General features: G+C 36.8%; 2 protein-coding genes across 2 annotated transcripts; both read right to left on the bottom strand.

The window, feature by feature from the left end:
- Positions 1–323: 323 nt before the first annotated feature.
- LOC110220816 (butyrophilin-like protein 3) lies at positions 324–10278 on the bottom strand. Its single transcript, XM_021005006.1, has 8 exons — positions 10179–10278; positions 5081–5428; positions 4551–4823; positions 2505–2606; positions 2034–2054; positions 1907–1933; positions 1716–1742; positions 324–877 (listed from the first exon to the last, which is right to left on the bottom strand). The coding sequence occupies exons 1-8, from the start codon at positions 10276–10278 to the stop codon at positions 324–326; spliced, it is 1452 nt and encodes a 483-aa protein (XP_020860665.1).
- A 25440-nt stretch (positions 10279–35718) lies between these two features.
- On the bottom strand, positions 35719–121524 carry LOC110220817 (butyrophilin-like protein 3). The gene is given in 7 exon segments (XM_021005007.1): positions 35719–35922; positions 37587–37711; positions 38825–38845; positions 41500–41694; positions 41727–42110; positions 55119–55245; positions 121384–121524. Coding segments are annotated over 7 exon segments (1197 nt in total).
- Between the last annotated feature and the right edge of the window lie 22655 nt (positions 121525–144179).

The raw sequence follows: 144179 nt of genomic DNA, 5'->3' as shown, positions 1-144179 counted from the left end.
TGGGTTTGGGGATATCCTAGTATGAGACTGAGACTTCTTTTTGCCTCTTCCTGGGTGCTAGATTGTTTCTATGGGTTGCTCCTTGGCCAAACCATGTCCTTAGTGTCTGAAGATCTCTCTGCTTTGCTCACTATGCTGACATGGGCTGACAAAATGATTCACTCTCGTTATTTCTTAAATTTCCCCTCGGAAATCAGTCTGGTACATTTTCTAGTTGTGTTAAAAAAAATTTTTTTGGGGGGGTGCGGCTTACTGTATTTCTTCCTACTATTCTGCCATTGTAGCTTTGCTTCTATCATCACTTTTAGAGGGAAATACATTTCCTACAGTTCAGATACTTTGGTACAGATAATCAAGGAAGGCAAATGTTCATTAATTTCATTAGAACGAGGCCTGAAATATGGGCGGATGATTTTCCCATTAAAATCACAGCCAGTGAATGTATAGATGTGTGATTTGTCAGTCACATTGTAGAAGGAGACTTGCTCATACCTACAGCTCAGGAAAATCCCTACCCGTTTTGGCTGCACATGAAGAGTCAGAGCCTGTCGACTAGGGGCAAATGTAAAATGCTCATGTTGGTTCCATCGCCCCAACACCCAGTAGCCATTGGCAGGAGAGAGTTCAGGATCTTTGTTTTTCCTGTCCACTTTATCCCAACACACCCCCAGGTACCATCGATTTTTCTTCCCAACTTCTACTTCCCAATAAAATTCCTCCAAAGAGAAACCTTGTGAAGCCACTACACTTGGAGACTGAAATCTCTTCTCAGTTTCAGGTATATCAAGAACCTTAATGTCTCCATAGGTCACTTTTTTACAGTCTTCCGATACATGGAGTATACAGTGAGCAGTTTCTGGATCCAGAGTCACCTCCACTGGGAAGAGAAAAAGAATGGTGTGGAGGTGTGGAGGGTGTGTGGGAAAGGGACATTGGGGGTGAAAGATAATGAAGACAAACAATGAGGAAGAGATGAGAAGAGGGATAGAGAGAGAGAGAGAGAGAGAGAGAGAGAGAGAGAGAGAGAGAGAGAGAGAGAGAGAGAGAGAGAGAGAGAGAGAGAGAGAGAGAGAGAGAGAGAGAGAGAGAAGAGAAAAACTTCCAATATGGATTCTAATAAACATCCCCTCCATTTCACTTTGTTTTTCTTACCTGTCATAACTGAATGTTAGGAAAATCTGATCCCTCATGAATGTTAGGAAATCTGATCCCTCACTATTCTCCATGGACATTATGGGACTATTTTACCTTCACTAAAATGGGCCTGGGGATAGAGACATAAGGCAAAACACTTGTGAAAATATCTGGCGTGATCTCCACTACAGGAAGAGGGAGAAAACAGAAATCTAGAACAAAATAATGAAATGAGACATGCCTCCAAAAATAAAACATGTCAACTAAATAATGTTAATCCTAATTCCAATTACTCTCCTCTACATAGCTGAGCTTTCTTTTCTTGTCCACTTTGAAGCCATCACAAACCTTTGATTTGACCAACAAATGACTCCACTTTGTGTACAGTTAGACACCTGGCCCTTCCTCAATATTTGTGCTCAAGACAGAGGAATCATTTCATATTCAAGGGTCATGAAGACAGTGACTCATTTCCTGATTGCCAACTTGATCAGTATGCTATGAATCAAGGATTAGGAGAAATGAAGGAGCAGAGGGAATGAAGAAACCTGGCCAATGAAGAGATCTTCAGTTATAGTTACCTGCATGCTTAGTGGCATTTTCCCATCCTGAAAAGATATAAACAGGTCTGAATTATTGCTTGGGATGGGAACAAGAAAAGTACGATACTGAAATAGAGAGATGGGGGATGAAAACAAAATGAAAGAGGAATACATGATGAGTGGCTAGAAAAGGGAATGGAGGATATAATATGAAAAGAAACTTCTCTTACCTTTTTCCCCCATTTTTATCCTCCAGTCTAAAATCAATACATAAGAGATGTGGTGACATTGAGAAAAAAGAGCATCCCAGAAAGAGCATTTGATATACAATAAGCAGAACAAATGAACAAAACTCACCCAGATCTTTCATAAGTTTTCCTATGAATAAAAAGAAACACAGAAATACATCAGAAAGCCCTAAGAAAAGATGAAGATTTAAAGCAGAGAGAAAGGTTCTAAGAAAATCAAGTTGACAAGAGATAAAGTCAGACAATCTTGGGTCCAGGACATATCCTGGAAGCTATTCTCTGTATGTAGTCAGGTGCCATGTGAAAGAACATAGTATCTCAGTGGGTGGGATGGAGTTGTTGAGATCCCTCAATGGGGCACAGCAGGAGAAACAATGAGAACAAAGTAAAGGTTCTTCACCACTCCTCTCTAAATATGGAAAATGTTTAATAAATGTTGAAAATGGATGAACAGAATTTTTCAAAGCAGTTGAGAGGTAACAGTGAAGAGAAGTTTGGAAGAGGAAATGACAGAAGAAGAGGTCAATAGGGAAAAGTCATAGAGAGTAATCCAGTGCCCTCCCCTCTCCATTCCCATTACCTTGATATCTATGAAGTGAAATTCCAAAAGCAACAAGAATCACAAAGATAGCCATCATAATAAAGAAAGCATAGCTCCAAGGAGAATGCTGGAAAAATTGATCTGTAAGACAACCCCATAGAACCACAGGACAACTTAGAACCAATTTAGACAACTTCAGTAATTCATTATAAAAAAATAATAAAAATGATTTTGATAGTAATGATGTAAATCCCAGTATGAATGTGAGTTATTGTTAAAGCATTGAGAGGCAGTGTAATGTCATGAAAAGAGCCTTGAATATAGAGTCAGAGGATTTGTATTCAAATCTCAGCTCTGCTACTTACAATTGATTTGTATCTTCTTGAACCTCAGTTTCCTTACTTGTAAAATGAGATGACTGAATTTCTAAGGTCTCTTCCAGGTCTAAATCTATGAACAATGAAGGTTTACAAAGTACTTTTCTCACTACTACCCAATAAAATATATCTTACAATCCTCTACTCCCATTTTATGAAGAGGAAACAGAGGCAGTTGTTTCGAGTTCCAAGTTCATCAAATTTTACACATATCTCCCCATTTTTTCCATTACAATGGCATGTGAAACTATATGGATTCTGTGTGGTTAAATTTTAGATAACCTATATCAACAGCAGGGATTTTTAACCTTTTTTGTTTTCCTTTGTGGACCCTTTTGGTAGACTGGTGAAACCTGTGGTCCTCTTCTCAAAATATTTCTAAATGCATAAAATAAAATACATAGTATTACAAAGAAATCACTTATTTTGAAATATAGTTATCAATATACATTTTTAAAAAGCAGCCTGCTGGATCCCAGATCCCCTAAAACACAGGATTCCCCAGATCTACCAATCTAATTTTTATTACTGTTATTCAGTCATTTTGGTCGAGCCTGACTCTTTGTGACCTTATTTAGGGTTTTCTTGGCAAAGATACTGGAGTAGTTTGCCATTTTACATGAGGGTACTGAAGCAAACAGAGTTAAGTGATTACCCAGGGTCACATGCCTAGTAAATGTCTGAGGCTGGATTTGAACTCAGGTCTTCCTGACCCTAGGGCCAGCACTGTATCTACTACCTACCAATCAACCTATTAACCCTATCAAAAAAGTAAAGGAGGATAATCTGGCTTGACATTTTTTTTTTGATGAGGCCATACCAGGTCTTTGTAATCCTGCTGCATTTTCTAGATGTTCACTAGTCATTCCTTTAAAAATATATCCCTCCTAAAAAATAAAAAAATAAAAATATATCCCAAATTTTATCTGGAATTTGACAGTCAAGTTCACTGACCTATAGATTCCCCCCCCTTTTTTGAAACCGAGAACAAAATTTGCTCTTCTCTAGTCTTAAAGTACCTTACCAGTTTCTACCATCTCTCAAAGCTCACTGCTCAGCAATCATATTTTTCAGGTTCATTCATGCCCTAGGACAGAGTTCTTCTGGGGTAAATCAAAAATATGAAGGTAATAAACTGGAGATACCTACTTTCACTTTCCTTATTATAAATTCTGAAGCAGAAAAGTCTCTTCCTTCTAAGGTCCTCTTCATTTCTACCAATACAAACTGATCCGTATTTATTTTCTGCTTTGTAAATTCATACTATGTTTCATTGGTCATAAAATGAATTGATATAAGTTAAAAAATGAAACTTGCTGGTGTGAGAACACTTGCATTTTTTTTTCCTTTTGGCTAGGCAATAGGGTTAAGTGACTTGCCCAGGGTCACACAGCTAGTATGTATTATGTGTCTGAGGTCGGATTTGAACTCAGGTCCTCCTGAATCCAGGGCTGGTGCTCTATCCACTGTGCCATCTAGCTGCCCCCAAAACTTGCATTTGTTGAAAAAGTAGGCCTTGCCCTATCCAAACTATTCATAAATGTATACATTTTGAGCATATTCCCCCTTGTCTGGTATCTTTCCAAAGTGAAGCAACAAATACGGGACCAAAATTCACAAATCTAAGATGAAGAATATGAAGTTCTATCAAGTGAGCAAGCCAAGGAAGCTTCTCTTCCATCTCCTTCCACTCTATCCTACTACTTACCAGCTACTTTCACTCTGCACTCTTGTCTGAGGCCCCTCATGTGGAGGGAACATAGGACATCCCCAGTTGAAGGTTCTTGTACAATGAAAGAGGTTTCTATGTCAAATAGGCCATTATTCCCTGTGTTCACCTTGAAGTCTGAAGACAAAGACTGTCCTTGATGATTTTTCCACTGTGCCTCAGGCCTGGGGAACCAGCCAGATGATTGACATACCAGCAATATGTATCTATCTCCATATCTCTCAAGAGAGATGAGAGGGGATGACCCAAGAGCTGCAGAAAATGAGAAATGAGATGAAAACAAAGATCATATTTCAAGAATATTTAGGAGCATAATTTATCCTGTTCCTAGGTAGTTCTTGTTTTGTTTTTGTTTTGCAGGGGTATTGGAAGGACAGCTTGCTTGTTAGCTTGCTTTTTTCGGTCTACTGATCAAAGAGTAGGAACAATCTGATAATCCCACTCTTTCAGTAGAGTGTTATAGTTAACTAAACTTGAAGAAATTATTTCATTGTAAATGAACAACTAACCTGCTACATGTAGTTCCCAAGTGTGATCCTGGTAGAAAGTTTGGGAGCTGAACCAGCATCCATATAGCCCTGAATCTGAAAGGGTTATATTCTTCAGTTTTAAGGAGACTCTCCCTTCAGTGATGGCATCTTGCACAAACTGGGTTCTCCCTTGATACTCCTTCATTTGCTTCTTCTGCATTTCTTTCCCATCCTTGATTAGAGACAGCTCTGAAGAGAATTGGTCCCTGAAGAATCTCACCTCCATGACTTCCAAACTCATCTTGGGTAAGACATGACAGGAGAAAATAACATCTTCTCCCACCAATGCCTGAATAGGCTCATCTGGGCCAATCACCTGAAACTGACCTGTAGGGATAACCAGAAGACGTTTGTTAACTATGGACATTTGTCTATATAATGCAGAGGGTTTGAATTAGGAACAGAAAGGAAAACTTCATATTGTCTCTTTTGAATTAGGAACAGAAAGGAAAACTTCATATTGTCTCTTTTCAGTCTTTAGCTGTTTCACCCAGTACATAATTCTCTGCCTTTTAAATTACAAGAAAATAGCCATGAGGTCAGAATATATGAATGAATAATCTACACATAAAATAACAAAATATTAATGTTGGAAGGGGCTTTAGATGTCATCTAGTACAACCATCCATTGAATGCCAGAATTCCCTACACATTTCTTAGAGGTGATCATTCAGATCCTGATTACTCATCACCAGTGACTGGGGACCACACTACCTAATAAGGTAGCCCATTCCATTCTGAGACAAGTCTAATTAGAAACATTCTTTATGGTGAACTAAAATCAGACTTCCTGCATCTTCTCTCCATTGTTTAGTTTTCTTTCTAGAGCTACTGAGATTTAGTGAAATTCTTCTTTCACATACTTCAAATAATTGAAAACTCATTACAGGTAAAAATTATAAATGGATTCTAATCTGCACCAGTAGAACAGGAACATATCCATGTTGACAAAATCATAGGTCTACCGAGTCTACCAAAATATGGAAGCATCATATTCCCCAAAAGTTTCTCTTTTATACCTTATCTTTCTACTGCTCTTTATAAAATGTAATTTACAGCATAGGGGAAAAATAAGAACCATAATCATTTCATGCCATTGTAGTAGACTAAAAATGTAGAAATCACCCAACAATTTGGTGGCTTGTTATTAGATTGTCTTCAACCTCTGTGCCAGTAAACTTAAAGGGGGTATAATCTCATTCATTGCTGTAGCTAATAATTGCTTTCTTTGGACAAGAGACCTTGAAGTTGTTGTTTTTGGTGTTTTTTTTTCCTTAAAATGACTGTTTCCATAATTGTGAAAGTATTCGATCTCTTGCCCTTGTCTCCTGCCACTGAAAAGAGAATGATTTCTTATGCTGATGATAGATCCTATCACTTTTATTCCAAATAATCTTTTTTCTCCATTTGCTGATCCCCCTGTTTCACTGCTCCTCTTCTGAGAAATGTTTTAGTTTTCTATCCTAAGCTTCTACAGAATGTAGCTCTTTAGCTATGTTCTCTGAGCTTGAAAGGATTGCACTACTCTGACTAATGAGAAAGAATTAATTAAAATAAAATATCAATTAAAAATCCTTGGGAACCTACCTTCCAAAACATACACAAGAGCTATACAAATACAATTACAAAACATCACACAAATAAAGGCAGATCTAAATAACTGAAGAAAAAAAATTCTGTTCATCAGTAGGCCAAGCCAATATAATAAAATTTATAATACCATCTAAATTAATTTATTAATTCTGTGCCATACCAATCACATTACTAAAGAATTACTTACAGAGCTAGACAAAAATAATAACACAATTCATCTGAAGGAGCAAAAAGTCAAGAATATCAAGGTTACTGGTGAGGAAAAATACAAAGAAAGAGGGCCTACTAATACCAAATCTCAAATTGCAACACAAAGTGTAATCAGCAAAACAATTGGTACTGGATATGAAAGAAAGTGATTGATCAGTGCAATAGATTATATACATAATGTACAGAAGCCAATGAGGACAATAAACTAGTATTCGATAAATGAAAAAAAATCTCAGTTATAGGGGTAAGAACTCACTCTTTAACAGAAATTGCTGAGAAAACTATAATGCAATCTGTCATATATGGGGCATAGACCAATATTTCACAACAAAGCAAGATAAAGTCAAAAGGGGAATATGATTTAGACAACAAAGTTGATATCATGAGCAAATTCGAGGAAGAAATTACCTGTCATATCTATGGATAGGGGAAGAATTTATTATGAAACAAGAGGTAGAGAGATTCCTGGAATGTTAAAATGCACACTTTTAATTCTGTTTATATTACATTAAAGCAGTTTTGGTAGTCTACTTGCCAAGAGAGTCCCAGGAACTATATGAATATAATTACAAAATACTTCACACAAGTAAAGTCAGATCTAACCAACTAGAAAAACATTAATTGTTCATGGGTAGAGCAAGCCAACTTAATAAAATTAAAATTCTACCTAACTTAATTTACTTATTCAGTATCATACCAATCAAACTACCAAAAATATCTTAGAGAACTAGAAAAAAATCATAGTATGTTATTCCCCAATTGATAAATCAAAGGATATGAGCATGTAGTTTTCAGATTAAGAAATCAAAGATATCTATTGTCTTATGAAAAAATACTCTAAATCACTAATGATTAGAGAAATGCACATTAAAGCAAATCTGACACACCACCTCATATCTATCAGATTAACTAATAACGACAGAAAAAGAAAATAACAAATGTTGGAGAGGATGTGGGGAGATTGGGAACATAATGTATAGTTGGTGGAGTTACGAATTGGTGCAGTGGTTCTGGAGAACAATTTGGAGCTATGTCCAAAGGGTTATAAAACTGTGTGTATACTTTGACCCAGCAACCCCACTGCTAGATCTGTATTCCAAAAAAGATTAAAACAAAAAGGAAAGGACCTATATGTACAAAATATTTATAGTAGCTCTTTTTGTAGTAACAAAGAATTGGAAATTGAGGGGATGCCCATCAATTAGGGAATAGCTGAACAAGTTGTGGTATATTATTGTGATGGAATACTACTGTGCTATAAGAAATTATGAGCAGGATGGTTTCAGAAAAAAAAACTAGAAAAATTTACATGAACTAATGCAAAGTGAAGTGAGCAGAGCTAAGAGAAGAGAATACACAATAATAACAATATTGCATAATGATCACTGTGAATGACTGTTATTTTCAGCAATACAATGATCCAAAAAATCCCGAAGGACTTATGATGAAAAATGCTATTCACCTCCAGGGGAAGGACTGATGGAGTCTGAATGCTGATCAAAGCATACTTTTTTTTTTAACTTTCTTTAGTCTATGTTTTCTTTTTACAACATGCCTAATATGGAAATATATTTTTTGTGACTGCACATGTATAAGTTATATAAAATTTCTTGCCTTTTCAGTGAATGGACAGGGGAAAGAGGGAAAGAATTTGAACTCAAAATTTAAAAAATAATGTTAAAAATTGTTTCTATATGTAATTAAAAATGAAATATTTAAATATTTTAAAAAGGTTTTGCAAAAACAAAAGCAATGCAGTCAAAGTTAGAAGAAAAAGAGGAAACTGGGGAAAAAAATTAGTAACAAATTTCTCTGGAAATGTCTGATTTCTCAAAAACATAGAGTACTGAGTCATTTTGTAAAAAGGCATTCCCCAGTTGATAAACTGTCAAAAGATATGAATAGACAGTTTTCACAGGAAGAAATCAAGGCTATCAATAGCCATATGAAAAAATGCTCTAGATCACTAATAACTAGAGAAATATAAATTAAAGCAACTCTGAGATACCACCTCACACCTATGAGACTAGCTAATATGACAAAAAAGGAAAATAATAAATTTTGAGAGGGATGTAGGTAAATAGGCACAATAAAGGACTACTATTGGGGTTCTGAACTGGTCCAATCATTCTAGAGAAGAATTTGAAAGTATGCCCAAAGGGATATAAAATGTGCATGTTCTACAATAGCAATACCAGATTTGTATCTTAAAGAGAGCAAAGAAAAAGGAAAATGACTCATATCAACAAACATATTTATAGCAGCTCTTTTTGTGGTGGCAAAGAACTGAAAACTTAGGGGTTGCCTATCATTTGGGGAATGACTGAACTCATTATTGCATATGAATGTGATGGAATACTATTTGTGGAATACTGCAGTGTAAGAAATGATGGAGTTGGCTTCTGAAAAACCTGGGAAGACTTATATATACTGATGTAAACTGAAATAGGTAGAACCAGAACATTGTACAGAGCTGTGACATACATCAAAAAGGTTTCAAGAGACATTGTTTCTGTGTAATTTAATCACTTTAATAATAAGGCCAGAAGATTATTAATAAAAAAGATGGTCATGTGGCTGATGGAGATGATGAAGAGAAGGAATAACTAGTCACACAATTTCTCTTTTTTCCTGATAGATTTTGGACCAGGAAGAATAGAATAAAAATTATTAATAGGGAGTTGAAAATTAAGATAAGGAGGTGGTAAAAAAGAAGAGAAAAGGAAAGGAGGGAAGGATAAATGGAGAGGGGGAGGTAAGGAAGGGAGGTAAAGGGGAATTAAGGGAAGGGATGGGAAGAAGGAGAGGTAAGTAGGAAAAGTGGGAAGGAAGCAGTGAAGGGAGAAAGGAAGGAGGGAGTATATTTTATAGAGACTTTCACTACCTTCAGTTAAAAAAAAAGTAAAATGAGCAGTAACTACACAAGGCTCATTTGGGAGATATGTTTATTGAGGAAGGTACCTATTAGTGCCTCTCAAATAATATAACAGAAACAAGGCTGCTAACTTTGCCTCATTTCTCTAAGAGTGATGATAGGAACTAATAAGCTATGCATCAAAAGCACACTGAAAGGTAACTGGCCAGGATTAAGAGGTGAAATCTATAGAGCCTATTTGACTTCTAGTGGACTCCAACCAACAAGTGTGGCTTCTAACTAGTTGAGTTATTGTATCTTTTACTTAATAAAGGTCCAATGTTTGCTGAGTTGAATTGAGTAGAAAAGACATGGAGATAAAGAGGAGACTGAGGGTAGCACAAACAAGGGCAGACTTACCTGATCCTAGATCTAGACTGAGAACAAAGATAAGGAGGAGGTGGCACTCAAATGGTTTAGAGGCTTGAATGTGGCACAGGAGAACTGAGATTCCCAACATATCTGTGGATCTACTCATGAAAACTGTAAATAAAGTGCAATGAGATATTTTAGAGTATGTAACAAGAAGCACTGGAGGCAGGTCAGAAATATGAGCTTAATTCTTTGATTCTTAGACAGGCCTCATAGATATGGAGTCCCATAACTAAAGAGAGACAGTACCCTTGGGAATTTACCTGGGGAAAAATTAATTCTTTTCCTTACATCCCAATTCAAACTGTTAGCAGGAGCAATTGAAGAGGATTTTCTCCCTTACAGGGTTAAATAAAACACATTTTTATGCCCAGTTGGGATAACAAGAGAAGAATGGAGATGTACGACTTCTGAAACTATGATAATATAAATATAGTGTAAAGGAAATAAAAAGGAAAGGTCAAAGATGAGGAGATACACTAGAGCTTCTGCCTGATTTGCTTTAATCCTGCTGATTGATCTCTGCCAGCTTTTACCAGTCCAAAATTTGTCCTGTGACTCAGAGATTCAGGCAAGTAGAAAGAGAGCTGACCTATGTAGTCTCAGACATTTTACCATATGAAAAGGTTAAATTAGATGACCTACAGGTTCCTTCCCAGCTCAAACATAGTTAAGACAATAAGGGAAAGGTAGCACCTCACCTACAAACAGTCCATGTACTATTAAAATATATAATCAGCAGGAGTGTGAAAGGAAGAAGAGCTTTGATTGTATAGATAATGTCTTGTTTCCTACATGGGGAGCTAATAATCCCAAGGAATTTCTTTTCTCACTCTCCCCATCCTTCTTTTTACTATGTGCTCAGTCGTTGATCCTCTGTTGGAAGGAGGTGGAAGAAAAATCAAGGGATAGGTACTGTCAGTAAGTATCCCTTCTCGGATAAAGCTCTGCATAAAGATTTTATGGAATAACAGAGGAAATGTGTCAGAAAGGATTTGCTAATGGTATGGGTAGGAATGGGGTTGACCCTTGGGCTTCAGGATGAGGATGTGCTAGAGTCAGATTCTCCTGGCTTTCTAGAGATGATTATGAAATAACACCTAAAAACAAATTTCAGAGTGGCAGAACCCAGAAAAGGAAGCAAAGAAACAATTCTGCAGCCCAACACAGCTTAGATAGTCAACAACAACAACACAAAAAAGGTCTGTAACACTGGAGTGATAGTGGAGCACAGTCTAATGCAGGCTGCACTAACACAGACTGGGACCCAGAAAATCAGAATCAGGCATTGGAAGCTACTGAATCAGTAATGGCAAGTGGCTACTTCTGGAGCTCTCAGCCCACTCACAGTAAGGGGGTTGGACAACTAGTCAGAAAGAGATTAAAGGGTCCCTTTGCTGGCACCAAGAGCAGAACTCTGTTGCTTTGCCCATATTTGGATCCAGGCTGCTGTCCTGGGAGGCAGTCCAAAGTGTTAGGAACACTAGCATACCAGAGCTTGCAGCCTCAGTGGAACAGGAACCCTGGTCATAGTTCCAGGTCATAAAAAAGTGCTTGTGCTCACTCACTCACAGAACAGAGTACAGGCTAAGAGAGTAGTAAATGCACTTCCCCTTAAATCATACATCTTGGAAGAAATGAAAGCCTACAGACCCAGGAAACAGCTGTGAAAACCACTTCCTGAAACTTAGGAAAGAGCTACCTCCACCTGGCACGCAGAGTTCCGTTTTACCATAGAGCTAAAATTCAAGAAATTGTTTGGAAAAATGATCAAGTAAGAGAAAAATATTCTGCCTATAGAAAATTTCTATGGCGACAAGGGAGACTAAACACACACTCAGAAGAAGACAACAAAGTCAAACTCTTACATCCAAAGCCTCTAAGAAAAGTATGAATTGGTCTCAGGCCATGGAAAAGCTCAAAAATGTTTTTTTCTGTTTATTTAATATTTTATTTTCCCCCAGTTACATATAAAAACAATTTTAACATTCATTTTTAAAAATTTGAGTTCTAAATTCTCTCCTTTCCTCCCTCCACACCTCCCTCATTGAGAAGGCAAGCAATTCAACATAAGTTATACATGTGTAGTCATGCGAAACATATTCATAATAGTCATGTTGTGAAAGAAAACATTGGAAAAATGCAAGAAAAATAAAGTAAAAATGTATGCTTCAATCTGCATTCAGAAAGCACCAGTTCTTTTTTGGAGGATGCACACCACTTTTCATCATAAATCCTTCAGAGTTGCCTTGGATCATTGTGTTGTTAAGGATAGCTAAGTCATTCACAGCCGATCATCTTACAATATTGCTGTTAGTTTCTACAGAGTACATTTGATTCAAAAATGATTTTAAAAATCAAGTAAGACAGGGGCAGCTAGGTGGCCCAGTGGATAGAGTACTGGCCCAAAAATCAGGAGGACCTGAGTTCAAATCCAACCTCAGACCAAACACTTGACACTTACTAGCTGTGTGACCATGGGCAAGTCACTTAACCCCAATTGCCTAAAAAAAAAATCAAGAGAAAGAGGAAAAATTGGGAAGAGAAATGATAGTGAAGTAAGAAAATCATGAAAAAATAGTCAATATGTTGTTTATTATTGTGATGGAACACAATTGTGCTATAAGAAATGATGAATAGGATTCTGTTTCTGGGGAGCCAAGATGGCAGAGTAAGAAGGAAGTTGCTCTCACCCTCCCTTATTGACCTCTGAAAGCCCAGAAAATATCACCCCAGGAAAAACCCTGCAATAGCTGCACCAGCAGAAAGATGGGATGCAGCTGTCTGGTAGCCCAGGAAGCTTGGGGGATTAATGGGAAAAACCCCTCTTGCTCTGGGGGTGGAGGAGGAGTACAGGAAGAAAGGCATCCTAGCAAGCCAGTGGCAAGCCCCAACTCAGCATACCAGGGGTAGATCATGAGCTCCAGTGTAGGGGAGCAGGCAAACACCAATACAAGGATCCCCTGAGTACTTCATTATAGGCAGGGGACCCAGTAGACATCAGCTCAGAAAACCACCACATGTGCCAGTACTCTCCAGCAATCAAATCTCTCAGTGCCTCAGCAAAAATTTTAGGAAGCACAACTCCAGGAGGCAAAGCTCCAGGATGACAGTCATTCTCCAAAACCCAAACAAAGAAGTGCAAGGCTTGGTTGAGTAGGCATCCCACAGGGGCCAGACTCCCCACCCCCAACCCCAAGAGCTCCAGTGTTGCTGACCCCAGCCCAGCACCAGGTAAGCTGCCAGAACCCTGCATCCTCCAACTGCCAGCGCAAAAATCAAGTGACCAGGTCTGGGGATCCTTGCACAAAAAGCTTTGGTCAGTGCCCCTTGCACTCAAACAGGAGAGCTCAACTTTTTTTTAAAGTCAGGAAATAGGCAAACAATATGAACAAAAAGCAGAAATGGACAATGACCATAGATTCTTATTATGGGGACAGGGAAGATCAAGGCAAAAATTCAGAAGAGGACAACATTGTCAACATACCCACACCCGAAACCTCAAAGGGGAAAATGAACTAATCTCCAGTCGAAAAAGCCTTCTTGAAAGAGCCCAAGAAGGATTTTAAAAGTCATATAAGAGAGGTAGAAGAAAAGATGGGAAAAAAAATGAGAGGTATGCAAGAGAGTCAATAGATTAGAAAAGGAAGGACAAAATTTTACAGTAGAAAACAAGTCTCTAAAAAATACAATTGGCCAAATGGAAAAAAAATAGACTGAATAAAACAATTCCTTAAAAAGCAGAATTGGTCACATAGAAAAGGAGGTGTGAAATCTAAAAGGAGAAAAAAAAATTATTAAAAATTAGAATTGGGAAAATTGAAGCTAATGACTATGAGAGATTAAGAATCAGTCAAACAGAAACAAAAGAATGAAAAAATATGAGAAAACATAAAATGCATCATTGGTAAAACAACTGACATGGAAAATAGATCCAGGAGAGACAATTTAAAAATTATTGGTTTACTTGAAAACCAAGATGGAAAAAAAAGAGCCTGGACAGCATCTGTCAGGAAATCATCAAGGAAAACTTCCCTGAAGTTTTTACCAGAGGGTAAAATAGCTATAGAAAGAATCCACCAATGACCTCCTGAAAGAGATCCCAAATTGAAAATGCCAAGGAATATTGTAAACAAATTCCAAAATTACCAGGTCAAAGAGAAAATACTGCAAGTAGCCAGAAAGAAACAATTTAAATATCATGGAGCCACAGTCAGGATTATGCAGGACCTTGTGGCTTCCACATTAAAAGATCTTAGGGCATGGAATATAATATTCCATAAGACAAAGTCAGGAAATAGGCAAACACTATGAACAAAAAGCAGAGGAGCTTGAATTACAACCGAAGATCAACTACCCAGCAAAATTGAGCATAATTTTTCAGGGCAGGAGATGGACATTCAATGAAACAGGGGACTTCCAAACCTTCCTGATGAAAAGACAAGAGCGCAACATAAAATTTGATCTTCAAATACAAGACTCAAGAGAGGCATAGAAAGGTAAATAGGAAAGAAAAACAACATATTATTAATCACAGCCAACTGTTTACATCTGTAAAAGGGAAGATGACACTTGTAACTTTTGAGAATTGTAATGTTATTATGACATTCAAAAAGAGTATACATAGACAGAGGGCATGGGTATAAATTGACTTTGATGTGATGATAAAAAATTTAATTAAGTAGTGAAAAGGAATTGTCCTGGGAGAAGAGGAAAGGAGGAGGGAGACAAGTATAAATATATCACATAAAAAGGTACAAAAGTCTATTACAATAGAGGGAAAGAAGAGAGGGAGATGAACATTGTTGGAACCTTACTGTCATCAGATTTGGTTCAAAGAGAGAATAACATAATCAGTTAGGTATAGAAATCTAACTTATCCTATAGGAAGTCAGAGGGGAAAGGGAAAAGAAAAGGGAGAAGGTGAATAGAAGGGAGGGAAGAAGTAGAAAGGGTAAAGGGGAAGAAAAGGGAGGGCTGATAGAAGGGAAGGCAGATTGAGGGAAACAGTAGTCAGAAGCAAAACACTGGTGAGGAGGGAAAGGTAGAAAGGAGAGAGAAAAGCATAAATGGGAGAGAATGGGATGGAGAGAAAGACACAGTCAGTAATCAGACCTGTGAATGTGAATGGGATGAACTCTCCCGTAAAACAGTAGTGGATAACTGAGTAGATTAAAAACCACAATCCTACAGCGTGTTGTTTACAAGAAGCACATTTGAAACAGAGAGATGCACACAGAATAAAGGTAAAAGGCTGGAGCAGAATATATTATGTATCAGCTGAGGTAAAAAAGAAGAAGCAGGGGTAGCAATCTTGATCTTAGATAAAGCAAAAGCAAAAATAAAGGAAACTTCATCCTGCTAAAAGTTACTATAGACAATGAAGTAATATCATTGCTAAACATATATGTACCAAGTGGTATAGCATCCAAATTCTTAGAGGAGATGTTAGGTGAGTTACAGAAAAAAAAATAGCAAAACTATACCACCTCAAAACCCCTCCCCCAGAACTAGATAAATCAAACCACAAAATAAACAAGAATGAAGTTAAGGAGGTGAACAGAATTTTAGAAAAGTTAGGTATGGTAGACCTGTGAAGAAAGGAATACACTTCTTTCTCAGTGGCAAATGACACCCACTAAATAATTGACCATGGAATTTGGCATGCAAACCTCATAATCCAGTGCAGAAAGGCAGACATATTAAATGCCTTCTTTTCAGTTCATGATGCAATAAAAATTGAAATTGTAAAGGGCCATGGAAAGAAAGACTAAAAATTAACTGGAAACCAAATAATTTAATCCCAAAGAATGTGTGGGTCAAAGAACTAATCAAAGAAACAATCAATAACTTATATCTCTAAATGCTTACATAGATAAAATAGAGAAAAGGTTGATCAATGGATTAGGTATGTAATTTAAAAATCTAGAAAAAAAACAAATTAAAAATCCCCAGTTACAAAGCAAATTAGAAATTCTATAAACCAAAGGAGGGATTAATAAAATTAAAATTAAAAAACTATTACATTAATAAATAAAACTAAAAGCTGACTTGTGAAGTAACAAAACCCAATGAAATAGATAAACTTTTGGTTAATTTGATTTTTAAAAAGTATCAAAAATGAAAAGAGTGATGTCACCACCGATAAAGAGGAAATTAAAACTATAATTAGGAGCTATTTTGCCCTACTGTATGCCAATAAATCTAATAATCTAAGTGAAATGAATGAATACTTACAATATATAAATTGCCCAGATTAACAGAAAAGAAAAAAAAACTTTAATATTCCCATTTCAGAAAAAAGAAATTAAACAAGCCATCAAAGAACTCCCAAGAAAAAAATCTCTGGGGTCAGGTGGATTTACAGTGAATTCTACCAAACATTTGAAGAACTATTAATTCCAGTACTATATAAACTATTTGGGAAAATAGGAGAAGAAAGAGTCCTACCAAATTCTTTTTATGATACAAATATGGTGCTGGTACCTAAGCTAGGAGAACCAAAATAGAGAAAGAAAATTATACACCAATTTCCCTAATGACAAATTTTAAATAAAATATTAGCAAAGATGTTACAGCAACTTATCATGAGGATAATACTCTATGACCAGGTGGGATTTATACCACTAATACAATGCAGGGCTAGTTCAACATTAAGAATACAATCAACATAATTGAACATATCAATTACAAATTGACAGAAATCATGTGATTATCTCAATAGATGCAGAAAAAGCATTCCACAAAATACAACACCTATTCCTATTAATAACATTACAGAGCATAGGAATAAATGGGGTTTTCCTTAAAATTATATGTAGCATGTATCTAAAACCATCAGGAAGCAATATATAGAATGGGGATAGACTAGAAGCATTTCCAATAAGATCAGGGGTGAAATAAGGACGTCCATTATAATCATTGTACTAGAAATGTTAGCTTTAGCAAAAAGGAAAGAAAAAGAAATTGAAGGAATTAGAATAGGCCAGGAAGAAGCAAAGCTATCACACTTTGTAGATGATATGATACTTGGAGAATCCTACAGAATCAACCAAATAACTACTTGAAATAATTAACAACTTAAGCAAAGTTGCAGGATATAAAATAAACCCACATAAATCATTAGCATTTTTATATACTACCAACAAAGCCCCGCATCAAGAGATAGAAAGAGAAATTCCTTTTAAAGTAACCATAGAAAATAAATAATATTTGGAAATCTACCTGCCAAGAAAAACCCAGGAACTATGTGAACACAATTACAAAACACTTTCTACACAAATAAAGTCAGATCTAAATAATTGGCAAAATATCAGTTGGGCATGGGTAGGCTGAGCTAATAAAATAAAAGTTACAATTCTATCTAAACTAATTTACTTACTCAGTGCCATGCCAATCAAATTACCAAAAACTATTTTATAAATATAGAAAAATAATAACAAAATTCACCTTCAAGAACAAAAGGTCCAGAATATCAACTGAATTAATTAAAAGAAATGACAAGGAAGGTGGTCTAACCATACCAGATCTAAAACTGTATTATAAAGCAGCACTTATCAAAACTGCTTGGTACTGGCTAAGAAATAGAGTGATGGATTAGCTGAATAGGTTAGGTACACAAGACACAGTAGTCAATGACTATAGTAATCTACTGTTTGACTCCAGCTTCTGGGATAAGAACTCATTATTTGATAAATACTGCTGGGAAAACTGAAAAATAGTATTGCAGAAACAATGCATAGACCAACACCTTATACTGTCTACCAAGATAAGGTCAAAATGGGTACATGATTTAGAGATAGAGGTTCACACTATGAGCAAATTAGAAGAGCAAGAAATAGTTTGCCTTCAAATTTATGGAGAACAGAAGAATTTATGACCAAACAAGAGATAGAGAACATCATGAAATGGAAAATAGATAATTCTGATTAAATAAATTAAAAAGTTTTTGCACAAAGCCAATGCACCCAAGATTAGAAGGGAAGTAGAAAGCTGGGAAATAATTTTTATAGCCAGTGTCTCTGATAAAGACCTCATTTCTAAAATTTATAGAGAACTGAGTCAAATTTTTAAGAATACAAGTCATTCTCCAATTGATAAATGGTCAAAGGATATGAACAGGCAGTTTTCAGATGAAGAAATCAAAGCTATCTATAGTCATATGAAAAAAAATGCTCCAAATCGTTATTGACTGGAGAAATGCAAATTAAAATGATTTTAAGGTACTATGTCACACCTATCAGACTGGCTAATAGGACAAATAAAAAATGATAAATGTTGGAGAAGACATAGGAAAATGGGAACACTAATGCATTGTTGGTGTAGTTGTGAACTAATCCAAAAATTCTACAGAGCAATTTGAAACTATGTCCAAAGGGCTATAAAACTGTGCATACCTTTTGATCCAGCAATACCACTACTAGGTCTATATCCCAAAGAAATCATCAAAAAGGGAAAAGGATCCACATGTACAAAACTATTTATAGCAGCTCTTTTTGTGGTGGCCAAGATTTGGAAATTGAGGTGATGCCCTTCAATTGGGAAATGGCTGAACAAGTTATGATATGAATGTAAGGGGTATTGTTTCATAAAAATTTATGATCTGGCAGATTTCAGAAAAACCTGGTATGACATGCATGAACTGATGCTGAGTGAAGTGAGCAGAACCAGGAGAATATGGTACACAGTAATAGCAACATCATGGTGATGACCAATTTTGTTAGACTTAGCTCTTCTCTGCAGTGAAATGATCCAAGACAATTCCAAAAGACTCATGATGAAAAACGCCATTTACACCCAGAGTAAAAAAAAAGCTATGAAAGCTGAATGCGGATGGAAGCATACTATTGTCTCTTTTTTTTCTTTCTCATAGTTTTTCCTTTTCCTTCTGATTCTTCTTTCACAACCTAACATGGAAATATGTTTAATATGATTGTATATGTATAGCCTATCAGATTGCACAGCTCTTGAGCAGTGGGGAGGAGAGGGAGGCAGAAAATTTATAACTCAAAATCTTATAAAAATGAATATTGAAAATTAAATGTAAATTAATTGATTAATAAAAAATAAAGAAGGGGTGGATGATAGAAGTGAGGATGGATTGGGCCGTGTGAAAGACAGAAGCAAAATACTTTTGAGAGTGGACAGGGTGAAAAGAGAGAGAGAGAATAGGACAAATGGCAGGAAAGAGGATGGAGGGAAATGCATAACAATCATAACTGAAAAAATTTTGTAGCAAGTTTCTTTGATAAAGACCTAATTTCTCAAATATATAGAGAACTGAGTCAAATTCATGAAAATAAGATCCATTCATCCACTGATCAATGGTCAAAGATAAGAACTGGCATTTATCAGACAAAATAATTAAAGCTATCCATAATCATATGAAAAAATGACCAAAATCACTATTGATTGAAGAAATGTACATTAAAACAATTCCAAGTTACCATCCAACACCTATCAAATTGACTTGATGACAGAAAAGAAAAATGACAAATGTTGGAGGTGATGTGGGAAGACTGAGACACTAATACACTGTTGGTGAGGATGTATACTGATTAAAATTTTATGTAGAAAGAACATTTTCGAACTATGCCCAAAGGGCTATAAAACCATGTATACCTTTTGACTCAGCAATACCGCTACTAGGTCTGTATCCCAAAGAGAGAACAAAAAGAGGAAATACACTTTTAGGTACAAAAAATAGTTATAGCATCACTTTTAATGGAGGCAAAGAGTTGGAAATTATCAATTAGGGGATGGTTGAAGAATTTGGTGTATATGATTGTGATGGAATACTACTGTGCTATAAGAAATCAGGAGAACATTGTACACTGTAACAGCAACATTATATGATAATTAACTGTGAATTGCTTAGTCATTCTCAGCAAAACAACGATCCCAGACCATTCTGAAGGACTTGTGAAGAAAAATGCTATCCATTTCCAGAGAAAGAACTTAAGAGAGTCTGAACGCAGATCAAAACATACTTTTTCTTTATTTTTCTTGTTTTTTTAATCTCTGTCTTCTTTTACAACATAACTAATATAGAAATGTTTTGCATGACTACGTATATATATATATATACAACCTTTATCAAGTTATTTACCTTCTCAATGGGAGGGAGAATATTTGGAGCTCAAAATTTTAGGAAAATGAATGTTAAAGATTATTTTGCATGTAATTCATAAAAAATGTTAAATAATAGGAAAAGATTAAATGTAAGCTCTTTGAGCTCAAACCATGGGGAAAAAAAGCACAAACAATGCAAATTATACTTAAAAGCTTGTCATATACATATATATGTATATATATATATATATATATATATATATATATATATATATATATATATATATATATATACATACATATGTATATGTATATAAATTTTGCAGAGCCAGTTGTTAAACATTTAGGAACACATCCCCTACTCATACCCTGACCTTGTTGACCCCATTATCAAACATCACTAAAATTAAACCAATGACATACATGTAAGCAAGTTGCCACTTCCTCTGGTAAGGAAAAGAGTGAAGCAGTAAGCATAGTGGGCAATGAGCCCACTTTTAAGTCATGAAATCTTTCTTCTTTTTCATATTATTCTATGTTTGTGTTTTTTTCATGAGTGGATAGAAGGGAGTATCTGATGCCAATGATAGAACATCTGAGACAGACATATGAGACTCTAGTTATATTTGCTATATAAAAATAAAAGTACCTGATTCATGTAAGATTTATATCATTGAGGTTACAGGTTGAATGCAAAAATTGTGGCTTAATGACTTGAGGAAGCACAGCAAGCCCAAAAGAAGGAGAATGTCAGTGAAAGAAAGAAAAATATAACTTTTAGGCCAATTGTTTGATTTTTTTTTTGAGATTTACTTCACCAAGTAAGATCTTAATATGTAAGTTCTGTCTGGTACACCAACAGAAATTATTTTTCTGTTGAAATGAAATCCCTTCATCTTAATGCAGTACTCCTGCAAAGTGAAAATAGAACAAAGCATCCACTGTAACAAAATGACATGTCCCTTGAAATAATTGTAAACTTTTAAATATGGCTGAAAACTAGATTATTATTATTTAGTCACTTTCAGTCAGGTCCAACTTTTTGTGACCCCATTTGATTATTTTCCTGGCAAAGATATGGAAGTGGTTTACCATTTCCTTCTCAACCTCATTTTACAGTAGAAGAAACTGAGGCAAACAAGGTTAAGTGACTTCCCCAGATTCACATAGCTAAAACATATCTGAGGCCAGATTGATACTGAGGAACATGACTTTTTCTGACTCCAGACCCAGTGGTCTATCCATTGTACCACCTAGGTGCCCTGAAAACTCAATTACACTATTAATTTTTTTACTAAGGAAATTATTAAAGTTTTGGGCACCTAGGGGCCTTCAGACACCATTTTGTCTTTTCATTTGCTTCCAGGCAGGTTATCTTCACATCCTGCTTTGAAGGGATGTGTGCACATGTGTGTGTAGATGTGTATGTGTGTGGGCACATGTGTGTGTGTGTGTAAGCTAAGTGGAACAAGGATGAGGTTTTCTCTTTGCTCACTCCTTCTACTCCAGTGCTCATCTCCTTCCTCTTTTTCTTTTCTTTTCTTTCTCTATTTCTCTCTCTGTTTCTCTCTCTCTTCTCTTCTCTCTCTCTCACTCTCCTTACCTCCCTCCCTCATTCTCTCCACTCCCATGAGTGTAAAGATGATCAGTAGAATAAAGTAGCTAAGTGAGACTCTGAAACAAATACCGATATGTTAGCTATGTAACCGTGGTCAAGTCACTTAATATCTCAATGTCTCAGCACAATCCTTTGGTGTCAACTCTATGAAAATGTTGCAAACAAGTTCCAGAACTGCATTGGAAAGGGGAAGTTTCCTAAAGACTGTGAGATCTACATCTTTCCCCTTCCACTACCGATATTAAAAGATATTAAACTACACCTTACTAGTCTTTTCATATTCCCTAACATTCACTTACCAGAAGCAAATTGACAGGGCCAGTAGAAAAAAAAAATGAAGGAGCAGAAATGGCTGTAGGGAAGAGGGCTGTGGGTAGAGGAGCTTCAGTCAATGCTGAGAAATGACAAAGGGACTACCTGGAAATGCAGCATAGGAACTCTGGATCATGCTGCTTCTGGGAAACAGGTTATTTCAGGTCCAAAGGTTGTAAATGTGTTCTCTTACATTTGGCTCTGTGTGTGTGTGTGCACGTGCTTGCGTGTGCGTATGAGCACATGCCTTCATGTGTGTATGCATATTGAGAAGGAGAAGCTGGGAACTTTGGACTCATGCCACAGAATTATATACTTTGCCAATTTAATTATCCACCAGAGTATATAAAAGGTAGCCATAAATATCTATGCTATCTTAAACCAAATAGTTTCCCTTTGCTTTGCTAAAAAAGAAAAACAAACAGAAAAACCTATTCACATACCTGTAAACAGCATATGTTGACTCTTATCACTTTTTAGATAAATACTAGGCAGGCAATGAGGGTTGAACTGACACTGGTGTGTTCCTCAGAATGACTAAGCTATCTGAGGGTTGGTCCAATGATGTTAAGTAGATGGTTACTCTTAAAGGGATGGATTCTGATAGTAGATGGATGGGAGAGGACCCAATAGGTTGAGTCAGGAGAAGGTGATGGAACTAGAACCAAGATTCCCTGAAATTAAGTATTTCTGCATTCTACTTCATCTTTAAACAATAGAGCACTTTAAAATAACACCTCAAGTTAATTTCTACAGCAACAGAAGGAACAGAGGGTCAGATGGAGACTTTTTCCAGTCCACAAAAATATACGAGGTCAGAAGGAGGAGTCTGTGACATTAGGTTGGTCCAGAGCCCAGATGGTGACAATACCAGTTGTGAGCCTTTGAAGGCAAAGATAGCAGCAGCTGCAGCAGCATCAAGGGGTCTCAGACCAGAGGCAATAAAGAATCAGGCAACTGGTCAGAAAGGGATTAGAAGGGATGCACTAGGTGCATGACCAGGAGTTGTTTGGCTATTCCATTACTCAAATCAACTGCTGGGTCATAGTTCCAGGGTGCAGAGGAGTGCTATTAGTACCAAGGGATCAGGGGCCCTGAGAAGCAGTATTACTGGTGACTGCAAGGGATCCGAGGCCTTTCCTGGGTAAGGATCAGAGCACAGACCAGGAGAGCAGTGACAACACCTCTCCCCAGATGATGTGACCTTAAAAGCATCAAAAATATTAAAACCACTAGAACTATGTCCAAAGGGCTATAAAACTGTGCATACCTTTTGATCCAGCAATACCACTACTAGGTCTATATCCCAAAATGATGATCAAAAAGGGAAAAAAGACCCACATGTACAAAAATATTTATAGCAGCTCTTTTTGTGGTGGCCAAGAATTGGAAATTGAGGGGACACTCTTCAATTAGGGAATGGCTGAACAAGTTGTGGTATGAATGTAATGGAATACTATTGTTTCATAAAAAATTATGATCTGGCAGAATTCAGAAAAATCTGATATGACGTGTGTGAACTGATGCTGAGTGAAGTGAGCAGAACCAGGAGAATGTGGTACACAGTAATAGCAACATTGTATGATGACCAATTTTGTTAGACTTAGCTCTTCTCTGCAATGAATTGATCTAAGACAATTCCAAAAGACTCATGATGAAAATTTCCATCTAAATCCAGAGTTTAAAATTCAAGTAATTGGGAACATGAACAAACAAGAAAAAAAAAACCTCAGACTACAGATTCTTTCTTTGGTGAAAAAGATCAAAATATACAACCAGAATAAGACAACAAAGTCAAAGCTTCTACATCCAAAGCCCCAAAGAAAAATATAAATAGGTCTTGACCATGGAAGGGCTCAAAAATGATTTTGAAAAACAAGTAAGAGAGGTAGAGGAAAAATTGTAAAGAGAAATGAGAGTGATACAACAAAATCATGAAAAGTGAGTCAACAGCTTGCTAAAGGAGACCCAAAAAATACTGAAGAAAATAACAACTTAAAAAATAGCCTGACCTAAATGGCAAAAGAGATCCAAAAAGACAAACAGGAGAAGAATGCTTTAAAAAGCAGAATTGGCCAAATGGAAAGGTAAATCCAAAAGCTCACTGAAGAAAATACTTCCTTAAAAATTAGAATTGAGTAAATTGAAGCTAAAGCCTCTATAAAAAAAAATCAAAAAAAATTATAAAAACAAAACCAAAAGAAAAAATAGAATATAATGTGAAATATCTCATTGGAAAAATAATTGACCTAGAAAATAGATCCAGGAGAGATAATGTAAACATTATTTGACTACCTGAAAGCCATGATCAAAAAAAGAGCCTAGACATCATCTTTCAATTAATTATCAAGGAAAACTGCCCTGGTATTCTAGAACTAGAGGGTAAAATAGAAATGGAAAGAACACACCAATCACCTCCTGAAAGAGATCCCAAAAGGAAAACCCCTAGGAATATTATAGCCAAATTCCAGAGTTCCCAGATCAAGGAGAAAATATTCCAAGCAGCCAGAAAGAAATAATTCAAGTATTATGGAAGCACAATCAAGATAACACAATATTTAGCAGCTTCTACATTAAGGGACCAGAGAGCTTGGAATATGATATTCTGGAGGTTAAAGGAGCTAGGACTAAAACCAAGAATCACTTATAAAGCAAAACTGAATATAATCCTTTAGTAGAAAAAATGGATATTTAAATAAATAGAGAACTTCCAAGCATTCTTGATGAAAAGACCAGAGCCGAATAGAAAATTTTACTTTCAAATACAAGACTCAAAAGAAGCATGAAAAGGTAAACAAGAAAAAGAAATCATAAGGGACTTATTAAAGTTGAACTCTTTACATTCCTATGCGGAATGATGATATTTGTAACTCATGAGAATTTTCTCATTATTAGAGCAGTTGGAGGTAATATATAAACACACACATGTGTGTGTGTGTGTGTGTATACATATATACATATGACATGGTGAGTTGCCTATGAAGGAATGATATCTAAAAAATAAAATTAAGGGATGACAGAGGAATGTACTGGGAGAATGAGAAAGGGGAAAAGAGAAAAAGCTTTTACAGTGGAAGGGAAGAGGGGGGAAGTGAAAGGGAATGAGTGAGTCTTAATCTCATCAGATTTGGCTTAAGGAAGTAATAACATACACACTCAATTGTGTATGAAAATCTCTTTTACCCTACATGAAAATAGGGAGAAGGGGATAAAAAGAGGATGATAGAAGGGAGGACAGATTGGGGCAAGGTGTATTCAGAATGCAGCACACTGTCTTAGAGGGGGGGAAGGAGAGCTGGGGAGAAAATTTGGAACTCAAAATCTTGTAGAAGTGAATGTTGAAAACTAAAAATAAATAAATTTTTAAAAATAAAATAAATAAGTAAATAAACAGAAAATGTTAAAACAAAAAAAAGAAATCATAAGGCACACAATAATATTAAACTATTTAAACATTTCTATATGGAGAGATGATGCATGTAACTCCATAATTTTATCACTTTTATCCAATTTTATTCAATAATTTTATTAAAGCAATTAGATGGACTCTAAAAAGACAGAAGGTATGGAAGTGAGTTGTTTATGTTGGGGTAATCTAAAAACTAAATGGGAAAGGAAAAGGGATGCACTGGATGAATTGGAAAGGGAGAAGAAGGATTGGGAAAATTGTCTCACATAAAAGAGGCACACAAGGAAGAGTTTTTTACTGTGAAAGAAAATATAGTTGAAGGAGGTAGCAACACTTGAATCTCACTCTCATTGGAATTAGTTCAAAGAGTGAAGAATACACACACACAGAGACACAGACACAGACGCACACACTCAATTGTGTTCTATCTTACTGAACAGAGAAGTAGGAGGGGAAGAGGATAAGAAAAAGGTAGGGAGCTGATATAAAGGAGGGCTGATTAAGGGAGCTTATGGTCAGAAGCAAAACAGACTTTTGAGGAGGGACAGGATTAAAAGAGAGAATCAACAGAAGAATGTAGTATTGAGGGAAATATACAGAATTATTCGTAACTGTGAATGTAATTGGGATGAATTCTCCTATAAAATGGAAGTGGATAGCAGAATGGAAAAGCAACCTGAATCCAATAATATGTGGGGTTTTTTTAATGAGAAACACATTTGAAATAGAGACAGAGACACACATGGAGTTAAAATAAAAGGCTGGTATAGAATATATTATGCTTCCATTGAAATAAAAAAGGTGGGGGTAACAATTATGATCTCAGACAAAGAAAAAAGCAAAAATAGATCTCATTAAAAGAGGTTAGCAGGGAAATTGAATTTCACTGAAAGACAATATACACAATGAAGTCATATCAATACTAAGCATATGTGCACCAAATGGCGTAACTTCCACATTCTTAAAGGAAACGTTAAATGAGTTACAATAGGAAACAGACAATAAAATTGTGCCACTGGGGGACCTCAACTTTTCCTTCTCAGAGCTTGATATATATAAAACAATAAAATGAATACTGTATAATAAAGAAATTAAGGAGATGAATAAAATTTTAGAAGACTTAGATATGAGAGACCTCAGGGGAAAATTCAGTGGGAATAAAAAGAAGTATATCTTTTTTCTTAGGTATGCATGTCGTCTTCACTAAGATTGACCATGTATTATGGCATAAAAACCTCTCAACCAAATGCAGAAAAGCAGAAATATTTAATTCACCCTTTTCAAACCATATTCAATAAATATTACATGTAATAAAGGGCTTTTGGGGGCAGCTAGGTGGCACAGTGAATAGGGTACTGTGCCTGGAGTCAGGAAAACTCATCTTCCTGACTTCAAATTTCACCTCAGAGACTTATTAGAAGTGTGCCTCTGGGCAAATCACTTAGCCCTCTTTGTCCACCACAGCTGCCAGTGATTCAGTCACCTCAAGGCCTGCTTTTGATTTGCTGGGGCCCAGTCTGCACTGGCATGACCTACAATGGACTGTGCTCCTCTTTCATCTTGTTTCAAAAAACCTTTCCTGCTGACCTTCCAAGTTATCTTAGGTTGGAAATTTGTTTCACTCCATCTTGCCTCTTTTATGTGAAATAATTTATGCCATTCTACATCTCTCTTTTTCTTTCTCCCAGTACATTCCTCTCTCCCCATTTAATTTTACTTTTTAGGTATCATCCCTTCATATTCAACTCACAACTATTACGTCTTACTATATATACTCCTTCTAATTACCCTAATAATGAGAAAGGTCTTATGAGTTACCAATATCACCTTCCCATGTTAGAAAGTAAAGTTTGAACTTATTAAGTCACATATGAGTTTCATTTCCTGTTTATTTTTTTATGCTTCTCTTGAGTCTTGTATCTGAAAGTCAAATTTTCTATTTGGCTCTCGTCTTTTTATCAAGAATGTTTGAAAGCCCTTTAACTTGGGGTAGCTAGGTAGTACATTGGATAGAGCTCTGGTCCTGGAGTCAGGAGGACCTGAGTTCAAATCCAGCCTAAATCTTGTATTATGTTGACTGTGGCTCCAGGATATTTAAATTATTTCTTTTTTATATATATATTTAACATTTATTAATTTATTTATTTTTATCTTTCAGCATTCACTTCTGCAATATTTTGAATTCCAAATTTTCTTCCCATCACATCCCTCCCTTCACCCCAAAATGGCATGCATTCTGAATACTTCTTCCCCTAATCTGCCCTCCCTTCTATCTCGGCCCCCTCTTTCTCTTATCCCCTTCCCCTTCAGTTTTCCTGTAGGGCGGGCTAGATTTGTATACCCCATTGCCTGTATATCTTATTTCACAGTTGCATGTGAAAATAATTTTTAACACTTGTTTTTAAAACTTTGGGTTCCAAATTTTCTCCCTTCATCTCTCCCCACCCACCCTCATTGAGAGGTCAAGAAACTCGATACAAATTATACATGTGTAATCATGCAAAACACTTCCATAGTAGTCATATTGTGAAAAACTGACTATATTTCCTTTCATCCTACCTTGCCCCCCATTTATTCTATTCTCTCTTTTAACCCTGTCCCTCCTCAGAAGTGTTTGCTTCTGATTACCCCCCTCCCCCAATCTGTCTTCCCTTCTATCATCCCCCCCCTTATCCCTTTCCTCCCTGTTTTCTTGCAGGGTAAGACAGATTTCCATACCCAATTGAGTGTGTATGTTATTCCATTCTTAATCCAAATCCAATGAGAATAAGATTCATTCATTCCCTATCACCTTGTCCTGTGAGAAGACTGTGACTCTAGGATATAATTATTTCTTTCTGACTGCTTGCAATATTTTCTCCTTGACCTGGGAACTCTGGAATTTGACTGTAATATTCCTGGCACTTTTCATTTTGGGATCTCTTTCATGAGGTGGATTCTTTCTCTTTGTATTTTAGGTTCTGGCTCTAGAATATCAGAGCAACTGTCCTTAATATTTTCTTGAAAGATGATGTCTAGGGTTTTTTTTTCTCATGACTTTCAGATAATCCTTTTTTTTTTTTAGGCAGTTGGGGTGAAGTGACTTGCCCAGGGTCACACAGCTAGTGTCAAGTGTTTGGTCTGAGGCCAGATTTGAACTCAGGTCCTCCTGACTTCAGGGCCTGCTCTATCCACTGCATCACCTAGCTGCCTCTAGTCCAATAATTTTTAAATTACCTCTCTTGGATCTATTTTACATGTCAGTTGTTTTTACAACAAGATATTTCATTTTGTCTTCTATTTTTTTCATTCTTTTGATTTGTTTACTGTTTCCTGATTTCTTATAAAGTCATTAACTTCCATTTGCCCTGTTCTAATTTTTAAGGAATTATTTTCTTCAGTGAGCTCTTGGACCTCTTTTTCCATTTGTCCAATTGTGTTTTTTAAGGCATACATCTCCTCATTGGCTTTTTGTAACTCTTTTTACCATTTTGGCATACTTTTTTTTAAGGTGTTATTTTCTTCAGCATTTATTTGTATCTCCTTTACCAAGCTGTTGACTCATTTTTCATGATTTTCTTGTATCTCTCTCATTTCTCTTCCCAATTTTTCCTCTACCGCTTTTACTTGATTTTCAAAATCCATTTTGAGCTCTTCTATGGCCTGAGATCAATTCATGTTTTTCTTAGAGGCTTTGGACATAGGAGCTTTGACTTCGTTATCTTCTTCTGAGGATGTGTTTTGTTCTTCCTTGTCACCGTAGTAACTTTCTGTAGTCATAGTTTTTTTTTTCTGTTGTTTGCTCATTTTACTAGCCTTTTATCTAACTTTAACTCTATTACAGTAGGGCTCAGCTTCCAGTGTGGAGGGTGTACTGTCCCAAACTTCAGGGGTTTTGTGCAGCTGTTTTCAGAGATACTTCTAGGGACCTGTAAGTTTTCAGTCTTCCAAAGTGGTAGGATTTAAGGAGATGTGTTTACTGCTCTCCTGGCCTGTGCTCTGGTCTGTGGGTGACCATAAGCACTCTTTTCTTCCCTGGAACTGTGAGAAGCCTCATCCCTGCACTGTTCCCTCAAGCTCTGCTGTGTTAGTGCTCCTCCTTGCTCTGGGACTGCCACCTAAGACTGCCACCCGGATCTGAGTATGGGCAAACAACTGAGTCCTGCTTCAATGCTAGCAACAACTCTCAAGTACCTCATACTTATAAGATTGGCTCATATGACAAAAAGGAAAAATAATAAATGTTGGAGAAGATTTGGGAAAATTGATACACTAATGCATTGTTGATGGAGTTGTGAATTGATTCAACCATTCTGGAGACCAATGTCAAACTTTGCCCAGACTTTGTCCAAGTTTGCAAGCAAACTGTGCATATACCCTTTCATCCAACGCTACCACTACCAAGTTTGTATTCCAAAAAAAAATCATAAAAAGTGAGAACAACCTACCTGTGTAAAAATATTTTTAGCAGCCCTTTTTGTGGTGGCAAAATATCAGAAATTGAGGGGATGCCTATCAAGTGGTGAATGGCTGAACTAACTGTGGTATGTGAATGTAATGGAATACAGTTGTGCAATAAGAAATGATGAACAGATTTCAGAAAAACCTGGAAAGACTTGTGCAAACCAATGCAAAGTGTAATGAGCAGAACCAGGAAAGTGTTGTACTCGCTATCAGTAACATTGTGTGATGAACAGCTCTGAACGATCAGCTCTTCTCAGCAACACAATAATCTGAGACAAGTACAAAGATATCATGAAGGAAAATGCTATACATATCCACATTAAAGGCAAACAAACAAAAAACTGATAGACTCTGAATATGGAAATACATTTTATGTGATAGCACATGTAAAACCTAAATCAAATTGCCTCCCATTCTCAGAAAAGCAGAAGGGAGGGTAAGAGAAAAAAAATTTGGAATTCAAAATTAGTAAAAATGAATGCTAAAAATTGTTTTGACACGTGATTAGGAAAAATATAATGCTATTTTTTAAAAAGAGAGAGAAAAACACACTGACAAATAGTCCACATGGCTTCATGAGAAGAGATCATGCATGATTCTTCTTTTTTCCTCTTCTTGTTTTATAGCATGTTGAAAAAGGTAGATCAGGGGAATGCTATAGGTGTACTTTAAGTAATCAAATGCTTTGCTAAAATGACTCATGGCTACTTCACACACACATTTGGCCCTTATAAAGGTCTTTGATTTCATAACCTAGAGTGCTCAGATGTAAATAAGGTTTCTTTTTTTCTTTTTTTTCTCTGTCAGAATATATATAAATTTTAACACTTTATTTGCACGATTCCCACTTGTCTTCCAAAGTGTTGGTACTAATTCACAATTCCACCAAAATTGCTTTATTTTCCTATCTTCTCAAAACCCCTTCAACATTGACTGTTCCCAAATTTTGTCATCTTTGTCAGTTTGCTAGATGTAAGAAGAAATCTCATTGTTTTGATATTCATTTCTTTTATTGTTGGTGATTTGGAGCATTCTTTCACATAGTAGTTAGAAATTTACTCCTCTTTAGAGAATAATTTGGTCATATCCTTTTACCTCTTAAATATTGGAGAATTCCTTTTCAATCCATATCTATATTTGTGTATGTGCATGTTTGTGTAATCTCCATATGTCTCTATAACTATACATGTGTACATATAAGTATAATGGATCAAATCCAGCCTTAGATAATTACTGACTTTTCATCAGTAGTGTTGGAAAGTTCTCCATTTCAACTATGCTCAAAGGCTATAATAATGTGCATATCCTTTGAACTAGCAATACTGTTTAGGTTCAGGGGCACCCCAAAATGTTGAGGTGTATGGTGTATGAGTGGCAGGGTCATTTAGAAAGAATTTTCTCAGTCTGTTTCCAAATCAAGTAAAGGCATTTATTCCAAGTAATACACCTACCAGGCTCCTCCTTAAGGGAGAGCAGCTTAAAGGAGATCCCAGCTTAACGAGAGTGCAGCTCTTTAATGAAGACAGCTTCTCCTCAAAAGATACAGCCCCCCAAGGGAGGCAGCCCTCTTTGGGAGACAGTTCCTTAGGGGCGAGACTTCCCTCCCCCTTAGCTAGGATAAGCTAGGGATTCAAATAGAGGAAAACCTGCCCTGGGGAGTGAGATGAGGAAATCAGAAATATCAAGGTAAGGGTGCTGGAGTAGTTCAGAGTTTTGAAGATATCTGAGTGCACATCATTATTCCATTGTTCAGCCCATTTGCCTGGGGCAGAGGGGTCCCCAGTTAGTATTGGTATTTCATTGATCAGTTTATTTGAATCTGATTATCTTCCAAAGTGGCTTTAAGTGATACTTGAGATAATGGGCTTCTCATTGACTAGCCTATTTTAATTTCTTCATCTCCCCCTCGACAAGTAGGCATCCAAATTCATTTGGGAAAAGGAGTGAAGGTTATGCATTCTTCATCAATTGCCCCTTATACAGGGGGGGCTCAAATTCATTTGGGTGGAGGTCTTATCTTCTAGAACTACTTGAGGCTGACAAGGGGTATAGAGCTGTTCCTGCCTCAGTGGGTCCCAGAGGGAGGTTAACTGGAACCAAGTATAGAATACAACCAGGATATGAGGGGTGGGTATTGGCTGATATCCTTCCAACAGGACCATCTGAAATTTGATTGAGGTTAGCCTGAAAGACACAAACTTGATTAGAATGTTCAAAAGACAAGGTCTGAACATAAAAAGAAAAAAAGACAATGAGAAGGGTTGGGGTCAGGAGTGGCAACAGGAGAGTTAAAAAGTTAAAAACAAGGAACTGCAGCTTGGTGATCCAGAGAGGAATTCCGGCTGTGGACTTTCTTCATCCACTGGGTCTTTTTCACCATATTAGCAATGTGTCTTGTCCTGCTTCAAATTATTGATATAAACATAGCATCATGTGTTAACAAGAGTGCAACTCCCCCTTTATAACTGAACAAGAAGGTCTTGATATACATGGTGTCCTCCATTTTGATTCCTCCTAGCTTTCTATAACTTTGTCCACTGACTTTCAAATCAGGCTACATAATTTTCATTCTCAAACTTCTTAAAATAAAGTCAAACTTCTTCACACCCTCTCAACATGCTTAAAACATCTGAAACTGGCACAAGGGTACCCAGAGCAACTATCCAGGGACAAGATGGGCTTGGATGTCCCTCATTTGTCTCCAAACCTTATCTGCCTCCACATTTTCAATCAAGCCTTTTTCTTTCTAAATCTTTCAAACCCATTACTCAGATTACAACTTTCCTTTACATTTTAACCATATTCTGGACTGCACCTACTATTGTTAAACCAATGTCTTATTAGAACTCTATTTTCCCAAGCTATAGGGTTAATTTCAACCCAGAGGATTCTCTTTATTAATCTGTTGTATAAACCTGCACAGTCTATTAAAAATACCAGACCACTCCCAGCCTTGGGTTATCTAGACAAAAGAATCTGTCTCCACTCAAGTTTGAATAGGACACAATGGGCTTCCCTACTTTAAGTTAAATTACTTGCAAGCTTGGATGGGGGCTGAACAGGATAAGAACTAGGCCAAACAGCTTAAGTATTATACTTGCATCTTATTATAGTAACTCAGAGGTGTTCTTGTATCAATCTATTATTTAATAGATTTAGTATTGTGCCTACAAAACTTCTTGATTATAGAAATTTTCTATAAAAGAAGAATAGATATAACTGTATAGTAAGGGCATAATGCTTCTCTAACTTCATGTCAGTTCAGGAAAAAGTTATATATGACTAATTGCATTGGGCCAGGCTTAAAATCAGCTGGGTTAGATATTCATACGAAGGAAATTGAGTCAGGAGAATCCTACCTCAGTTCATGAAAATAATAGCTCTCTTAGTCTTTCCCATGAGAATACCTACTGCAGTTCATAGATGTAAGATCCATAGGATTGGTGGCACCATGGATCATAGGCTCAATAGCATTTCTTGGTGATCATACCTGCAGTCATACTCAATAATATCAGTTAACAGTCCCATAAGGTCTTGAATAGCGAGTTCCAATAATCAGAACTTTAGGTGGGTTCAGCTCTCAAGATCACATATCCTAGATAATAAGTGTTGACTATAATCTCACATTGGTAACAGTAAGATTCATCACAACTTGACATAACTGGTACTTGAGCTCAGTAGATATTTTTTCTCTAAGTTCAACATTACACAAATAATTTTTTTTGTTTTTGTTTTTGCTAGGCAATGGGGTTAAGTGACTTGCCCAAGGTCATACAGCTAGTGAGTGTTATGTGTCTGAGGCTGGATTTGAACTCAGGTCCTCCTAACTCCAAGGCTGGTGCTCTATCCACTGTGCCACCCAGCTGCCCCATTACACAAATAATTTTGCTTTAAGATGCTTAATAACAAACAGTAAAACGCTTGGGATGTGTAAATATAATGATCCCAAATTATATAGAGAGAACAGATTTCATGAAACATTGTCTATAGTAGAATTTGTTCAGTTATTAGCCATGTTCAAATGAACACAAAACATAGACCACAGCTCTCAGAATCCCGTTAAACAATGGGAACATCTTTAAAGTGAGTCTTAAGTAGTTTGCATGCATTCTTACTCATGTTCTAATTCCAGATTAAATAACAAACATAAGTAAAATCAGATTTTCCACTAAGATAACAAGATAGCTCAGAAGTTACTACTCTACACTAACATAACTGTCCTGAAATTCTATTCCTTAAAACAAAAACAAAAGGGGTTCCTAACTTGAACCTCACAACTTAATAGATTTACAATCATTGTTTCTTCAGCTTGTTTACCCTTCTCTATTTTTATCCATCGTTCTGAAAGAATGAGGTACTTCGGAAATATAATCTTATACATATGGTAAGTTCAAACACTACTGTAACTCTTGCTTAGGCCATGAAATGACTACAAATTCAGATAAAAACAAGATCTCACATCTCTCATGAAGTTGCAATAAGCAATAGAAATTTACCAGGATTCACATACGTAAGAGATTTCACTTAATAGATTCCACTTGTTTTTCTTTCCTTCCAAAACTGTAAAGACTAATCATTGGAAAGCATTTCTGTATTATACGTAAGCTTGCAAATTCTCAGCAAACCAAATTTAGTAACTTCATAATCCAAACAAGCTCTGATGACTTGGCCCACACAGATGATTTCCAGGGATCTGGCAAGTTTACAAAATAAGGGGGATTGACAGGGACCAAGGGGTGGTCTGCCTGTCCAACCCATGATATTTTCCTCTGGACTAATATAAATATTATAGCCACATACTTTCTGGAAATAATACAAAAACTTACAAAGTTGAAACAATATCATGTATTTGAGACTTGAAGCAAACCCATTACCATTTAGGTAACTTAAGTCTTATTGAATATATTAGCCAGCATTTCCAAATTATTTTTGTACAGAAAACTACTTCTCTCAACAATAACATGTTCGAAGTACAACTTTAAACTACCTTATATATTGTCATAATAGCCAAGATTTTCAATAGAAAATTTGCTGTCACAGTTTGTAACTAAATATATCATTAAATGTTTAATAGTTTTCAAATTATCTGATTTTTGTCACATCCTTTTAAAAGCCCAATTCATATGCAACAAAATTCAGCTTAAAAATTGCTTTGTCTAACACCATTTCTGGCTCAAAATGATCTCTCAAATTTTACAATATATGAGAACTTTACAATACATTTGTTTTTAATACTGATTTATTTATTTTTAGTTTTCAACATTCCCTTCCATAATATTTTGAGTTCCGAATTTTCTCCTCCTCCCTCCCCTATCCCCATTCCAAGACAGTGTGCAGTCTTATATAGGCTCTACATATGCATTCATATTAAACATATTTTCACATTAGTTATGCACAATACAATTTAGAAATACAGTAATAACACAAACAATAAATTTCAGATGCCATCAATTGCATTTTCAAATTATCACACAGAAAAATTATTGATATAAAGGCAGAAAGGTGGTGGGCTTACCAATTGCAGAGACTGGCTGGCTTTTCACCTCATGCTGTTAGCTGGGCATTGCCTAAGGACCAGAGTGACCAATGCCAGGGCCCTCCCAGTAGTGAACTACTGGAGGCAGGGCCCAGGGAGCCAGGTGGTGGAGGCTGGATCCATCTCTCCTTCCCCTTCCTCACAGCTGCAGATGCTGCTGAGGGTAGGGCCATTGAAGAGGGTGGGCAGGACACCAGCAACACTCCCAGACCCCATCTAGAGAATTAGTGTGTGGGGTTCCCAGGGACACAGGGTCACTGCCAGTGGCCACCGGGACCTCTGCTCCATCACCAGGTCGGGGAGGGCAAACCAAGCCCCCAGCACCACCCTCCCCTGATCCAATCTGGGATGAGAGGCATCAACAGGAAAAAAAAATGGGCTGTCCACAATCCTTGTACTGAGACACCCTCTTGACTCAGGGGAATGGAAGAGACCTGGATTGTCAGGAGGTGTTAACTTTCAGAATTACCCCCAAAGTCTCAGGAGTTTTCTTCTGCAATCTTAAAATGGTCAGTTTCCAAACTCCTTAATGATTAATCTCAAAACCTCCAGGATCTGCTAAGATGTTTTAAGCTGTTCTAACTTTTCACGGTAGCCTCTGCCTGGCTAGAGTCAGTACCACAGGGAGAAGAGTCTTAAGATTTTTTTTTAACTTTTACTCAAATAAACTTCACTTCTATGTCCACTCCTTAAAAACTTAGAGTGGGGCATTGAACCTGACAGACAGGTGAGTCGGGACCCTGAAAAAAAATACAGTTGATACCCAGTCCTTTTTCTTTAGTACTGGGGAGCTCGAGGTTTCACTTTTAAGGTATCTCTTTTTAAGATCTTGTAAGCCAATTTGTTCCCATTTTGGAACATGGTGTGGGAAGAGTTCCCTTGATCGATATAAAACTGTGCATACCTCTTGACCCAGCAATACCACTGCTAAGTCTGTATCCCAAAGAGATCATAAAAATGGAGAAATGACCTACATGTCCAAAAATATCTTACAGTAGTCCTTTTTGTGGTGGCAAAGTATTGGAAATTTCAGAGATGTCCATCAATTGGAGAATGGCTGAACATGTTGTGGTATATGAATATAATAGAATGCTATTATTCCAAAAAAAAAAATGATGAGCAGGAAGGTTTCAGAAAAACCTGGACTTACATGATTTGATGCAGAGTGAAGTGAGCAGAACAAAACATTGTAGGCAGTAACAGCAACATTGTGTGATGAACAACTATAGACTACAGACTTAGCTCTTCTCAGCAATGCAATGATCTAAGACAATTCCAAAAGACTTACGATGGAAAATGCTATCCATATCCGGAGAAAGGAAGAGTCTGAATATAGATCAAAGCATAATATTTTCTCTTTTTTTCTAATATTAGGTCTGGGCTCTGCACATTTCTGGAGGGAAGGTCTTTTAAAGATAAGTCAGGCTGGGGGTTTGCAAGCTGTCAGTGATCCTAAAGTGGTTTGATCCAGGACAAAGGCTGATTGTTGTTCACTTTGCCAGAGTTCTGAAAGTTCCTGACTTGGGTTTGGGTCTGAGTAATGGCAGACTGCTGCTGGACTCAGCCAATATCAGCAGCTGGCAATCTATGATGTTTTAGAGTGATAACTGCAAGCTTTCCTTTGGTTAAAGAATCATTAGAACAAGGCCTGAAATACGGTCGGAGTATTTTCCCATGAAATCACAGCCAATGAATGTATAGATATGTGACTTGTCAGTCATATTGTAGAAGGAAACTTGCTCATAATTATAGCTCAGGAAAATCCCAACGTATTTTTGGATGCACCTGAAGAGTTAGAGCCTATCAACCAGGGGAGAATATAAAATGCTCTGTTTGTTTCCACCGCCCCAACACCCAGTAGCCATTGGCAAGAGGGAGTTCAGGATCTTTGTTTTTCCTGTCTACTTTAACCCAACACATCCCCAGATACCACTGATTTTTCTCTCCAACTTCTACTTCCCAATAAAATTTTTCCAAGGAGAAGCCTTGTGAAACCACTATGCCTACAGATTGAAATCTCTTCTCAGTTTCAGGTAAATCAGGAGCCTTAGTGTCTTCACAAGTCACTTTTTTACGGTCTCCAGATATGCAGAGTATGGAGTAAACAGTTTCTGGATCCAGAGTCACCTCCCCTGGAAAGAGAAAAACAATGGTGTGGAGGGTGTATGGGGAAGAAGGACCATTGGAGAAGAAAGATAAAGAAAAGAAGAGAGACAATGAGGTAGAGATGGAAGAAGAAGAAAAGGAAGGGAGAAAGAGAGAGGAGAGGGAAAGAGAGAGAGAGAGACAGAGACAGAGACAGAGAGAGAGAGAGGCAAGAAAGAGAAAAGCTTCCAAATCATAGAATAAGATACGGTCAGTATGGATTATAATAAACATTCCCTCCACGATGCCTTGTTTTTCCTATCTGTTACAACTGAACATAAGAACAATTTGATCTCTCAGTATTCTCCATAAACATCGTAGGAGCATTTTACCTTCACTAAATGTTGGCCTGATGATAGGCACAAGACAAAACATGTAAGAAAATATCTGGAGTGACCTCCATTGGAGGAAGAGGAGGAAAAGAGAAACCAAGAACATGACATGACTCCAACAACAAACCATGTTGTCTCAGGTAATGGTAATCCTAATTCCAATTTATCCCCTCTTCATAGTCCAGTTTTCTTCTCTTATCCCCTCTGCATCTACCAGAAGCCTTTGATTGAACACCAAAGTGACCCTAGTTTGTGCACAGTTAACCACCTGGCCCTTCTCCAAAATTTGTGCCCAAGATGGAGGAATCAGTTCAAGGGTCATGAAGGCAGTGACTGATTCCCTGATTGCCAACTTGATCAGTTTGCTCTGAACCAGGGATTAGTACAAATGAAGGAGCAGAGGGAGTGAAGAAACCCAGACAAGGAAGAAGCCCTCAGTCGTAGTTACCTGCGTGTTTAGCTGCATTTTCCCATTCTGAAAAGATATAGACAGGTCTGAGTTACTGCTTGGGCTGGAAGAAAGAAAAGCATAAGACTGAAATAGAGAGATGGGAAATGCAAACAAAATCGAACAGGAATACATGATAAGTGAATGGAGAAGGGAATGGAGAATATGCCACGAAAAGAAATTTCTCTCACCTTTTCCTGCCATTTATCCTCTAATCTAAAAATCAATAAATAAGAAATGTAGTGACATTGAGAAAAAGATAATTTCTGAAAGGAAACTTGGTACACAGTAAGCAGAACAAATGAACAAACAAAACTCACCCAGCTCTTTCATAAGTTTCCCTAAAAGTAAAAAGAAACACAGAAATGTGTCAGAAAGGCACCCAGAATGGATGAAGATTTAAAGAAGAGAGAAATTGAATTAACAAGAGCTAAAGTCAGACAATCTGGGGTCCAGGGCATATCCCAGAAGCTCTTCTCTGTGTGTAGTCAGGTGCCATGTGAAAGAACATAATATCTAGTGGCTGGGACAGAATTGTTGAGGTCCCTCAATGGGGTACAATGGGGGAAAATGAGAACAAAGAGGCTCTTCACTACTTTCTAAACATGGAAGATGTTTAATAAATGTTCAAAGATGGATGAACAGAATTTTTCAAAGTAGTTGAGAGGTGATTGAGAAGAGAAGTTTGAAGGAGGAGATGACAGAAGATAGAGGCAATGGTGAAAAGTCATAGAAGGTAATGAAATGCCCTCCACTCTCCATTCCCATTACCTTGATGTCTGTGGAGAAAAAGGCCAGATGTAACAAGAATCCAAAAGATAATCATCATAATAATGAAAGCATCTCTCCAAGGAGAAGGCTTGAAAAACTTACCTGAAAGACAACCCCATAGATCCACAGGATCACTTAGAACCAAATTAGGCAACTTCAATAATTCATTCTAAAAATGAATAACAAGTATTTTGATAATAATAATGAAAATCCCAATATGAACATTGTTAAAGCACTGAGAGGCACTATCATGTCATGAAAACAGCCTTGAATAGAATCAACTTTGCTATTTACAACTGTTTTGTATCCTTTTGAAACTCAGATTCCTTGCCTGTAAAATGAGATGACTGAATTTCTAAGGTGTCTTTCAGATCTAAATCTATGAACAATGAAGTTTTTCAAAGTACTTTCCTTACCACTACCCCATACAATACATCTTACAATCCTGTACACTCATTTTATGAGGAAGAAATAGAGACAGTTGTTTCAAGTTCCAAGTTCACCCAGTTTTACTGTGCTATACATATCTCTCCATTTTTCCATCACCATAACATGTGAAACTGTATGATTTGTGTGTGTCAAAATTCAGGTAAACTATATCGACAGTAGGAGTTTTAAATCCTTTCTTCTTTATCATGGGCTTTTTTGGTAGGCTGGTATAACCTGTGGTCCTCTTCACAGAATATTTACAAATGCATAAAATAAAATACATGTTATTATAAAGAAACTAATTATTTTGAAATATAGTTATTGATATTACATTTCTTTTGGCTAGGCAATGGGGTAAAGTGACTTGCCCAGGGTCACACAATTAGTAAATGTTATGTGTCTGAGACCAGATTTGAACTCAGGTCCTCCTGAATCCGTGGCTGGTGCTCTACCTACTGCACCACCTAGCTGCCCCTTGACATAACATTTTTTAAAAACACAAGTTCCTCAATTCCAGATTCAGGACCCCTAGAAGAACAGGAATCCCCAGATCTACCAATGTACCTTTTGTTGCTATTGTTCGGTCGTTACAGTCATACCTGACTCTTTGTGAACTTATTTAGGATTTTCTTGGCAAAGATACTGGAGTGGTTTGCCATTTCCTTTTCCAGCTCATTTTATAGATGAGGGAACTGAAGTAAACAAAGTTAAGTAACTTGATCAGGATCACACAGCTAGTCAATGTCTGAGGCTGGATTTGAATTCAGGTCTTCCTGACTCCAGGCCCAGCACTGTATCTACAACCTAGAAATCAATCTACTAACCCCATCGAAAAAGTAAAGGAGAGTCTGGCTTGACATGTTTTTGATGAGACCATACCAGCTCTTTGTAATCCCGATGCCTTTTCTAGATGTTCACTAGCCATTGCTTTAAAAATGCAATGCAAAATTTTACCTGGAATTTACCAGTCAAGTTCACTAACCAGTAGATCTCAGGCTACCTTTTTTTCCCTTTATTGAAACTCAAAACAAAGTTTCTCCTTCTCCAGTCTTAAAGAATCTTGCCAGTTTGCTACCATCTTTCAAAGATCACTGCCAATGGCTGGACAATCATATCTTTCAGGTTCATCCATGTCCTGGTACAGAATTCTTCTGGGATAAGTACATTGAGCTCATCAAAAACAGGAAGGTAACAAACTAGAGCAGGGGTGGGGAACCTGTGGCCCTGAAACCACATGTAGCTTTCTGGATCCTTGGTTGCAGCCTTTTGACTGAGTCCAAGTTTTACAGAATAAACCCTTTTATTGAGTTTATTTGTTCTGCTAAGTTTGGATTCAGTCAAAGGGTCACACTTGAGGACCTAGAGGGCCACATGTGGCCTTGAGGCCTGATCTATAGCTACCTGCTTTCTTTTTCTTTATTATAAATTCTGAAGTAGAAAAGTCATTTCCTTCTAAAGTCCTCTTCATTTCTACCAACACAAACACATCTATATTTATCTTTTTCAATTAATAGTATTCATTGGTCATAAGATGAATTAATACAAGTTAAAAAAATGAAACTTGTTGATGTGAGAGCTCTTGCATTTGTTGAACAAGTAGGCCTTATCCTATCAAAACTATTCATGAGTATATGCAGTTTGAGCAATTCCCCCCTCATCTGGTATCTTTCCAAAGTGAAGAACTAAATGTGTGACCAAAATCCACAAATCTAAGACTAAGAATATAAAATTCTGCCAAATGAGCAAGCCAAGGGGACTTCCCTTCCATTTCCTTCTACTCCACTCTACTACTTACCAGCTGCTCTCACTCTGGACTCCTATCTGAGGCCCCAGATGTGTATGGAACATGAGATATCCCCATTGGGAGGTTCTTGTATAGTAAGAGAGGTTTCTGTGTCTTTTTGTTTTGCAGGGATATTGGAAAGACAGCTTGCTTGTTTGCTTCTTTTCTGTCTATTGATCAAAGAGTAAGAACAATCTGACAATCCCACTCTTTCAGTAGAGTATTCTAGTTAACTGAACTTGAAGAAATCGTGTCATTGGAAATCAACAACTGACCTGCCACCTGTAGCTCCCAAGTATGCATCTGGTCAAAAGGTTGGTAGGTGAACTGGCATCCATATATTCCTGAATCTGAAATTGTTGCATTCTTCAATTTGAAGGAGACTTTCCCTTCAGCAATGGCTACCTGCACAAACTGGGTTCTCCCTTGATACTCCTGCATTTGCTTCTCCCACATTTCTTTCCCATCCTTGACTAGAAGCAACACAGAAGAGAATTGGTTCCTGAAAAACCTCACTTCCATGTCCTTCAAACTAATCTTGGATAAGACACGACAGGAAAAAATGACATCTTCTCCCACCAATTCCTGAACAGGCTCATCTGGGCCAACCACCCGAAATTGACCTGTAGGGATAACCAGAAAACTTCTATTAACTATGGAAATTTGTCAATACAATGCACAGGGTTTGAATAAGGTACAGTAAGGAAGGCTTCTTATTGATCCTTCTCAGTCTTCAGCTCTTTCACGCAATATATAAGGCTCCTCTTTTTAAATTAACACAGTACAAGGGTCATGAGGCCAGAATCTATGCATAAATAATCTATAAATAAAATAACAAAACATTAATGTTGGAAGGAGTTTTAGATGCCATCTAGTACAATTATTCACTGAATGCCAGAATTCCCTATGCAACAGTCCTTAGAGGTGATCATTCAGATCCTGTTTATTCATGACTAGTGATTAGGGACTGCACTACCTAATAAGGCAACCCATTCCATTCTGAAACAGCTTTAATTAGAAACTTATTTCTTAAAGTGTACTAAAATCAGACTTCCTGCAGTGTTTCTCCATTGTTTTAGTTTTCCTACTAGAGATATACAGATTAAGTCAAATTCCTCTTTCACATACTTCTAATATTTGAAAATTCATTATTGAATAAGACATTATAGATGGGTTGTAATCTGGATGGGTAGAATGGGAACATATCTATATTGATGAAATCATAGGTTTACCAAGTCCACCAAAATATGGAACCATGATATTCTCCAAAAGTTTCTCTTAATACCTTATCTTTCTACTGATCTTCATAAAATGTAATTTCCAGTGTAGGGAAAAATAGAAACCATAATCATTTCATGGCATCTTGGTAGACTAACAATGAAGAAATCTCCAGACCATTTGGTGGCTTTATATTAGAAAGTCTTCAACCTCTATGCAAGTAAACTTAAAGAAGATATAGTCTTTTTTCTCTTGTTTGTTTGTTTTCTCTTTTTTTAAATTAATTAATTTATTTTTAGTTTTAACATTCACTTCCATAAGCTTTTGAGTTTTAAGATTTCTCCCCCTCCCTCCCAAGACATTGTGCAATCTGAGATAGGCTCTACATACTCATTCCTATTAAACACGTTTTCCACATTAGTCATGCTGTAAAGAAGAATTAGAAGCAATAGGAAGAACCACAAGAAAGAAGAAATTAAAAAAATAGAAGAAGAAAAAGAGCAAATACTATGCTTAGATCTGCATTCAGACTCCATAGTTCTTTCTCTGGATGTGGATAGTATTTTCCATCATGAGACATTTGTAGATGTCTTAGATCCTTGCATTGCTGAGAAGAGCTAAGTCTATCAAAGTTAGTTATCAAACAACATGGTTGTTACTGTGTACAGCATTCTCCTGGTTCTGCTCACTTCACTCAGCATCAGTCCATACAAGTCTTTCCAGGTTTTTCTGAAGTTTGACTGCTGAACGTTTCTTTTTTTTTTAATTAATTCATTTTGATTTAGCAACAATCACTTCCATATGCTTTTGAGTTTAAGATTTTTCTCCCCCTCCCTCCCCACCACCCTCCCCAAGATGGTACATAACCTGATACAGGCTATACATATACATTCCTGTTACACATATTTTTTTCACATTAGTAATGTTGTAAGTAAGAATTAGAACCAATAGGAGGAACCACCAGAAAAAGAAAACAAAACACCTCAGAAGAAAAAAAAAATTAGCAAATAGTATTCTTCAATCAGCATTCAAACTCCATAGTTCTTTCTTTGGATATGGATAGCATTTTCTATCACAAGGCCTTTGGAGATGTCTTAGATCCTTGTATTGCTGGAAAGGGTTAAGTCTATCAATATTAATCATTGCACAACATGGCTGTTATTGTGTACAACATTCTCCTGGTTCTGCTCACTTCCCTCAGCATCAGACCGTACAGGTCTTTCCAGGTTTCTCTGAAGTCAGCCTGCTCATCATTTCTTATAGCACAGTAGTATTCCATTACATTCATATACCACAAGTTGTTCAGCCATTCCCCAATTGATTAGCATCCTCTCAATTTCCCATTCTTTGCCACCACAAAAAGAACTGCTATAAATATTTTTGCACATGTGGGTCCTTTTCCCATTTGTATGATCTCTTTGGGACATAGCCCTAGAAGTGCTATTGCTGGGTCAAAGGGTATGTATGCACATTTTTGTAGCCCTTTGGGCATAGTTCCAAATTTCTCTCCAAAATGGTTGGATCAGTTCACAACTCCACCAACCATGCATTAGTGTTCCATTTTCCCATATCTTCTCCAACATTTATCAGTTTCTTGTTCTGTCATCTTGATTAATCTGATAGGTGTGATATAGTACCTTAGAGTCATTTTGATTTGCATTTCTCTAATCAATAGTGATTTAGAGCATTTTTCATGACTGTAGATAGCTTTAATTTCTTTATCTGAAAACTGCCTGTTCATATCCTTTCACTATTTATCAACTGAGGAATGATTTAGATTCTTATAAATTTGACTTAGTTACCTATATATTTTAGAAATGAGGTCCTTATCATAGATACTGGTTGTAAAAATTCTTTCCCAGTTTTCTGCTTCCCTCCTAATCTTGGTTTCATTGGCTTTGTTTGTGCAAAAACTTCAATTTAATGAAATCAAAATTATCCATTTTGCATTTCATAATGTTTTCTATCTCTTGTTTGTTCATAAATTCTTCTGTTCTCCATAAATCTGACAGGTAAAATATTTCTTGCTCTCCCAGTTTGCTTATAGTATCAACCTTTATATCTAAATCATGCAAGGATGTGGGGGATATAGTCTTGTCTGCTGTTGTAGCTAATACTTGCTTTCTTTGCACAAGACCCTAAAGTTGTTTTCTTAAAAGGATTGTTTTCATAGTTGTAAAAGCACTCATCTCTTTCTCTTGTCTCCTGTCCTTGAAAAGATAATAAATCCTGTCACTTGTATTCCAAATATTCTATTTTCTCCCTTTTCCTGATCCATCTTTTTCTCTGTTCCTCTTCTGAGAAATGCTTTAGCTTTCTATCCTAAGTCGATAAAGAATGTAGCTATTTAGTTGTGTCCTCTGGGCTTAAAAGTTTACAAAAAATGAATCTGTACCCTAGAAATCTGAATTTGGTATCAGCTAGAATAGCATTCCTTAGCATGCTAATAAATCTCTTTACTTTCAGTTTGACACCCTTTTATGTATTTTTTTTGCACTTAATAGTATTTTACTTTTTTCCCTCCAATTGCATGTAAAGATCATTTTCAACATTCATTTTTTTTATACGATTTTGAGTTCCAAATTTTTTCTCCCTCATTTCTTTCCTTCCTTCCTCCCCAAGACAGAAAATAATCTGATATAGGTTATATACATACAATCTTGTTAAATATACTTCCACATCAGACACCTTGTAAAAGAAGAATCAGAACAAAAGGGAAAAAAACATGAGAAAGAAAAAACAAAAACCAAAAAAAAATTGGAAATAATGTGCTTCAATCTATGTTAAGTTTCCATAGTTCTTTCTCTGGATGTGGTTAGCATTTTCCATGACAAGTCTTTTGGAATTGTCTAGGACTATTTTATTGTTGAGAAGAGTTAAGTCTATCAAAGTTGGTTATAGTGCAATGTTGCTGTTAATGTGCAGTGTTCTCTTGTGTCCATTCACTTCACTCAGCATCAGTTCATGTAAATCTTTTGAGGTTTTTTTTTTAAATCCACTTGCTCACCATTTCTTATAGAACAATAGTATTCCATTATATTTATATACCACAACTTGTTCAGATATTCCCTAACTGATGGGCATCCACACAATTTCCAATTCTTTGTCATTACAAAAAAGTGCTCTTATATTTTTCTACATGTAGTTCCTTTTTCCTTTTTTTTTTTTAATGACCTCTTTGGGATACAGACCTAGCAGTGGTATTGCTAGATCAAAGGGTGTGAACAGTTTTATAGCCTATTCAATTCTAAATTGTTCTCCAGAATGGTTGGATCCATCACAACCCACCCACCCCAACAATGTGGGCTTCTTTCATTGATACATGGATATTGGAACACACATATGCCTCTGTCTAAAGGGTAAGATAATTCCCCTATTTCGCCAACTTATTCATCTTTTAATATATTACTTCATGTCATTTTCTCTTTTAAAATGTGGTTACTGGGGCAAAGTCAAGATGGTGGAGTAAAGGCATGGACTTCTCTGAGTTCTCCCCCCAAACCATCCAAATACCTTCACAAAATGACTCTAAACAAATTCTAGAGCAGCCGAACTCACAAAAAGACAAAGTGAAAAAATTTCTAGCTCAAGGCAACTTAGAAAGTTGTCAGGAAAGGTCCATTGCACCAGGGGGAGAGAGCAGCACAGTCTAATGCTGACCATGCCAGTGAAGACTGGACCCCAGCAAACCTGTAGCAGGCCTTGGGAGTGATTGAATCAGCAACAGCAGGGGCAGAGGCTATTTCCAGTGCTTTTAGCTTGCAGACAGTAAGGCAGTCAAATAACTGGCCAGAATGAAATTGCAGGGATATTTTTGCTAACACTGAGTTAGGACTCTGTTGCTTTGCCCATACTCAGATCTGGATTGCAGACCTGGATGGCAGTTCCATGGTGATAAGGAGCACTGGCATTGCAGAGATTGCAGCAGCACTGGATGAGGGACCCTAGTCATAGCTCCAGAGCAAAAAACAGTGCTTGTGGTCACTCACAGACCAGAGCACAGTCCAGGAGAGAAGTGAACATCTCTCCTTAGCTCACACCACCTTGGAAGAACTGAAAACTTATAGGTCCCTAGAAGTAATTTTAAAAGCAGCTTCACAAAACCCCCAAATCTTGAGTACTACTTTAACTGAGTTAAAAGTCAAATAATAGGCTAGGAAAATGAGCAAATGATAGAAATAAAAGAAACTCTGACTATAGAAAGATACTATGGTGACAAGGAAGATCAAAACACACACTCAGAAGAAGACAACAAAGTCAAAGATTCTACACTCAAAGACTCCAAGAAAAATGTGACTTGATCTCAGGCCATGGAAGAGCTCAAAAAGAATTTTAAAAGTCAAGTAAGAGAGGTAGAAGAAAAATTGGGAAGAGAAATGAGAGTAATTCAATAAGATCATGAGAAAAGAACCAATGGCTTCTAAGGAGACAAAAAAAATACTGACAAAAATAACACCTTAAAAAACAGATGAGGCCAAATGGCAAAAGAGGTTTAAAAAGCCAATGAGGAGAAGAATGCCTTAAAAAGCAGAATTGGCCAAATGGAAAAGGAAGTCCAAAAATTCACTGAAGAAAATTATTCCTTAAAAATTAGAATGAAGCAAATGGAAGCTAGTGACTTTATGAGAAATCAAGACATTGCAACACAAAACCAAAACAATGGGAAAAATAGAAGACAATATGAAATATCTCATTGGAAAAACAACTGACCTGGAAAATAGATTCAGGAGAGATAATTTTAAAATGATTAAAATTCAGAATTGGCTGAAAGCCATGATAAAAAAAAAAAAGAGCCTAGGCATCATCTTTCAAGAAATTATCAAGGAAAACTGCCCTGATATTCTAGAACCAGAGAGTAAAATAGAAATGGAAAGAATCCACCAATCACCTCCTGAAAGAGATCCCCAAAGGAAAAGCCCTGGGAATATTATAGCCAAATTCCAGAGTTCCCAGGTCAAGGAGAAAACATTGCAAGAAGCCAGACAGAAATAATTAAATTATCATGATGCCACTTTCAAGATAATACAAAATTTAGCAGCTTCTTCATTAAAGGATCAGAGGGCTTGGAAATGATATTCTGGAGGGTAAAGAAACTAGGATTACAACCAAGAATCACCTACTCAGCAAAACTGAGTATAATCCTTCAGAGGGGAAAACATATATTCAATGAGATAGAGGACTTTTAAGCATTCTTGATAAAAAAAAAAAAAACAAACAGAACTGAATAGAAAATCTGACTTTCAGTATAACTCAAGAGAGTCATATTTAACAGAAAAGAGAAATCATAAGGACTTCTTAATAGGTTTAAACTGTTTACATTCCTACATGGGAAGATGATATTTGTAACTCATAAGACCTTTCTTGTTGTTAGGATAGTTAAAAGCAGTATAGCTAGAGGACACAGGTATGAGTTGAATATAAAAGGATGATATATAAAAATAAAATTAAGTAATGAGAAAGGAATGCACTGGGAGAAAGAGAAAGGGAGAGGCACAATGGGGTAAACTATCTCACATATAATAGGCAAGACAAAACTTTTATGGTGAAGGGGAGGAGGGGGAAGGTGAGGGGGAGTAAGTCAACCTTACTCTCATCAGAATTTGCTGAAAGACAGAATAAAGTACACACTCAATTGTGTATAGAAATTTAGCTTGCCCTACAGGAATGTAGGAGGGGAAAGGGATAAAAGAAGCAGGGCAAGATAGAAGGGAGGGCGGATTGTGGGAGGTAGTAGTCAGAACCAAAATACTTTTGAGGAGGGACATGGTGGAAGGAGAGAGAATAGAATAGAATAAGTAGGGGTTCAGGGAGAATAGGATGGAGGGAAATACAGTTAGCAATAGTAACTGTGAAAAAAAATTTTAAAGCAAGTTTCTCTTATAAAGGCCTCATTTCTCAAACACATAGAAAACTGAGTCAAATTTCTAAAAACAGTTATTTCTCAATTGATAAATGATCAAAAGATATGATCAGTTTTCAGATGAAGTAATCAAAGTTTTCTCTAGCCATATGAAAAAAATACTCCAACACACTATTGATTGGAGAAATGCAAATTAAAACAATTCTAAGGTACTACCTCATACCTATTAGATTGGCTAATCAGACAGAAAAGCAAAATGACCAATGTTGGAGGGGATGTGGGAAAACTGGGACCTTAATGTAGTGTTGATGGAGTTATGAAGTGGTCCAACTGTTCTGGAGAACAGTTTGTATCTATGTCCAAAGGGCTATAAAACTGTGATGCACTTTGATTCAGTAACAACACTACTAGATTTGTATCCCAAAAAGATTAAAACAATAAGAAAAGGGCCTATATGTACAAAAATCTATAGCACCTCTTTTTGTGGTGCAAAGAATCAGAAATCGAGGGGATGCCGATCAATTGTGGACTGACTGAACAAATTGTAGTATAATTGTGATGTAATAATACTGTGGTATAAGAAATGAAAAGCAAGAAAACCTATAAAGACTTATATGAACTAATGCAAAGTGAAGTGAGCAGAAGTAGGAGAAGAGTACACAATTACAGCAATATTGCATGATGATTAATTTGTGAATGACTGATATTTTCAGCAATACCATGAACCAAGAAAATCCCAAAGGATTTATGATGAAAAATGCCATTCACCTCCAGAGAAAGAACTGATGGAGTTTAAATGCAGATCAAAGTATCTTTTTATTTTTTACCTTTTTTTTGGTCTGGGTTTTCTTTTTATAACATGACTAATATGGAAATATGGTTTTGCATGACTGTCGATGTATAAGCTATATCAAATTGCTTGCCTTCTTGATGAGGAGGGAGAGGGAAAAGAGGGAGAGAATTTGGAACTGAAGCATTGTTAAAATTCTTTCTACATGTAATTAAAAATAAAATATCCAAACTTTTAAAAAAGTTTTGCAAAGACAAAACCATTGTGCTCAAAATTAGAAGAAAAACAGGAAACTGGGAAGAAAATTAGTAACAAGTTTTTCAGAAAAAGTTCTAATTTTTCAAATATATAGAGTACTGAGCCAGTGAAAAAGAAAGACATTCCCCAATTGATAAATGAACAAAAGATTTGAACAGGCAGTTTCCAGAGGAAAAAAATCAAGGCTATCAATAGTCATGTAAAAATTCTCTAGATCAGTAATAATTAGACAAATGCAAATTAGAACAACTTTGAGATACAACCTCACACCTATCAGATTGGCTAATAAGACAGAAAAGGAAAATGACAAATGTTAAAGGAGATGCAGGAAAATAGGCACAATAAGGTGGCACAGTGAATACAGCACCATCCCTGGAGTAGGGAAGACCTGAGTTCAAATCCAGTCTCAGACATATAACACTCACTAGCTATGTGACTCTGGGCAAGTCACTTAACACCTATTGCCTCACACACACACAAAAAGAAAATAGGCACAATAAAGCACTAGTATTAGTGGAGCTCTGAACTGGTCCAATCATCCTGGAGAACAATTTGGAACTGTGCCCAAATGCTACAAAATGTGCATAATCTTTGACCCCCCCCAATATCTATAGTAGGTCTATACATTAAATATCAAAGGAAATGGAAAAGGACCCATATGTACAAACTATTTATAGCAGCTTTTTTTTGTGGTGGTAAAGAATTGGAAAGTGAGGGGATACCTATCATTTGGGGAATGGCTGAACTAATCATGGCATACGAATGTGATGCAATGCTATTATGATGTAAGAAATGATGAAGGAGTTGTTTTTGGAAAAACCTGGGAAGACTTATATGTACTGATACAAACTGAAATAGAACCAAGAGAATACTACACAGCTGTGACATTTAAAAAGGTTTCAAGAGACTTAGTTTCTGGGTAATTTAATGATTTTATTAATGAGGCCAACAGATTATTAATAAAAGGATGATCATTTGGCTATCTTTTAAACCAAAGATCCTTAATAGTGATGGGGTCACAGTTTATATGCCCTTCAAAGAAGTGTTCCTAAGCAGTGGCAATCAACTTGGATTGGTTAACAGAAAGGCAAGTTTGGGCATTATTAAAATGAAGGTCTTGTGATATGCTACTTAGGTCACTCAAATCTTGGTCAAAGAGACATCAATTTCCATATCACCTTTCTTGATAATAGAGAAGATCAACATTTCCTGAGACCTATCTGAGCAAACACAATGAACAGGAATACAGTAATTAGCCAAAATTTAGAATTTCTTTTACTGTCTGATTAGATCTTGGCCTGGATAAATCTCTAAGAGAAATTTCCTGAATTAGTTGGTTTCTGGATGAGGAAGTAGAAAAGGGGGAAAACCTTGGTCCTAATGCAATAATTAGTTATTAAATATAAGAGAGAAATATTCATATCTCACAGAACAATAATATAAATTGTAAAACACTTAGTAATGGGTCAATACAATCATTCTCCTGAATTCCAAAGAACTCTTTTTTGTTTTTTTTGGCTAGGCAAGGGGGGTTAAGTGACTTGCCCAGGGTCACAGAGCTAGTAAGTGTTATGTGCCTGAGACCAGATTTGAACTCAGGCCCTCCTGAATCTAGGGCCGGTGCTGTATCCACTGCACCACCTAGCTGCCTCCCCCAAAGAGCTCTTGATGAAAATGTTTATCCATCTTAAGAGAGGGAACAGATGGATTCAGAGTACAGATTGAAGCATATTTTAGTCTCTATTTTTCTTTCTTTTTTTTCAAAATGTAGCTAACATGGAAAGATATTTTTCATGACCATATCCATAATGGTATCTTATTTCTTATCACCTCAGTGAATGGGGGAGAGCATGGAGGTGATGGGGTTGGGATCTGAACCCCAGAAAGGAAAAACCTTGGACTTCCCCATATGGCCAAATCTCTGGATTTTGCCAGAGGCTATAATCCCATCAACTGGCCTTTCATTATCCCTTATGCCTAATCTCCCATTTCTCTGTTACCCTTAACCTAGCCTAGCCCTCCATTATTTTACCTCTTGAAGGCCCCAGGCTACTTCCCACCCTTAATCCTTTCTAGATTCCATTCTCCCTTGCATCCTGAGATCTCTCCCACAGTATTTTTGTATATAAGGTCCATCTTGTCTCCATTAAGGTGCTCAGATTCTGAAGAGTCTAGCCAAAAGCTCAGATTTTTACAATCTAACCAATAGCTCACAAATGTTGAGATTCCTTAAGAGCCTGGCTAATATGGCAGATCTTTAATAAACCTTGTGGTTTGAAAGAAGGCTTGGGTAGAATTCTTTTGGTTAGGACCTGGGTGTTGTGATTTTGGGGTCCCAGCACACCTAGACTTCTAAACCTCAACATACGTTACCCTGAACGGGAAAAACTGCTTAATCCCAAGCTCTTCTCCAGCCAAGAATGGAAGGCACATAAGTCTCCCCCCACTTCCCCTATTCCTTTTCTTCCCCTGTAGTTGGCAGATTTCCAAGCACCCAGGAAGGCTTGGCTTAGAAGTGCTTTTAGGTCCTGACTGCTCAGGTCCCATTAGGTCAGACAGCTATGAGGCTGTCTCAAACTCAGCCTGATGCTCTCAGGCTCTCAGTCCATTGGTTTTGTTCAAGGCCATGGTCCTGGGTACACCTTCAGATTCCTTATCTGTAAGTGTAGGTCCAATTCTGTCCATTCTCTCAGCTCTAGAGAATTGGAAAAACTTCAGGTTCTTTTTGGGCTTTTTTTGTTTGTTTGTTTCCTGAGGCTTATTCCCAAATCCTCATTTAAGGAGGGAGGGACTTCCAACCCCCATACCCACAAAGGGTCAATTCTCTTCAATTCCTGAAGATTTGCCTTTGAGACATCTTTTAAAAAATTGGAAAAATTGGTTTCTCTAAAGAACTTAAAAGAAAAAAAAATTGGTGTTATTTTGCAACATGATTTGGCCTCAGTATCACCTGGAAAATTATGAGGCATGGACTGTTTTGGAGACATTACAGCAACATACTCTCTCAGAGTTAGAATGATATTGTAGCAGAGAATGAAATGGGTGGAAATTCCCTACATAATGACTTTTGTTGAACTTTCTCAGAAAAGGTTGTAGGATGCTTGTAGCTAGAGCTGTCCCACAAATGGGGAATGGGGATCAACTAGACTTTTTGGGTGATCCTCTTCTTATGGCCCCCAGGGTTATAGCACCCTCCTCTTCCTAGCCTCTGTTAGCACCACCTCCCCAGCTCCTATCTCCACCCCATTCTCCCCTTGCTCCCACCTCCTTGCCTACTCCTTCTTTCCCTTGGTTTTCCTCCCCTTTTCCTCTAGCCCACCCCCCTTCATTTCTTGCCTTGTTTTACCCTGCATTTCCTCTCACCCCTTCTCCTCCTCCAGTGCCAGCTGCTTTTTCCCCTTGCCAGCTGGATCCCCTGGCTTTACAATCCAGTCCATTTCAGCCAGCATTCCCCAGTCCCTCAATCACAAGAAGTGGGGCTTCTTATCTTCCTCCCCATCAAGCCCCTGTTGCCACAGTGCCTTCAGGGCCTTTTCCCTTAAGGGAAGTCCTCGCTTCACCTAATGGGACAATTAGGGTTCATGTTATGTTCTCCATTTCAGAACTCATTCAGGTTAAAGACAAACTGGGATGATACTCAGAAGATCCCACCAAGTTTACTGAGAGGTTCAGGGACACATCCCTACAATTCAAGCTTTCTTGGGGTGATTTGCATATCATTTTCTCCACCTGTTGTACTACTGAGGAGAAGAGGAGAATCTGGGAACAAGGACAAAAATTTGGGGATTGTTTGGCTAACAATGACTCCACAAAACACCCCCCAGAAACAGCTGCTGTTCCCACTACTGATCCAGAACAGTTTTATCAAAAGAGTGAGGATAAGGATAAAAGAGACTATATGGTAATTTGCCTGTTAGAAAGCCTAGCACACATTTCAAAAGCAGGTGAATTTTCAAAAAAATAAGGAAATTACTCAGGAAGAAAAGGAAAATCCTGTCCTTTTCTGAGACAGGCTAGTCAAATCTATTAAAAAGTATACAAATTTAGATCCTGACTCTACAAAAAAGGCGGCAATCCTTAGCATATATTTCATTAATCAGTCTGCCCCAAATAATAAGAGAAAACTGCAGAAATTGGCAATGGCACCCCAAACACCTCAGGCCCAGTTAGTGGAGATGGCATTTGGAGTTTTTAACAACAGAGATTTAGTAGCAGCAGAGGAAAGAAAAAGAAGACAAAGTCCAAGATTTTTCCTTTCTGGAGTCCAGATCCCTACACCATCAGAGGGAGGGAGAGAACTTATAGTTGGAAATAAAAATAAAATACAAAACAACTTCATAATAACTTCACAGATCTGTGATTTCATTCATGTTGACATTTCCTTCATGAATGCAGATCTCAGCTTCTCTGTGTCTTAAAAATTGATTTTCATGAAGTATAACGGTGAAGAAAAATCCAAATGAACATATTTTTAGTGATAAGCTTTATAAAACAAAAAGTCTCAGTGAACAAATTACTGGTGATGAGCTTTATCTAAACATACTTTTTCTAAGTACAAAGTGAATGTTCAGTAGTGGCTGTTTTTCACACTTAGTCAGAAGATATGGATTGGTACATAAACATATATATAATAAAGCACTTGATTAGACAGAGGGAGTGAATAATGGGGTTAGGAAATAGATCATAAACCTTAAATAAAAGGATAATAGCATGGCCCTATAAGATAGTGTCAGCAATATATCTGACACTCATCATGAATGCTAAGGACAGAAATTGGGCTTTCTAGTTTTATTCAAGATAAAATAACATTTTAATCACATAAGTTGGGATGATAATAGAGATGGTGAAGAGAAGGAAGAACTACCCGCACAGTTTTTCTTGTTTCCTACCAATTTTTGGACTAGGAAGAATGGAATAAAAATTATTAGTGGAGAGTTGAAAACTAAGATAAGTGAGGAAGTGGTAAAAAGAAGAGAAAAAAAGAAAGGAGGACAGGATGAATGGAAAAGAGGAAAGTAAAGGTGGAGGGAAAGGGGAATTAAGAGAGGGGTTGGGAGAAAGAAAAGAGAAGAGAGGAAAGGTAGGAAGAAGTGAAGAAGGAAAGGAAGAAGGGATGGATCTTCAGGCAAAATGTGGTAAAATGGGTAGATACTATGTAAGGCTGATCTTGAAGATGTATTTGGTGTTGAAGGTACCTATTGTTGCTTCTAAAATTATATAGCAGGAACAAGGCTGCTTACTTTGCCTTGTTTCTCCAAGGGTGATGATAGAAACTATAAAGCTATACATTAAAAAGCACACTGAAATGTGACTGGCCAAGAACAGGTGAAATTCATAGACCCTGTTTGGCTTTTGGTGGACTCCAATTAACAAGGGTGGCTTCTAAACAGTTGAACTGCTGTAACTTTAACTCAGTAAAGGTCTAATGTTTGCTGAGTTGAATTGAGTAGAATAGACTGGAGATAAAGAGAAGGTTGAGGGTGTCACAAACAAAGGTAGGCTTACCTGATCTCAGATCTATGAGACTGAGAACAAAGATAAGGAGGAGATGGTACTCAAATGGTTTGTAGGCTTGAATGTGACACAGGAGAGCTGAGATACTCAACATATCTATGGATCTATTCATGAGAACCTGTAAACAAAAGGTAATGAGATATCTTAGAATACATAGGAGGAATCACTGGAGGCGGGTGAGAAATCTGTGCCAACATCTAGCTTTTGGACTTCCAGGAGCCAAGATGGTGGAGTAAGAAGTAAGTTACTCTCACTCTCCCTTATTGACCTCAAAAAAAACACCAGAAAATATCACCCCAGGAAAAACCCTGGAACAGCTGAAACAGAAAAAAAAAAAGATCAGATGCAGCAGTCTTTTAACCCAGGAAGCCTGGAATATTAATGGGAAAGGTTCTTCTTGCTCTGGTGGAAAGGGAGTAGTACAGGATGGGAGGCATCCCAGCAAGCCAGCTCTACATCAGTAAACCAGTAGAAGATTCTGAGCCTTAGGGTGGTAGAGCAGGCAATTGCCAACGCCAGGACCCTCTGAGTTCCTTGGCACAGGCAGGGGAATATATAGACTTCAGTGGTCAAACCTCTTGGTGCTTCAGCACAACTCCAGGAAGCACAACTACAGGCAGGCAGGCATCTTCAGCAGCCAAATCTTCTGGTGCTTTAGAGCAGCCATCTTCCAGGGACCAGACCCTCTCCACCTTGAGAGTTTGAGTGTTGCTAACCCCAGCTCAGCACCAGGTAAGCTGCCAAACCCCTACAGCCTCTAGCTGACAGCACCTGAGGCCCCAGCACATAAAGCCAGTGATCAGGTCCCTGCTCCCCAACACAAAAAGCTTGTGTCAGTACCCTCTGTGCTCTAGCAGGACAGCTCAACTTCAAAAGCCAGGAAATAGGCAAACATCATGAGCAAAAAAAGCAGAAACAGAAAATGACACAGATTCTTACTATTGGGACAGGGAAGATCGAAACACAAACTCAGAAGAGGCCAACATTACCAATATACACATGCATCCAAAACCTGAAGGGGGAATATGAACTCCTCTCAAGCCCAAAAAGTCTTCTTGCAAGAGCTCAAGAAGGATTTTAAAAGTCAAATAAGAGAGGTAGAAGAAAACTTGGAAAAGAAATGAGAGGTATACAAGACAGAGTCAATAGCTTAGAAAAGGAAGGACAAAAACCTGAGGTAGCAGTTGCTTTCAGAGCTCTCAGCTGACAGATGGAAAGGGAATCAAGTGGCTGATCAGAGGTGGATTGCAAAGATCTCTTTGCTGGAGCTGAGGCAGGAATCTCTTGCTTTGCCTATGCGTGGTTCTTGGTCACAGTTCTAGGTGGTGGTCCTGGAGCAAGGAGGAAAGCTGGCATGGTGGAGCTGGTAGTGTCTGTAGAGAGAGAATCCTCCTCATAGTTTCAAGACAGAAAAGAGTGCTTATGGTCACTCATAGACCAGAGCATAGTTCAGGAAAGGACTAAACACCTCACCTTTGATCATACCAACTTGGAAGAATAAACCATCTGCATGTCCCTAGAAGTATCACTGAAAACAGATGCACAAAACTCCTGAAGCTTGATACAGTACATTCTGCACACTGGAAGCAGATCCTTACCTTAACAAAGAGTTTATAAGTCAAGTAGTTGGCTGGGATCATGAGCAAGCAGCACAAAAAGAGTCAGACCACAGAATCTTACTTTGGTGACAAAGAAGATCAAAATATACAACCAGAAGAAGACAACAAAGTCAAAGCTCTTACATCCAAAGCCTCTAAGAAAAATATGAATCAGTCCCAGGCCATGAAAGAACTCAAAAATAATTTGGAGAAATAAGTAAGAGAAGTAGAGGAAAAGCTGGGAAGAGAAATGAGAGCGATGCAAGAAAATCATGAAAAATAAGTCAATAACATGTTAAAGGAAACCCAAAAAATACTGAAGAAAACAACACCTTAAAAAATAGCCTAATCCAAATAGCAAAAGAGGTCCAAAAATTCAATGAGGAGAAGAATGCCCTGAAAAGCAGAATAAGCCAAATGGAAAAGGAAATCCAAAAACTTACCAAAGAAAATACTTCCTTGGAGTGGAGCCAAGATGGTGGAGTAAAAGCAGTGACTTGCTTGAGCTGTCTCCCAAATCCCTCCAAATACCTAAAAAAAAATGGCTCTAAACAAATTCTAAAGAAACAGAACTCACAAAAAGACAGAGTGAAACAAATTTTCAGCCCAAGATAACCTGGATGGTTGATCAGAAAAGTATATTGCGCCAGGCTGGGAAAGGAATGCAGTTTGGTGCGCTGGCCACAGCAAACCTGGAGCAGGCCTCAGAGGACTGAACTGTAGAAAGCTGTAGGGATTTCACACTTCTCAACCCATGAACGCCAAATACAACTTAGAAGGTCAGTGGGAAAAAGTTCTACTGTGGTTGACAGAGAAGCACGTTGGGGTTCCAGCCCCATTCCCCAAGCTTGACCCTGGAGCAGAGGCTACCTCCTGAGCTTCCAGCTCACAGACTGAGGGGGAATGGAGTGACTGATCAGAGGGGGGCTGCAGGAATATCTGTGCTGGTGCAGGATTCTCTTGCTTTGCCCATACTTGGATCGGGGTCACAGTTCTGGGTGGTGGTCCTGGGGTGAGGAGGAGCACTGGTGTGGTGGACCTTGTAGTGGTTGTGTAGAGAAAACCCTCCTCATAGTTCCAAGACAGAAAAGAGTGCTTGTGGTCACTTGTAGACCAGAGCACAGGCCCTTGATCATAGCACCTTGGAAGAACTGAAAATCTATAGGTCCCTAGAAGTATCTCTGAAAACAGCTGCACAAAATCCCTGAAGCTTGGGACAGTACATTCTCCACACTGGAAGCAGACTCCTACCTTAACAAAGAGTTTATAATTCAAGTAATTGTCTGGGAACATGAGCAACCAGCGCAAAAAGAGTCAGACTATATTATCTTACTTTGATGACAAAGAAGATCAATACACACAACCAGAAGACAATGAAGTCAAAGCTCCTACATCCAAAGCCTCCAAGAAAAATATGAATTGGTCCCAGGCCATGGAAGAGCCCAAAAAGGATTTTTTTGTTTTTGTTTTTTTTAGGCAATTGGGGTTAAGTGACTTGCCCAAGGTCACACAGCCAGTAAGTGTCAAGTGCTTGGTCTGAGGCCGGTTTTGAACTCAGGTCCTCCTGACTTTAGGGGAGATGAAGGGGTGATATCTGGAAAATAAAATTAAGGGGTGAGAGAGGATTATACTGGGAGAAGGAGAAAGGGATAAGTAGAATGGAGTAAATTATCTCACATTAAACAGACAAGAAAAGGCTTTTACAGAGGAGGGGTAATAGAGCAAGATGAGAGGGAATGAGTGAATCTTATTCTCATAGGATTTGGCTTAATGAGGGAATAACATAAACAATGTGGTATGGAAATCTATCTTACTCTACAGGAAAATAAGAGGGGAAGTGGACAAGACAGCAGGAGGTTATTAGAGGGGAGGGCAGAATCAGAAGCAAACACTTCTGAGGAGGTACAGGGTCAAAAGGGAGAATAGAACAAATGGGGGGTAGGATAGGATGAAGGGAAATACACTTAATTTTTCACAGCAGGACTACTATGGAAGTGTTTTGCATGACTACATATCTATAACTTGTATTGAAATGCTTGCCTTTTCAATGAGGTTGGATGGGGAGGGAAGGACAAAATTTGTAATCCAAAGTTTTAAAAACACATGTTAAAAGTTAAAAAAAGAGTAGGAATGCAAGGATGTTACTGGAATTTTAACAAGGGATTATTAAGACATTGTGGCAGTCTACATTGCAATAAGTATTAACAATTTCCTGAACAGTTGTCATATAATATGGATTATGTTATATTAATATTATATTATCAAATACATATTATGTGTGTGTTTAAAAAAAAGATACTGTTTGGGTGCCATCTTTGGTACAAAGCCTTATCTGGTGCCTCCAACTGACAAGAGGTCTCCTTTTGAGACTACCTTATATTTGCTTGGTGTATATTTGAGCCAGCATATTGCTTTATATTGATGCTGTATATATTTTATATGTACTTAACTCTCACCTCACCACCTTCATTAGAATGGTGAATAAAGATTGTTTTTCTTGAAAAAAAAATACTTCCTTAAAAATTAGAATGAAGCAAATGGAAGCTAGTGACTTTATGAGAAAACAAGACATTGTAAAACAAAACCAAAAGAATGAAAAAATAGAAGGCAATGTGAAATATCTCATTGGAAAAACAACTGACCTAGAAAATGGATCTAGAAGAGACAATTTAAAAATTATTGAACTACTTGGAAGGCATGATCAAAAAAAAGAGTATAAATATCATCTTTCAAGAAATTATCAAGGAAAACTGCCCTGATATTTTAGAACAAGAGAGTAAAATAGAAATGGACAGAATCACCTCCTGAAATAGATCCCAAAAGGAGAAACTCCTAGGAATATTATAGCCAAATTCCAGAGTTCCCAGGTCAAGGAGAAAATATCATAAGCAGCCAAAAACAAACAATTCAAGTTTTGTGGAAACACGATCAGGATAGCACAAGATTTAGCAGCTTCTACATTAAAGAACTGTAGGGCTTGGAATATAACATTCCAGAGGTCAAAGGAGATAGTATTACAGCCAAGAATTACCTACCCACCAAAACTGAAAATATTCCTTCAGGGAAAAAATGGACATTCAGTGAAATAGAGGACTTTCAAGTATTCTTGATGAAAAGACCAGAGTTGAATAGAAAATTTGACTTTCAAATACCTGATTCAAGAGAAACAGGAAGAGGTAAACAGGAAAGAGAAAACATAAAGGCCTTATTAAGGTTGAACTGTTTACAATCCTGCATGGAAAGATGATATTTGTAACTCATGAGACCTTTGTCAGTATTAGGGTAGTTGGAAGGAAAAATTATATGTACATGTATGTTTGTATGTATGCATGTATACATATACATATATACAGAGAGAGAGAGAGCACAGGGTGAGTTAAAGATGAATGGGTGACATCTGGAGAATAAAATTAAGGGGTGAGAGAGGATTATACTGGGTGAAGGAGAAAGGCAGAGGTAGAAGGGGGTAAATTATCTCACATAAAACAGACAAGAAAAGGCTTTTACACTGGGGAGGAAGCAGGGGAAGGTGAGAGGAAATGAGTGAATCATTCTCATCAGATTTGGCTTAAGGATGGAATAACATACATAATCAATTGGGTTTGGAAATCTATCTTACCCTGCAGGACAATAGGGGAAAGGGGATAAGAGATTGGGGGATGATAGAGGGAAGGGAAGATTGGGGGAGGGTGTAATCAGAAGCAAGTACTTCTGAGGAGGGACAGGGTCAAAAGAGGAATAGAATAAATGGGGAGGGGGATAAGGTTGAAGGGAAACATAGTTGGTTTTTCACTACATGACTACTATGGAAGTATTTTGCATGACTACACATGTATAATCTGTATCAAATTGCTTGCCTTCTCAATGAGGGTAGGTGAGGAGGGAGGAAAGGAGAAAATTTGGAACCCAAAGTTTTAAAAACAAATGTTAAAAATTGTTTTCATGCAACTGGGAAATAAGATATACAGGCAACGGGATATGGAAATCTATCCTGCCCTACAGGAAAATAGAAGGGGAAGGGGATAAAAGAAGGGGCAGGGGGAGATAGAAGGGAAGACAGATTAGCAGAAGGGGTATTCAGAATGCATGCCATCTTGGAGTTGGGGTAGGGACAAGATGGAGAGAAAATTTGGAGCTCAAAATCTTGTGGAATTGAATGTTGAAAACTAAAAATAAATTAATAATAAAAAATATGTAAATAAAAAATAAAAATAAGTAAAAAAGAAAGTGATGGAGAAAGTGTATATACAGGGGACAAGCCAAGATGATGAAAAGGCATGGACTTTCCTGAGCTCTCCCAAATTCCCAAATAAACAACTTTTATAATACCCCCGCCCTGATTCTGTAGGGGCAGAACCCAAAAAAAGAAAACTTAGATGGTCAGCCAAAAAATTCCATCACATCATGGTTAAAGTGGTGCACAGTCTAGTACAGGGCATGCCAGCACACACTGTGTTCCAGAAAACCAAAAGCAGGCCTTTGGAACTACTGAATCAATAGTGACAGTGGCTGTTTATGGAGCTCTCAGACCACACACAGTAAGGAAGTTGGACAACTGGTAAGAAGGAGATTAAGGGGTCCCTTTGCTGGCACTGAGGGTAGGACTCTATTGCTATGCCCATGTTTGGATCCAAGTTGAAGTCCTGGATGGCAGTCCCAAGTGTTACTAGCACTAGCACACCAGAGTTTGCAACCATAGTGGAGCAGAGACCTGGTCACAGTTCCAGGTCAAAAAAGAGTGCTTGTGATTACTCACCGACCAGTACATAGGCTAGGAGGGTAGTAAATACATCCCTCCTTAGATCACACACCTTGGAAGAAATTAAAGCTTACAGACTCCAAGAATTATCCTGGAAACAGCTACACAAAAATCCTGAAGCTTGGGAAAGTGCATCTTCTGCCCGAGAAACAAAACCCCACTTTACCATAGAATTAAAATTCAAGAAATAGGCAGGGAAAATGGACAAACAAGAGAAAAAGATTCTGACTACAGAAAGTTACTATATTGACAAGGAAGACCAAAACACAAACTCAGAAGACAACAACAAAATAAAAATTCCTACATCCAAAGCCTCCAAGAAAAAATATGAATTGGTCTCAGGCCATGGATACAAGAGCTCAAATTTTTTTTTTAAATCAAGTAAGAGAGGTAGAGGAATCTGGAAGAGAAATGAGAGTAATTCGAGAAAATCGTGAAAGTATACGATTGTGGTAGAATACTATTGTGCTATAAAAAACAACAAGTGGAATGCTCTCAGAATACTATGGAAAGAATTAGATGAACTAATGCAAAGTGAAAAGAGCAGAAGCAGGATAACATTGTACACAGTAATAGCAATATTGTATGATGAAGAACTGTGAATGACTTAGTACAATGATCCAAGACAATTCTGAAGGACTTCAGATAAAAGGTACTATCCATCTCCAGAGAAGGAACTGGTGGAGCCTGAATGCAGATCCAAGATACTATTTTTGTTTACTTTATTTTGGGGGGAACCCAGTACCAAGTAGTTTTGATGATTGCTGCTTTATAACATAATTTAAGATCTGGAAAGGCTAGGCCACTTCCCTTGCATTTCTTTTCATTATCCCTTGATATTCTGGACCTTTTGTTCTTCCAAATGAATCTTGTTATTTTTTTCTAGCTTTATAAAAAAATTTTTTGATAGTTTGATTGGTATGGTACTGAATAAGTAAATTAGGTTAGATAGAATTGTCATTTTTATTATATTAGCTCGGCCTACCCATGAGCAAATAATGTTTTTCCAATTATTTTGATCTGACTTTACTTGTGTGGAAAGTGTTTTGTAATTGTGTTCATATAGTTCCTGGGCTTCTTTTGGTAGGTAGACTCCTAAATATTTTATAATGCCTACAGTAAATTTAAATGGAATTTCTCTTTCTATCTCTTGCTGGTGGGCTCTGTTCGTAATATACAGAAATGCTAATGATTTGTGTGGGTTTATTTTATAGCCTGCAACTTTGCTAAAGTTGTTTATTATTTCAAGTAGTTTTTTACTTGATTCTCTAGGATTCTCTAAGTATATTATCATGTCATCTGCAAAGAGTGATAGCTTTGTTTCTTCTTTGCCTATCCTAATACCTTTGATTTATTTTTCTTCTCTTATTGCTAAAGCTAAAGTTTCTATTATATTGAACAACAGTGGTGGTAATGGAGATCCTTGTTTTACCCCCAATCTTATTGGAAATGCTTCTAGCTTGTCCCTATTACATATGATGCTTGCTGAATGTTTTAGGTAGATGATATTTATTACTTCAAGGAAGATTCCATTTGTTCCTATGCTGTCTAGTGTTTTAAATAGGAATGGGTATTGTATTTTGTCAAAAGCTTTTTCTGCATCTACTGAGATGATCATGTGGTTTTGTTGTTGATATGATCAATTATGCTGATAATTTTTCTAATATTGAACCAGCCCTGCATTCCTGGTATAAATCCTACCTGGTCATAGTGTATTATTCTTGTGATAAATTGCTGTTTTCTTCTGTTGTGTTTTGTTTCCTCTTTCTGGTGCTTCCTGCTATTTGTTCAAATTCTTGCTTACAACATCACTAATGTGAAAATATGTTTAATAGGAATGTATATATATAGCCTATATCAGATTATGTGCTGTCTTGGGGATGGAGGTGGGGAGGGAGGGGGAGAAAAATTTAAAACTCAAAAGCTTATGAAGTGATTGTTGATAAATCAAAATAAATTAATCAAGTTAAAAAAAAAGAAAAGAAAAAAAAAAAAGAAAATAGTATTGGCCAAATGGAAAAATAGGTACAAAAATTCATTGAAGAAAAGAACTCCTTAAAAATACAGCTAGGAAAAAAAAAGTAGAATTGACCAAATGGAAAAGTGAGCACAAAAGCTCGCTAAAGAAAATAATTTCTTAAAAATTAGAAATGGGCAAGTGGAAGCTAATTACTATGAGATATCAAGAAACAATAAAACAAAATCAAAAGAAGGAAAAATAGAAGAAAATGTGAAATATCTCATTGGAAAAACAACTGATTTGGAAAACAGATCTAGGAGAGATAATTTTAAAATTATCATGGGCTGAAAGTCATAATAAAAAGAAAAAGAGCCTAGAAATCATCTTTCAAGAAAACATCAAGGTAAATGCCCTGATATTCTAGAACCATTGGGTAAAATTAAAATAGAAAGAATCCACTGATCACCTCCTGAAAGAGATCCCCAAATGAAAACTCCCAGGAGTACTATAGCCAAATTCCAGAGTCAAGGAAGAAATATTGTAAGTAGCTAGAAATTTAAATACTATGGAATCACCGTCAGAAGAGCATATGTTTTAGCAGTTTGTATATTAAAGGATCAGAAGGCTTATTCCAGAGGGCAAAGGAACTAAGAGTACCTACCCAGCAAAACTGAATATAACCTTTCATGGGGGAGGAGAGCGTAGGGGAGGAATAGGCATTCAATGAAATAGAAGACTTTCAGTCACTCCTGAAGAAAAGATCAGAGCTGAATAGAAATTTTGACTTTCAAATACAAGACTCAAGAAAAGCATAAAAACATAAACAGGAAAGAGAAATCATAAGGGTTTCAATAAAGATAAACTGTATATTTCTACATGAGAAAATGATATTTGTAACTCCTAAAAACTTTCTCATTATCAGGGCAGTTAGAAGGAGTAAAGATAAATAGATGACATGGGTGTGAGTTGAATGTGGCATGGTCATCTAAAAATAATAATAAAATTAGGAAGTGAAAAAGAGGAATGCACTTTGAAAAAAAAGAGAGAGGTAGAATGGGATAAACTTTCTCACATAAAAGAGGCAAGAAAGAGCTTTTACAATGTAGGGGAAGATTGGGGGGGGTGAGGAGAGTTGGAATTGGCTCAAAGAGGAAATAATATACACACTCAGTTGGGTATAGAAATCTGTGTTACCCTACAGGGAATTAGAGGGGAAGGGGGAAGATAGAAGGGATGATAGAAGGAAAGGTGGATTGCAGTAGGTAAAAGACAGAAACAAAACACTTTTTTAGGATGGACAGGGTGAAAGGAGAGAGAGAGAATAGAAAAAAATGAGAGGAAATAGGATAAAGCGAAATACACAGTTATCACAACTGTGAAAAAATTTACAGTAAATTTCTTTGATAAAGACCTCATTTTTCAAATACGTAGAGAACTGATTCAAATTCATAAAATTAAGAACCATTGCTCAGTTGATAACTTCAAAGGATACAAACAGGCAGTTCACAGACAAAGTAATCAAAGCTCTCCAAAATCATATGAAAAAATGGTCAAATTTTTATTGATTAAAGAAATGCAAATTAAAATAACTCTAAGCTACTACCCCACACCAATCAAATTGACTAATGAGACAGAAAAGGAAAATGACAAATGTTGGAGGGGATATGAGAAAATTGAGACAGTAATGCTGTTGATAAAATTGTATACTCATTTAACCATTCTGTAGAGCAATTTGAAATTATGCCCAAAGGCCTATAAAACCATGCATACCCTTTGACTCAGTAATATCACTACTGGGTCTGAATCCCAAAGAAGTTTTTTTTTTTAAAAGGAAATGGATTTATAGGTACATAAATATTTATAGCAGCATTTTTTTGTTTAGTATTTATTTTTTTCCCAAATTATGTGTAAAAACAATTTTTAACAATCATTTTTAAAACTTTGATTTCCAAATTTTCTTTCTTCCTCACTCCACACCTTACCTCCTTTAAAAAGCAAGCAATTCAATAATAGGTTATACATGTGTGCTCATGCAAGAAATATTTATATATCAGTCATGATGTGAAAGAAAACATACACCAAAAAAACTCAAGAAACATAAAGTAAAAAAAAAAGAATGCTTCAATCTCTATTCAGATATTATCAGTTATTTCTCTGCGGATGAATAGCATTTTCCATCATAGTTCTCCAGAATGGTCTGGGATCATTGTATTGCTGAGAACAGGTAAATAATTCACAGCTGGTCATCTTACAATATTTCTGTTACTTTGTACATAGTACGTATCACTTTGATTCAGCTGTAGGTTTTTCTGAGAGCGTTCTGTTCATCATTTCTTATAGCACAATACGATTCCGAGACAATCACATACCACAGCTTATTCAGCCATTCCCCATTTGATGGGCATCCCCTAAATTTCCAGTTCGTTGCCACCAGAAAAGAGCTGCTATAAATATTTGTTGTACATATAGGTCCTTTTCCTTTTTATTTTTTACCTCTTTTTGGATAGAGACCTAGTAGTGGTATTGCTGGGTCAAAGGGCATGCATGGTTTTATAGCCCTTTGGGCACAGTTCCAAATGGCTCTACAGAATTGTTGAATCAATTCACAATTCTAACAACAGTGAATTAGGGTCCCAATTTTCCCACATTCCTTCCAACATTAGTCATTTTCCTTTTCTGTCCTATTAGTCAATCTAATAGGTATGAGGTAATACCTCAGAATTGTTTTAATTTTCATTTTTCCAGTCAATAGTGAGTTAGAGCATTTTTTTAAAATATGGCTATGGATGGCTTTGATTGTTTCATTTGAAAACTGACCATATCTTTTGATCTTTATTACTTGGGGAATGGTTCGTATTTTTACAAATTTGACTCAGTTGTCTATATGTTTGAAAAATGAGGACTTAATCAGAGAAACTTGCTTTAAATTTTTTTCAGAGTTACTATTGCTAACTGTATTTCTCTTCATCCTATTTCCCCCATGTTTATTCTTTTTTCTCTCTACTTTCAGCCTGTCCCTCCTCAAAAGTGTTTTGCTTCTACCACATCCCCCAATCTGCCCTCCCTTCCATCATCCCCTTCCTCTCCTACTTTTCTGTAAGGTAAGATAGATTTCTATACCCAACTGAGTGTGTATGTTATTCCTTTACAACAGCACTCTTAATGGTGGCAAAAAATTGGAAAGTGAGGAGATGCCCATCAATTAAGAAACAACTGAACGATTTGTTATATATGATTGTGATGGAATATTATCATGCTAAAAATAAAGACAAACAGGATGCTCTCAGAAAAACCTGGACCTATATGACCTAATGCATAGTGAATTGAACAGAACCAGGAGAAGATTCTACAATATTGTAAGATGATAAACTGTGAATGACTTAGCCATTCTCAACAATGCAATGATCCTAGACTGTTCTGAAGGACTTATGATGAAAAATACTACCTCCAGAGAAAGAACTGAGGGAGTTTGAATGCTGATCAAAGTACACCTTTTCTTTATTTTCTTGTTTTTTTTTTGATCTGTGTTTTCTTTTACAACATAACTAGTAAGAACTGCTTTGCATGACTGCACATATATTACCTATATCAAATTTCTTACCTTCTCAATAGTGAAGGGGTGGAAAGGGAAGGGAGGAAGAGAATTTGGAGCTCAAAATTTTAGAAAAGTGAATGTTAAAATTATTTTATATGTAATTCAGGAAAATGAAATATTATATCATTGGAAAAAATAAAATATGAGCTCTCTGAGCTCAAACCATGAAAAAAAGTATAAAATATATAAATTATACTTAAAAATTTGTCATTCATATTTTTTGCAGAGCCAATTGTTAAACATTTACTAACACACCCCCTACTCATGCCCTGCCCTTCTTGACCCCATTATCAAACATCATTAAAATTAAAATTATTATATAGATATAAGAAAGTTACCACTTCCTCTGAGAAGGAAAGGAGTGAAGGAGTAGGTACAGTGGACAATGAGCAAAAAAGTCACATAATCTCTTTTCTTTTTTATGTTACTCCTAAGTTTATGTTCTTTGCATGAGTGGGTAGAAGGGACTATCTGATGCCAGTGATGGAGCATCTGAGACATACACATAGGACTCTAATTATATTTACTATATGAAGACAAAAATTTCTGATTCAAGTAAGATTTAGATAGTTGGAGGGAGGGATGACACCAGGGACTGCCACACACATTTTGCAAGCTTAATGCAATAATTGTGGCTCAATGAATCGAGGAAGTACAACAACCCTAAAAGAAGGACAATGTGAGTGACAGGAAGAAAAAAATCACTTTTAGTCCCATTGCTTGATTTCTTTGTGACTTACTTAACCAAGTTAGTTCTTAATGAGTAAGTTCCATCTCGTATGCACACATAAAATTAATTTTCTCTTGAAATGAAATCCCTTTATCCTGATATAGGAGTTCTGAAAAGTGAAAATAAAATAAACCATCCACTGTAACCAAATATCACTGAAACAAATCGGAACCTTTAAATATGGCTGAAAATGGATTGTTGTTATCGTTGTTTAAGTTGTTTTCAGTCATGCCCAATTCTTTTGTGGCCCTATTTGAGGTTTTCTTGGCAAATATACCACTAGAGTGGTTTGCCATTTCCTTCTCCAGCTCATTTTACAGATGAAGAAACTGAGGCAAGCAAAGTTAAGTGACTTCCTCAGAGTCACACGGCTAGTAAGTGTATGAAGCCAGATTCGTGCTCAGGAAGATGAGTTTTTTCTGACTCCAGGCCCAGGACTCTAACCATTGCACCACCCAGCTGCCCTGAGAACTAAATTACACTATCTTTATTTTTTCCCCCTAAGGAGATTATTAAAGTTTTGGATACCTAGGGACCTTCATACATCATTTTGTTTTTTTCCTTTGCTTCTAGGAAGGCTATCTTCCAAGTGTGCCTTGAAGTTATATGTATGTGTGTGTATGGGTGGAACTTAAAGGGGATCAAGGACAAGGTTCTTTCTTTGCTCACTCTTTCTACTCCAGTGCTCATCTCACCCCTCTTCTCCTTTTCTCTTTTTTATTTCTCTCTCTCTGTTTCTCTCTCTGTCTCTGTCTCTCTCTCTCTCTCTCTCTCTCTCTCTCTCTCTCTCTCTCTCTGTTTCTCTCTCTCCCTGTCTATCTTGACACATGTGTGTGTGTCTGTGTGTATAAATATGATCAGTAGAATAAAGTAGCTAGACAAAGTCTTGAAACAAATACCTATATATTAGCTATGTAATCATGGTAAAGTCACTTAATCTCTAATCTTTCAGTGCAACCCTTTGGTGTCAGCTCTATAAAAATGTTACAAATTTCCACAACTGCATTGGCAGAGGTAGTTTTCCCAGACAATACAATGACAGAGTTACATCTTTCCCCTCCAACCACTGACATATATACCTCCTTCAAGACATTAAATTTAACCTTACTAGTCTTCATATTGCCTAATATTCACTTACCAGAAGCAAATTGATGGGGCCAGTAGAAAAAAAAAATAAAGGAGCAGAAATGGCTGTAGAGGAGAGGGTTGTGGTTAGAGGAGCTTCAACCAATGTTGAGAAACCACAAAGGTGCTACTTGGGAATGCAGCATAGGAGTTCTGGATCATACTGTTTCTCTGAAAGAGGTTGTTTCAGGGACAAAGGTTGAATCTTCCTAAAGAAAGTAAATGTGTTCTGTCAGGTGTGTGTGTGTGTGTGTGTGTGTGTGTGTGTGTGCGCGCGCGCGCGCGCGTGTGAGCGCGTGTGCACATGTTGAAAGGGTGAGGCTTGGAACTTTGTACTTGTCACAAAATTCCATTCTTTGCCAATTTAATTTTCCACCATAGCGGATAAAAACGCAGCCATAAACATCTATGCTGTTTTAAACCAAATAGTTTCCGTCTACTTTGGTTAAAAAAAAAAAAGAAAAAGAAAAAGAAAGAAAAAAGAACCTCTTACCAGACTTGAACGCAGAGTATGGAGACTTTTATCAGTTTTTAGAGAAACACTAGGCATTGGGTGTTGAACTGCCACTAATGTGTTACTCAGATTAATTAAGTTACCTGAGGGTTGGTAGAGAGAAATTAACTAGGTAGGTACTCTTAAAGGGATGGATTCTGATAGAAAATGGATGAGAGAGGGTCTAACAGGTTGAGTCAGGAGATGGTGATGGAACTAGTGCCAAGATTCCCCTGAAATTAAGTATTTCTGGACTCTACTTCATCTTTAAAAACTAGAGCACTTTAAACAACACATCAAGTTAAATCCTATAGCAAGGGTGGGGCACCTGCAGCCTCAAGGCCACATGTGGCCCTCTCGGTCCTTATGTACAGCCCTTTGACTGAATCAAACTTCACAGAACAAATCCCCTTAATAAAAAAAAAAATGTTGCATAACACTTGGGCTGAGTCAAAAGGCTATACCCAGATACCTAGAAAGCCACATATGGCCTTAAGGCCACAGGTTCCCCATCCCTGTTCTATAGAGGAACAGAGCCAACGGAGGGTCAGATAGAGACACTTTTTTTTTTCCAGTCCAAGGAAAAGTAGGTCAGAAGGAAAGGTCTGTGACCCTAGGATGGAGGTTGTTCCAGAGCACAGGTGTTGGCAATACTGGTTGTGAGCCTTAAAGACAGAGACAGCAGCAGCAACAGATTCGAGAAGTCTCAGTGCAGAGACAGTAAAGGAATCAGACAACTGGTCAGAAAGGGATTAAAAGGGATACCTGTGCTAGCACTAGGTGCATGACCAGGTGCTGTTTGACAATTCCATTCCTAAAAACCACTGCTGGGTCATAGTTCCAGGGTGCAGAGGACTGCTATTAGTATCAAGGGATCAGGGGCCTCTAGGAGCAGTTTTGCTTGTGACTGCAAGGTATCAGAGGCCTTCCCTGTTAAGGATCAGAGCACAGACCAAGAGAGTAGCGACAATACCTCTCCCTAGCTTATATGGCCTCAAAAGCACCAAAAACATTAAAACACTAGAACTAGCTCTGAAAATAACTGTGAAAATGCCTGAAGATTGGAAGAGTACCCTGCCCCCCCCCCCCACTGCTGGGAACAAAGCTTAACTTTAACAGAAATTCAAAGACAATAAATAGGCTGGGAAAATTAGAAAAAACAAAGAAAAAACAAAGCAACCTAATTAAAAATCTACTATAAAGACAAGAAAGATTAAGAGATAAACTCAGAAGACAATGATGTCAAAATATCTAAAAGCAAAGCATCAAACAAAAATATGAATTAAACACAAGCCCAATAAGAATTCCTAAAAGAACTAAAAGATTACTTTCAAAATAATTTAAGAATGAGCCCAAAAATTGGTGAAAGAAATGAGAGTGAAGCAAAGAAATTATGAAAAGGCAATTAACACCTTGGTAAAAAGAAACACAAAAAATACTAGAGAAAACAACTTAAAAAACAGAATTGGCCACATGGAGAAAGTGGCATAAACCTTCACTAATTAATTAATCCATAAAAAGCAGAATTGGCCAAATGGAAAACTTAGCTCATAGAAGAAAATAATCCCTTTAAACTTAGAATTGGGCAAGTGGAAACTAATGACTCCATGGGACATAAAAAACAAACAAACAAACAAACAAACAAATAATAAAACAAAGTAAAAAAGAAGAAAAATAGAAGAAAATGGGAAATAACTCATCAGAAAAAACAACTAACCTGGATAAAAGATCAGGTATAATTTAAGAATTTTTGGACTATCTGAAAGCCATGTTTAAGGAAAAAGCCTACACATTTTTGGGGGGGTTTTAGGCAATTGGGGTAAGTGACTTGCCCAGGGTCACACAGTTAGTAAGTGTCAAGTGTTTGGTCTGAGGTCAGATTTGAACTCAGGTCCTCCTGACTTCAGGGCTGGTGCTCTACCCACTGTGCCACCTAGCTGCCCCTGAGCCTACATATATTTTAAGAAAGGAAAACTTTCCTGGTATCCTAGAAAAAGAAGGTAAAATTGAAATTGAAAGAATCCACTGATCACCTCCTGACAAAGATCCCAAAATAAAAAGTTCCAGGAATATTATTTCCAAATTCCAGAGCTCCTATGTCAAAGAAACAACCATTCAGAAAGAAACCATTCATATACTGTAGAACAGCACTCAGGATCACACAAGATTTAACAGCTACTATATTAAATGGATGATATATTTGGAATATGATATTCTGGAAGTCAAAGAAGCTGGCATTACAACCGAGAATAACTGACCCGACAAAAGTGATTAAGCCTATAGGGAGAAAATGGACATCTAATCAACTAGAGGATTTTCAAGTATTCCAGACAAAAAGGCCAGAGGTGAATAGAAAATCTACTTTCAAGATAAATATGTAAAAGTAAACAGGAAAGAGAAATCATAAGGGACCAAATAAGGTTCAACAATTTAAAAATTCCTACATGGGAAGATGATACATGGAACTCCCAATAATTTTATCAGTATTACAGGAATTAGAAAGACTCTAAAAAGACAGAAGGAATGGGAGTGAGTTTTTTGTGTTGGGATAATCTTTAAAAAATGAATAGGAGAGGGAAAGGAATGCCTTGGAAGAAGGGGAAAGGGAAAGGAAGAACTGGGAAAATTGTCTTACGTAAAAGAGGCACACGATTAAGAGTTTTTACAGTGAAAGAAAATATGGTAGGAGAAAGCACACAAAACTTGAATCTCACTCTGAATGGATTGGTTCAAAGAGTGAATGATACACATCCACATACACACATACATATACATACACACAAATTGTGTTCTATCTTACTGAACAGGGAAGTAGGAGGGGAAGAGGATAAGAAAAGGTGGGGTGATAAAAAAGAGGGATGATTAAAGGAGGCAATATTCAGAAGCAAAACAGACTTTTGAAGAGGGGCAGTATAAAAAAAAGAGCAAGAAAATAAACAGAAGAAAATAGTATTGAAGGAAATATACAGGTAGTATTCATAACTGTAAATGTGAATGAGATGAATTCTATAAAATGGAAGTGAATAGCAGAATGGATAAGAAACCAGAACCCAACAGTATTTTTTTTTTTTACAAAAAACACACCTGGAAAAAAAAAACACACTTGAAATAGAGAGACACACCCACAGAGTTAAAATAAAGGGCTGGTGCAGAATCTATTATGCTTCAGCTTAAGTAAAAAACAAAAAGGTAAGGATAGCAATCATAATTTCAGACAAAGAAAAATGCGAAAATAGATCTAATTAAAAGGGATGAGCAGGAAAATTACATCTTGCTAAAAGGCAACATAGGTAATGAAGTCATATCAATACTAAGCATATATGCACCAAAGGGCATAATATCCACATTCTTAAGGGAAAGGTGAAATGAGTGACAGTAGGAAATAGACAACAAAATTGTGTTAATGGGGGCCCTCAACTTTTCCCTCTCAAAGTTTGATAAATCTAACCACAAAATAAATATTGCATAATAAAAAAATTAAGGAGATGAATAAAATTTTTGAAGAATTAGATATGATAGATCTCAGGGGAAATTCAATAGGAATAAAAAGGAGTGTACCTCTTCTTAGGTGTACATGTCACCTTCACAAAGATTGACCATGTATTAGGGCATAAAAAACCTCTCAACCAAATGCAGAAAAGCAGAAATATTTAAGACACCCTTTTCTTAATATAATAAATAAAAAGTGCGTTCAATAAAGGGCCTTTGGGGTCAGCTAGGTGGCACAATGGATAGAGTGCTGGGCCTCAGAGACTTACTAAAAGTGCGGCTCTGGGAAAATCATTTAATCTTGTTTTCCTCAGTTTTCTCATCTGTAAAATGAGCTGGAGAAGTAAATGGCAAGCTACTCCAGTATCTCTGCCAAGGAAACCCTAAATGAAGTCATGAAGAGTCAGACAGTACTGAAAATGACTGAACAATAAAAAAGGGCCATGGAAGCATAAATTAAAAATTGATTGGAAACTAAATAATAAAAGCCTAAAGAACAAGTGAGCCAAAGACCAAATCATAGAAACAATCTATAATTTCATTATACATAATGATAAAAATGAGAGTATTTCAAATTGTGTGGGATATACCCAAATCAATACTTAAAGGAAAATTTATATCTCTAAACTCTTACATCAATAAAAGAGAGAAAGAGTAGATCGATTAATTGGACCTGTAACTTAAAAAGAAAACTATAAAAAGAACACATTAAAAATACCTAATTAAATACCAAAACAAGAATTCTGAAAATCAAAGAAGAGATTAATAAAGCTGAAAGTTTAAAAAATGAACTAATAAATAAAACTAGGAGCTGATTTTATTTAAAAAAACAAGAAAATAGATAAACTATTATTTAATTTGATTAAAATAAAACAAAGAAAACCAAATAATCAGTATCAAAAATGAAAAGAATAAATGCAGCACCAATGAAAATAAAATGAAAGCAAGGATTAGGAGCTATTTTTTTCCCAATTGCATGCCAGTAAAACTAATAATCTAAGTGAAATGAATGTTTACAAAAACATAAATTGTTCAGATTAGCAGAAGAGGAAATAAAATAGTTAGATAACCGTATCTGAGAAAAGGGGCAACGGATAGAATATCAGGCCTGGAGTCAGAAAGATCTGAATTCAAAATCTGGCCTCAAACATTTCCTAGCTGTGTGATCTTGGGCAAGTCACTTAACCTTGCTTGCCTCAGTTTCTACATCTGTAAAATGAGCTGAAGAAGGAAATGGCAAATCATTCTATCATCTTTCCCAAGAAAACCCCAAATGGGGTAGTGAAGAGTTGGACACTACTGAAATGACTCAACAACAACAACAATAATTCATGAAAAACAAATTGAACAAGCCAAGAATGAGCAGCTGCCTAAGAAACCAGATGGGTTTATAAGTGCCTTCTACCAATGTTTAAGAAACAATTAATATTAATACTATATAAACAGTTTGAAAAATTTCATAAAGGAGTCCTACCAAATTCCTTCTATGACACAAATATGATTTTGATAACTAAACACCAAGGAGAATAAAAAAAGAAAGAAAACTATAGGCCAATTTCCTTAATGAACATTGATACAAAAGTTGTAAATAAAATACTACCAAAGAGATTATAGGATTATATCACAAAGATCTTATACCACGGCCAGATTCGCTTTATTCCAGAAAAATGTTATTTGGTCTCATGCCTAAAAGAACTCCTGAAAGAGCTTGGAAAGGATTTAAATAGCAGATTAGAGAAGTAGAAGAATAATTGGGAAAATAAATGAGAGTATTGCAAGAGAATCATTGAAAAAAGAGTCAACAGTGCAGAAAAAAAAAAGGCATACAAAAATTCACTGAAGAAAATAACTCCCTAAAAATAGAATTGGCTAAATGGAAAAGGAAGCACAAAAGCTCACTGAAGAAAATAATTCCTTAATTAGTACTGAAAAAGTAGAAGTTAAAGATTCCTTGAGTCATCAAGATACAGTAAAACAAAATTAAAAAAAAATTGAAATGGAAGAAAATGTGGAATTTCTTATTGGAAAAGCAATTGACCTAGAAAATAAATCCAGGAAAGATAATTTAAGAACTACTGGACTACCTGAAAGCCATAATCAGAAAAATGAAAAATAAAAAGCCTGGACAACATCTTTCACGAAATTATCAAGGAAAACTACTCTGAATATTAAAACCAGAGGCCAAAATAGAAATTAAAAGAATTCACTAATCACCACCTAAAAGAAAAACCAAAATGAAAAGTTCCAGGAACTTCACAACCAAATTCCAGAACTCAGAGATCAAGGATAAAGTACTGTAAGAAGCTAAAAAGAAACCATAAAATATTATGGGCTAAAATCAGGATTACACAGGATTTGGCAGCTCCACATTAAAGAACTAGAGGGCTTGGAGCATGATGTATTGGAAGGCAAAGGATTAGAATTACAACCAAGAATTACCTACCCAACCAAACTGAACGTGATCTTCAGGGGAGAAAAACGGAGATTTAACAAAATAGAGGAGTTTCAAGCATTCTTAATTTAAGACCAGAGTTTAATAAAAGTTAGTCATGAAACACGTGACTCAAGAGAAAAATGAGAAACTAAAAAGATACAGGAAAGAGAAAACATAAGAGATTCAATAAAGTTAAACTGTTTATTTCCATATGGCAAGATAATATTTGTAATTCTTAAGAACTTTTTTATTATAAAGGCAATAAGAAAGGGTATACATAGACAGAGGGTGTAGGTATAAGGTGACTTTGATGGGATGATATCCCCCAAAAATAAAGGGGTGAGAAAGAAGATTGTACTGGAGAAAGAAGGAGGGGGATAGAGTGGGGTACATTATCCCACATAAAAGAGGCATGAAAGAGCTATTACAATGGAGGGGAAGATAGAGTTGGGGTGGGCAAAGCTTAACCTTACTCTCATCAGAATTGGTTCAAAGAGGGAATAACATCCACACTCAGTTGTACACAGAAATCTATTTTACCCTACAAGGAGGTAAAAAAGGACTGAGATAATAGAAGGGATGGGGGACCAATAGGAGGGAGGGTGGATTGGGGGGAGGCACTGATCAGAAGATAAGGGAAAGAGTGTGTGCGTGTGTGTGTGTGTGTGTGTGTGTGTGTGTGTGTGTGTGTGTGTGAGAGAGAGAGAGAGAGAGAGAGAGAGAGAGAGAGAGAGAGAATGAGAGAGAGAATAGTGTGTAGGGGAAAAGATATAATTATCATAACCATAAATGTGAATGGGATGAACTCACCTATAAAATAGAAGTGGATAGCAAAATGAATTAAAAAACAGAATCCTACAACATGTTCACAAGACACATACAGAGTGTAAAGGTAAAGGGCTAGAGCAAAATCTATTATGCTTCAGCTGAAGCAAAGAAAGCAGGGATAGCAAAGATGATCTCAGACAAATAAAAAGCAAAAATAGATCTAATTTTGAAAAGATAAAGAAGGAAACTATATCTTGCTGAAAGATAGCATAGACAATGAAGTAATATCAATACTGAACATTTGCCCCAAATGGTATAGCACTTAAATTTTTGAAGGAGAACTTGAAAGAGTTATAGGAGGAAATAGACAATAAAACTATAGCAGTTTGAGATCTCAACTTTCCCCTCTCAGAACTAGGCAAATATAACAAAAAATAATAATAATAAAGATAAGGAGGTGAACAAAATTCTGAAAAGTTAGATATGATAGATCTTTGGAGGAAACTGAATGGGAAAAAAAAGGAATATACTATTTTTTTCAGCAGTACATGTCACCTACACAAAAATTGACCATGTATTATGACATAAAAACCTCACAACCAAATGAAGAAAAAGAGAAATAGTAAATGCATCTTTGTGGGATCATAATACGGTAAATATTATGTTCAATAATGGGTGATGGAAAGATAGATTAAATTAATTGGAAACTAAATAATTGGAACAATAATTGGAAACTAACCCCAAAAAATAAGTGCGTCAAAGAACAAATCATAGAAACAATGAATAATTATATTAAAGAAAAGTACAATAATGGGGCAACATATCAAAATCTATGGGATGAAGCCAAAGCAGTACTTACGGGAAATTTTATATCTCTAATTGCTTACATTAATGAAACAGAGAAAGAGCAGATCAATGAATTTGGCATGCAACTAAAAAAAAAAGAAATAAAACAAATTAAAAATCCCCAATTAAACATCAAATTGGAAATCCTGAAAAATCAAAGGAGAGATTAATAAAATTGAAAATAAGAAAACCATTGAATTATTAAATAAAACTAAAAGCTAGTTTTATGGGAAAAACCCAATAAAATATATAAACCATTGGTTAATTTAATTTTAAAAGGAAAGAAGGCCAAATTACTAGTATCAAAACTGAAAAGAGTGAATTCACCACCAATGAAAAGGAAATTAAAACAATTATTAGGAACTATTTTGCCAAGCTATATGCCAACAAATTTGACAATCTAAATGAAATGGATGAATATCTATAAAAATATAAATTATCCAGATTAAAAGAAGAAGAAATAAAATACTTAAATAACACAATCTTACGGAAAAAAAAGACATTGAGCAAGCCATGAATTAACTTCCTAAGAAAAAATCCCCAGTGCCAGATAGATTCACAAGTGAATTCTACCAAACATTTGAAGAACAATTAATTCCAGTACAATATAAACTATTTGGAAACGTAGGTGAAGAAAAAGTCCTACCAAATTCCTTTTATAATATAAATATGGTGCTGATACCTAGACCAGGAAGAGCCAAAACAGAGGAAAAGAAGTATAGGCCAATTTCCCTAATGAATATTGATGCAAAATTTTAAAGAAATCACCAGCAAAGCAGTATATCACAAAGATTATACACTATGACCAAGTGGGATTTATATCAGGAATGCAGAGCTAGTACAATGTGAGGAAAACTATCAGCATAATTGACCAAATCAATAACAAAACCAACAGAAATCATATGATTATCTCAACAGCTGTTGAAAAATCTTTTGACAAAATACGACACCTGTTTCTATTAAAAACACTAGGAAGCATAGGAATAAAGGGAGCATTCCCTAAAATGAAAAAAATATTTGTCTAAAACCACCAGCAAGCATTATTTGTAATGGGAATAAGCTAGGAACCTTCCCAATAAGATTTGGGTGAACAAGGATGCCCATCATCACCTCTATTATTTAATATGAGAAATGTTAGCTATAGCAATAAAAGAAGAAGAAAAAAATTGATGGAATTAGAATGGGCAATGAGGAACAAAACTATTAGTCTTTGCAGATGATATGATGTTATACTTACAGAATCCTACAGAATCAACTAAAAAAAGTACTTAAAATAATTAACGACTTTAGCATAGTGGCAGGATTCAAAATCAATACACATAAATCATCAGCATTTGTACATATGCACAACAAAGTCCAGCAGCAAGAGCTAGAAAGAGTATTTCTATTTAAAATAACTGCAGACAATGTAAAATACTTGGGAATCTACCTTCCAGAACAAACCCATAATATGAACACAACTACAAAACACTTTTCACACAAATAAAGTCTGCTCCAAATAATTGGAAAAATATCAGTTTCAATTTTTCACTCTTCTTCCTCACCCAAAGAGACCAAAGAGGTCACTTTGCCTGCCTCTTACACATTATTCATATCTCTATTCTCCTGCTCCCCTCCAGCCCCTTTTTGTGTAATCTCCCATATTGCAATCAAGTCCCACAAAAGAAGCATTCACTTGAGGCAGGCTGTCACCAGGTTCTATCCATGCTTTGCGTCCACCATTTCACTTTGCCTCTCCCAGATTCCTACCTTTGCTTCTGCCTCCTTGTGTATATTTAGAAAGAAGTCTCTAAATGTTTTTTCTGTTGATACTCTGTTATTGCTGGATGCATTTATTCACTCCTCCTGCATTTCTGCTGTTTGAGGAGCTTGAGGTACAAAAAAGAAATAAAAAAGATCTCTTATTCTATTGATTTCTTTCTTAAAATGCTTCAAACTCTTCTTTAGTATTAAACATCCATCTTTTGGTCTATAGAGTTAAGCTCTGATTGCAGGGTAGGTTATACTGGACTGAATCTTGAGCTCCAGTGCTCTTTGGAATGCAATATTCCATTCTTTCCTCCTTTTTTTCTAGTGGGTGCAAAATAGTTTTGCATTATTTGAATGTCCTTTCCTTTGTATTTTGAAGATCTTGCTCCTCATGGCTTGTAGAACTTGTAGTTTCTGAATTAAATTATTAAATTTAGCCATCATGTATCTTTGAGTTGCAGCCTTGGATTTTTTTTTTCTGGAGTTGATCTGTGAATTCTTTCAATTAGAATTTAATTTTCTCTTTGGTGCGACCTCATATCTATTAGATTGGCTGATATGACACAAAAAGAAAATGACACATGTTGAAGGGTATGTGGGAAAATAGAAACACTAATGTATTATTGGTGGAGTTGTGAAGTGATCCAATAATTTTGGAAAGCAATTTGGAACTATGTCCAATGTCCTTTAAAGCTGTGCATATTCTTTGATCCACTAATACTACTATAGGTCTCTACACTAAAGACATCAAAGAAAAAGAGCTTTCTGAACAAAAATATTTATAGCAGCTCTTCTTGTGGTGGCAAAGAATTGGAAATTGAGGGGATGGCCAACAATTAGGAAATAGTTGAACAAGTTGTAGTATATTAATGTGATATGAATACTATTGTGTTATAAGAAATGACAACCAATAATCTCTCAGAAAAATCTGGGAAGATTTACATGAGTTGATGCAAAATAAAATGAGCAAAACCAGAAAAACATTGTACACAGTAATAGCAGTATTTCACTATGATCAACTGTGAGTGATTTAGCTATTCTCAGCAATACAATGATCTAAGAAAATTCCAAAGGATTTATGATAAAAAATGCTATTCACATTGAGAGAAAGAACTGATAGAATCTGAAATTAGATTGAAGTATACTTTTAAAGCTTTCTTTATTATTCTTTTTTTCCCTTGGTCTGTGTTTTCTTTTGCAACAAAGCTAATATGGAAATGTTTTGCATGAGTGTACATGTACAATCTATGTCAAATTACTTGCCTCCTCAAAGAAAAGGGAAGAGAGGAAAAGAGGGAGAGAAAATAGAACTTAAAAGCTAAAAAAAAAAATTTAAAACTCTTCATTTTCTATGTTCAGAAGTTCTGGACAATTTCCTTCCATAATCTCCTTTATTATGGTTTTAAGGAATGTTATCCTGTCATGTACTTTTGAGAGACCTATAATGCTTAGGTTGTCTCTATGCAACCAGTCTTTGAAATCCATATGTTTTGCTTGCATAGTGGGCATATTTTCTTTTAAAGTTCTTGTTTTTTGCTTCTCTTCCAGACTGTATTTCACTTCTGTGTATTTGAATTCCTAATTTATTATGCTCTCTTTTGTTTCTTTGGTGAGGCTTGCCATTGCAAATTCAAGGGTTTTTTTTTTGTATTATGCTCATTATTTTTGCTATGCAGAACATAAATTCTGCTCTTAAAATTCTCACTTCTCTTTTAAACTACTCCATGTTCTTCACACCTTCCACAAAGTCCCCTGTCTCATCAAGTGCTAGATCATTTTCCTTAATTTTTCAGTATTTATTCATTGATGTCTGACCTCATTTATTACATCTGGAGACCATATGACCTTCTTTTGTTACTGTTTTACCTGTTGATTTATATTTTTATGTTCAAGTTCTTGGAAATTTTTTTTCCTATTGAAATCTTTGGTATTTTCAGTCTCACCCCCCCACACACTTTATTTCCCTTATTATTCACTTCTGACTCTTTCTTCTTTAATTAAGCTTCCCTTGGGAGTTGGATATGAAAGCACTTCAGCCTCCTACACTGGACAATTCACAGATCACTAGCCTAGGTCTCTATCACAACTGAATTTTGGATGGTCAGAACTAGCCACCATTTGGTTGCTCTGGCTTGGTGAAGCTCCCTTCACACACAATGTTTTTTCCTGGTCCCTCTGTCCCTTAGTTCTTTGGTCTGACACCAGTAGTAGAGCTTTGCAGTGTTAGTGCTTATGTGTGGGTGCCTGCTCTTGAAAGCAGGCTTTTGTTCCTGAAGGGCTTTGACCAAGCTGGTTGCCAAGGACACAGGAAACTTCCACTGCTGGAGTGGAGGTATCTACAGTACTGGAAGAAAGGAGGGTTTTGATATAGACTAATGTCTAGTCCTTGGGTCTTATAGTGCAGCCTCACTACTGGTAGTGTAGGGGGTAGGGAACAGGGGTTGAATGAGCTGAGAGTGAATGTGCATTAGTTCCTAGATTTTTTTTGTTTAACCTTTTGAATTCTTGATATCCTAGACCATAGAAATATACTTGAAATTGCTTTATTTTTGACACATAATTTCTGTTTTGCAGAAATTGGAGAGATTGTGGGGATCAGAAAAACTCTCTAGTCTGCCATCTGGTTGCTCATGTGACCCATAAGTCATTATTCTTTTTAAAGGAACCCTTGAATAAAACAAACCAAATCAAAAGAAAAGGGCTTAGATCCAAGAATAATTTATCTTTCAAAACTCAGCATAATTCGTCAGGATGAGAAAAGTGGACCTTTTATGTAACAGAGAGCATTTAAGCATTCCTGTTAATAAATTGGAAGGCTAGTAAGCTGGTACACACCTTTAAGCCCTGCTGTTGGAAGTGACTGAGGCTGGTGGATCACTTGAATTAGGACTACTGAGCTGCAATGGGATCAGAATCTATTGGATATGTCTGCCCTAGGTTTGGCATCACTACATTGAAATTCCAGGAACAGAGGGCCCTCAGGCTGCCTAAGAAGGTACAAATCAGCCCAAGTCAGAAAAATAGAGGAGGTTATAGTTTCTTTGATAATCATATTGAGATTGGGTTATAGTGTCAGTTGTACTTTCAGCTTGTACAATATAGGAAGACCCAGAAGGAGGTGAGGGGAAGAGAGAAGAGAGAAGAAAACAAAGAAGAGAAGAGAAAAGAGGAGGAGAGGAAAGGAGATGAGAAGAAATAAGACAAGATGAGCGATAAGATAATGCAATATTAGTTAGAATTCTAGAAAAAAAGATAGCGAGGTAATTATATTTGAGAAATTTCAAAGTAATTTAGTGCTTATAATACAAGGGGGGAAAGCAGATCATTTTCTCTTAAAAATTGAGCAGTTATAAGAATCAAAGTGGGAATATGAATTGCCCTTGTTTAGGTAATGACAATATAATTTTTAAGTTAATAATTCCTAAATTAACTTATTCAATGCTTTATCAACCAAACTACCCCAGTATCATTTTATAGAGCTAGAAAAAATAATACTGTTAATTCATCTGGAGAAACAAAAAGTTAAGATATTCAAGAGAAATGATGACAAAAAGTGGGAAATATGGGAACCTAGTAATACCAGATCTCAACTACACTACAAAGAAATAATAATTAAATTTTTTCCTTGGCTTCCAGGAGTCAAGATAGCAGAGTAAGAAGTAAGTTGTTCTCATCATCCCTTATTAACCTCTGAAAGCCCAGAAAATATCACCCCAGGAAAAACCCTAGAACAGCTGAACCAGCAGAAGGACAGGGTGCAGCAGTCTGGTAACCCTAGTAGCTTGAGGGATTAATGGGAAAGGCCTCTCTTGCCCTGGGGGAAGGGAGCAGTACAGAATGGGAGGTGACAAAGCAAGTTAGCCCAAAGCCCCACCTCAGCCTACCAGGGGAAGATCTGAACCCCAGGAGGTGGAGTAGGAAAACACCAACACCAGGACCCCTGAGTGCCTCAGTTAGTGAGGGAAACCAGTGGAAATTGGCTCAAAAAAACCACCTTGTGCTTTGACATTCTATGGAAACCAAGTCTTTCAGTGCCTCAGCAAAACTCTGGGGAGTGCTCCAAGGATTCCTCCTACAGAGAAACATCCCACAACAGTGAGACATCCATCTGAAAGGAGCCAAAGAAAGTGGAAGGAAGGAAAGGGCTGGGTGTGCAGGCAACCTCCAGGGGCCAGACTACCCAATCCTACCCCTGGAGTTCCAGTGGTGCTGATTCCAGCCCAAGACTAGGTAAGCTACCAGAACTCTACAGCCTCCAACTGCCAGCATCAGAGACCCCACTGCAAAAAGTCAGTGACCAGGCCATGAGCTCCCAACACAAGAAGCTTGGGTCAGTGGTCCCTGCTGCCCAGAAGGAGAGCTCAATCTCTTTAAAGGCCAGGAAATAAGCAAACACCATGAGCAAAAAGAAACGTACATAGATTCTTATCATGGGAGTAGTGAAGATCAAGGCAGAGATTCTGAAGAAGGCCACATTGTCAGCAAACCCACATCTGGAACCTCAGAAGGGAATATGAACTGATCTGAAGCTCAAAAAGCCTTCTTGGAAGAGCTCAAGAAGGATTTTAAAAGTCAAATAAGAGAGGTAGAAGAAAAATTGGGAAAAGAAATGAGAGGTATGCAAGAGAGAGTCAATAGCTTGGAAAAAGAAGGACAAAAATTAAGTGTAGAAAACAATTGCTTAAAAAATACAATTGGCCAACTGGAAAAAAAAAGACTGAAGAAAACAACTCATTAAAAAACATAATTGACCAAATGAGAAGCAAGTACAAAATCTGATAGAAGAAAACAATTTATTAAAAATTAGAATCAGGCAAGTGGAAGCTAATGACTCTGTGAGAGAGCAAAAATCAGTCAAATAGAAACAAAAGAATAAAAAAAAATGAAAACATAAAGTACCTCATTGGCAAAACAACTGACTTGGAAAGCAGATCCAGGAGAGATAATTTAAAAATTATTGGTCTATCTGAAAATCACAATGAAGAAAACAGCCAGAACAGCATCTTTCAGGAAATCCTCAAGGAAAAGTGCCCTGAGGTCCTAGAACCACAAGGTAAAATAGCCATGGAAAGAATCCACCAATCACCTTCTAAAAGATATCCCAAATTGAAAATGCCAAGGAATATAGTAGCCAAATTTCAAAATTACCAGGTCAAAGAGAAAATACTGCAAGCAGCCAGAAAGAAACAATTTAAGTATCAGTGAACCATAGTCAGGATTACACAGGACCTTGCAGCTTCTACATTAAAAAAAAAATCATAGGACATGGAATACAATACTTCATAAGGCAAAGGCATTTGGATTGCAACCAAGGATCAACTACCCAGGAAAACGAGCATAATCTTTCAGGGGAGGAGATGGATATTCAACAAAATAAGGGACTTCCAAACCTTCCTGATAAAAAGACCAGAGCTCAACAGAAAATTTGGTCTTCAAATACAAGACACAAGAGAGACATAAAAACATAAACAAGACAGAAAAAAAATGTTATTAATAAAGGCAAACTGTTTACATCCCTACAAGGAAAGATGACACTCATAACTCTTGAGAACTGTATTGTTATTATACCACTTTAAAGGAATATACATAGAAGGAGTAGGTATAAGTTGACTTTGATGTAATGATAAAAAATTTAATCAAGTGGGTTAAATGGACCTAAGTAAGTGGATTGATCTGATGTAACTAAGGGAATGTACTGGGAGGAAAGGAAAGGACGAGGCAGATAAGGATAAACTACATGCAGGAAAAGGCACAAAACTCCATTATAGTAGAGGGAGAGAAGGGAGGGAGATGAGCATTGTTTGAACCTTACTCTCATCACATTTGGCTCAAAGAGGGAATAACACAATCAGTTAGGTATAGGAATCTAACTTGCCCTATAGGCAGTAGGAGGGAAAAGGGGAAAGAAAAGGGAGGGGAGGATAGAAGAGAGGAAAGAAGTAGTAAGAATAAAGGGAAATAAAATAGAGGGGAATAATAAAAGAAAGATATGACTGAGGAAGGTGGTGGTCAAAAGCAAAACGCTAGTGAGGAAAGAAAAGGAGAAAAAAAGCATAAATGGGGGAAAAAAGGATGGAGAAAAAGACAAAGATAGTAATCATAACTGTGAATGGGATGAACTCTCCCATAAAATGGAAGTGGATAGCAGAATGGATTAAAAAGCATAATCCTACATTATGTTGTTTACAGAAAACACATTTGAAACAGAGGGACACACACAGGATAAAGGTAAAAGGCTGGAGCAGAATATATTATACTGCAGCTGAAGTAAAAAAAAAGCAGGGCTAGCAATCAGGATCTCAGACAAAACAAAAGCAAAAATAGATCTTATCAAAAGAGATAAGGAAGGAAACTACATCTTGCTAAAAGGCACCGTAAACAATGAAGTAATATCATTACTAAATATATATGCACTAAATGGTGTAGCATCCAAATTCTTAGAGGAGAAGTTCAGGGAGTTACAGGAATAGACAGCAAAACTATACTAGCGAGGGATCTCAACCTCCCCCTCTCTGAACTAGGTAAATCTAACCACAAAATAAATAAGAGAGAAGTTAAGGAGGTGAATAGAACATTAGAAAAGTTAGGTATGGTGGACCTCTGGAGAAAACAGAATGGGGATAGAAAGGAATATACTTTTTTCTCAGTGTTACACAGCACATACACAAAAATTAACCATGCACTAGGGCATAAAAACCTTCACAATCCAATGCAGAAAGGCAGAAATATTAAATACATCCTTTTCAGATCATGATGCAATAAAAATTATTTGTAATAAAGGGCTATGGAAAGATAGACTAAAAATAATTAGAAACAACAATCTAATCCTAAGAAATGATTATGTCAAACAAAAATCATAGAAATAATCAATAACTTCATTCAAGAGAATGACAGTAATGATACAACATACCAGAACTTATGGGATGCAGCAAAAGCAGTTCTTAGGGGAAGTTTTATATCTCTAAATGCTTACATAAATAAAATAGAAAGAGGAGATAATGAATTGGGCATACAACTAAAAAAACTAGAAAAAGAACAAATTAAAATCTTCAATTAAGCACCAAATTGGAAATACTGAAAAGTAAAGGAGAAATTAATAAAATTGAAATTGAGAAAATTATTGAACTAATAAATAAAACTAAGAGCTGGTTTTATTAAAAAAAACCCAACAAAATAAATGAAACTTTGGTTAATTTAATTAAAAAAGAAAGAAGAAAACCAAATTACCAGTATCAAAAGTGAAAAAGATGGGTCCACCACCAAGGAAGAAGAAATTAAAAACAATTAGGAATTATTTTGCCCAACTATATGCCAACAAATTTGACAATCTTAGTGAAATGATAATATTTACAAAAATATAAATTACCCAGATTAACAGAAGAGGAAGTAAAATAATTAAATAACCCCATCTCAGAAAAAGAAATTGAACAAGCCATTAATGAACTCCATAGGAAAAAATCTCCAGGGTCAGATGGATTTACAAGTGAATTTTGTCAGACATTTAAAGAACAATTAATTCCAATACTATACAGACTATTTGGGAAAATAGGTGAAGAAGGAGTCTTACCACATTCTTTCTATAACACAAATATGGTGTTGATACCTAGACCAGGAAGAGTCAAAACAGAGAAAGAAAATTATAGACCAATTTTCCTAATGAACTTTAAAGCAAAAACTTTAAATAAAATATTAGCAAATAGATTTCACAGCAAATTATCACAAGAATAATACATTATGACCAGGTTGGTTTTATACCAGGAATACAGGGTTGGTTCAATATTAGGAAAATTGATCATATTAACAACAAAACTAACAAAAACCACATGATTATCTCAATAGATTCAGAAGAAGCTTTTAACAAAATACAACACCCATTCCTATTAAAACACTAGAAAGCATAGGAATAAATGGAGTCTTAAAATAATAAATAGCATATACCTAAAACCTTTGGTAAACATCATATGTAATGGAGACAAGCTAGAAGCATTTCCAATAAGATTGGTGGTAAAACAAGGATGTCCATTATCACCATTGTTGAGCAATAAGAGAGGAAAAAAAATTGAATGGGTTAGAATAGGCAAAGAAGAAGCAAAGCTACCACTCTTTGCAGACAATATGATGATATACTTAGAGAATCAAGTAAAAAACTACTTGAAATAATAAACAACTTTAGCAAAGTTGCAGGCTATAAAATAAACCCATATAAATCATCAGCATTTCTATATATTACCAACAAAGCCCAACAGCAAGAGATAGAAAGAGAAATTCCCATTTAAACTTACTGTAGACATTAAATATTTAGGAGTCTACCTACTGAAACAAACCCAGGAACTCTATGAACACAATTACAAAACACTTTCACACAAATAAATCAGATCTAAATAATTGGAAAAACATCAGTTGCTCATGGGTAGGCTGAGCTAATATAATAAAAATGAATCTACTAAGCTAATTTACTTATTCAGTGCCATCCAATCAAACTACCAAAAATTATTTTATAGAGTTAGAAAAAATAATAAAGATTCATTTGGAAAGCAAAAGGTCCAGAATCAAAGGAACTAATGAAAAGAAATGCAGGGGAAGGTGGCCTAGCATTCCAGATCTTAAATTGTATTATAAAGCAGCAATCATCAAAACTGCTTGGTACTGGCTAAGAAATAGAGTGGTGGATCAGTGGAATAGGTTATATGCAAGACACAGTAGTCAATGACTATAGTAATCTATTTGATAAACCCAAAAACCCCAGCTTCTGGGATAAGAACCACTATTTGAAAACTGCTGGGAAAACTGGAAAAGAGTATGGCAGAAACTAGGCATAGACCAAATCTCACACCATATACCAAAATAAAGTCAAAATGGGTTCATGATTTAGATATAAAGGCTGATATAAGCAAACTGGGAGACAAGGAATAGTTTACCTATCAGATCTATGGAGAACAGAAGAATTCATGACCAAACATGAGATAGAGAACATTATGAAATGCAAAATGGATAACTTTGATTATATTAAATTGAAAAGTGTTTGCACAAAGCCAATGCAGCCAAGATTAGAGTGAAAGTAGAAAATGGAAAATAATTTTTACAACCAATGTCTCTGATAAAGGCCTCATTTCTAAAACATATAGAGAACTAAGTTAAATTTATAAGAATGCAAGTCATTCCCCAATTGATAAATGGACAACGGATATGAACAGGCAGTTCTCAGATGAAGAAATTAAAGCCATCTATAGTCATATGAAAAAATGCTCTAAATCATTATTGATTAAAGAAACGCAAATCAAAACAACTCTGAGGTACCACATCACACCTATCAGATTGGCCAACATGACAAAACAGGAAATGATAAATGTTGGAGAAGATGTGGGAAAATTGGAACACTAAATTGTTGGTGGAGTTGTGAACTGATCCAACCATTTTGGAGAACAATTTGGAACTATGCCCAAAAGGCTACAAAAATGTGCACACCCTTTGACCTAGCAATACCATTTCTAGGGATGTATCCCAAAGAGATCATACAAATGGGAAAAGGACCCACATATACAAAAATATTTATAGCCAACTCTTTTTGTCATGGCAAAGAACTGGAAATTGAGGGAATGCCCATCAATTGGGGAATGGCTGAACAAATTGTGGCATGGGAAGGTAATGGAATACTCTTGTGCTATAAGAAATGATGAGCAAGTGGACTGCAGAAAAACCTGGAAAGTCTTGTGTGGGCTGATGCTGAGTGAAGTGAGCAGAACCAGGAGAACGTTATGCACAGTAACAGCCATGTTATGCGATGACTAACGTTGATAGACTTAGCCCTTCTCAGCAATGCAAGGATCTAAGACATCTCTAAAGTCTTGTAATGGAAAATGCTAGCCACATCCAGAGAAAGAACTATGGAGTCTGAATGCAGATCGAAGCATGTTATTTGCTATTTTTCTCCGTTTGTTTCCTCATTCTTGTGGTTCCTCCTGTTGGTTCTAATTCTTCCTTACAACATCACTAATGTGAAAATATATTTGATAGGGAAAAAAAAGCACTTTGTAACTTAATCAGTACAAGGCTTTGATGTCCTTGGTGAGTCGATGCCAGGTACTTCATATATTTTACAGTTATTAAAATGAGAATATTCTTTATCAAAAATTTTTTTTCTTACTGGTTTCAAAATACAATGGTTGATCAATGTAGCAGACTTGATATGCATGAATATAGTAGCTTAGTGTTAGATAAACTCAGAATCAAAAATTGCTGAGAAATCTAGAATTCAGCCTGATATAAGTTAAATATAATCTAACATCTCACACTATAAATCACAATAAGCCTAAATGGATACATGATGTAGACATAAAAGGTTACATCATAAATAATTAGAGAAAGCAAGCAGAAGACTAACTTTTAGATTTATGCACAGGGGAAAAATTCATAACCAAAGGACAAAGAAGAACATAAGATAAAATGTATAATTTTGATCATATAAAATTTTTAACTATTTATTAATCCAATTTTATTTTATTTCCAGTTTTGCAATATCTCCTTCCCACTTACCCCTTTCCCATTGAGAAAGCAAGAAAAACAAAATCTATTAAAATCATGTATAGTCAAGCAAAGCAAATATTAACGATATTAACCATGTCAAAATTATACACAAGCTTCAATCTACACTCTGCACACAATCTTCTTTCTGGGGATGATTTGTATGTTTCATCATGAGTGCTCTGGAATTGTTGCTGGTTACTGTGTTGATCAGAGCTCCTAAGTCTTTCAAAGTTGTTATTGTTGTTATTGCATTTTTTCCTTATTTCTGCTCACTTCACTTTGCATTATTGATAAAAGTCTTCTCTGGTTAATCTGAAACCAGCCTTCTTTGAAACTTCTTACAGCACAATGGAATTCCATCACATTCATATACCAGAATTTGTAAAACAGACTTCTCTTTGAGTGGAAGACAGTTTGACTTGTAGTAGAAAAGCCTCTGAATTTTAAATTAAGTTTGAAACTGAGTTCAAATCCTAGCTTTGGTGTGACTTCTAATTTCCTTATCACTACAATGAGGGGATGGAAGGTGGAAGGCAGTTGTGGTGTTGCTGGATATGATCTCTAAGGTTCTTTCCAATTCTATAATCTTATATTCCACTTTAGGTTTGTTTTTGATACCTTTGAACCTGGTCAGCTTTTCAGCAACTCAGAAAATTGCTACCAGTATTGGAGTAATGGTATGTTATTAAAAGGCAGTGAGGTGGCACAGTGGATAGAGGCCAGTCCTGGAGTCAGGAAAACTCCCCTTCCTGAGATTGAATCTTGCCTCAGATACTTACTAGCTGTATGTCCCTAGGCAAGTCACTAACCCTCTTTGTCTCAGTTTCCCCATGTATAAAACGAACTAGAGAAGGAAATGGCAAACTGCTCTAATATCTTTGCCAGGAAACTCCAAATGGGATTACTAAGAGTCACACACAACTGAAATGACTGAACAACAAACGTTACTAAAACACACACAGAATCCTAAATTTCTTTTTCAACAACAGTGTCAAATTTCTGGCTGCACCCACCCTCCCTTTTAGAAAAGCAAGTCAAGCTATGTTGAGAAGCATGTGTTAAATGCTGTCTGTTAGCCAGGCCCTATGCTAAGCACTGGGAACATTAAAAAAGAAAAAAAAAAGTGAGAACAGTCTTTGCCCTCAAGGACCTCACAGTCTAGTGGGGGAGACAACATGCCAACTACTATGTACAAACAAGATATATACAGGATAAATTGGAGATAATCTTAGCAAACACAAAAACTTAATTAACTGACATTTCACCCCTAATTTCGTCCCTGCCAGTCCCCTGGAAGAGTCACTAAATAGTAAAAGTATTAACAGGACCTAAAAGAAAGAGCAGATGGGGGGAAATTGAGAAATGGGCCTTAGGAGGAACTGCAGACAACAGGAGAAGCTCCCAAATGAAATGCGTATTTTCTGAAAGCTGTTGCTTGCTATGTCATTTCTCACCACAGGGTGGTCCTACAACATATCTAATGTGAATCTCACATGCAAATTAGCATTGAAGATTCCTAAATTTGAGGTAAGTGAGTTTTTCTGTCTGATTTTTCTTTACAATTCAGCTTCACCCACTTCTACCAATTGTCCAGTGAACAGCCTTCGTGGTCTCTTTTGCTATTTACTATTACTAAATAATATAATACGAATCTTAACAATAATAATAACTAATGTATTATAATTAAATATGATACATCATAGCATATAAATATCATGTCTACTATGAGCCAGGTGCTTTATAAATATTATCTCATTTGGTTCTTACAATAACCTCAGGATGTAAGGGCTATTATAATCCTCATTTTATAGTTGAGAAAACTAAGGCATGGATATGTTAAATGACTTGCCCAAAGTCAAACACTAAGTCTCTGAAGTTTATTTGAATTCAGGTCATGCTGACTACTCACCTAGTGCTACTTTATCAACTGCACCCCCTAGTGACTTGTTTTTAACAACTGCTATGATGAGGATGGAGCATACTCTGCCATCCCAGTGTTGGTGAAGTACCCTTTGCTTCAGAGAGGGTACCTAGTACTTGAAGGTTCTTATATGTAGGTTCTTGTATGTACTCAATTTTTCCCCTTTTATCAAAGATTCCTGATTAGTCTTAAAAAATAATTGTCCATTCACTCATTAGAATGTAAATTCCTTGAGGCCACAGATGTAAAAAAAAATTGCTTACTTATTTGTTTGTTTGCTGGATTATAGCTCTCACCACAGTGCCTAGCACAGAGTCGGTGCTTAATAAATTTTTATTGAAGGAATGTTTCTTATTTTATCACCAGCCTTAGCACAGTGACTGGAACATAATCAATGCCTAATAAATAGTTGTTGATTGATTCGCACAATAAATGAAAATGTACGTGAAGTATTTATACAAATACTTTAATACTAGGCACTGTATGAGAAAAAAGAAAATTAAAGTTAGCGGTAGGAAGTAATCTCCACTAATGGGCTACCCCATGATGCCCTATGGGTAGCCCTGAGTGCTGACAGGTCCAACTAATGTGAAAAGAATGTACAGACCCTAAAATCACTGCATTAGAGCTACAAGAAAGGATAGAGGTTATTAACTTCAACCTTCTCATTTTAAGCATGAAGATACTAAGGCCCAGAACCATTAGGTGACTTGGCAAGGTCACAAACTAATTAAATATCTGAAGCAGAATTCAAACAGCCCAGCAATAGACTGTGTGTCTGCCATTTTGGAATGAGAGAAATTAAATTTGGAGAGATTCATTGCCAGAAGGATAGTGGGCTACCAGCTGACTTTTTTCTGATATTGACAACTCTCAAATGAAAAATTACTAAGCTATGTTAGCCTTTTGATCTGCAACACCAGTTAAACACCTTTTTTTAAACAACTTTTGAAATATTGAAGTAAATCACAAAATAAGGTAATATAAGTTTATCTTAACAAAATACTCTGAGCTCAGAAGAGGTATAAAATCAAGATTTGAGCATTATCAAGGTCAAGCCAATTTCTGGGTGAGGGGATCAGCTAAAGCTTTTTGGAGGAAATGGTCTCTGAGAAGGGATTGAGGAATCAGTCAGATTTTGATCAGTGGATATAAAGTGGATATACAGTCTTGGATAGGATCATATTTTTTGTAGTTTCCTCTATGTGGGATGAATAGTTGGTTATTCTGAAACCTGGCTTTTCCTACACAAATCTGTCAAAGCATTTACAGAGCTTCAGTTAAATTCTTTTAATTAAAAAAAGAAGAAATCACATGGTTATTTTTTGTTTTCTCCCACTTTCACTTTAACTTGGTTCTATTTTAATTTCATTTTTATACTACAAATAGCTTTAGCCAAATATTTTTTCTTCTATTCCTTGTGACAATGGCCTCCTAAGATGGCCATGTGGGAAAAGATGTTTCATTAAATTTGAGATTTGGAATCCTAGGTTTTCCTGACAGAGATCCTTTTACATTCTACCAATTCTAATTGCCAAGCATATACTTCTCTTTCCCTCCCTTATCAACCAATGTTTAATGCTCAAACCTTGAACATTAAATCTTCTCAAACCTATCTGATCACTAATCATGTATCTTTCAGTTTCTTTAAAACATAGTAATTAACATTATATTCAAAGCCTCAAAAATTGCAAAGAATTTTTTAAAAAATCCTTTGGCTTAAAATAGTGAAAATCTTAGGGTTGCCTCTAAAAACTGAATGCTAGTGAGTTATAGATTTTGTAAACCATTTTCTTTTGTAGAATTCTTGGTCTTCATTCTTAATAACTTTCATTAATTACTAGCATTACTATATTACTTTAAGGTATGCAAAGTAAAAATAAGAAATATTCATTCAATAAAGATTTATTTACATATTATTACATTTTATCTTTACAACAACCTTGGGAGATAGGGGCTATTATCCCCATTTTATAGGGAGGAAACTGAGGCAGGTAACAGCTGAATGACTTATAAGTGTCTGATACCAGATTTGAACCCAGGTCTTTCTAACTCCAGGTGCCATGGTCTATACACTGTACCACTTAGCTGGTTGCTTTTTTTTAATGAAGTCTTACTTCAATGCTTCATGGTACAATGGAAGTGACCTAGTATTCTGGAAGCCTATGCCAGTGAGCTGTAAGCTGGGACAAATATTCAAGCTGGGAAAAAAGGTTCAAGTACTGGATCTGTAATAGATTATCTGTCCCTTGAGAATTCACCCAGCAGAGCATCTCACCATTACAAGGTTGGCTAAGGGTCGATGAATTTTTTTTCAGCCATGAAGGACCAGCTATTAAGGCATGGAGAAACTGCAATCAGTAGGTAGAAGGAATATACTCAGCAATGAAACTGTGGAGCTCTTGATGTTCTGAAGTTTATTACTTTCACAGTATCTGAGCAATATCTGATTCTCTTTTTTTTACCCATCCTACTATCTTATTGCTTTGTGCATAAGATGTTCTGTAGATCAGAACTCTGAGTTCTAAGTGTGGTTCTACAACTGACATATTTGAGGAACCTATGCAAGAAGAGATAGTAAGACATATCCCATTTAAAATAGCTCTAGACATTACACTTGCCAAAGCAAACCCTGGAACCATATGAACAAAACTGTATATAAAAAAACTTTTCATACAAATAAAATCAAATTTAAATAGAGAAATATTAATTGTCAATGGGTAGGCAGAGCCAATATAACAAAAATTCCAACTATATATTCATTGCCATCCCAATTAAATTACCCCAAAAATTAATGAATTAGAAAAAAATCCTTTGGAAGAACGAAAAGCCAAGAATATCAAAGGAACCAATGAAAAAATGTAAAGGAAGGAATCTGTGGGCTTAGGGGAGTTGGGGGGTTGGGAAGAAGAATGAGGATCGTCTCATTTTAGATTGGAAGCAAAAGTTGGAGGTAAGTAAAATATACTTCCACACAATCCTGTAGATAAGAGTTGTTTATAGGATTGTTGGACTTAGAACTGGAAAGACAGTCTGACCCTGTCACTTCCCTCTTCTGTATTGTGAGTGATTTACTGCCACCTCTAGGACAAAATACAAACTCATCAGCCTGATACATATTTTTTAAACCTTCCACAATCAGAGTCCTAACTATTATTTCAGCCTTATTTTATGCTATACCCCTTCATGAACTTCCAGGGAAACCAGAGTAGCTTTCCTCCAAGCTCAAGTCTGTCACTCTCTACCCTCTGTGTATTCCTATGAATCATTCTTCATAGACCCTCCTCGTTTCCACCACTGTGAAAACTTCCCATCTTCCAAAGCTCATCTCTGGCTCTAGCTCCTTCATCAACCTTTCCTTAATCCTCCCAGTTTCTAGAGCTCTCTTTCTTCTCAATTTATGTTGCATTTCATTTAGTTGAGCAAATCCATACTTTTCCTCTTCCCAGGAGAATATTAACACTCCAGGACAGGGACCATTTGGTTTTTGTGTTTGTTTCTTTAGAGTCAGTCACAAAATGCCCTGTACATAGTAGAAAAATAATAAATATTTGTTCAGTTAAATACTTATTTAGTACAATTCTCTCATTCTACAGCTGAAGAAACTGAGGCCAGGTGTTTTAATCAATCTACTCATGGTCACATGCATTGTGAGGTTGAAAATACCCATTTGTTCTTTATCCTCCCCCTTTATTTTTATTATTATTTTGTTATTTCTGGGGGAAAAGCAATCAGGGTCAAGTGACTTGCCCAGCTGCTTGTGGAAATATTCCACATTCTTCAATTCCCAACCCAAATGTCACCTTTTTCATGAAATTTTCAGTCATTTATTGATTACTTAGAACATCTGTAAAAGTCAAATTAGGATAAAAATGAGAAAGACTGACCCATTCAAAGACTCCACTGACATTAAAAAATGAAAAAGGGAGCAATTTTTAAAATATAAAAAAGAGACAAATTCCAATAATCAGGAAAAAAAGGATACATGGTAATAGGATATTAATGTTGATTTATATGCCTCTCTTGACATTTATAAAATATTTGTGTAATAACTCTACTCACCTTTTGACGATCCTTGGTTACAGTAGGTGAAAGAAATTGATAAGTTTCCACAAAAGCTTTTCTATAGCATCTTCAAAAACAGATTTGAAAAATATAATTTCCCACTACATTTCTCATTTGTTGATTATAAGGAAATGTTTTACTTGAAACAGAGGGCAGCCTTGAAGACTCTTTAAAAAGGGTGTCTCCCAGCATAGTGAGAAATCGTGTAAGAACACTTAATGGATACAACCAAAGATATAATTTGTTTTTATTTATTCATATAAATATATAGAGAAATGTGGACCCCTTGAAAGCAAGGACTGTTTTATTTTTGACTTTTCATCCTTAGCACCATGTTTGGTTCCTGGTATACTATGTGTTTAAATTGTGCTTATGGGAAGAATGAACAAAAGAAAAAAGAAGGAAACTGTACAAAAGGGTAGTTGGAGAGAGTTTCCCTAATGTTCATCATAGGTAATATTTTTAAATATTTTTAGAAATATTTAAGTGCTGTCATATAGTACAATATTAACTTCTACCAGTAATTCAGATCATTTAAACAAAATGCATATTCATGCTACCAACTATGAATCCTTTAATTGATTGTTTATTTAATATATGAAATAATTAAAAGCACAAAAACAATTGTTAGACAAATAAACACAACTACCATGCCGTTTCTTAGTAGGAGACACTGGAGGGCTTCTAGCATTCTCTCTCACTAGCAGGTTTGCTTTTGATCTGGTCAGATAGGAAGACAGCTTTGGAGGGGTTAAACAAGCTTACTTAATGCTAGTCTAGTATTCACAAAGGGAGTTTGCTAATAATGGGAGCACCAACTCCTACAGCATTCCCTAGCAAACCCTTCTCACAGGGGCTGGCATGAGGGGGGGCACTACCCCTCCATCTTGATGGGGTCAATTGTGACGGGCACCACTTGTACACTTCCCTAAATCACCTCGAGCCTCAATGGGGGCTGATTGAGGCAAATATACAGATTGCAAGAAGGTAATTTGCCAGCAATAGCTCACAATTTTACATTACTTCATCCCTATAATTTACTTAGACTACTCAGTAGAAACTATTTTCAACCATGATCGTGAGAACTCATATCTAACACCTAGAAACTAGAGATTGTTATGGCTATGGATCCTGGGAAAGCAAACTCTAAGAAAGAATAACAAAAATCCACCTAGCACACACTAAAATTCACCTTACTTACAAAAATATAGTACTACCTTCTATGCATTGATGTTGGAACATATTATTTTCATAATAATCCAAGACTAAGAAAATCAGTTGTACTGTGGTAAGTCTACTGGATGGGGAGCCAGAGTTAGGGGTCAAATCCTGTCTTTATCACTTACTGATTTCCATGAACTTGAGCAAGTTATTTTACTTTTCTAGGCCAAAGTTTCCTTATCTATAAAATGAAGGGATTGGATTAGATGGCCTTAGAGACTGAATCATAATCATCCCTAAGAGATTAGCTTTATAATCCACATAGGAAAAAACAAATGGGAGAAGAATGCTTATTTACCTGTAGGTAAATTGACTGTCCATTTAGTTGCTGCATTAATCTTCCTGTCTTTTTTGTATGCATAAGTGGCCGGATAAGAGCTAGGCCCAGAATTGAATGAGAGAAAGAGAATGCACTAGATTGCATTTGGGAAACTGCATAACACATTTTTACAATCCCAGGCTCTTCCCTCATACCACACACACACACACACACACACACACACACACACACACCCCCGCACACACACACACACACACATACACACCGCACACACCCCCCACATACACACACACCACAGACATACACACACACACACACACACACACACACACACACACACACACCCCCGCACACACACACACACACACACACACACACACACAATTAAAAAGAATGAATATTGTCCCAGTGATGCAGCTTGCTATCACTGTCACTGAAGAGAAAAACTGCAAGTTGGAGAGCACTGGAGAATAATAGAAAGGATCTTGGTAGATTTCTCATGATCAGTTTAATGTAGCTATGATGTCACCTAGGACATTTCATGCACAAATAGTGTTCTAGAAAATGCCTTACAGAAAACATGATTGGAAAAGGATGTGGACAAGCCTGGTAGTGAAAGTAAGGAATAGGCAGCCCCAATGCTGCTCATCAAACTCTGCCTGGCTTTCTTTTCCCCCTCTACTTAGTGACCCACAATAGACTGTTCCATTTTATATGTGGCCTGTGGTTAAAAATAAAAACAAAAGCAACATTTTTCTCACTTTTCCTTTAGAGCTCAGGGTGTACATTAAGAGAAAATTGTGTAATAGTTATCCAGTGGATGGTTAGATATATTAACACTTTATAGAACAATTAAAGAATGGACTATTCTGTAGGAGCGAATTTTCAAAAAATTGATTATTCCTTTAAATACCCAAACTTTAAACTTTTCCCACTCGTTTGTTTATTTATCCAACCATCCATCATTGAAAAGAATGGTTTTAGCGCAGAAATATTAGATGCATCATCTTTAGAAAGAACTGTATAGTATGTCAGGGTGAGCCTAATCTGTCATCTGCACCAGAGGAGGGAGTACCAACAATGATGAGATCACAGATCCATTGAAGTATTTATTTTTATTTTATTCTTTCTGGATCTGTTGCACATTTATTTGTCTTTTTAAAATATACTAAATAGACCCTTCTTTGGTTGATGTAAGGTCATTATCATAAATAATGACTTTTGCACTCTGTCTTTGGTGGCTATTGCTCCAAATAGTAAATGGCCTTGTGCTTCCTTAAAGTAGGCAATGGTTGGTGATAGTGCTGCCTACGTCTACTCCAGCTACACTGGTAGTCGTGATAACTGTCTCTGGCAGCTTCTAGAACCAATACCACTTCCTTCTTGCTTAAGAAACCTTCTGTCTACTATAACAAAATGGTGAAAAGAATTTATTAAATAATCAAACTGTGGTATATGATTTTAAGTCAGCAGCAAACAGAAGTATGAGGACATCCTCATTTACCATCTAAGAATTAAAGGGTCTATTCTTGGGAATAAAGACAACATTAAACAATCTCTACTACCAAGGACCTTACATTCTTTGGGGGGAAGCAGGATGTACACATACAAAAATAAAAAATATCTACAAAGTGTATACAGTGAAGTTTTGGGGGACAAGTAGTGCTAACAGCTGGGGGAAATCTAGCAAGACCTGATGTAGGCACTGGTACTGGAGTGGAGCTTTGAAGGAGGCTAATGCTTCTAAAAGGTAAAAGGGACAAAGAAGAAATATAATGAGAGAGGGGAGGGGAGAGAAAGAGAGAGAGAGAGAGCACAAAGTAAGCCAGTTGTCTAGACCCTGGACCATAGTGTATGTAATGTATACTAAATCATAAAAACTAGATTGGAGCCAGATTACAAAAGACTTTAAATGGCAAACAGAGGAGTTTGCAATTAATCCTTGAGTCATTAGGGAATCAATGTAGCTTCTTAAGCATCAAGAGAAATGATGAGACCCATGTTTTAGGAATATCACTTTGGTAGCTACGAGGAGCATGGAATAGAGGTGAGTGCCAAATCCTAGACCTGCATACCAGATTGCAAGGACTGTCATTTTTCATCTTTGCATATCCCCTGAACATAGCTTAGTGCCTTTTGTATTGTAGACACTTGAATACTAGCTGGTCAAGAGGCATTAATCAAGCCAAGCAATTACACCATTCTGGGGCAGGGAAGGCACCTTAGAATGGGTCTAATCTAACCCCTTCCACTTAAAAGTGAAGAAATTGAGGCATGTAAACTTAAAGAGTAAGTCAACTGGGAAGTTAATATCATAGCCAAGACTAAAACCCGTTTTCTGACTCCAAGTCCAGTGCTCACTCACTAATACCATGGTGTTCTGTTGGGTCGGTAAGTTTATATCATCATAATCCCACTGAGGAGAAAAGGGACTTCTGGTAGGCTGTTGAAGACCCCAGTGAACTTGCTGTCTTTTTCTTTATTTAGTATTCATTTTGCTAAAATGAGTCATTTATTTTATTTTTTTTCAGTAGCTGGTTCAAATGTTAATTGTCAACGTGAAGAAATAATGCAGAAATTTGGCAGGGCTCTGGTCATCTGGTGGCAGTTGATGCAGGATCACAGATGGCAGCATTTAGATTCAGTGTGATTTTCTTGTTCTCTCTGTTTTGTCCCAATTAAAAGTTATCAGTTCAAACCAGGTTACCGTTCTGAGAGATGCAACTGTCACACTTTCTAAAATCCACAAGAGATGTCACTGTCTTACTGGCATTTCTTATCAGTGAAAGGTAATGAAGAGCCAGACGTTGATTTAGCACTCTGCCTTGCACATAGTGAGAACTTTATAAATTGTGTTTTTTTTTTTAAATTGCAGGATGAATCAACGTTCCTGATAATTACTTGCTCATCTGCTCTAGGCCCACAATAAATCAAGGTACTTGGAAAGATACATCCAACTAACTAGTTACCATGTGTATATTGACCACCTATTGAATACTGAGCTCCATGTAAAACATAATGTTTTTTAAACCTGCCCCAAATATACAGATATCATAGGATTACAGGATGATGGATTTAGAACTGGAATAGCCCTCAGAGGCTATATAGTCCAACTCTTTTATGTTATAAATGAGAAAACTGATACCTAACCCAAGGTGGTTAAGTGGTTTTCCCAAGGTCACATAGGTAGAAAGCATCAAAGGAAGGTTTTGAACTCAAGTCTTATGACTCCAGAGCCAGTGTTCTTTCTAATGTACTATGCTGTAGGGAATAAACAGAGTGTAAATTATAGTCCCTGCACTCTAGGACTTTATTATCATCAAGTTCTGGGTACCCATTCTGTTCACAAGAGTATAAGTCTCTCAAATTACTGAAAATGAAGCATGACATTTGGGTTTTTTCCTCTAATGTTAGCTTTTTGTACAGGTTAGAAGAAACCTTGTAGACATTATGGGATTAGCGGAAAACACATTTAATTGAGAGTCAGGAGACCTGGGTTCTAACCCAAGTTCTGTCAGTGATTTTACCTCTAGATTTCCATTCTTGAGACCTCAGATCAAAGAAAAAAGAAAAATAACTCTTAAGTACAAAAATATTTGTACCAGTTCTTTTGGTTATAGCAAAGAACTTGAAATTGAGGGGATATTCATTAACTGGAAAGTAGCTAAATAAATTATGTTATGTGAATGTAACAGAATATTTTGAAGGATTGTTTCAGAGAAACAAAAGAAGATCTGTATGACTTGATGCAGAGTAAAGACAGCTTAACACTTGGAATAATTTGTGTAAGAACCACAACATTATAAAGGAAAAAAAAATTTGGAAGACTTAAGAACTCTGGTTGCCTCAATTGATCAACTATGATTCCAGAAGACCAATCACTATCTATCCACCCCTGATGGACAGTTGAAGGAGCCAAGGCACAGAATTAGGCATATATTTTCAGACACAGCTATTGTGGGAATTTGTTTTGCTTGATGGTGAATATTTGTTACAAGGATGTTCTTTTTCCTTTTTTAAAATTAAATATTATTTTTCAATGAAAATTCCCCATCTTTCCCTTCCTCCAAATTGAGAAACAAAGCAAAACAAAACCCCTGTTGCAAAAAGATAAACAAATAAAAATGGGAATTGATACATACATATGTATATTTGTATTCGATTGACTCCCAATGTCTATTTACATATATGTATATGTGTGTTTGTAAGCACATGTGTGTACATATGTCTGCATGTTTATATACATGTCTACATACACTTCTGGTACAAGATAGGTACCATATTTCATCATGAGTCTTCTGGAATCAGGGCTAGTCCTTATACTGATCAGAGTTGCAAAGTCTTTCAAAGTTGTTTGTCTTTACAATATTATTGTCATTGTATAAATTATCCTTTTGGTTCTGCTCACTTCACTCTGCATTGGTTCACTGAAGTCTTCCTAGTCTCCTTTAAAATTGTTCCCCTAATCCTTTCTTATAAGATAATAATATTCCATTACAGTCATGTACAATAACTCGTTCAGCCATTCCCCAATTGATTGGCATTTCTTTAGTTTCCATTTATTTGCCACAGCAAAACAGCTGCTGTAAACATTTTTGTACTCATGGATCCTTTTCCTTTTCCTTTTACCTCTTTGTGAGTATAGCTTCAGTAGTGGCATTGCTGGGTCAAAGGGTAAGTACAGTTTACTAACTTTTGGGGCATAATTCCAAATTGCTTTCCAGAATGACTGGACTGGTGCACAGCTCCAACAAGGAATTACTATGCCATTAATGTATCAATTTTCCTGCAGCCCTTTCATTATTTGTAATTTTCCCCTTTTGTCAATTTTGCTAATCTGATGGGCATGAGACATAAATTCAGTTATTTTAATATGTGTTTCTCCATTTATTACTGATTTAGAGCATTTTTCATGACTCTTTATAGCTTTGATTTCTTCTTCTAAAAACTGCCTGTTCACATCCTTTGACCTTTTATTAATTAATGATCATATTCCTCCTTCTCAAAAAACATGTAGGCAGGGAGTGTAGTGGGAGGAAGAAGGAAACTAGCAATAAATTACCCATCTCTATCATAGAAAAGCAAAGAGGATCACTGAAACATTTTTAAAAGATACAGAAGAGAACAAAGAGAAAGCCAGAAGGAAACCAGAAAAAGCAAGAAAACAGGACAGCTTTGAAAGTTGTGTGGTAAATTTGTCACGAAGTTAAAAGGAAAAATAAGTGATACAGAGAGATTCATAGATTCACATACTTTCTTTCTAATATATTTTGCATGTGTGAAAGGGATGGTGTGATGTATTCTTTGTTTTGCCCATGTAAGTTTTGAGAGTCCACATGTGTCCTTCTGAATGTGTCTCATAGGGAAACAAGAGTGGATATCTGTAGCAGGGATGGGGAATCTGTGGCCACCACATGTGAATCCAAACTTCACAGAACAAATCCCTTTAGTAAAGGATTTGTTCTGTAAAACGTAGAGTCAATCAAAAGGCTGCACCCAAGGACCTAAAAGGCCATGTGTGGCCTCGAGGCTAAGGGTTCCCCACCCCTATTTCTACAGCAGGCCTGTACAACCTGTGGCCTTTGGGTCAACTGCAGCATACCAAAGGGTTTCTGGTAGCTAGAGAAAAATGTAGAGGAAAACATCCTTTATATGTAGGGGAAATCCTTTGGCAGGCCACAGGTTGTGCAGGCCTATTCTAGAGTCTCCTCCACTGATCCTTTTCTAAGAGAGACTGAATTTTGCCGGAAGGGGAATCAGGAGGTTGGGAGCAGCCGCTGGCTGCTCTGCTCTCCTTAGTGAGGAGGTAATAGTGAGCTAGAATTGTCTCTGCGCCCTTAAATGTTGTTAGTCTGGAGCAGTGGTGGGGAACTTGTGGCCTCCAGGCCACATGGAGCCTTCTAGGTCCTCAAGTGCACCTCAAAGCCTGGTCTAGGGGAAATAATTTTTAGGTTCAAATTACAATCCTGATCACAATTCCTTAATGGAGAAAGAGTGCTCCAAACTATATACCCACTGCTTGACCCTGTTCCTACCAAAAGCTAATTAAACAATGAGCTCACACAACAAATAGCAAATAAACTCATGTATCTGAATAAAAGGCAAAAATAAATCGAAAAAGAATTCATATGAAAATATAGAGCAGACAATAGAATGAGCTCTCCTATGGAGGGAGAGATAAATTAGTTCAAACAAGAGAGTCTCACATTTTACCCAATGGGAAATTTCCAACAGTTTTAGTGTAATAAGCTGGGAATAAGGACATGAGAGAAGTGCTGGCTCCTCTACATGTTGGCTTCTTTCCAGAGTATTTCTCCCTTTGGAGATCTAAAGAGAGTCTGGAATGACATGATTTCCCTCTTGAAGTTGTAAGCCAAAAGAACAGGCTCTCTCTTCTCCTAAGCTCTCATCAACTCTGTCCTTCAATCAGGTAGGGAGCATTGAGGAATAAATTTCTAACAATGAGGAAAGTCTTGTGTAAATGACCAATTGAGCCAACATTTACATATGTCAATACTAATTTTATTTGGTATTTATTAAGTTCAGAATTTAAAACAATTAAAAATAAAACAATATGATGGGTTGGACCAGTTCAACTCTAAGGACCTTCCATCTCTAACACTTTATTATTATAGTCTACTAATTTTCATTCTTTATGACTTATGCATCATAAAAATACTATACATTGATTAATGGTGGAAGAGAAGTATGCTAAATTGTAGGTGTGAACAAGGCCTGGTTTACAATTTTGTTGTTATGACATAAACCATAAAAATGGATAATCTACATACTGATTGAATGGTGGAATTTTAGAACTATGGGTGATCTAATCCTTCCTGCTACCTATGTTTTACTGACAAGGAAACTGAGGCTCAGAGATGGAAAATAGTTTGTCTGAAGTCACACACAGCACAATTCTAAAGTAAACAATTTAGTAATGCTAGAGAGGCTTGAGTTTGCTAATAAATCTTGAAATCTTTACCTGACTGCCCTTGGATCTTCTCAGTTTTGTTTTGTTTTGTTTTGTTTTGTTTTTTGGCTGCTTTGGAATATAGCAAGTGGCAAATGGATACCAAAGAGCAAACAAACATATTTTAAGCTGTAAAATTCAACTTTGAGGAGTCTTTTGTAACCTCTGGCAACTGTGACTCTGCTAATGGGTAGCTTAGATTTTCACATTAGCTAAATTCACTAAGGTCACTGAGGAGCTGTGAATGATGAAACAAAGGGGTTACAGGAAGAGAGAATGGGGAAAGAAAAATGCAAGAAGGATGATACAAGGCACAACAGGATATGAAAGAAAATCCCTGTTGGAACCTTTTGGAACATTGTCTGTTTGGCAGCCAAAACCAGAAAATGATTTCATAAGGTTTTGACAGAAGAGTTGTATTGATGCCTCTAGAGGGATGAGGGATGGCAAAGGAAGGAAGCATGTTAGCAAGTGCTGAGAATGCCCAGAAATAATTTTCAATAAAAAAAGCCAACACAAAAGCCTGTCTCATATGGGCCATTGATGCTCATAAGCCATTTTGTCCTGGTAATTCCTGAATAATAAGTATTATTAGAATAATTTTCCACTTATCAACAACAATACATGAATGGTATCCTTTACTTTTCATGCTCATCTGTTAAAAATAGGCTCATTTTCTTGCTGTTAAAAAAAAACATGTTGCACATCATGGCAACTGTTTAGAACTCTCTGAAAATTGACCAATTCAGTAGCACTTAAAATTGTGCCAATCTGTAATAATGCCTCTTAGGAAACAGGCCTGAACAGACTATATAAAGAGACATTCTTTAGGGCACAGGGCAAAAACATCTCTGTTTTCTTCTGTCCTTTTGTTGCCCATGTCATCTCTCAAAGCTAATAAAAAAGTAAAGAAACTACTCATTTGATAAAAGAGCTAATGAGAAATGCGACCTTAGATTTTAAATCAAAGCTTTTTCTCTCAAGAGCTTTTGGGCAAAAAAAATAGAATAGAATAAAATAAAATAAACCAAAAAACCCCACAACAGTGACACATCTGTGAGACAGTCCTGAAACCTTCTGGATGTGATTAGAAAATTGGCGAGCAGCACACATGCTCAGTTTCCTTAATACAACTGTGTTAACATTAGGTAATTAGCCTGCCCCATGAAATCTCTTCTCTTCAGTTTGCATCGTCATTGCAGGTTCGATGAGAACATTTTCCATGGAAACCTCCACTGTTGTTCTGCCAGTAGCTTTGGGCCTTTGGAAGAAACAAGTCCTTTATTTGAATCCCACCCAAGTGGATTATATACATTAAGCTGCTATGGAAAGACTATTTTTGACTCCTGTAAACCAATAGGAGAGTTGAAGTAGATTTATTTCATAACAATAACATCACTTATACAGTGCTTACTATGTGCCAGTTTCTGTGCAAAGTACTATGAAAATATCATCTGTTGTGAGCCTCACAACAACCCTGGGAGGCAGGTGATATTCCCATGTCATAGTGGAGGAAACTGAGGTTAAATCACTTCTCCAGGGTCACACAGCTAGTAAGTCTCTCAGAGTACATTTGCACTCAGATATTCCTGATTTTAGACCTAGCACTCTATTCACTGTGACGCCTAGCTGTCTTATTCATGATAGGTAGAGATGGATTAGGGCCATATAAAATTTATAGAATGATGAGCAGTTAGAATTGAAAGGCTTTTGGAAATCATCTAATGCAGAGGTTCCTAAACTGAGATACACAAACCTGTTTGAATAAAAATAAAATATTCTGATAACTGCATTTTAATATAATGGGCTTCCTTTGAAACCCTATGTATTTTATTTTATGTATTTAAATATTAATGGTAGCATTTACCTAGTGCTCTAAAATTTGAAAAGCATTTTGTAAATATTTTCTTGTTTACTCCTCACAACAACTCTGAGAGATAATTACTATTATTAGCCCCATTTTATAGAAGAAAAAACTGAGGTAAATGGAAGTTAAGTGACTTGCTGAGGGTCACACAGTTAATAAGTATCTGAGGCAGGATTTGAACTCAGATATTCCTGACTCCAGGTCTAGCACTTTTTCTATAGTACCACCAATCACCTCTTATTTTGAGGAAGGGGTCCCATAGTCTTCACCAGACTACCAAAGGACATCATGACACAAAACATGTTAAGAACCCCTGCTTTAGTCCAATTCCTTCATTTCACACATGGAAGAGTGGAGGCCCAAAGAGAGTAAATGATTTGCCTAAAGTCAAAAAACAAGTGACTTACAGTTACTGCCTTTGATTATTGTTTATTTTTAACCAGGTTAATAAATCCTCAGTTCTTTCCATGGGTTCCTCTGGCTTATCTCAAAAATTTTGGCCCCTTTAGCTTACAAGCTACCACTTAGAAAAAATGCATTCTCTCCAAAGGACTTTAACAGCCTGGCCTTTGTCTGAGAAAAAACTAGTACATGTTCCCAGATCTCTGCTTTCCTTGTCTGGAATCGAACCTAATTTCCCTACTAGTCAGGAAGGAGTTTTGGAATAGCTGGGCTGTTTCCTCTTCATTCATGCTCCGTTGTATTGGAGGATGGTGACTGAGGAGAAGAGCATGCTCTGGCATGATGGCTGTGCCCCCAAATTCAGAAGGTTGGGAGGCATAGCAGTGATTGATTACCTCTAACTTTTGGTTTTCCTGGAAACCTTCAAACCTTTCAAGATACAGCCACCCATTTCTTATACTTAGAGGCTTTAGTATTTTCAAGAAAACGTCTAATATCAGGCAACTATAGGAAGGCAAATCCTATTATTCAATTCAATTAATTTCAATTTAACATTTACTAAGAAATACTTCTTATGTGCCAGTGTTGGGGACTGTAAATACAAAGACAGATTTTTTTTTTAATAGCTACTGCATTCAAGTTGCTTTCATTGTACTCTGGCAGGGCTTCTTAATATTTTTTGTCTATCAAGAACCCCTTTGGCAGTCTGGTGAAGCCTGTGGACGATTTCTCAGCATAATATTTTAAATGCATAAAATAAAATACACAGAGTTACAAAGTAAACCACTTACATTGAAATACATTCAGCAAAATATTAAGAAACAATTTTATAGGCCCCTGGTTAAGAATTCCTATGGGGATACAACATTTATACTGATGAGGAGGGAATCAACATTTATATAGCACCTCCTATTTACCAGGTGCTATGTTAACCACTTTCAGAAATATTCTTTCAGTTGATACTCACAACAACCCTACAAGTGATATTATTATCCCCATTTTGCATTTGAGGAAACTGAGGCAAGCAGAGGCTAAGTTATTTACCCAGGGTAACACAGCTAATAAGTGTCTGAGGCTGAATTTGAATTCATATCTTCCTGATTCCTGGCCTAGAGCTCTATCCAGTGTGCCTCCACGCTGCCTCTGATAAATACAACATAATTTAAGGTTGGTCAGAGAACTGATTGCTAGGGGACAGGAATCTCTGTCCATTTTCCTCTCTGTGTTCCTATTTTTCCATCCTTCAACCCAGACCTTCACAGATGATGGCCAGAGAGCTAAGTTTTCTCAGCTCTGAACTCCCTGAGACCATGTCCTTCAATTCCACCAGGGCCATCCATATCCCTCCCCATCATCCATACAGAATGCAACCATCTTTCTGTCTCCTCATTCCAAGTTCTCTCCCCCACCCCCAACCCCAGCTTGGAGAACTATAATCAAATCAATAACAACATTGTCTCTTCTTTTTTTTTTTCTTTTTTAGGCAATTGGGGTTAAGTGGCTTGCCCAGGGTCACACAGCTAGTGTTAAGTGTTTGGTCTGAGGTAGGATTTGAACTCAGGTCCTCCTGATTTCAGGGCCAGTGCTCTATCCACTTTGCCACCTAGCTGCCCTGGCATTGCCTTTTGAAAAGGCATGAGAACAGGTGGTTTGCTTATTCCATTTATCATACTGGTGACTTCACAGACCAAAAATGCCTTCCCTGGCAATCACTTCTCTAAATGTGTATTATCTCTTCTATGAGAATGTGAGATCCTTGAGGACACACATGGTCTTACTTTTGCTTAGCTCAGTGCCTGATATATCTTATGGAATTAATAAGTGCTTTTCTACCCATCCACCCATCCATCCATCCATCCAACCATCCATCCAACCATCCATCCAACCATCCATCCATCCATCCATCCATCCATCCATCCACCCATCCATACATACATGTATTCATTTATTCTTTCTTTCTTAGGCAGTGGCATTTGAACTGAGCCATAAAAAGAGGGAGCATATTAAAAGAGAGGGGAGGAGAGTGCACATTCCTCTCTGGCCTGCAGAGAGAGAGGCACAGAAACAAGAGGTGGAATGTTAAATTCAGAGAACAGCTAACAGCTCAGTTCGGCTAGAATGTAAAACGAATAAAGCAGAGTGATTATGAAATATATCAGGAAAGATAGGCTACAGTCTAACTGAGGAGGGCTTTAAATTTCAGTTTGTGTGTTATTCAATAGTCAATAAGAAACTACTGAGCAGATACAAGGAAATTTTGGAAACCATAAGCATTCCATAATGTATGTTAAATGAGATTTAAGAGGTAGAGTTGGAAATGACCATGAAATATTTGAGTCCAATCCCTATATTTTATAGATGAGAAAACTGAGCCCAAGAGTCATAAAGTCATTTACACTAGGGCATATAAATAGTAAGTAGCAAAGTCAATTTTTTTTTTTAGGTATTTAGGTAGAAATCACTTTTTTGGCCCTCTATAAATGGATGCTACAGAACGTACCCCTGGTTTTAGAGCAGTTGGCTTATGATTCTAGACTTAGAAGGCCTGGGAACATGGGGAAATAGGAGAACAGAATGAAGACAAATCTCTCATCTTCTCTATGGTCTCAGAATAAACTAATTGACTAATTGAAGCAATGTAGTATAAAAGAAAAAGGACTGGGCTAAGAATGAGGAGACTTAGGTTTGAATCCCAGGTCTGATCTAAAAGGAACTCCCTAGCCCTTGCTAATCTTATGTATAGTAGCACTTAATAAAACGCTGGTTAACCAACAAATTGATATAATCTGCTTCCTGGCAAAGCCATGATTAGGGCTTTGTCCCAGGATACTCATGTAGGGAAGCAGAATACTTCCTCTGAGAGATGATCCTCTGGACTGATGTTCACCCCACCCAACATAATTTACAACAAGCTATGTGCTAGATATCATGCCAAGATGAGGATACAAAAACAAAAGTGATACAGTCCCTGCCCTAAAATAGTTTACTTTCTAACAGGAGAGACAATCTGCCTATATATAAGCATATGCTTTTTATATACCTAATGGAGCAGAGAGGGAAGCTATTAGTAGCTGAAGGGATCAGCAAAGGCTTCATTTAAAAAATGGTATAATCATCAATACTGTCTCGTTTGGCCTTAGTCCATTGCTGGGTAAAGATCCTTCCCCCTCGGCCTTCTCCTTCTGCCCCTGGGGTCCCCTTTCTTGCTGATAAATTTCTTTTGGAACTTTCACTTTGAGAAAGACCAGCCATCTTTCATTCTCTGGACTTTATCAGAGTTTGTTTCTCCCATGCAAGTAACTTCCCCAAACTCCTTTCCCTCCTTCCATAACCTCCCTTTTGTGTATTGTCTTCCCCCATTAGAAAGTAAGCCCCCTGAGAGTCCATCCTATCTTTTTTTCCCATGTTTTTGTTTCCCTAGTGCTTAGTACAGTTCCTGGCATTTGGTAAGAGTTTAATCAATCTTTGTTAGCTTGTTGACTTAATAGGGCCCATCTTTCCCACAAGCACACATTTCCCCCCTCTGTCTCCTTCCAAGGGTTAGAGGGAATCATTTCCTAGAATGACCAGGTTTAGGAGAACTGCCCCACCTCAGATGAATGCTTCCCAGGTACTAGAGTTACTACTTATATTTCTTTGGTCTAGGGTGAAATAAGAGGGACACCCCTATGTAATAGAACTGTTAATCCATGCCAGTCTCTTAGCATACTGAGCAGAAGTATGCTGACTACCCAAGAAAGTTAGTGTAGTTTCCAAAGGTATTCTACCTCCCACAGAGCAGTTTAGGTCCTGGGAGAATCTGGGTCATTATGTAAATAATATCTTTCTGGACTTCCACTGAGATTTATTTTAAGTGTCGTTGAAAGCATTTTAAAATATTTATAGAGTAATTCTCACCTTCAAACCAAAATCAAATTTACCACAGCTCATTTTGGGATGTAAATCTGTCCTTTCTTTGCCTACTAAGATGAGACTAAGATCAATTCTCAATCTCTTTACGTAGTGTTCCTTTATGTCCTTTTTAATAGCATGTCACCAAATGGAACCATAAAATAAATTTACCTACTCCATTTTGAGTTCCAACAAAACTAAGATGGTAGAGAAGAAGCACTCAGTCAAACTCTCCCAACATTCCCCTTCAAACAACTTTAAAAAAAATGTTTCAAATTGAAGTCTTCAATAAAAGATCAGAGTGAGACTTTCTTTCAGCCCAAGACAATTTAGGAAATGGAGAGGAAGGATCTATGACATAGGAGTAGAGTCTGATTCAGAGTACAGGTGAATGAAACACCAGTGGGGGAAGAAACAGAAGCAGCAGCAGCTTCAGGAGTTCTCAAGCTAGAAATGATAAGAAAACATGGCAATTGGTCAGAAGAGATTACAGGGGACCCCTCTGCTAGCACTGGATGCATGTCCAGTTGCAGTTTGGCAAAGCCATTGCCTACACCCACTTCTAGGTTGTAGTACAAGAACAGATCAAGAGGGAGCAGGGGCCCTGAGGAACAGTATCTATTTTAATCTCAAGAGATTGAATAAACAAAAACAGAATTTGATGATAAAAAGTAACTCTGGTGATAAGGAAGATTCTCCTTCCCAGAAGAAGATAATGAAGTCAAAACAGCTACAAGCAAAGCCTCAACAACAACAAAAATTATGTCAAAGCCAAGATGTCAGAGAAAAACCAGGGATTCACTTAAGCTCTCCCAAATTCCTTTACAAGCGACTTTAAATAATGTCTCAAAACAAATTCCAGAGCTAATGACTTAATGAGACATCAAGAAACTGAAACAAAGTAAAAAAAGAAAAAAATAGAAAAAATATGAAATATCTCATTAAAAAAAGAACTGACCTGGAAAACAATCAAAGAGAGGTAATATAAGAAGTATTAGACTACCGGAAAGCCATGACAAATGACAGAGCCTACATATCATATTTCAAAAATTGTCAAGGAAAACTGCCCACATATCCCAGAACAAGAGAGTAAAATAAAAAAATTTTTAAAAAAATCTACAGATCACCACCTGAAAGAGATCTCAAAATGAAGATTTCCAGGAATATTACAGACAGATTCTAGAGCTCCCAGGTCAAAGAGAAAATACTTTAAGCAGCCATAAACAAACCATTCAACTATTATGGAACTATAGTCAGGAACACACAAGATTTAGCATCTACCATGCTAAAGAAGGAAAAGTCCTGCAATACAAAATTCCAACTGGCAAAAGTGCTAGGGTTACAACCAAGAATAATTTACCCAGCAAAACTAAATATAATCCTTCAAGGAAAAAAATGGATATAAATGGGAATTCAAGCATTCCTAATGAAAAGAACAGAGCTAAATAGTAAATTTGACATTCAAACATATGATTCAAGAGAAGCATAAAAAAGTGAATATGAAAGAGAAATCATAAGGTAATCAATAAAGTTAGATGGTTTACATATCTATATGGGAACATGATACATGCAACTTCTGAGAACTTTATCATTATTAGGACAGTTAGAAGAATTCTACACAGACAGAGGACATGGGAGTGAGTTAATTAGGTTGGGAGGATGTAAAAAAAAATAGAGATGGGCAAGAAAAAGGAATTCCCATGAGAAGAGAGAGAAAAAAATGGGGGGAAATTATCTCATATAAAAGAGCCGTACAAGGAAGAGTTTTTACAGCAGAGGGGGAAAAATAGGAGTGGAGGACAGCAATGCTTGATCCTCACACTCATGTAAATTGGTTCAAATAGGGTAAATTACACACACACACACACACAATTAGATATAGAAATATATCTTAACCAAAAAGAAAGCAGGAGGAGAAGAGGATAAAAGAAAAGGTGTAGGGAGGGCTAATAAAAGGGAAGTCTGATAAAGGAAGTCAGTGGTCAGAAGCAACACAGACTTTAGAGGACAAAAGAGAAAGAGTAGGATTAACAAATGAAAGTAGAATAGAAGAAAACGCACAGTTAGCAAGCATAAATAGCAAGCATAGCAAGCAAGTATAAAACGAGCAAAAGTCTTTTATTCCATTAGTATCCATTTTTTCCTTGAAGGATTATATTTAATTTGGCTGGGTGAATTATTCTTGGTTGTAATCCTGGCACTTTTGCCATTTGGAATTCTATGCTGCAGGCCCTTTGCTTCTTTAGCATGGTAGCTGCTAAATCTTGTGTGTTTCTGACTATAGCTCCGTGATAATTGAATGGTTGTCAATTTGCAATTGTCGTAATGGTTAGTCAGTAGTGTGAATGTGAATGGGATGAACTCACCCATAAAACAGAAACAGATAGCAGAATGAAGCAGAGATCACAATCTAAAAATACGTTGTTTGCAAGAAACATACTTGGAACAGAGTGACACATAAAGAATTAAATAAGAGTCTGGAGCAGGATCTATTATAATTTAGCTACAGTAAAATAAAAAAAAGCAGGGGTAGCAATCATGATCTCAGACAAAGATACTGGGATAGTTTGCCATTTCCTTCTCCAGTTCATTTTATAGATGAAGAAGTGAGGCAAACAGGCTTAAGTGACTCGTCCAGGGACACACAGCTAGTAAGTGTCTAAGGCCAGATTCGAACTCAGGAAATTGAATTTTCCAGACTTCATGATCAGCACTCTATCCACTGTGCCATCTAACTACCCAAATGATTTTTTATTTTTACTTAATATCCCAGTGCATCATACCAAATATACCAATTTATCTCTGGATTAATTCATCCTTAAACATTTGGTAAAAATATCATTTGGCAGTTAGGTGGCACACTGGGTAGAGTCTGTGGACTAAATTACACAATTCACAGCAGTAAATGACCATAGTAATCTAGTGCTTGATAAACCCAAAGATCCGAGGTTTGAGTAAGAACTCACCATGTGAAAAAAAAAATTGCTGGGAAAACTAAAAAGCAGCTTGGAAGAAACTTGGCATAGACCAATATCTCACATCATACACCAAGATAAGGTCAAAATGGATAAATAATTTAGACATAAAGGATGATATCATAAGTAAATTAGAGGAGCATGGAAAAATTTACCTGTCAGAGTTTATGATTAAGTAAGAGAAAGGATCACAGGAAGAAAGATGGATAATTTTACTTATATAACTTAAATAAAATGGAGACCCTGTTCTCTATCCCATCCTAAGCCTGTTGTGATCTCAGTGCTGTCATGCTGTGCTATTCATTGCTGCTCCCCAGGGCTTTCTCATACACTGGGGCTCTCTTTGGGGAACTTCTGTTCTTCTCTCCAAACAGAGAGCTCTGTAGGCTCTATGAATCTCCAGCATATCACTTGCTTGCCTTAACTGACCCTGGCTACTTTGATGGGCATTGTTTCTATTTCCCATGGGCTTCTGGTTAACTTTTAGTATGATTCTGCAGAGGAAGTCATAGGCTGTTGTTTCTCATTGGATGTCTTAATCATTATTCAGACTGCTATGAATTTCAGGTTTCTTTGTAAGAGTAGGTATGTGGGAGTTTACTAGTTTGCTTCCATTCAGAAAGCCATCTTAGCTGGCAGATGTCCTTTGATTTCTAAAGACTAAAATCCCTTTCCAGTTCTAAAGTTCTGTAATCTTCAAGGCTTACAACAACTCTTTCTTCACTTGTTCAAAGTGTGAGGCTCTGCTCTATTCACCTCAATGCAAAAAAAAAAATATTAAATCGTATTATATGCAAGGCTTACTTCTATGAATATAGTCAACAATAAAATAGCCTTGTTTTCAAGACGATTACATTTTATTGGAGAGAATTCCCTTTATTCCAAATAAGGCAACAAGCTCAAAATCATTAATTCAAAAAGAAACCCTCGATTTTACCAATAAAAAAATTTCATTTTTAAGAGAAAAAACATATATGTAAAGCAAACCGTACCCTCCTGTTTCAATGAAATTTGAAAACAATCCATATTTCTAGTTGTTTAGCCATTTTTCCAGTCCGTCAGGCTCAAAACATAGGTTTCATCCTTGACTCTTCACTGTTTCTCAATTCCCATGTCCAATCTGTTGCCAAAGTCTTCCAATCTCGCCTTTTTAACATTTCTCCAATAAATGTTCTTCTCATCTGATGTTATCACCTCTACCATGTGGGCCTTCATCACCTCATTCCTGGATCCCTATGACAGCCTGCTGGTGGGTCTGCCTGCCTCAAATTTTTCCCTATTCCAATCCTTTCCCAAATATAGCCACTAAAGTGATTTTCTCAAAGTTGTGACCATGTCACAACCTTACTTAATATGATCCAGTGGCTCCCAATCACTTCCAGGTTAAATATAAAATCTTCTGTTTGCAGTTCAAAGCTCTTTATAACCTGTCTCCCATCCTACTTTCCAGTCTTCTTACATCTAAAAATTCTCCCCCATCTCCGGGTATTTTCAATCCAGTAACACTGGCCTCCTTGCTGTTTCTTGAAGAAGACCCTCCCCTCTCATCTCTGGATATTTTCTCTGGCTGCTGCTCATGCCTTGAAGGCTTGTCCTTCTCAACTCTGTTTCCTGGCTTCCCTGGCTTCCTTCAAGTCCCAGCTAAAATCCCACTTATTACAAGAAGCCTTTACTAATCCCTCATAATTCTAGTACCTTTCCTCTGTTGATTATGTCCAATTTATCCTGTATATAGCTAGAGGGTGCATAGCTGTCATACATATTGTCTCCCTTTATTAGACCGTGAATTCCTTGAGGGAAGTGACTGTCTTTTCCTAGGCACTTAATAAATGTTTATTGACTGATTATTTCCTCATTTGCAAAATGGGGGAGATAATACTTATACTACCAACCTCATAGGGTTGTTGTAGGCAGAGTAATTAGTAAATATTAAAGCTTATACAAATATGAGAGACAACTATGGCTAAGAATGCCAGTCTGGAAGCCAGTAAAACCTGGATTCATTTACTGTCAGTATGACACCCACCCCCAAGTCTCTTAACCTGTTAAGCTCTAGACAATTTTCTAAGACTAAAAATTGTAGCTGAAGTATTGACCTGTGTTCGTAGAAAGAGCTCCCTCATCCGAGAGATCCCTATATTAATGAGATAAAATTTCTATTCCTTTCTCCTTTATGGATGTTGGTTTTTGTTGTTATTGTTATGTAGTAGGTAATGATTTGTTTATGACATGGTTATTGACCTCCAATTTCATCTGATTACCTTCATATATAATTTAGTCCAAGTCAATGAATTATCCAAAAAGAAATTCTACGCTCAAGTCAGTTAAAAAAAATTCTTATGATTCTGCCATGAACACGTGCTAGGCACTGAGAATAAAAGAGACAAAAAGTGATAGTCTTTATGCTCAAGGAATTGACATTCTATCAGGGGTTCATGTGTGCAGAAAAATGCTCACAGTATAGTGACTAGTTTTTTTTTTTTTAATGAATAATTCTGAGGGTGAAAGAACCAACAATGAGAGGGGCAGGAAAAAGAATTAGAGAGGCCTTAAGTAGGAAGTGGCCCCTGGCGTGTTTTGAAGGCATCTGAGGGGTTCTAAGAAGTATAGACGAGGAAGGAATACATAGCAGATATAGGGCATTACCTTGCAGAAGTAAAGAGATAAGAGATGGAAAGATGGATGTTGTGTATGAAAAATAGTTGCCAGGTAAGTTAAACTGGGAGATGAGAAAACATTTCAGTCCAATTAAGTATCACTATACATAAAGCACTGTGCTAGGTACTATGAGAAATCCCAAGCAGAATAACATACAGGCAGTCCCACTTTTCATAGAGCCTATGTCTAGGAAGGAATACAAGAAAAATAAATAAATGACTCCATTATGAGGTGTAAATTAAAAGTGGAACAAGAGAAATGTATTTGTGTATGTATATTGTTAGTTTGAAATGGAGCATGAACTGAACAGAAAGGTAGACAAGGGTGAGATAGCATAGCCCCACCCACCCAGTTTGTCCAATTCATGACATTCATATGACATTCTTTCTGCCCTCCAGAACCTTTCAGTTTTACAAAAGCTGACTAGATTATAAGCTTCACAAAGACAAATACCATCAACTTCTTTTGTACTCTCAAAACACATAGTAGGTGCTCAATAAAGACTCGAATTAAATGGAATTGAAAAAGTTTCAGAGATATTCTCTTAGGTAATAGGAAAGCATTCACCCTTGTGCCCAAACCTTGTAGTCTTGTTCATGTCCATGCAAAAAAAAAAAAACAAAAAACAAAAACAAGAGTCATCATATGAGTTAATTTAATGAGTGAAAGCACCAAATATTGATAAGTTGCCAACATTTCATATCTAAGCCACCCACCTCATTCTTCAGAGAAGAAACATGCTGGAGAAAGAAACATGGCAAAAGGATAAGCCCTCAGTGTAAGATTATTTTAATATTGTAGTGCAGCTGGGGACAAAATATAAGGCAATTAGTCCTGGCTGCCTTTGCTTAACTTGGTTCCTGTTTATAAGCACCTGAATAGTACCTTCCTTCTGCCCTAAAGAACTGTGAATTCCTGTCTGGCATGGGAATCTATTAGGAATATATTTGGGTTCTAGCCTCCCAGAATGTCATCTTCTCTGTGAGTGGCTCTGCCCATGTACTCACTGCAGATGTTTCACAAAGAAGAAGAATCACAAATTATCATTCAGAATTTAGTAAACATGGGAAGCTTGCGGTGTATCACACAGGAACCACCTGGGCTCTGCTGTCATGCTCATATTGTAAGTTAGAGAACAAACCTCACAGAACAGCCACAGACAAGCCAGATTCCAGGGCTAACTGGCCAATTCAATCCAAATGCTTAATATGCTTGTATAAGGCATGCCAAGACTCTGGAGGCCCAAAGCCACAAAGGCAAAACATGTCCTGGCCTCTAATTGACAGACTTTCTGCTGGTAGTGATGGTGAGGTGGGGGTGGAGACAACATATAAACAGATGAGTACTGCATGATTAATTAAAGAGACAGGGTACTAAAAAGCAAGAAGACTGGGGAAAGCTTCTGGTAAGAGGCAACAAAAACCTTGAGTTAAACCTAAGAGCTGAGAGTACCTTTCAGGAAGAAGTAACAACCAAAACAGAAGCACTGAGGCAAGAGATAGCATGCTGAGTTTTGACTCAAATATCAAGTGTATGAACAGAAATAATGTTCATTAAGCCTACAAAGGTTGGAGCCAAAGTATCAAGGGCTTTATATGTCAAGCTGAAGAGTTTGTATTCTACACCAGAGAAAATAGGAAGGCACTGAAAGCTATTGAACTGGGGAGTCACATAATCAGACTTGTGCTACAGAAAGGTCATTATGGCAGCTGGATTGGAGAAAGGGAAAATAAAGCAAATAGAACAATTAAGAAACTGTTTTTCAAGAGTCCGGGTTAGAATTGATGAGGCTTGGAACTAACACAGTGCCTGTGTGATTTCTTTCTCCTTAGCTTTTAGGCATGTTCTAGAGCACAACAGTGCCACCCATTCAGACTGTGAGCCCAGAAGTGTAACTGGTAGTCATATATTCTCGTCTCTCAAATAATGTTATCATGGTGGTTCTCTAACATCATTCCTACTACTGTCGACCTCTCCTTTGCCTGTAGTATGAGTCTAAAGGTAGGCATTGAAATGATTCCAAATTTTATACTTGGCCAGGTGAAATTGCTGAGAAGTCACAATAGAAATCAGATTCAGGTTGAAGTAGCCTAAATGATAGGGGAAGGATAGGTGAGAAAGAATGATTTTTATGGTAATGGGAGACCTTGTGTTCATAACATGTGTGGATCAGTTGAAGGAATGGCTGATGATTAACCTGGAGAAAAAATGACTTATAGAGGAAAACATGAGCTGTTTTCAAGCATTTGAAAGGCTATCCTACTGAAAATGGGGCTAACTTGCTCAACTTGACCCTAAAGGGCAGAATGAGGAGCAATGAGTGAATATTATAAAGAAGTAAATTGATATTTGATGAACGCGTACTCCCCATCCCAAAGCCCATTGGTATGGAACTCTCTCTTCATTTGGTGGAAATGAAGACCCTGCTCTGCATAAGGGGCAGGGCAGAGTTGGCAAGAGGGGCAGAACATCAGCCTTCTTCAATCCTCTTTGGCAGTCTTCAAGCTTCAAGTCTCCTTTGGGATTCTTCAGGTGTCAATTTGCTTCAGGCATTCTTGGCTGCCAGCTTCAAGAGGGAAGGACGAAAGAGGCCAACCCCACTTCAGCTTGCTGAAATAAAAGACTCTGGGAAGACATGAGTGGCTCTGGCAGTCTCCATCATGTCCTTATCTCAAGCCTGCTACACTACAGGCTAAAGAGAATTTTCCCTTGGGTGAGATCCAAGACCCTCTTTCTTGGTTTAGCTGAGTTACCTCACTCCCAGTGGGAGAGCTCCTTCACAGTGTGCTCTCTGGTATATATTCTCACGTGTAAACCTTCCCGGATGTCTGCTTTGCTATGATTTGGATAAATGGGTTTCTTTGCTATTTGCTATGTGTTGTTCAGTGTGGATCTGGTATTTGGTGGAAAAGGGGTCAAGCTTGGGGTCCTTTACTCCCCAATAATGACAAAGTAATCAGGAATTAAGTTAATCTTAATTATATCTTCTTGACTAGCAATATTTAAGGTAGCAGATAAATATAATTCTAGCTGGCACCCCTTCTCTCTGAGGAAATGAGAGTAGCCTCTGGCCTAAACCTCCTATTCCCCTTCCTAGCAGTAATAAAAGGCTCCCTTAGAGAAGAGTGGGGTGGAGAATAGGATAGAGATGTCTCTCTTGCCTCCCATCAAGCCACATAAGGACATCTCCATCATAGAGCAGGGGGACAGCCAAAACATACTATTTGATCTCTTTGTTGTTGTTGGCATTTCTCCCATTGGTTCTAATTCTTTACAACATAACTAATGTGAAAATCTGTTTAATATGAATGTATATGCATAGCCTATATCAGATTGCACACCATCTCGAGGAGGGGAGAATGGGAGAAAATTTAGAGCTCAGAATCTTATGGATGTGAATATTGAAAACCAAAAATTAATTAATTAATTAATTTGAAAAAGAAAAAAAAAGAATCCTATCACTGTTGTTATTTCTCTACTCTGGGGTTCAATATTTACCTTAGGACAGCCAGAAACCAGATTTTGATTATGTTCACACCTAGAGAATTGATTCATATGCCTTTTTTTTTTTTAAAGCATGACTTTGTATACTAGAATGCCAGGGAATTAACTTACAATGAGAAAGATATCTGGTGTGACATCTGGGACTGGTCATCTACACCCTCCCTTTCAGTTGAGTAGGTTCACTTTGGAATTAAGTTAGAAATCTAAACATTTTTCCCCCCAATTTTATTGATTTATTGATTTATCAACAATCACTTCCATATGCTTTTGAGTTGAAAATTTTTCTTCCCCTTCCTCCCCCCCACCCTCCCCAAGACAGTGCACAATCTGATATAGGTTTTACATTTACATACCTATTAAATATATTTCCACATTAGTGAAGTTGTAAGTAAAAATTAAAACCAATAGGAGGAACCACCAGAAAGATGAAACAAAACTCAACAGAAGTTACGTAAAAATAAGTGATAGTGATTCGACTTCCATAGTTCTTTCTTTGGATGTGGCCAGCATTTTCCATCGGCAGGCCTCTGGAGATGTCTTAGATCCTTGTAATGCTGAGATGGATTCAGTTTAACAATCTTATTCATCGCATAACATGGCTGTTATTGTGTACAAAGTCCTCTTCGTTCTGCTCACTTCGCTCAGCATCAGACTATATAGATCTTTCCAGGTTTTTCTGAAGTCAGCCTGTTCATCATTTCTTATAGCACAATAGTATTCCATTACATTCATATACCACAATTTGTTCAGCCATTCCCCAATTGATGGGCATCCTCTCAATTTCCAATTCTTTGCCACCACAAAAAGAGCTGCCATGTATATTTTTTGTACATGTGGGTCCTTTTCCCATTTGTTTGATCTCTTTGGGGTATAGCCCTAGAAGTGCTATTGCTGGATCAAAGGGTATGCACATTTTTGTAGCCCTTTGGGCATAGTTCCAAATTGTTCTCCAAAATGGTTGGATCATTTCACAACTCCACCAACAATGTATTAGTGTTCCAATTTTCCCACATCCTCTCCAACATGTGTCATTTTCCTGTTTTGTCATGTTGGCCAATCTGATAGGTGTGATGTGGTACCTCAGAGTTGTTTTGGAAATCTAAACATTTCTAGGTCTCGAATAAAGGAAGCTGGATCTCCTTAAACATTTCCATCAAGTTGTGATATCTTCACCCTTTTCCACTCCAGGAATATTTCTATGTAACCATTTACAGGGAAGCAGACCATTTTCTGAAATTAGACCACCCTTTTCTTGGAATTAAAATAGAGACATGTTAAATTTCTTTCTCACCAACTCTTCTTTTTTCTAGATTCCATGTCTGTGCTTCATCATATAAACATTTTTATAACATGCTATAATTTGAAAGTCTATAGCTGCTTTATACTGATATTTTGGGTGTTGCTGTCAACATATCTATTCTGTTCCACCAATACCACTACCAACCAGGAGAATATAAACTCCTTGAGGGCAGAAAGAGTATTTGTTTTTGTCTTGGTATCCCCATATCCCTAGTACCCAGCAGAGTACTTTGCACTTCATACGTTATAATTAAAAAACTCTCAAATTGGATTAAGAGAAAAAAATGTAGACCAATAAGACAATTTTAGTGTAGTCTACAAGAGTAAAACCAAAAACACCAGAAAATATCACTGCCTCAAATGTTGGCATCTCCATTCCCAAGGACCCTTTTTAAAAGTAAGATGGACAACGATTGGTGTTACTTGATTTGGGCAGTTAAGCCTAGAGGTAGAGGACAGGATTCCATGCCTTCTTTCAGCTCTAGAATTCTATCATAATGCAAATGCTCATGACAAAGAAAGTCTGCAGTGCTGGTTTTATATATCATGAATTACATTTTGTTGTTATGGTAACTAACGCTCTAATTATAGTAAAAAGAATAAAAAGATACCTCTTAAAAGGCAACATCAAATTGTTATGACAACTGCAATTTTAAAAATAAGTAGATTAGAACTTGCTTTTTGTTCTTCCTTTCCTCTGCTAAATTTAGTTAAATTGCATCTCTGGGTCTTAGTTTTGCCACTTATTAGATGCATAACCTGAAACAAGTCACTCTCCTGACCTCACTTTCTTCATCCATCAACCTAAGGAACTGAACAAGATGCATATATTCTAAGTTTATTTTCCCCTTAGTGCCTATCCCTCTTGGACGCTCAATAATAATCCTCGTTCACACAGAGCATCATTTAAAAAGGTCTTTCCCATGCTTCCAGCCTTGTTCTGTCTGTTGCCATAGTGGACGTTTTGTTGATCCTAAGAATACAGGGTGGCCCTGACTCCCTCTAAGAAGAATATCCTAGATATGACTCCATGAGGAATTTTTTGTGTTATTCATTTAATTGCCATCATGGATTGTGTCTACATGGTACCAAACCTTTGGATATTTGAAGGAATATCTGGGTGAGGGACTCACATTTCCAATTTTCATTTGAATATTTGGCATTTCATAGACATAGCCATGAACTAAACCTGCATGAAAAGAGGCCCCTTGCATTTTTATCCTCTGAGGCAGACAGACTCTACACTGTTCCACGGATGACTGGTAGCTGGTCATTAGCCGTTGTCTTACCTAACTCTGGGGGAATTTCCCCTAGAGGAGAGCAAAGCAGATGAGGCGCCTGTGGGGGAGTGGGGCAAAGATTGTGTCATGATGAATTCTAGGGCATTCTTGTATTTCACAACCTTTGAGGATCATTTCAAAGAGCAAAGTTGGTAAATAAGATTAAAGTTCATTAACTGACAGGCACAGTGGGATCTGGTAAATGTTTAGTATCTGGTACCTTCCTTAGCTCTTCATATACCCCCTGCACATCCATACCTTTCCAGACTGAAGTAATATGAGGGTTCAACCAAGAAGCTTGAGAGTAAATATTCCTTATAAACGTGAGGCATGTGTATAACACACAAACTAGGGTGAAGAATGAACAAACTTAAGGAGCCTGTGTAACCATGATACATGCCTGCAGGGGACTGCATGAAAGAAATATGTTTTTGGGGGGCACCAACGTAGAGATGCAACTCATACCTCCAGTGCTACATAGCAATTGGTGTCTTCTGGTGTTGTCAACGCACTGCTCACTTTGGGTCTCTACGGAATGTGTCATCTGTGTAAGGTGCCTTGTTTCTAGGGGTATGTCTATTCTAGATGTTCTACCAGTTCCCTTGTCTTTTTCAGACATTTCTCTATTGGATATGGTCTCTGTCCAACACAGCTCCATGAGACACGTATAGTCTCTGCTGTCAGCTGCCAAGTAGAAACCTACTGGGCGTGCGGTATTAGAATAATCATAATCATAACTAGAAATAATAGTTACATAGTGCTTTGAGGTTTGCAAAGTTCTTTAAAAATATTTCATTTTATCCCCACAATGACCAATCCTGGGAGGTAGGTGCTATTATCATTCTCCCTATTTTACAGATGAGGCACTAAAGCAGACAGCAGTTAAGTGACTTGCCCAGGGTCATGCCCCTAGGAAGTATGTGAGGTCAAATTTGAACTCAGGTCTTCTCAATTCTAGGTCAAGCTCTCTGTGCACTGTGTCACTTAGTTGTCTGCTTCTCCTTATTTCTGGCTTCTGACTTCAGCTCAAGTCCTAGACCATGGCATTCTCTTTTACTCACGAAAGGAATGGGATTGCTTTATTCTTTTAATTTAAAGCTTCAAAACTTTTTGCATTCATTTGGGAAAAGCAGCAGCCTTCAGTTTAGCAAGAGTTTTCCTAGCAGGAAGAGGGTGATTTCCACATTCTCCCCACCCCACTCCCAACCCCCACCTTTAAATAGTAGCCTCTTGTGTTCCTTCCAGAATCTCCTTTTAAAGAAGATTTCATATCTGACACAGGATCCTTGGCCCCAGGGATCAGTTCTTTAGAACTGGGAGCTGAAATGTTCCTGGATAAAGAGCTGATGGCCTCTGGTCTAAGTCTATTTTTGAACTCAACTTCCTGGTCTCAGAGCTTGGGTGACATTCTAGCTTGGAGCATGTCTTCCCTCTGCCTTCTTATTTGTCCAGATGGTTAGATTACACTGAATTAGTCTATACTGTAATAGCTGCTCTTCTAAAAAGTTGCAATGGCTCTGGGTTCTACAGCTTTTTTAAGGTTCTCACTTCTGGATGAATCCAGGTTGGGGGTGGGGAAGAGGAATGAAGGAGGTGAGGAGAGCCAAGGAGGAAAGCAGCAAGATAAAACTAAGTCCAGGAGCAAAGGTTGGTGGTCATCTCCCAAACTAGCCACATTCTAGCTTTATTTTGAAAAGAAAAATCTTTTATTTTGGAACATATATATATATATGGAACATATGTATTTGGAACATATATATGGAACACACATATATGTTCCATATATATATATATATATATATATGGAACATATATATATACACACACACACATACATATATACATAAGCACAATAAAATATACATTTAATAACATATGAAATATATAATACATACAAACACACACATGTAATTTTGTTATAAAGCAAGGTCTGAAAAGGTTTTAAGCTTCTCATTAAAAAAAATTAAAAGTAACAACTTCACTCAAGTTTATTTTTTGTTTACATGTCAGTAAACAGTAATGGAGCAGATAGATGGTTCAGTGCATAGAGTGAAGGGCCTGGAGTCAGGAAAACTCATTTCCTGAGTTCAAATCTGGGCTCAGATATTTCTCAGCTGTGTGACCCTGGGCAAGTCACTTAATCTTTTTGCCTGGGTTCCTCATCTACAAAATGAGCTAGAGAAGGAAATGGCAAATCATGCTAGTATTTTGCCAAGAAAACCCCAAAGGGGGTCACGAAGAGTCAGACATGGCTGAAACAACTGAACAACAACGAACAGTATTTTTGATTTTTTTTTTAATTCACTGGATGAACCCCTTGCAGATTCAGTGTGTGACACCATGGTCAAATAAATTATTTTGGTCACCTCTAAATAATTTATTGTCCAGATATATCTATTTGCTTCCCATATTCAAAGGCTAAAAGATGTTTATGTTTATAATTTGAAAAATGGCAGGGTTAGTGATGTCCAGTTGCACAGAGTCAATAAAGATAAGAGAGAATACGGTGTGGGATTCAAACATTATAGGTATTGATGCAGCTGAAGCAATGATGGCAGAATTGGTCAGTTCACCCTCCTGGGGGTATTCTCTCCAGATGAACTTGAACTGAACAATCATAGAGTAAGCTGGATGAATTCAAATTGGCCAAAATGTCCAGTCTCATCATGCTAGTTTTGTAGCCATTGGCCCTGTGTAAATGTGACTATGTACACAAACTCTCCTTTTTTTTTTTCCTGACATCTTATGAAGCATTCAATATTTTTTAAGCTGCCAAAAAAAATGATGCCAGATTCAGGTCATTTTGGGAACAAAGAATGTGAGAACCAAAAATTAAAATCTAGAATGACTGCTGAAAGAAAGAAAGATAAACATATTGAGACTCCAAAGCACAGCATGTTTTGTGATGGATTGTCATAAACTTAGTAAAATAAATACACATGTCTGAGAAAACTCCCCTAATTTTATGCATATGGCTCACTTCATGATAATAATTCAACTCAATGTGATAAGCATTTATTAAATACTTTATGTACCCAATATTGTGCTATGATAAAAAACCACAAAGACAAAAATTACAAGATTTCCTGACTTTATTGACCTTACATTCTATTGGCAGGAAACAACATGACTATGGATAAATAGAAACAAAATATATGCAAAATAAACATTTTTGGGGATGTGGGGGGAATGAGTGCTAACAATTAGAGGGATCAAAAAAGTCCCCATAAATGTAGGGAATAGTTAGCTTGAGCATTTATACTTTGGAAATCAGAACATGCTACAAATCAAACGTTTCATTTATTGTTTTGTTAATTGTTTAGACTTAAGAAAGTAATGGAGAAAATGTCAGTAATATTTAACTTTAAACATGCTTATTTGGTGGTAGTTTGCAGTTTCACTGTTAGAATAACTTTGAAACAATAAAGAGTTAACTTAAGCACATTTCCCACCAGAGGAGCCAGTTGTTAAATAGTTACCAGCACACCACTGACTGTAGCCCAAACAATGGGCTCCCTTCTGACACAGCTGCCAGTCATGAAGAAACACAGGAACCCACCAGGAGCTACTATTTATGTTTATCCTTTAGTTAAGGACCAGAACATATGTAGCTCCCCAGAGAGCCAAACCCCATAATCCTAAGGTCACGGAAGTTATATCAGGTTTGGAGGGTTCCGCTGATCACCTTTGTTGAAAAAGAATCACAGAATTTTAGACTTGGAAATGACTTCAGCATGTATTTTAGCCCACAATTGAAAAAGAATGTAAACTGCAGGTAATTTTTTAAAAATATATTTAATCTCATCCCATTGGCAGAGTAGATGTTACTAGTCCAATTGCATATATGAAGAAATTAAAGCTCAGGAAATTTAATAATTTGCCCAGAGGAACATTGTTATTGTTCTTCATCCTCCATTTTCAAAGAGGACCAGTAATATAATGGGGTCATGTCTTGACTTGTGTGTAAATTGGATTAAGTGAAACAGAGTTGCACAAAGTTGTCAGGCTCACTCTCTCTGCCTGAGTCATCGAAGTCCAGTGGCAAGATGAAAGTCAGGGCTACTGGCAGTGGCCTGGGATACAATGAGTGACCTTGGTAAGTTCAATGTCTGACCAAGTTCTGTTTTGTTTTGGTTGGGTTTTTTGGCTAGGCAATGGGGTTCAAATCCCAGCTCTGTCACTTCCTACACGTGCAACCATGGATAAGTTACGTCTCTCTGAGTTTCAGTTTTCTTTAATTGAACAAAAAGGGGTGGGGAGTTAGACTTTGCTGTTACCGTTGTTCAGCTGTGTCTGACTCTTCATGACGCCATTTAGGATTTTCTTGGCAAAGATAATGGAGTGATTTGCCATTTCCTTCTCCAGCTCATTTTTACAGTTTAGCAAACTGAAACAAACAGCACTAAGTGACTTGCCTGGAGTCACACAGCTAGTAAATGTCTGAGGCTGAATTTGAACTCAGGTCTTCCTGCTTCCAGGAGTGGCACTCCATCCACTGTACCATCTGGCAGGGATTAAACTAAGACCCATCATAGCTTTAAAACAATGAAGCAAATAGAAAAGTTTACCTATGTCCTTAAGTCATACCATGTTGCTACAGCTTGACATGCCTCACATACTAACAAGGATCTGTGCTATTATGCAGTCTACATACACACATGGAAATGTGTGTCATATATCCCCAACTAAAATTTGAAGCTGATATTAATTTTGGCATGAGGCTGTCCCTGGATTCTCAAAGTTGTATGCCAGCCATAAGTCACAGGCAGGACATCAGCTCAGGTGTCTCTCTATTCACTGTGACATGCTGCCTCTCCTTTAGTTCTTATTTTGAACAAAAATATTGGAGAAATTTTGAAAGTATTACTGAACCTCTAAAAGAAACTAGGATCATATTAATAGCAATCATTGGCATTAGCTATGTTTTCCAAGGTTAAAACACGGCATAACTGGTCTAGTTACTTCTGCTATCTTATCGCCATGTTAAGCAGTCATCTTGACCAAATGTGTTTTGGAGGGCTAACGTATAGCTGAAAAACAATGACCACAAAATAGACACAGGTACAAGGCTTGTGTCCCTATAGCACTGCAGGAAGTGAGTAGAGATTTGGCAGTTATTTAATTAACTAGACATAATACATTGGAATAATTTGAGTCTCCAAATCCCTTTATGACCATGTGCCATGACTCAACCCATCCAGATGTTCTCTCTACTACTAGGTGCTGCATTTGAACCAAAGATTGAGGGATGAATTTCCAAGCAACCTAACACATGTTTGGAGCCGCTAGCAAAATACCTCATTATATCCATTTCCAGGTTGCAGCTGCATTCCACTTATTAATCATAAGTCCCGGGGATGTGAATCCTTGCTTACAAATGAAGTGAGACCAGGCTTGGAATCACAGCATTTCTTCTGTAGAGCTCAGAGCTGCTGATGCATAAAGATCCCCAAAGAGGAGGCAAATTAATGTTGGAAGGCAGGGTTTCTCTTAGTGGCAAACTTGCAAATTCTCTGAGAGAATTCTCCATGTCATCTGTCTGGATTATGGAGTCAGGTGACATAATTGAATAGCCAGCAATTCCTATGCATACCAGGATCCCAGACATGTTAATACATTATAGAACGAGTCATTGAGGAGCCGGTGACAGTTAAGCATGCACATGTTGCTGTTCTACGGTCTAACAATAATTTTACCCCCAAAACTCTTTCCATTTAATGTGTGAACAGATCCCAGCATCCGTTTGGCTGACAAATATAGGGTGGGTATGAGCTCTGAACAAATGCCTATAAACATAGAAATACCAAAAGTCCTCAACTTCAAGTTCACCTTGGGGGAGGGCCTCAGCAAGAGTGTTGATGAAAAAAAATCTCATCACCCCTTCCTGGTTACAATGCAGCAGGCTGCAATGGAAAAAGTACTGGCCTTGAAGTCTGAAGAGAGCTGAATTCAAATCCTTGCTCTGTCATTAATTAGATGACATCAATTAGTGTCTCTGGGCAAGTTACTTTGTTTCCCCTGAGCTTCATTTTCCTCCTATGGAAAATGCAAGTTTTAGGCTAAATACTAAATCCCCCCCCACCTCCTCCCTTTCTTCTTTTCCCTCTCTCTCTCTTTCCTTCTTTCTCTCCCTCCCGCTAGCTCTCTCTAAAAATTTAGGTTATTGAGTAAGCTACTATCACGTGCCAGGCACTGCAATGGATGCTGTGAATAAAAAGACAAAAACTAAAAACTCCCTGCCTCATTAAGCTCATAGCCTATTGCAACATAATATATTTCAAAATGTTAAGAATGTCATTTGTACTAACTTTTGGAGGCAGTGTAAAGCTGTGAAAAGAAGACTAGATTTGGAAACAAGATCTGAATTTGAATATCGTCTCTGTTACTGCACGTGTTATCTTAGGCAAACTATTTTACTTTTCTGGGACTCAGTTTCCTCATATGTGAAAATGGAGTTGGATTAGATGAATTCTAAGCCCCAATTCTATGATTCTGTGACTAAAGCAATGTAAAAATATGAGTTGAATTCAGATTTATTAGATTTCATTGATATCTTTTCTTTTCATATTGCTTAGATTTCCCTGTGTATCCTCACTTATTTTTCCTCCCCATCCAACAGAGTCCTCACACCTTACAACAGCTAGCTAGCCCCTATATAGTGCTTTAAGATTGGCAAATCACTTTACAGATATTATCTCATTGAACTTCACAATTACCCTAAGAAGTAGGTGAGATTTTTATCCTAGTTTTACGGATAGAAAACTGAAGCTGAGAGAGGTAAGTAACTTGCCTAGCCTCACACAGCTAGTAAGTGTCTGAGGTAGGATTCAAACTCAGGTCTTCCTGACTCTACGTTCAGCACTCTATGCACTATGCAATCCACCTGCCTAAATTTAGTTAAAAGAAAGAAAAAGAGGAAGAGGAAAAAAGTCATCAAAAATGTTCAATAAATCAAAAACACATGTCAGATTTATTTTTAAACAGATTTAATCCTAACCAAGTTTCCTACATTGATCACATGAAACCAAAATATTAACATGGAACCTTCATGGAGACAAGCAAAACTTTGGTGATCTGAGTTTTGCTTTAATTTTGGTCACTTTTTCTAGATCACAATCTTCGAATTTAGCCTAGTACTAGTGACACTCTTGAAAGATCAGAGGCCAGTCTGCAAACGTGGGAACTCCTGAAATCATACTGTTAAGCCCACCTGGGTGAAGTTTTCAACTCTCTTTTCACACCCAAAACGTTCTTACCCCTACATATCTATGCAGAGTAGAAGGAGAAAGATTTCTCTTCTTATTTGTGAAGTCAGTCAGTCTACAAGCATTTATTATGTTCTCATTATATGCCAGGCACTGTGCTAAGCACTGGGGATACAAAGAAAGGCAAGATAATATTTAAATAATGAGGTATGTGCAAGATATGTAAGGAATAGTTGAAGGAATCTCAGAGAGAAAGGAACTAGCAGCTACAGCTACTGGAAAAGCCCTGCTTCAGGAGCTAGCATTTGAACTGAGTCTTGGAGAAAGCCAGGAAAGCATTATAGGCATGGGGGGAGGGAGGGACAGCCAAAGCATAGGTGCAGAGATAAGTGATAGCGTGTCTAAGGAACGGACCCAGGAAGTTAGATCATAGGGTGTGCAGAAGGGAGTCAAGTAAAAGAATACTAAAAACTAGAAAGGGGCCAGGTTGTGAAGAGCCAAACAGAGGACTGGAGTTAATTGGGAGCCACTGGATAATATGAGGTGACTTGGTCAGACCTATGGGTTAGAAAAATCACTTTGGCAACTGAGCAAAGGATGAATTGAAGATGAGAGAGGTTTGAGGTGACCAGACCACTTGGGGGGCTCTTGCAATAGTCCAGGTAACAGGAAGTGAGACTCTGATCTAAAGTGATGATTGTGTGAGTGGAGGGACAGGGACAGATGTGAGAGCTGTTATGAAAATAGAAACAACACAAATTGCTAATGGATTGGATTAATATATTGAGAGAGAGAAGTCAGGAATGACCCCAAGGTTATGAACATGGGTAACTGGAATTTTGGTGGTGTGGTGACAGTCATAAAGAAGTTTAGAAGATGGGTGAGTTTGGGGGAGAAAATGAGTTACAATTTTGATGATGTTGAAATTTTGAGATCTTGTAAGGCAGGAGTAGGGAACTTGCAGCCTTGAGGACACATGTGGCCTTCTAGGTTCTTGGGTGCGGCCTTCTGACTGAGTCCAAGTTTTACAGAAGAAGTCATTTTATTAAGGAGATTTATTCTATGAAATTTAGATTCAGTCAAAGGGCCTCACTTGAGGTCCTAGAGGGCCATGTGTGGCTTTGAGGCCACAGGTTCCCCACCCCTACCCTAATTACATCCATTTCAAAATGCAAACAAGGAAGCTATTGATGTGGTAACGAAATTCAGGAGAGAGGTAAGAGATGGATATATAGATCTAGGAATCACTTACATAGAAATAATAGCTCAACCTGTGGGAGCTGAGAAGATCACTAAGTGAAGAAGTATAAGAGAAGGGAAGAAGGCCCCATAACAGAGCCTTAGGCACATTCATGGTGGTTATTGGGCATGACATGAAGTAGCAGTAACAGAAGAAGCAGTACAGGAGAAGTAACAGGAGAAGTGGTCAGATAGGTACAATGAAAACCTGGTGAGAATATTGTTATGAAAAACTTAGAAAGGAAAGAGTGCATATACAGGAAGAAAAGGTGGTCAACCGTGTCAAATGCTGCAGAGGTCAAGAAGGATGAACATTGAGAAAAGGTCATTAGGTTTGTTGATTAAAATATCACTGGTAACATTCAAAAGGACAGTTTTAGTTGAATGAAGAGGTCAGATATCAAACTGAAGATAGTTTAATAGAAGATAGGAGAAAATGAGAGGAAGTAGAGAGAGAAATTAAAGAACCTTTTCTCAAGGAGTTTAGCAGAGAAGAGAAGGAGGTCATTGTAAGGATGATGAAGAAAGCTACAGAGTCATAAAGTCTAAGGAAAGATGGAATGATAAAAGATTACAATCAGATAAAGGAATTTCAGAGATCATAAACATGAAGGTGGAATACTTGTTGATGAAGGCAAAATCAAGGATTTTGATTAACCCTTAAGCACAAGCAACTGTGTGTATACCTGTGGTGAAGTACAGCAGTATGTCAAGAGAAAAGAATAAGCAGATTGAGGAACTGAAAGGTTTGGGTATTTGTGCAATCATCAATATGTATATTAATGTATTCTATTATGAGGGCAGCAGTTGGGAAAAGACAGAAAGCCTAGAAAATAGGCACTAGATTCACTAATGGACTTTTCATTGGATATTATATTTGCATATTATGCATCTGAAAGTAGGTAAGATTGTTTCCAATTTATCCAGTTTATAGCTCATTGCATGTTGTCTCTCTAACTGAACCATGACCTCCTTGAGAGGAGGACTTATCATTTACCTTTATACCTGTAACATTCAGTATGGTATCTGGTGTATACTAGGCAATTAGACTGATGGCCTAACTGAAACTTCAGATAACAATCCAGATAACTGGAGCCATAAGCCATTCACGTTTCATACAATGTTGCTTAAAAAAAATTTAAAATTTCAATTGATCCAAATCCAGATGCTTCAAAATATCTAGATAATTAATGCCATATATATCACAATGGTGGATTGATTTTATTCCTTTGTGTGCATTACTTTGTTGTGTTGAACTGTTGTCATCATTTACTGTTAATAATGAAGTAGAATGCAAACTTGACTGGAGAATTTTGTTCTGCACAGCACATGTTGGCTCATGACAACAGCAATAGCAACACATAGTACCGTGCCTTGCACAGAGGTGTTCAATTAAAAACTCTGTTGAATTGACTTCAACATTATATAATACCCCATGTTGAATTTTTTTTTACCAAAAAAACTCCAAAAAACAAAAAAACAAAAAGCAAGGGTTTAAACCCTAAACTGAGACCCAAAGAGGTTGAAGAATTAACCCCAAAGCTTTAAAAGAGCTGGTAACAATACCAGGGAAAAATTTTTAATGTGCTCATTCTTTGTAAGAGTATGGAAATCCTAGCTGAGCAAGTCATAGAGACCATCCCTTGGTCTCTAGGTGGAGCTCCTTCTAAACCCTCTTAAATAAAAGAATGGCATATTTAAATATATCATCGTGCGGATCTCATTCTATTCAGTGTAGGAGATAGTTATCTTGTTTCCATAGTATTTCTATAGGCTGGCATCAAAGGAAAGAGCAGGGGCCTTCCAAAAGAAAGGGGGGAAAAGCTAGAGACAGCAATAGCATTATAAAAATGTGCCCGGCATAGCTCCAAAATTTCATCTTTACAGCAGTGTCTAATTACTGGACTAAACTTTGAGAAACCTGATATTATGCCAACAAATTCCAGCTGTGTTTTATGACAACCCATAAAATAAGTTTTTAAAGACAAATTTTTGACCTTTTTTAAATTAAAAAGACCCTCCTTTTACAATATTTAGTATCTACTGGAGATATATGTTAATGGCTTAATCCAGTACAAATGTTAGAGTAGACTGAAATGTTAAAGAAGGAATTCTGCTTACTTTTGACTTTTCTATCTTTCTTTTATTTTTTTAAGGCAACATTTTCTTATAGTGGATTGTTTAGTAGTGCTGCTGTTAAAGCTAAAGATTGTTTCTATAATTTGAATATCCTTAATTATCCCTCGTTTCTGAACATGAATAGGGCCAGTTGATAGTTTCCAGAAAGATTAATGTTGTTTGATTTACTAGACATGTTGCCCAAGGGGAAATGTAACAAAAAGTTTGAGAGACCTCAGAAGCTGCAAAATATATCTGGGCATAATTTTATTTATGCAAATACAACTACAGAACACTTTTCAAAAGTAAAGACAAATAACTGGAAAGTTATTGTTCATGGTTGAGCAACTGCAATATCATAAAAATTATGATGCTACCTAAATTAATTCAAAGATTTAGCGTTGTGCCAAATGAATTGCCAAGGGGTTAAATTTGCAGAAGCAGGAAAAATAGAAATAAAATTCACTTGGATTTACAAATAGGAAGAATGCTGGGCTTGGAAGTAGAGGAAACAAGTTTCAAATCTGACCTCTGTTGCTTACTTCCCAGGTGACCTTGAGCCAATCACATAAACTTTCTGGGCTTTAATTACCTCACCTATAAAATGTGTGTGTTGGACTAGATGCCCTATAAGATCATTTCGGCACCAATCTTATAATTTTCTCATCTTTTAGATTAGGAAAGGTAATAAGAATTTCAGGGAAAACCATGAAACATGTAGGGAGGAAGGGGACATACCATTACTATGTCTCAAACTATATCTAAAAGTAGTAATCCTCAAAATTTACCTTATACTTATTGAAAAAATAAATCATTGTAATAGACAAAATAAGCCAAATTAGGATGCAGTTGAATAGACTAGCCCGAAGAAACCAAAATAAACCAAAAAATAAACCAAAGAAAATAAATTACTTGGGGCACTCAGGCCTATTTTACAGGACATTCTGGGAAAACCAGAAAGTATTTTTTAGCAAAAATTAGTTTTAAGACACCTTATATGATACCCTAAAATGAGGTCCAAATGAATAAGCAACCTCAAAGTAGCTAGTCATATCATTAAAGAAGAAAAGGCAACTACAACAAAAAGATCATGGAAAGAGTCACCTTTCAAAATTTGTGGATTGGGGAAAAATTTGTAACCAAGCTAAGGATAGAGGAGATTACAAATATGGAACAGGAAATTTTGATTAGATACAATTAAAAACTTTTTGCATAAACAAAAATATGTGATTAGAATAATAAAAACTTGATTAGAAAAATCAAGTCAAATATTTCTAATAAAGATATGATATTTAATATATATATTGATATTTGATTCAAACACATAATGCAAAGGCTTAATAAACAAGTGGTGAAAGGAAATGAACAAAGAGTTTTCAAAAAAAATCAAAACATTAACAACCGTATGAAAAAATTTCTGATTCACTAATATGAAAAATGCAAATGAAAACAACCCTGAAGAAAACAGCACCAAAGTGCTCATTCACACACTAAAAATCAATAACTACGATAAAATGGAAATATATATGCCAGAAGGTCCCTGGAAAGAAATAAATGTGTGTGTGTGTGTGTGTGTGTGTGTGTGTATATATATATATATATATATATATATATATATATATATATATATATATATATATATATATATATATATATATATATATATATGTATATATATATGTGTGTGTGTGTACATATATACATATATGTATGTGTGTTACTAATTTACTTTGTTAGAATTATGAATTAATTTATACATTCTGGAAAATGATTTAAAAGTATACTTTAAAAATTAACTGAACTGTTCAAAGGCTATTTCTTTTTATTGTGAAATACCACTAGCGGTAATATATCCCAAGGAAATCAAAGACAGAGGGGAAAGGTACTATATATAACAACACATTGTATGTCATTACTTTTTTTTTTAGCAAAACAGCACAAAAAATATTCTCATCAAATAGGGACTGACTGAATAGTCTATAATACTTGAATGTAATAAAATATCCTGATAGTCTGAGGAACAGTAAAACTGAAAAACACAGAAAAATTTGGGAAACCTTGAATTAATTAATACTGAGGAACTCAGAACTAAGATAACAATATACACAACAACCACAATATTGTAAAGGAAAATAACATTAAAAGACAAGCTCAGATGAAGGTAATGACCAACTTTGACTTCAAGAGATGGATGAAGAAATATCCTTCCCCTCTGTGGGGTCACAATATGGAAATATTAAAATACCAGACGCAGCCAGATTTTTTTTTTCAATTTTTGCTTGTCTGTACTCCTTTGTTACAAGGCAGGTTACTACTGTATCATGGTGTTGGGGAGTGACAGTGACGTTTTTTAAAGCATCAATAAAACTCTTAGACAAATAAATTCTAAGCATGTGCTTGACCACCTCAACAAGAACCATTCCATTCATGTGCTATTGTACTAGTGACAAAAAAAAAACATGCATTGAAAAACAGGTTATCTGAGCATTTATACCATTTTATTAATTTCTTGGCTGAATGTGAGTAATTAAAACAGGTCTAGCTTTAGGGATCCACCACTTCAATGGTTCTATCTGAACATTTCTTCCATAACCCTGAAGGAACTGACAAATATTGAGTCTGCTCAGCGAGAATAAAAAATAGGAGGATGGAAAACTTGATAGGGGTGAAGATGCACCAAAACAGTCATAGGCTAGAGGAGACCAAAGTATTAAGCCTGAGAGAAAAGAAATTGAAAATCATCCTTCTCCCCCCTAGAAACTACTCATGGCAATAACTTCAGACTGACTGATTAACATATTCCCACAATATAAAACATCTGAGGCTGACCAGCACCTCAATCGCAGGATCTGGGCAACAATGAAAAGGTGTGTGGACAAAATGCGAGATTTTCCAAAGTCAAGTGAAAGGGACAGAATACAAGGAAAAAAATCCAAAGGCAACCCAACCCACCCTCTTTCTTGTATTCAATTATGGACTCACTTCCCTGTCCATGTGTGGGATCCATCACAGGAATAATGTGGTAATGGACAAGTTTTATGGGTTGTGTATACAACTTCATATCATAGTCTGTACAAAAGATAAGCTTCATCCATTTGGTTTTTCCTGTGTAGATAGTTAATGTAAATACTTGTTTATGTTATTTATACAAGTTGTTGCTTTTTTAAAAAATTGAAAATTGACAAAAGAATAAGCATCATGACACACACTATTACCATTTCCTACAGAAGGTAAAATTATATAATTCTATCACTACACTAAGGAAAAAAAATGTGGCTAAAGATCACCTCATCCCCCAAATACCTCTATTCCCTGACAAATGGAGAGATATTTCATCTAAAGGAAACACATATTTAGAATATAAATTCATTTGTAATATCTTACTGAGGAAGGGATAAAAGATAATGATCTATATCACTTGATAAAACAGTAAAGTGCAAAACATATGGAAAACTTCATGAGAGAACCAAATAATCAAAATTGTTATTGTTGTTCAGTTGAGCTCAGTTCTTTGTGATTCCATTATGGGATTTTCTTGGCAAAGATACTAGAGAGGTTTTCCATTTCCTTCTCCAGTAGATTAAAGCAAATAGAGATTATGTGACCTGCCCAGGGTCACACAGCTAGTGAGTATCTGAGGCTAGATTTGAACTGAGGTCTATCCTGACTCCAGGCCCAGTGTTTTATCCATTGAGCAACCTAGCTATGATCAGGAGCAAAATTGTTATAAAAGCATATAAAAATTAAGTTAGAAGGATGCGGGGAATGATTGAATATTAATACTAATAACTACCTACAAATAAGCCTATTTTCCCATCTCTATAAAAATTTTAAACATGCTCTCCATGTGGTTTGGCATCAGACAAAGACCTTGAATCTGATTCCTAGGACGATGCTCATTTCCTTGTCTACCATTACATGAGAATAATTCACCTATGCATTCAGTGTATCTTTTTAAAATTAATTTATTTTGATTTATCAACAATCACTTCCATATGCTTTTGAGTTTAAAACTTTTCTCCTCCTTCCTTCCCACCACCCTCCCCAAGATGGTGTACAATCTGATATAGGCTATACATATACATTCCTGTTAAACCTATTTTCACATTAGCGATGTTGCAAGTAAGAATTAGAACTAATAGGAGAAACCACCAGAAAGAGGAAACAAAACTCAACAGAAGAGAAAAAGATAGCAAATAGTATGCTTCAATCTGCATTCAAATTCCATAGTTCTTTCTTTGAATGTGGATAGCATGTTCCATCACAAGGCCTTTGGAGATGTCTTAGATCCTTGTATTGCTGGGAAGGGTTAAGTTTATCAATATTAGTCATCTAACAATGTCACTGTGTTACTGTGCACAATGTTCTCCTGGCTCCATTCACTTCATTCAGCATCAGTTCATGTAAGTCTTTCCATGTTTTTCTGAAGTCAGCCTGTTCATCATTTCTTATAGCACAATAGTATTCCATTACATTCATATACCACAACTTGTTCAACCATTCCCCAATTGATGGGCATCCTCTCAATTTCCAATTCTTTGCCACCACAAAAAGAGCTGCTATGAATATTTTTGTGCATGTGGGTCCTTTTTTCCCATTTGTATGATCTCTTTGGGATATAGCCCTAGAAGTGCTATTGCTGGGTCAAAGGGTATGCACATTTTTATACCCCTTTGGGCTTAGTTCCAAATTGCTCTCCAAAATGGTTGGGTCATTTCACAGCTCCACCAACAGTGCATTACTGTCCCAATTTTCCCACATCTTCTCCAACATTTATCAATTTCTTTTGTCATCTTGGCCACTCTGATAGGTATGATGTGGTACCTCAGAGTTGTTTTGATTTGCATTTCTGTAATCAATAGTGATTTAGAGCATTTTTTCATATGACTATAGATGGCTTTAATTTCTTCATCTGAGAATTGCCTGTTCATATCCTTTGTCCATTTATCAATTGGGGGATGACTTGTATTCTTATAAATTTGACTTAATTCTCTATATATTTTAGCAATGAAGCCCTTATTGGAGAGACTGGTTGTAAAATTTTTTTCCCATTTTTCTACCTTCCTTCTAATCTTAGTTGCATTGGCTTTGTTTGTGCAAAAACTTTTCAATTTATCCTTAATAAATGTATTCAATATATCTTTAATTCAATTCAATGTATCTTTTTTTAATGGTATATCAGGTATTTATTATGCACAGCTATTTGAATAGAAGTAAGAGCAGTAGGTAAATATTTCAACGAGGCAGATTTAAGCCTGATGAAAGGGAAAACTTCCTAACAATTAAAGCAATTTAAAAGTGATTTTCCATTCATACTAGAAGTTGTCAGGTGAAGAATAGCTGATGACTTCTTAGGGATGTTGAAGAGGAGGATCCTGTATATACGTATGGTCAAACTGGATTTCCTCTAAGTCTTTTCCACGTCTTATCTTTTTTGAAACAGGTGCTATTTTTGTCTAATAGAAACTGACAATCTAAGATAGTCAACATTGACCTACTGACAGTAGATAGACTAAAAGATATTATGTGTCAAACACTGAATAAATAATTATTATTAACGATCAGTTATATTCTAAACAAACCAAAGAATGCATGTAGATTTTAAGATGGTGTAGGAAATGGCAGTTATGGAATTAAATATTTTGGTAAAAGGCTAAGAGGGTTTTTTTAAACATTACATAAGTCAAATCTACCATTCAATGAATATTTGAATGGAGAGATGGGTTGATTAGTTGGGATTAGAGTGGTGAAGAATATCAATATTGCAAAACTATTTGGAGGAGAGGTTTGTGTTCAGAAATGTGTTCTCTCCAAGCTAGAAAATTGTACTTTATTGTGATGGTTCGCATTTAATAAATACAGCTTACTTTATAAAGCTATATCTCACTTTGAAATTCCCAGCCACCCTTCAGAACACACATACAATCATACTCATAAAAATCTGCCCTGTCTTTTAAGTTAATATTCAGCCAGAGGTAGAGGTACCCTGTGGCCTTTTTGCTAAAAATCTGTATTATAAAATCTGCTCTAGGTGCTTTGATTTAACTACATCCCTGGCATATCACTGCTCAGTAGTTTTGTTTGATGTGGAATTGGTAAAGAATTTGATAATCTGCCCTTCCTAAGCTAACCTTGCTACCATGTAACATAGAAGAATTGTTATTCTACTCATCCATCCCCTTTTTCTTATTTTCTCATATGTTAATCTCAATTTCCTCATAAGGTTGGCCTTACTTTACATAGTGAGCCTTTGGCCTTTTAGGAAGGGAAGACCAGATTCTGTAGTGTAGGGTATAATTTGTATGATACACTTCATTTATAATAAGGAGTTGTATTCTTATGAAACCTAAAACTCTAGAATACTAAAATTTATGAAACATTTGCTCCAAAAATTAATTTATAAGTTGGTTACTTGGAGCCTTTAAGTAGTGCATTGTAGAAACAGTGGTATAAATAGTGGCTAGGTTACCATTTCAGCCCACAAATGCATATTAAGCCATAGTGCACCCCAAATAAGGCCTCACTAGTGCTATAGAATTAAACTACCATTTCTAACACATTCTATGAGAAAATGCATTTTAATTCATTTCAACAAATATTTATAAGGCACCTGCTACACGAATAAGGGTGTTCAACTTTCAGATTTTACCTTTTTAAGGCAAAAAAATTGCCAAAGACAAATATGGACTTTTTATTTAACACCAAACAAAAATAACAACAACAACAACAAAACAAAACCTTAGGTTATTAGACAGTGACCTTCCTGAGGGCAGGAGTGGCCTCAGTGTCTTGTTTCCCAAATGCCTTACTTGCAGAAGATGGACAGGAGAACTTTGGAGTTCTCCTGAGCCCTAGAATTCTTCATGATTATCAAACAATTGCACATTGTCTCATTATGGCTTTGCCTGCAACAAAGATTTTTAAAATATATTGGTTAATCACTGTAGTCTAGAATGGGGTCTCTCAACAAGGGAACCTAGCTCTAACCAGGAAGATTGGTCAAAGAAAGGCAGTGTGAGATTAGTTGATTAGTGCTCAGCTCATGGCCTGGTGGATGAGAAGCTATAGCTCTCTGTACTACCACTTCCTACCTGAGTTGGTTGGCCAAGAATGGCTATATCTCTTTGTACTTGCCATGTGGGAGGTAAATACCCCTGAGAGACCAGCCCAAGGTAGCACAGCTGAAGAAACTTCTGCAAATCTCAAGCCAAGAGTCCTTGCCCTTGATGGAAAAGTGTGGCCCCTTCACCTCCTTCATCCCGCTATGCAGTGAAGAAGCCTACCCCAGCCAAGAAAAAATATAACCCAGCAATGGAAGAATAATTAGGGGAGTGGCTGACACACCAAGCAGCTGACTGGAGCAGCTCAGCAGGGTCCTGTTGCAGGACTAGAGCAGCTCATCCTTGGAACAGACCAGCTGAGTGGCTGACCTATCTGTCTAACATAGATGCTCCACCCATCAACAGACCTTTGTGACAACAGCCCAGGAAAGAGAAAGAATGTCTATTGAGGTCCATCATTGCGATTTGCCCTTGCCATATATGTATCATCTGCCTCACTATCATGATATTTTATATTTGTGGCCATTTCCCTCCTCCATAAATTTTTTTCTTTAGTAGATGAGCTAATTTAGTCATTTGGCTGATTTCTTAAAGAAGACTCCCACATTGGTGGGGAGGAGTGTAAGGGTTAGCAAGGGTTAGCCCTAAAATCCCCACAGTAGTAGCCAACCCTCTAAAGATCCAACCTGCTATGTGTGAAGGTTGGGGGATTGAGCAAGAACAGAGAGAAGCAGGGTGGGGATACCTTACACCACATAGCCAAAGCACTGTGACCAGCACAAAGGTTAAAAAAATGAAAATTAAATAGACTCTTCTTGCAAGTAACTTCTGTCCTACCACAGGAAATCATAGATAGACAATAGATATAAATTTCTTTCTCTCTCTATGTGTACATATATATACATATATATATATATATATATATATATTTATATATATATATATACATTATTTATATATATATGTGTGTGTGTGTGTGTGTATACATACGTATATGCATTTGATATACGTGTGTATATCTATATCTATATCTATATCTATCAAATGCTTAGCTGTTGGGTCAAAATGGGCAACTTAGATAAGGGAGCTTCGCTCAGCTGAATCAATTCAAGGTGTCCTCAATGCTTATCCTTGTTGAATATCCTACTCCTGCTCTACTTAAGTAAATTTTTGTTGCTATTTTTAACTATTAAATGATGGATAGGTCTCATTTTATTCCAATATAGAACCTAAGTATTAGGATACAGTTAGACCCAGCCCAGAAAAGATAGTTTCACAAAAGTAACATTAAAAAAACATTTTAAGATGTAATTAATTTCATAGGATCAGAAATGAGTGGAGCAAAGCTGGAGGCCAAGGTAGGGAATAGGTGTTAGAGCTGACCTGGTAGAGTGTAGGGAGCAGGCACCAGAGCCCTCCTGGCTGACGGCAGGGAGTTCAGGATCTGATGGTTGGGATGTGCTGGTCAAATATCTCAAGGATTCTATTGAACAGGAAGTTGGTTTCACATCATGTCTTATTGTGCAGAGCATTCCTTTACTGCCTGGTGTGCCTTCACTGTGTTCCACCTTGAAATGAAGTCTTCTGGCTGTCCCTGGTTTTCACCATCATTTCTCTCTGCTGCCATGGGCAACCTTTTTAGTGTCTGCTGCCTCAGCTGTGGATTCCTCTCATCCTTCTTTGACTTTCTGCCTCTCTTTTCTGCTTGTGTTTTCTTTCTCATTTTCCTCCTGCTCCTTGTATGCGCCTCAGTTTTTGGTGCTTGTAGGGTTTGACATTTCATACCTACAGCCGTCAGAGTGCTATTTCTTTCCTATTGGTGAAGTGAGCTGCCACATCCAGTTTACAAACAATCTGTGTATTTGGTTCTTCTTGATTCTTTTTGTAACAACTCTCTTTAAGACAACTTTTGCTTTTTGGATTTATATATGTTCTGGCAAATTGAGCATGCAGAAGACTGCAGCAGTGGATAATCAAGGTTGTACTTATAATTGAATCCAAAGTCAGAGTTCAGTTGACAGTGTGCCTTTTTATGTCTCTCTTGAGTCTTGTATTTGAAGATCAAATTTTCTGTTGAGCTCTGGTCTTTTTATCAGAAAGGTATGGAAGTCTCCTATTTTGTTGAATATCCATCTCCTCCCCTGAAAGGTCATGCTCATTTTCACTGGGTAGTTGATCCTTGGTTGTAATCCAAGCTCCTTTGCCTTTCAGAATATCATATTCCACGAGTTGGGAACCTAGGGCCTGGTTGATGGCTTTGTGTGCTGGGGCCTCCTATGTTGACAGTTGGAGGCTGTAGGATTCTGGCAGCTTACCTGGAGTTGGGCTGGAAACAGCAGTACTGGAACTTTAGGGGTAGGATTAGGTAGTGTGGCTCCTGGAGATTTCCTGCTCACCCAGGCCTTTCCTTCCTTTTGCTTTCTTCAGCACTTCTCAGAAAGGTGTTGTAGGGTGTTTATCCATCTGGGACCCCTTGGAGTGCTGCTTCACTTAGTTTTGCTGAGGCACTGGGACAGCCAGTTGCTGTAGAATGCCAAGGCACCTGGCGGTTTTCTGAGCTGGTTTCTACCAGTTCCCCACCCTCAATGAGGCACTTGGAGGTCCAGGTGTTGGTGTTTGCCTATTCCACTCAATGTATCTTTAGTAAAGGTATAGGAAAGGAACTGGTTAGACTTTCACAAATGATGTTCTATGGGAGAACGCATCTTTACAGCGACATGATCAGTGAAAAGATGTAAGGAAATTAAGATCCCATAAAGTTAATTTTTTGTTAGGGATTTTTTTAAACATTTGATTTGATATAATAAAGTGCCACGTTACAGGCTTTTTTCCAACAAGGCATCTCTCCTATATATACCAAAATCATGCAGGATTCCTTGAAAGATAGCATAACCGAGGCAACTTTGTTCAGTGATCCTATGATTATTTGTATCAAACAAAGGACAAAGAGGGGAGACTTATTAGTCTTCAATGATCTTCCTCCGTCATGACAGTTGTCCATCCCAGAGTTTCAATGGAATAGGAGTTGTCAGTCGATACGAGGTCCTCCAGATGTCCCTGCTGGCCAACTACATTGTGCTAATTACTCCAAGCCCTGGAAGAGTGTTGAGTGAGACTGCACAGGATAAGGAATTATTTGCTCATCTTTCACTGAAATGCTCACAGTCACACTTTCACATTCACATATGTGCTGCAGAGAAAGATCAACATCTGAAATAAAGCAGCACAATATTTCAGCTAGTAGTATTGGGAAAGTCTCGTGGGCCTTAGTTGTCTTCTGTGAGAAACAGCTCCTATGACAAATACCTATTGGTTTTGTGAAATCCCCAGAGAAACTGTATTAGAAGTGAATGATATCTTTTTGCTAATTTTGTACTAATCATTTTCCTTTACTCATTTCTCTGCATTTCCTTGGATTCTGCCTCTAATTACCAACCAGCTTAACAATAAACTAACTCTAGATAAATCCAGCTGATTTTATCTTAATTGATAAATTTTTTTTCTTTTTGCTAGGCAATGGGGGTAAGTGACTCACCTGGGGTCACACAGCTAGTAAGTGTTATGTGTCTGAGGCCGGATTTGAACTCAGGTCCTCCTGAATCCAGGGCCAGTGCTCTATCCACTGTACCACCTAGATGCCCCATAATTAATGATTTTTAAAAAGGGTCTTAGCTGATCTGAATTTTTTCCCTAGTTTTTTTTTTTACTTCTATTTTTATTTAAATAATGTGCCCTCAATGCTTCTTTGGAGTAACAAAGCAATCAGTACAGGCTAGAAATTCTTAGATAGGTAGAGTGTGGCCCTTTGACAAAGGGCATCCTTACATTCTTGGAAGAAAGGTTGGAAGAATAATAGACCTGTAATTAATTGGAAGTCACATTGCTATGGGTTCAGTGACAGATTCCACAAGCTGAATAATAATTGGTAGAATCAGTCATTTCAGAGCTTAAAAGGTACTTGAATAAGAATCCCCTCTCCAATGTTCCTGACATTCAGCTAATATTTAAGATACTAGTGAAAGGGAATCCAAGAACTCGTGAAGAGCCCCATTCCACTTTAGAGAAGTTTCCTTATATTAAACCTAAATCTACCTCTCTGTAACTACTACCCATCAGTTCTTTGATGCCCTCTGAGAAAAAGCCAAACAATACCAATCCCTCTTTTACAGAACAACCATCCAAATTCTCAGTCTTCTCTTCTTGCTAAATATTCCCATTTCTTTCAACCAATTTTCATAGAGAGTGGTCTATAGCCGCATTACTATCTTGGTTGCTTTCCTCTCAGACAATAATAGTTTGTCAAAGTCCTTCCAAAAATGTGGAGTTCAGAAACGTACAAAGCACTCCATATATATCCTGCGTTGTAATTTCCTCTGTTTTTTGAAAAATGAAGTTATCATCAAGAAACGTAAAAAAAAGTACATATTATTTGCTCTGCTTTTGGCAGAAAGAGAAGTCCAGCAGATGTCTAGATAATCAAAGTCTCTCATCACTCCTTTATCACACCTGTATGTCACATTTTTGCTCTCTTTCCTAAGCTTATCTGTTACATCCTTCTATCCATCTGGTCTACAGCACCCCTCTTTCTCCTTTCAATGACATTCTTTTCAAACTAACCCATTTGCTATTGCCTATACATATGATTCCACCTTCTGCCTATCTCTCTTTGCATGTTTTCTCCCTTTCCTGAAACATTTTGCCTTAAAATCCCCATCCTCCTTCAAGGTTCAGCCACTTCCTACATTCTCCCAAGAGGCATTTCCTCACTTGTTCCACCCATTAGTGTTTTCCCCTTTCCTCTTGTTTATTTTGTTTATACTTTATAGTTTTTTTCTTTTTTTCTTCTTTTTTTAAATTAATTGTTTTTTTTAATATAAATGTATTTATTTTTAGTTTTCAATATTCACTTCCACAAGTTTTTGAGTTCCAAATTTCTCACCCCTTCCCCCACCCCAAGATGGCATTCATTCTGAATACCCCTTCCCCTGGTCTGCCTTCTCTTCTATCTCTCCCCCCTCCCTTTTCT

The sequence above is a fragment of the Phascolarctos cinereus genome, unplaced genomic scaffold, assembly GCF_003287225.1.
Source record: "Phascolarctos cinereus isolate Bilbo 61053 unplaced genomic scaffold, phaCin_HiC Scaffold_2;HRSCAF=192, whole genome shotgun sequence".
Lineage (NCBI taxonomy): Eukaryota > Metazoa > Chordata > Mammalia > Diprotodontia > Phascolarctidae > Phascolarctos > Phascolarctos cinereus.
The sequence above is the reverse complement of the archived record's forward strand: the minus strand, read 5'-3'. Positions and strand labels throughout refer to the sequence as shown.

Bases quoted from the DNA above. Each gene is read 5' to 3' on its own strand.
- LOC110220816 (XM_021005006.1), bottom strand. From the start codon at position 10,278: ATGTTGGGAATCTCAGTTCTCCTGTGCCACATTCAAGCCTCTAAACCA. The intron at 2,055-2,504 runs GTAATGGGAATG...TTTTATTCATAG, and splicing joins TTCACTTCATAGATATCAAG to GAAAACTTATGAAAGATCTG. The intron at 1,743-1,906 runs GTAAGAGAAGTT...ATATCTTTTCAG, and splicing joins GATAAAAATGGGGGAAAAAG to GATGGGAAAATGCCACTAAG.